General features: G+C 47.0%; 1 protein-coding gene across 1 annotated transcript; it reads left to right on the top strand.

Moving 5' to 3' along the window:
- Positions 1 to 38,397: 38,397 nt before the first annotated feature.
- Positions 38,398 to 141,258, top strand: LOC138249303 (vomeronasal type-2 receptor 1-like). Its single transcript, XM_069203261.1, has 11 exons — positions 38,398 to 38,606; positions 54,492 to 54,783; positions 56,201 to 57,037; positions 57,218 to 57,299; positions 61,564 to 61,643; positions 66,631 to 66,644; positions 67,029 to 67,137; positions 77,298 to 77,399; positions 110,605 to 110,832; positions 112,828 to 112,951; positions 140,336 to 141,258. The coding sequence occupies exons 1-11, from the start codon at positions 38,398 to 38,400 to the stop codon at positions 141,256 to 141,258; spliced, it is 3,000 nt and encodes a 999-aa protein (XP_069059362.1).
- Positions 141,259 to 144,179: the final 2,921 nt, after the last annotated feature.

Genomic DNA, 144,179 nt, shown 5'->3' with positions numbered 1-144,179 from the left:
GACGAGAGTACCTGTGGAACAAGAGGACCAAGTCCAAGAGTCGCGACAAAGTCGAGATTGGGCAGATGCCCAGGAAATGCCAGCTGAGGGTGCAAAGAAGCTTCCACCGGATGGTAGAAGCTGTGGATTCTGCAAGAACGAAGAGGGCTAGAAACTTCTCCTTTGGAGGATGGATGTCCCATGTCGTGAAGAAGCTTGCAGAGGTGTTCCCACACAGAAAGACCGCAACCAAGCCTTCCTAGCTGCAAGGGTTGCGGTTAGGGTTTTTGGATGCTGCTGTGGCCCAGGAGGGACCAGGATATTGCCACTTGGATGAGGAGACAGAGGGGGCGCCCAGCAAGTCAGGGAGCCCTCACAGAAGCAGGCAGCACCTGCAGAAGTACCGGAACAGGCACTTGGAAGAGGAGTGAACCGGAGCTCACCCGAAGACACAAAAGGGAGTCCCACGACGCCGGAGGACAACTCAGGAGGTTGTGCACTGCAGGTTAGAGTGTCAGGGACCCAGGTTTGGCTGTGCACGAAGGAAATCCTGGAAGAGTGCACAGGAGCCGGAGCAGCTGCAAATCACGCGGTACCCAGCAATGCAGTCTAGCGTGGGGAGGCAAGGACTTACCTCCACCAAACTTGGACTGAAGAGTCACTGGACTGTGGGAGTCACTTGGACAGAGTTGCTGAGTTCCAGGGACCACGCTCGTCGTGCTGAGAGGGGACCCAGAGGACCGGTGATGCAGTCTTTTGTTGCCTGCGGTTGCAGGGGGAGGATTCCATCGTCCCACAGGAGATTTCTTCAGAGCTCCTGGTGCAAGAAGGAGGCAGGCTACCCCCAGAGCATGCACCACCAGGAAACAGGCGAGAAAGCGGCAGGATCAGCGATACACGGTTGCAGTAGTCGTCTTTGCTACTTTGTTGCGGTTTTGCAGGCGTCCTGAGCAGTCAGCGGTCGATCCTTTTGCAGAAGGTGAAGAGAGAGATGCAGAGGAACTCTGATGAGCTCTTGCATTCGTTATCTCAAGAATTCCCCAAAGCAGAGACCCTAAATAGCCAGAAAAGGAGGTTTGGCTACCTAGGAAGGAGGATAGGCTAGCAACACAGGTAAGAGCCTATCAGAAGGAGTCTCTGACGTCACCTGCTGGCACTGGCCACTCAGAACAGTCCAGTGTGCCAGCAGCACCTCTGTTTCCAAGATGGCAGAGGTCTGGAGCACACTGGAGGAGCTCTGGGCACCTCCGCTGGCAGGTGCAGGTCAGGGGAGTGGTCACTCCCCTTTCCTTTGTCCAATTTCGCACCAGAGCAGGGCTGGGGGATCCCTGAACCAGTGTAGACTGGCTTATGCAGAGATGGGCACCATCTGTGCCCATCAAAGCATTTCCAGAGGCTGGGGGAGGCTACTCCTCCCCAGCCCTGACCCTTTTTCCAAAGGGAGAGGGTGTAACACCCTCTCTCTGAGGAAGTCCTTTGTTCTGCCTTCCTGGGCCAAGCCTAGCTGGACCTCAGGAGGGCAGAAACCTGTCTGAGGGGTTGGCAGCAGCAGCAGCTGCAGTGAAACCCCGGGAAAGGTAGTTTGGTAGTACCCGGGTCTGTGCTAGAGACTCAGGGGATCATGGAATTGTCTCCCCAATGCCAAAATGGCATTGGGGTGACAATTCCATGATCTTAGACATGTTACATGGCCATGTTCGGAGTTACCATTGTGACGCTGTACATAGGTAGTGACCTATGTACAGTGCACGCGTGTAATGGTGTCCCCGCACTCACAAAGTCTGGGGAATTTGCCCCGAACTATGTGGGGGCACCTTGGCTAGTGCCAGGGTGCCCACACACTAAGTAACTTAGCACCCAACCTTCACCAGGTGAAGGTTAGACATATAGGTGACTTATAAGTTACTTAAGTGCAGTGGTAAATGGCTGTGAAATAATGTGGACGTTATTTTACTCAGGCTGCAGTGGCAGGCCTGTGTAAGAATTGTCAGAGCTCCCTATGGGTGGCAAAAGAAATGCTGCAGCCCATAGGGATCTCCTGGAACCCCAATACCCTGGGTACCTCAGTACCATATACTAGGGAATTATAAGGGTGTTCCAGTATGCCAATGTGAATTGGTGAAAGTGGTCACTAGTATGTTAGTGACAATTTGGAAAGCAGAGAGAGCATAACCACTGAGGTTCTGGTTAGCAGAGCCTCAGTGACACAGTTAGTCATCACACTGGGAACACATACAGGGCACACTTATGAGCACTGGGGCTCTGGCTGGCAGGGTCCCAGTGACAAATACACTAAAACAACATATATACAGTGAAATATGGGGGTAACATGCCAGACAAGATGGTACTGTCCTACACAACCCCCCCCAAATGAAGGACAATAAGACTAGCCATGACCTGATGAGTCTTCATTGTCTAAGTGGAAATATCTGGAGAGTCCATCTGCATTGGAGTGGAAACTCCCAGGTCTATGTTCCACTGTATAGTCCATTCCCTGTAGAGATATGGACCACCTCAACAATTTAAGGTTTTCACCTTTCATTTGTTTTAGCCAAAGTAGAGGTTTGTGGTCTGTCTGAAAAATGAAGTGAGTGCCAAACAGGTATGGCCTCAACTTCTTCAGTGCCCAGACCACAGCAAAGGCCTCCCTCTCTATGGCAGACCAACGGTTTTCTCTAGGGGTCAACCTCCTGCTGATAAAAGCAACAGGTTGATCCTGGCCCTCAGAATTGAGTTGTGATAAGACTGCCCCTACCCCTAATTCAGATGCATCAGTTTGAACAGTGAATTTCTTGGAGTAACATGGGCTTTTTAGGAAAGGTGCAGTGCACATGGCCTTTTTCAGCTCCTCAAAAGCTTTCTGACAGCTAGCTGTCCACAATACCTTTTTAGGCATTTTCTTAGAAGTGAGGTCATTAAGAGGGGCTGCAATGGATCCATAGTTATTGATGAACCTCCTGTAATACCCAGTGAGGCCTAAGAAGGCTCTCACCTGGGTCTGAGTTGTAGGGGGAACCCAATCCATGATAGCTTGGATTTTCCCCTGAAGTGGTACAATCTGTTCTCCACCTACAAGGTGTCCTAGATAAACCACTTTCCCCTGCCATATCTGGCACTTTGCAGCCTTGATAGTGAGGCCTGCCTTTTGCAGGGCCTCCAAACCTTTCCACAGGTGGACCAGGTGATCATCCCAGGTGGAGCTAAAGACAGCTATATCATCTAGATATGCTGCACTGAAAGCCTCAAACGCTTGCAGGACTGTATTCACCAACCTCTGAAAAGTGGCAGGTGCATTTTTCAAACCAAAGGGCATTACTGTGAATTGGTAGTGCCCTCCAATAGTCGAAAATGCAGTTTTTGCTTTAGCATCCTCTGATAACTTGATCTGCCAATACCCTGCAGTCAAATCAAAGGTACTTAGATACTTGGCAGATGCCAGTGTATCTATGAGCTCATCTGCCCTGGGTATAGGGTGAGCATCAGTTTTAGTTACCTGGTTGAGACCTCTGTAATCTACACAAAACCTCATCTCTCTTTTCCCATCTTTTGAGTGAGGCTTTGGTACAAGCACCACAGGAGAGGCCCATGGGCTTTCAGAGTGTTCAACCACTCCCAGTTCAAGCATTTTCTGAACCTCTTGTTTTATGCAGTCTCTGACATGGTCAGGCTGCCTATAGATGTTACTTTTGACGGCATGCTGTCTCCAGAATCTATAGTGTGCGCACACCAAGGAGTGGTGCCTGGCACAGTAGAATAGAGTTCAGAAAACTGACCCAGGAGATTTATGCAGTTGTCTTTCTGCTCAGCAGTAAGACAGTCTGCCAAAACTACACCTCCCACTAGAGCATCTTGTTCTGTGGTAGAGAAGAGATCAGGGAGAGGGTCACTCTCTTCTTCCTGTCCTTTATCTGTTGCCATGAGCAGGGTGATATCAGCCCTGTCATAGTAGGGTCTTAGGCGATTGACATGGAGCACCCTAAGGGGACTCCTGGCAGTGCCCAAGTCAACCAAGTAGGTGACTTCTCCCTTCTTTTCAACAATGATGTGGGGTCCACTCCATTTGTCTTGGAGTGCTCTTGGGGCCACAGGCTCCAAGACCCACACCTTCTGTCCTGGTTGGTACTGAATCAGAACAGCCTTCTGGTCATAACATTGCTTTTGGAGCTCTTGGCTGGCCTGAAGGTTTTTACTGGCCTTTTTCATGTACTCAGCCATTCTGGATCTTAGGCCGAGTACATAGTCCACTATGTCTTGCTTAGGAGCTTTTAAAGGTTGTTCCCAACCCTCCTTTACAAGTGTTAGAGGACCTCTTACAGGGTGTCCAAATAGGAGTTCAAAGTGGCTGAAGCCCACTCCTTTCTGGGGTACCTCCCTGTAAGCAAAAAGCAGGCAAGCAAACAGGACATCCCATCTCCTCCTGAGTTTTTCAGGGAGTCCCATTATCATTCCTTTGAGAGTTTTATTAAACCTCTCTACCAGTCCATTTGTTTGTGGATGATAAGGTGTGGTGAATTTGTATGTTACACCACATTCTTTCCACATGGCCTTTAAGTATGCAGACATAACGTTGTTACCCCTGTCTGATACAACCTCTTTTGGGAAACCCACCCTGGAAAAGATTCCCAGGAGGGCTTTTGCCACTGCAGGTGCTGTAGTGGTCCTTAGAGGAATTGCTTCAGGATATCGTATGGCATGGTCCACTACCAACAAGATAAACCTATTGCCTGAAGCAGTAGGAGGGACAAGGGGGCCAACTATGTCAACCCCTACCCTTTCAAAGGGAACCCCAACCACAGGCAGTGGAATAAGGGGAGCCTTTGGTGTCCACCAGTCTTGCCACTGGCTTGGCAGGTCACACGGGACTTACAAAAGTCTTTTGTGTCCTCTGACATCCCAGGCCAATGAAACAGGGGGACCAGCCTTTCCCATATTTTAATTTGCCCTAAATGTCCAACCAAGGGAACGTCGTGGGCTAGAGTTAGGAGGAACTCTCTGTATTGCAGGGGAATGACCAATCTCCTGGCTGCTCCAGGTTTTGGGTCCCTTGCCTCTGAATACAAGAGGTTGTCCTCTCAGTAAACTCTATGTGAGTCACTGACATCCCCATTTTGCTGTTTGACAGCTTGCTGTCTTAGACCCTCTAATGTGGGACAGGTTTGCTGTGCCACACTCAGCTCCTGCCTTGCAGGCCCCCCTCCACCCAAAAGCTCAGCAGTGTCTGCTTCCAGCTCCTCTGGTGAAGGTTCTGCACAGGGGGGAAATTCTTCTTCCTCAGAAGTTGAATCATCTGTAGAGGGAGGGACAGTGGGTAGGGATTTACCCTTACTAACCCTAGCTTTAGGGAGAACTTGGTCCATTGTTCCAGGATCCAAGTCACCCTGTCCTTTTTGCTTTTTGGCCAGAGCCCTGGTCAAAGCAAAAATATGCCCAAGAATGCCCAGCATTGCTGCATGAGCCTCCAACTCCACTTCTGCCCAAGCTGATGTCTCTACATCGTTCCCTAGTAGACAGTCTACAGGTAAATCTGAGGCAACCACAACTTTCTTTGGACCAGCAACCCCCCCCCCCCCAGTTGAGATTTACAACAGCCATGGGGTGGCTAAGAGTGTTGTTATGAGCGTCTGTCACTTGGTACTGGTGACCAAGTAGGTGTTGTTCAGGGTGTACCAGTTTCTCTATTACCATGGTAACACTGGCACCTGTTCCCTTGTAGGCCTGCACCTCAACACCATTTATTAGGGGAAGTTGCTTGTACTTATCCATATTAAGGGGACAAGCAACCAAGGTGGCCAAATCAATGGCTCCTTCAGAGACTAACACAGCCTCTGTGGTCTCCCTAACAAGACCAACCCCAACTAAATTAGCAAAAGTGAGCCCAGCTACTCCCTTGGATTGGCTATTAGTAGGTTTGCTCCCACCACCACTGCTATTACTAGGGACACTATGTGTAGCAGTAGGGGCTGTGGTAGTGGGAGGCTTGGTGCTTTTCTCTGGACAACTGGCATCAGTTGTCCGATGGCCTTTTACTTTACATAAATAGCACCATGGTTACTTTATTTGATTAGAAGAGGATTTGGACCTACCACCCCCACCAGAGTGTTTTTGTGGGCCTGATGAAGCTCATTTTTAGATTTGTCCCCACCCTTGTTTGAAGACTTACCATCCTTCTTCTTGCCATCCTTGTCACCCCCTGGATGAACTTTTCTGTTCACTCTTGTTCTGACCCATTTGTCTGCCTTCTTTCCCAATTCTTGGGGAGAGGTCAGATCTGAGTCCACTAGATATTGGTGTAACAAATCAGACACACAGTTATTCAGAATATGCTCTCTCAAGATTAGATTGTACAGGCAGTCATAGTCAGAAACTTTACTGCCATGCAACCACCCCTCCAAGGCCTTCACTGAATAGTCAACAAAGTCTACCCAGTCTTGTGAGGACTCTTTTCTGGTTTCTCTGAACTTAATTCTGTATTGTTCAGTGTTTAAGCCAAATCCATCCAAGAGTGCGTTCTTCAAAACTGTAAAATTATTTGCATCACTTTCCTTCACAGTAAGGAGCCTATCCCTACCCTTTCCACTGAAAGGTATCCATAGGATAGCAGCCCACTGCCTTTGAGGGACCCCCTGTACCATACAGGCCCTCTCAAGTGCAGCAAACCACTTGTTAATGTCATCCCCCTCCTTGTAAGGGGGAACTATCTTATGCAGATTCCTAGAATCATGCTCTTTCACAGGATTAATATCTGGAATACTGCTGCTGCCACCATGGGGTCCTAACCCCAAACTCTGTCTTTCTTTCTCTAAGTCTAAAGATTCCCTGTCTAGAGCCAGCTGTTGCTGTTTAAGCTTCAGCATGGACTCTTCCACTCTTAATCTATTGAGTTCCCTTTCTAACAATCTGTCATCAGGGTGGGTGGGTTGGGCATGCTTTGACACAGAAGAATGATGTGAATGAACAGAGGGAGACCTGTCCCTAACAGTTGGCACCCTAACAACCTGGCCTGCAGGAATAACATCCCTACTGTGATGTGAGCTCACATTAGTACCAGCTATGCTAGGTGGTCTGCTAAGGGGCAGGTTGGGAAGGTCACCATCTAACACTCTTACTGGGGGTGCCCCTGAGTCAGAGTGTGAACCATCTCCTAACTTCTCAGTGGATGTGCCAGATAAGGCCTTATCATTCTCAATAAGCATGTTAGATAACAATTCTCTAGAGGGATTCTTCCCCACCCCTAAACCTCTATCAATGCAGAGACTCCTTAAACCCTTCCAGTTAAGGTGGTCATCAGCTGAGCTGACCAGATCAAGAGAAGTTCCTACATCAGAAATGATAGAAAAAGGTTTAGGGACAGATAAAAGAAAGAAAAAGTTTCAGGACTTTTTAAGGAAACAGAAAAAAAAAACTTTTCAACTTTTTAGAAACTTTTAGAAAGTTTAGAGGTACTTTTCAGCACTTAGCAGATAGTGTAAGAGAAGAAAAGCAAACCTTTTGGTTAGGTGTACATACACTGAACTTGTTTTATATATTATTCTCTTATGAAAAGTACACAATGACAAAGTGGTAAGTAGTTGCATGTACTTATCCCACTGCTGCACAACGAATGTAGGAGGCTGGCCTGGCTTGTAGTGGGTACCAAGGGGTACTTACACTCTGTACCAGGTCCAGTTATCCCTTATTAGTGTAGAAGAGGTGTTTCTAGCAGCTTAGGCTGATAGAAGGTAGCTATAGCAGAGCAGCTTAGGTTGAACTAGGAGACATGCAAAGCTCCTACTATACCACTGGTGTCATATGCACAATATCATAGGAAAACACAATACACAGATATACTAAAAATAAAGGTACTTTATTTTTATGACAATATGCCAAAAGTATCTCAGTGAGTACCCTCAGTATGAGGATGCCAAATATACACAAGATATATGTACACAATACAAAAATATGCAACACAAACCATGTACTCCAAAAGTGGAATGCGAACCACGAATGGACCCCAAACCTATGTGAGCTTGTAGAGGGTCGCTGGGACTGTAAGGAAACAGTGAGGGTTAGAAAAATAGCCCACCCCAAGACCCGGTGTAAAGTGCACCTATGTTCCCCAGAGAGCACAGAAGTCGTGATAGGGGAATACAGCAAGGAAGACCAACACCAGCAATGCAACCAAAGTGGATTTCTGGACGAGAGTACCTGTGGAACAAGGTAACCAAGTCCAAGAGTCGCGACAAAGTCGAGATTGGGCAGATGCCCAGGAAATGCCAGCTGAGGGTGCAAAGAAGCTACCACCGGATGGTAGAAGCTGTGGATTCTGCAAGAACGAAGAGGGCTAGAAACTTCCCTTTTGGAGGATGGATGTCCCACGTCGTGAAGAAGCTTGCAGAGGTGTTCCCAGAAAGACCGCAACCAAGCCTTGCTAGCTGCAAGGGTCACGGTTAGGGTTTTTGGATGCTGCTGTGGCCCAGGAGGGACCAGTATGTCGCCACTTGGATGAGGAGACAGAGGGGGCGCCCAGCAAGTCAGGGAGCCCTCACAGAAGCAGGTAGCACCCGCAGAAGTACCGGAACAGGCACTTGGAAGAGGAGTGAACAGGAGCTCACCCGAAGACACAAAAGGGAGTCCCACGACACCGGAGGACAACTCAGGAGGTTGTGCAATGCAGGTTAGAGTGTCGGAGACCCAGGCTTGGCTGTGCACAAAGGAAATCCTGGAAGAGTGCACAGGAGCCGGAGCAGCTGCAAATCACACGGTGCCCAGCAATGCACCGGTCCTCTGGGTCCCCTCTCAGCACGACAAGCATGGTCCCTGGAACTCAGCAACTCTGTCCAAGTGACTCCCACAGTCCAGTGACTCTTCAGTCCAAGTTTGGTGGAGGTAAGTCCTTACCTCCCCACGCTAGACTGCATTGCTGGGTACCGCGTGATTTGCAGCTGCTCCGGCTCCTGTGCACTCTTCCAGGATTTCCTTCGTGCACAGCCAAGCCTGGGTCCCCAACACTCTAACCTGCAGTGCACAACCTTCTGAGTTGTCCTCCGGCGTCGTGGGACTCCGTTTTGTGACTTCGGGTGGGCTCCGGTTCACTTTTCTCCTAAGTGCCTGTTCAGGTAATTCTGCGGGTGCTGCCTGCTTCTGTGAGGGCTCCCTGACTTGCTGGGCGCCCCCTCTATCTCCTCATCCAAGTGGTGACATTCTGGTCCCTCCTGGGCCACAGCAGCATCCAAAAACCCTAACCTAAGCTAGCAAGGCTTGTTTGCGGTCTTCTTCACGATGTGGGACATCCATCCTCCAAAGGGGAAGTTCCTAGTCCTCTTCGATCTTGCAGAACACCAAGCTTCTTCCAACATGTGGCAGCTTCCTTGCACCCTCAGCTGGCATTTCTTGGGCTCCTGCCCACTCTCAACACTGTCGCGACTCTTGGACTTGGTCCCCTTGTCTTACAGGTACTCAGGTCTGGAAATCCACTGTTGTTGCATTGCTGATGTTTGTTCTCCTTGCAGAATCCCCCTATCACGACTTCTGTGCTCTCTGGGGGTAGTAGGTGCACTTTACATCTACCTTTCAGGGTCTTGGGGTGGGCTATTTTTCTAACCCTCACTGTTTCCTTACAGTCCCAGCGACCCTCTACAAGCTCACATAGGTTTGGGGTCCATTTGTGATTCGCATTCCACTTTTGGAGTATATGGTTTGTGTTGCCCCTATACCTATGTGCTCCTATTGCAATCTACTGTAACTTTACATTGCTTGCATTACTTCCTTTTGCTATTACCTGCATAATTTTGGTTTGTGTACATATATCTTGTGTATATTTCTCATCCTCATACTGAGGATACACACTGAGATACTTTTGGCATATTGTCATAAAAATAAAGTACCTTTATTTTTAGTATATCTGTGTATTGTGTTTTCTTATGATATTGTGCATATGACACCAGTGGTATAGTGGAAGCTTTACATGTCTCCTAGTTCAGCCTAAGCTGCTTTGCCATAGCTGCTAGAAACACCTCTTCTACACTAATAAGGGATAACTGGACCTGGCACAAGGTGTAAGTACCTCTGGTACCCACTACAAGCCAGGCCAGCCTCCTACAAGATCCCACCTCAACATCATCTCCTACGCAGAAGATACCAAGCTTATCCTCTCCCTCACCAAGGCCCCCGCCGCTGCTAAGACCAACCTCCACGACTGACTGCATGCCATCGCCAATTGGATGAAGATGAGCCGCTTCAAACTGAGCTTAGACAAGACTGAGATCCTCATCCTAGGCTCCAACCGCTCCGCATGGGACGACTCCTGGTGGCCAGCCAGCCTAGGAACTGCACCATTACCCACCACCCACGCACGCAAACTAGGTTTCATCCTTGACTTATCTCTCACCATGACCCATCAAGTCAAGGCCGTCTCATCCGCCTGTTTCAACACCCTCTGCATGCTCCGCAAGATCTTCAGATGGATCCCCACCAAAACTAGAAAGACGGTCACCCACGCCCTCGTCAGCAGCAGACTAGACTACGGCAATGTGCTCTACGCAGGATCGACGTCCAAGCTCCAGAAGAAACTGCAACGAATACAGATCGCCTCCGCACGCCTCATCCTCAACATTCCTTGCTACTACCGCATAACAGCTCACCTCAGAGACCTACACTGGCTTCCCGTTAACAAGAGGATCACGTTCAAGCTCCTGGTCCACGCTCACAAAGCTCTCCACAACGCAGGCCCTGCCTACCTCAACAAGCGACTTACCTTCCACACTCCCACCCGTCAGCTACGATACGCCAACCTCGCCCTTGCCACCGTCCCTCGCATCCATCGGACCACAGCCGGCGGCAGATCTTTTTCCCACATCGCTGCCAAGACATGGAACTCCCTCCCAGTTCACCTACGACAGACCGGGACCTCCTGACCTTCAGAAAGCTCCTCAAGACCTGGCTATTCGAGCAGTAGCAGCCCCTTTACCCCCCTTCAACGCCTTGAGACCCTAACGGGTGAGTAGTGTGCTTTACAAATTGATTGATTGATTCATTAAAGGTACTGTACACAATAGTACAAATCACAATCTAATAGTGTTATCTGTTCTGGATCCGTATGTCCCAATGCCAGTAAATTGTGCAGTGCAGTCCCCTAGGATCTGCGTGTAAGTGTTTTGAGGAAGGAATTTGCCTTCCTTCATGACACGACTCACAGTCGCACATGCTGCAGAGTACTTTTGTTTTGTTCCTACTGACAGTTGTGCTAAACCGTCAATATAAATGAACTTTCAATACTGATCAATAGGCAAGATGTTTGATGGTACTGGGTATTCTAGCTCATATTGAAGCAACTCTTGAGTCTAGAGTTTACATCAGTGACAGTCAGAGACATTGCACATTGAATCCAGCGTGCATGCAATGCTTTAGCGTTTGGGATGCTGGCTTTCATGATAGCCTCGAGAGCTGGTATGGGGTCATGACAATATTGTGTTTCCCCAGTGTTTTCCCAGGGCCAGACAGCTGTCTGAACTGCAATCAGAATCTTTTCAGTGGGAGCAAAGCGTTAAGCTGTGGTGTACAGGTGTGATTTGTATTTTATAGGTACATGTTACACAGGTAAATCCAATGGCACCAGCAATTACTCTGATGATCAAATTTGTTTTGTTATCATGTGGGTGTAAAAGTGTTTGCTTCAAGCATGTCCTGGTGCAAAGCTCTCAGAACGTTCTGTGTGCCCGACTGTCCAATATTTACTTGAAAATTCAGAACGTATTAAATCATACAATAGTTTCATACTTTGTGCATAATCTGGAATGTAAATTCTGCCACAGTTGAGAAAACCCACTAACGATTGCAGTTTTTAATTGTGTTTGGTGGTTGTAATTGTGTGTATTTTACTAGAAAGTGGGGCACCAGACTCTTTCCTTCATCAGATAACTCATACCCCTAAAAACAGGCCACTGAGAAAGGGAATTTTTGTTTTTAAAAAAATGTAATTTGTGGCCTATTTCGGCAAATCCCACAACAATGCGGGATACCTTTCTTAAATGTTTCAAGAAGTCATCATCTGTAATGTAGATATCATCTACATAGGACAACTCCTTGGGATCAATGTCATGTAATATGGATGCTACACATGTTGAGAACAGTCAAGGACTGTTCTTATCCCCTTGTAGGAACCTACAAAATTGTATGTGCAAGCCTAATGTGCTAAATGCTCTTAAAATCTCAGGTTTTAGCTGCTATATTCTGGCAGCAGAATCCATTTTCAAATGTCCAAGGTTGTTTTGTATTTTCTGCGCACTAAATTATTAATCAGTGCTGTGCTGTCTTCATATTGAATCACAAATGTGCTTGGATGACCACTTAAGAGTCTGTAATTTAAGACTATACTATAGGAATGGTCCGGCTTAGCTATGAGAAATGAGGTGTTGTTCATTTGTGAGACACTGGGCTCAATTACGCGTGCATGTTTTAGTATTTCTCTCACTGCTGCTTTAGCCTCATGTTTAATGGGATATTGAGGGTGAAGATGCAGTTGTGATCTAATAGGTATTATGTGGTAGGGAGAGTCTCTGTCCCACTCCACATGATAGCGATACAGCGCAGGGGCTTGTGCCAATGCCCAATCTGAAGCATAGGCTTCTCTTAATTCCACAGGAACCATGAGCGAGAAAGACTGGATGATGACATCTTCCCCTAGTGGAAGTTTACGGACAAATTTGGGTGGCCATTCTTTTTCAGCCAGGAGGATATCCTAATTTGTCACAAAATATTACTTTAATTGTTTGCTCAATATCTCCTTCTATTTGTATGTTTACTTTATAAACCCTATCTGGGGGAAGATACGCCTGACCACAGTTTCAATGTCTAAAAAGTCAGAAGTGACTGTCACATCCAGAAGCTCTAGAAGATTCCAGTGCACTACTGTGACCTCTGCTACGGCGTCTAGCAGAGTCAGTGTCCACTTCCTGTTGCTCAGTAAAGTTCTCATTATGTGTGGCATTTCTAGCCAAAATTGCAGCCACATTTTTCTTTTTAAACTGTAGTTTCCGTTGAGGAGGTTTCTCTTCCTTTTTATGGAAGGTTCAGAGGAGCATTATGTATCTTTTCTCGGTTTCACATATTGGTTTCGTTGTTCGGAATGCCCACCTCTCTCACTTTGTTTATCCAGTGAGTCCTGTAAGGAACGAGATTGGTGTGTATCAATATGCTGATATTTATTGGGAGTTTTCAAACTATCTCTACTTCTTAAATTGCATCATTTCTCAGAGGTCTCCATACACAGAGATTCTCCTTTTAGCTTTACATTATCTTAATTTTGATTTTTTTGTCCCAGCATTTTTTAGAACCCTCCGTTGCTTGCTTGGTAGAATCCTTATTGGATTTACATTGTAGTTGTGGTTTACTCAGTCTGGCTCCCAAACTATCCCAACCTATAGTACAATATATCTCGGTGATAACTTGTGCCAGCTCCCGCTCCTGATCCTGTACAGGAGCATGCCAGAACTATTACCTCCTCTTTAAGGTTACTTAATATTATTGAGGATACTGGGGCAAAATTGCCAATTAATTGCATCCAAGGTCTAGGGCCAGAGCAGCACCATATTCATTTTGAATTTGTTTCATCACTTACGGAAGATTTGCGTGTGCCAGTGTACTGTGTGCCTTAGTGTAGAGGTCAGCAAATAGTGCACCCCATGCGGCACAGTTATCCACTGAGGGAGCCACCCTGAATGTCAAGCACATTGTGAGAATTCTATGTTTATCTTGGTGACCGATATGGAGAAACACTGCTTCCAAAGTGCTTCTATTTTGTGCTAACCAAAGCTGAATTTCCTCTCATTTGGTGGGTACTGTGACTATGGCCCTCATTATGATATTGGCGGTAAATACGGAATGCCACTTTAGTGACAGCTGCCAACATACCGCTGTGGAGGCAAACAAAAGTCCTTCAGATTCTGACAAACACACACAAAACCGACAGAAACCAGCCACAACCACAAATCTTCCCAGACCCTACGAAGGCGATAAACTGTTGGAACTAGCACCCATACCATTACGCTACCAAAACAACTCCCTCCAATAAATGACCAACGAATCACCACAGCGGACATTCAATGGTGGTAAACTATTGGCAGTGCACACCGCCAAGGGGGAAATGGCCACCCAAAAACAAAACAAGACAACATTGGCCAGAACCAAAAAAACACACCTGACACAAAGACACACACCCCACAGACCCACCAAGAGCACTATAAAACTCCCCCCACATCACCTACAAACCTTTACAAACACAAGAAGACTGCCACACCTTGCCACGCCAATCCCAGAGATAACTGCACAAACGCACCACAACTACCCATTCACCCGTCACGTACCACACACCACACAACTGACCACATCACCCTCTGCATGGCACACACAACACCCATGTCCCCACACAGGCACCCCCGTTTCACTGATGAGGAGTTGCGGGTGATGGTGTCGGAAATAGTCAGGGTGGAGCCACAGCTGTTTGGAGCACAGGTACAGCACATCTCCATTGCCAGGAAGATAGAGCTATGGCGGAGGATTGTGGACAGGGTAAACGCCGTGGGAACAAACCCACGCACAAGGGACGACAAAAGGAAGAGGTGGAACGACCTACGGGGGAAGGTGTGTTCCATTGCAGCAAGCACCAGCTCGCCATCAGGAGGACCGCGGTGGACCCTACCTCCTCCCCCACAGTTGACAGCATGGGAGGAGAAAGTCTTGGCAATACTGCATCCTGAGGGCCTCACTGGAGTACCCGGAGGACTGGATACTGGTGATTCACCATTACCAGCCCACCACCACCCATACCTGCATGCCATGTCACCCCATCACCCTGACTCCCTTCACCACACTCCATCCCACACAGTGCACAACCCCAAATTACCACATCTAAATGTCTACTCCTGCTTGGCATACTAAGTGCAAGCACATCCCTCCCAACTCTGCATGCACACCCACTACCAATGCATGGACAGCATGTAGAACTACCAATCCCACAATTCATCACCATACACTTCCAAAAGTGGGAGGACAACAACATTATATTTGGGAAAGGTATAAATGTGGAATTTGTGACAGTCAATCTCCCTAATATATCACTTACATCCCCACAGGTGCACCAGCCAAGGTCAGCGGCAAGGAGTTGCCACGACAAGCCAGTCCCCCACCAGAAGATGCCCTCAGTGATGACAGAAACTCTGGAGGACTTGATCTGGATGAACTCCCTGGCCTAGCTGGGACCACAGGTCAGTCGGCTACCACATCCCACAGTCAGTCTGCCACAGGACCCCCCCTCAGACTCAAACACCACAGCAGCTGGCCAACGCTCCAAAACCTCTGTCCCCAGGACAAGTCAATCAGTAGTGTGCCCACCTGTACAGGGACCTGAGTCGACCCCACACAGGCAAGGCGATGAGGGTCCTGGTGTAAGTGGGAGTGGGCACACCGTTCATGGGACACAGACACAGGGGGCCAGGGACAGTCGGAGGACAGCTGTGTACCAGGGGGAGGCCAGGCCCAGGGAACCGACTGCCCAGGAGGCATTCACAAATGTCCTGGGGGCATACCAACAATCCCAGGACAGGATGGGTCAAGTGATCAACATCATACTGGAGAACCAGCAGATGCAGGAGGAACACCACCATGGAGTCATGCAACAATTGCAGGCCTTGAATGCCATCATGGCCACTATTGCAGGTTGCTGAGTGACATGGTGAACTTCATGCGTACACAACATACCAGGGGGGCCCTTCCACTAGCCAGTGTCTGACCAGCCCTCCACATCTGCTGCAGCCAGTAGACAGGAGGCCCTGTCACAGGACTCACAGGCCACCAGCACTCCTCCCCTGCAGAAGGTGAACCACCCTGCAAACCTTCCCTGCGACCCACACAGACACCTGAGACAGTTGCCAAGACAAAGACCACCACCAGGAAATGAGCCCCTCCAGAATGTCCCTCTTGTGTTCCACTGATTCACCTTGTTCACTTTGGACTGCCATTGCTCCAGTACCTATGGCCCCATGGACGCTTGACCTGTACTACAAACAGACTGGCCCACTACACTGGACTTTTCCCAACCTTCCCCCACCCTATTGCACTTTCCAATGTATTTATCTAAGTCAAATAAACACCCTTGAACACAACTAGAGTAATAGTGCTTTATCTGTAAGAAATGTGCAATGTATTGAACTGTAATGAACTGCATTAATCTGTGCACATGTCCTGTAATGTGTTAATCCATCCAACAAATGTGTCCCAGCAGTCTGTAGACATCACATCAGTACACTGGTGTGACCACACCAACATCTGCAATAAGGGAAGGCATAGGTGACAGTCAGTTGGAATGAGAAGGCAATGACTTGCACAACACAACAGCCACACAGCACATTACTAAAATGGACACATGTGTTGATCAACAGTCTTACCTGAGTGTCATTGGAAGTACTGCTGAATGATATGTGTCCTGTTGTCACCTTCCTCCTCCTCTTCCTCCTTCTCACTGTCCTCAGTGTCCACTGCTGCCAGAGGTGCATTCTCACCCCCCTCCTCCTGCAGATAGGACACCTGGGCCCTAATTACAACCCTGGCGGTAAATCCCGATGACCGCCGTGCTGACGTCTGACAATATACCGTGTCCGCGGCAGAAATCTTCTATGGGTATTATGACCCACACTGAGAAATCCGGCACTATACAGACACCCACACAAGTCTGCCACACCAAAGGTCACTGATAAACTGGTGGTACCAAAACCCACACTGTTACACCAACAGAAACATGCCCACAGTATCACGACCCACGAATCAACGTGGTGGTGTTTCAACTGCGGTAAACCATTGGAGGTACACACCGCCATGCTCAAAATACATACACACTTACAAAACACAACCACATTGGACAATTCAAAAAGACACACACCTGACACACATACACACCCCACACCCAAACACACATACCACTATAAAACACACACCCACATTGCCCACAACCCCTTACAACAAAAGATTTAGAAAAAGCACAGAGAGAGAAAAGCAAAGACCACACCAGTATCCAGAGGCACACAACACCATCACTCATACACTATCCATGCATATCACACCACACACCCCAGCACATCACCCCACACATCACATCAACCATCACCTCACATATCACTCACACCACATCATGGCACCTCAAAGACACCCCAGGTTTTCTGAGGAGGAGCTCAGGGTCATGGTGGAGGAAATCATCCGGGTAGAGCCACAGCTATTCGGATCACAGGTGCAGCAGATGTCCATTGCTAGGAAGATGGAGCTATGGTGGAGAATTGTCGACAGGGTCAATGCAGTGGGACAGCATCTAAGAACAAGGGATCACATCAGGAAGAGGTGGAACGACCTACGGGAGAAGGTGCGTTCCAGACACCAGGTAGCCATAAAGAGGACTGGCGGTGGACCTCCACATCCTCCCCCACAACTAACAACATGGGAGGAGCAAGTCTTGGCAATCATGCATTCTGAGGGACTTGCAGGAGTAGCAGGAGGAATGCATTCTGGTAAGGCAAATCTTTACTATTATATCCCCCCACCCTACCTGCATGCCATCACATACTCCCACCCTCACCATGACTCCACCATCTCCCATAAACCCCACCATCACGCCCCACCACTCCCACAACCAAGCCCTGCATGCAACAACAATGCAAGGACACCCATCTCAGACATGCATGGACACCCATCACAAAAGCATGTCCAATAGAGAGATTCACCCATTGCACACAATCACCACTCACACAAGGGCCAACGCGATAGTGAAAGCACAGTAATAGAGGAAAACACACCCATTGCACATGATGCCACACACAGATAAAATAACAATGCATTTACACCCCAACAGGACCCCTAACCAATGTCACCGGACAAGAGGTGCCAGCCATATCCAATCCCCCACAGAAGAGGCCCACAGTGACGTCAGCAGCTCTGCATGCCTGGATCAAGATGACCAGCCTGGCCCATCAGGGACCTCTGGACAGTCGGTTCCCCTGACACAGTCTCAAACCACCACAGAACCTCCCCCCTCAGGAAACACCAGCACAGCACCCACCCAGCGGGCCCATGCCACTGTCCCCAGGACACGTCAATCAGCAGTAGGTCCACCACTACAGGGACCCCAGGCAACCCCACTAACACAGGACGATCAGGGACCTGGGGTCAGTGGCAGTGGGCACACGGTTCAGGGGATAGAGGCACAGAACAACAGGGAAGATGGGAGGACTGCTGTGCGACAGGGGGAGAACAGGCCCAGGGAACCGACCCTCCACGAGGCACTAACAAACATCATGGGAGCATACCACTATTCCCTGGAGACCATGGGCACGGTACTGGCCAAGCTGCAGGAGACCCAGCGGCTGCAGGAGGGACAGTACCTGGGGATCAGGGAGGACTTGAAGGACATCAACACCACCCTGGTCTCCATTGCAGGGGTGCAGGCTGACATAGCCACCACCATGAGGGAGGCAGTGGCACAACAAAGGGCCCCTGACACTAACCAAACAGATGAACAGCCTTCCACCTCAGCCAGCCCTTGTGGACAGGAGGCCCCGCCACAGGACCAACAGGCCACTAGCACACCACCCCCTGCAGTAGGAGAACCACCCCGCAAAGAGTCCCTGTGATCCAGGCACAAGACCCCGCCAGGAAATAGGACCCTCTTGATTGTCACCCTTCTGTCCCACTATGTCACCCTGTCCACATTGAACTGCCATTACTCCCCTTCCTATGCCCCATTGGACAATGCACCTGTGATCCCAAGATACTGGACTCTACTATGGACCTTCCTCCACCACCACCCTAGCCCCTTCCACATACCCCTATTCACATTAGCCCCTAAATAAACACCCTTGAATCACAAACCAATCTGGAGTCAGTCTGATCTTTCCCAAATGTATTATGACAACATCACCAACAAATATCAATGGAAATGTTAATTTGTTCATACCAATTTTTGACAGCTGTTGGCCAGCAGTACATATAGCAGAGGGCAGAATGAGGTACCCAGATCTGAAAAACTGAAAGGCAAAGTGAACTGTCAGTGTCCATAGACAGAGGTTAAGAGGCTGACTTATACAATGTCCTACAGTATTCAGAAATGTGAGGAGCACTTACAGTCTCTTACCTGTGTGTCTCTGGAAGTACTGCATGATGATGTTAGTTCGCTTGTCAATCTCTTCTTCCTCTGCCTCCTCTTCCTCACTGTCCACAGGCTCCACCGCTGCCACCTCATCTGGCCCATCCTCCTGCAGAAAAGGCACCTGGCGTCGCAATGTCAGGTTGTGCAACATGGTGCATGCCATGATTATCTGGCACACCTTTTTTGGTGAGTAGTACAGGGAGCCACCTGTTAGATGGAGGCACCAGAATCTGGCCTTCAGGAGGCCGAACGTCCTCTCAATAATATGCCTAGTTCGCCCATGTGCCTCATTGTAGTGTTCCTCTGCCCTTGTCCTGGCATTCCTCACTGGGGTCAGTAGCCATGAGAGGTTGGGGTAACCAGAGTCACCTACAAATGTCGAGGGATAACTGTTAGACACACACTAACCCTTAGGGACTACCCCATACCGAGACACATACTTATACTGTGTGGGGACTTTGGGCTCACCTATTAGCAACACACTGTGCCTCTGGAGTTGGCCCATCACATAAGGGATGCTGCTATTCCTCACGCACAGAGCCACAAAACTTGGAATTCACACGGGAGATGTACTGGTCCGCCAAACACACCATCTGCACATTCATCAAATGATAGCTTTTTCGGTTTCTGTACACTTGTTCAGTTCTGCGGGGGGGGGGTGACAAATGCCACATGTGTACCATCAATGGCACCAATGATGTTGGGGATATTTCCCAGGGCATAAAAGTCAGCTTTCACTGTGGGCAAATCCTCCACCTGGGGAAACACGATGTAGCTGCGCATGTGTTTCAGCAGGGCAGACAACACTCTGGTCAACACGTTAGAAAACATTGGCTGAGACATCCCAGATGCCATGGCCACTGTACTTTGAAAGGACCCACTTGCCAGGAAATGGAGCACTGACAGGACCTGCTCTTGAGGGGGGGATTCCTGTGGGCTTCCGGATAGCTGACATCAGGTCTGGCTCCAATTGGGCACACAGCTCTTGGATTGTGGCACGATCAAGTCTGTAGGTGATAATGATCTGTCTGTCTTCCATTGTCACTGGGTCCACCGGGGGTTTGTACACCAGAGGATGACGCCTTCTCATCATCTGGCCCAGCGGATGTGCCCTATGGAGGAGAATGGTGAGCAGAGGGTCATGTACCACATAGGTTGCACAAGTGTGTCTGCAGTAATGTGAGTAAATCCGTGTGTGGTGTAGTTTGTCCGTATATCTGCCAAATTGTGGTGTGACGCAATTAGATGCCATGCCATGTGCCCCCCTGAAATGGCAGCTGTCTGACTTGTGAGGAGGGACAAGGGGAAATGAGATAACTGCACTGGCGTTGTGCAGCGTCGCGATAGGCGGTAGAAGACCGCCACGCAATTCAGCATTGGTTATCATTGGGCCCTATGGGTTCCAGGAGCCAATGACGATGTATGCCGGCGGTGACGGTACGCACCGCCACGGAAGTGACCGCCATTTTTTATCTGTTCACTCATTTGATACCTGACCTTCAACAGGAGAGGACCTACACTGCAAGTGCTGTTGTGACCTGAGTCTGGAAGCGACCATGGCTCGAGTGTCTGGGGAAAGGGTCCCTGCCTTCACCGTGGAGGAGTTGGACAAACTGGTGGATGGGGTCTTCACTCAGTACACGCTAATCTACGGTCCACCAGACAAACAGGTGAGTACACTGTGAGCATGATGCGTGGGCAATGCCTGTTTGGAGTCGTGTGGATGGAAGATATATGTGGGGGGGCTGAGGCCTGCTTGTGAGGATGCTGAGTGTATGTGCATCAGGGCATGGGTGGGAACTGGTGGGCAATGAGTATGACAGTCCGGACGGGTGAGTAATTTGCTTTCCTCCTGTACCTTTCCTCTAGGTCAGCGCCCACCAGAAGAAGGGTATTTGGTGTGCCATTGCCAAGGAAGTGCGGACCCTGGGGGTCTATCATAGAGGGAGCACCCACTGCCGCAAGAGATGGGAGGACCTGCACTGCTGGAGCAAGAAGACGGCGGAGGCCCAGCTGGGGCTGGCCTCCCAACGTGGAAGAGGTCCCCATCGCTCCATGACCCCCCTGATGTTCCGGATCCTGGCAGTGGCATATCCGGAGTTGTATGGGTGCTTGAGGCCATCACAGCAGCCACAAGGGGGGTGAGTACAGTGTCATTAAGCTGACTCTGCGTGCTTTATGTAGTGTCTGGTTGGGGGATGTGGGCTGTGGCCTCCCCTAGGCTAGGGCGAACTTGGTAGGGTAGGTCCTTTGTTGGGCAGACTCTGAGGCACTCCAACCCCAATATTTTTAGTGGGCATCTGCAACTGGGCAGGCCCCTGTGGGTTCCAGGTGTGCAGCAAATGGTGTGAGGCATTGTATCCCATGGCCTGGTGAGTTTCCTACTAACTGCTAGTGCATGGCCTAGTGCATAGGACTGCTCCCTGTGTGTTGTGTCCGCCAACTGTAGTGGTGTTGCTGGCATTGACCATATGTGTTTTCTGTTGTTTTCCCCCCTTCTTGTTTTGTCACCCTGTCCTTGTGTGCATTAGCATCATCTGGCTGAGGAGCAGAGGCACCGGCGACGGAGGGAACTGCATCCCACATGGCCCTGGAGGATGAATACACAGAGGGTGAAGGCACCAGTGGGACGAAGGGCGTGGGGAGCTCCACGACGGGGACAGGATGGGATACCAGCGACAGAGACTCCTCCTCTGCTGGAAGCTCCCTGGCAGTGGTGGACACCTCTGTGCCCACCCCAACAACAGGTACAGCCACCACCCCTCCTACCAGCACCGCCCTCCCAGCAGTCCCTCAGTGTGTTTCCCATGCCCGCTCACCCAGGAGGGTGGGCATCTCCTTCGCCCCAGGCACCTCAGGCCCTGTCCCTGTCAGCCCTGCTGCCTTCAGTGAGGAGGCTATTGACCTCCTGAGATCCATCTCTGTATAGCAGTCAACCATAGTGAATGCCATCCAGGGGCTGGCATCTCAGATGCACCAATGCAATGCCTTCCTGGAGGGCATTCACGGTGGCTTGGTGGCCTTACAGAGATTGTTTCAGGCTCTGGCCTCCTCTCTGACGGCAGCCAGTGTCCCCATTTCTTCCATCTCCCCTCCAACTACCTCTTCCCAGGCTCTGTCTCCTCTCCCCCAACCCATCTCATGCACACATTCTGACAAGCATGCACCCAAAACAACAGACAGGACTTGCATCAACAAACACAGGCACCACACTTCACTCCACAAACACACCTAGCCAACACACAGATGCACACAGAACAACATCCACTACCTCCACTGTCTCCATTCTTCTCCTCCCTCACAGTCACATCAGCATTTACACCTGCATGCACTGCATCATCAGCCCCAGATCCTGCCACCTGTATGGCCTGGGCCACAGTCACCATAGCAGCAGACACGCAGACATGCACCCCACACACCACATGCACAATCACCACCACCACCATCACACCCGCCTCACTTGCAGACACCACCACAACATCCATCCACATGTCCTGTTAATCCTCCCCCACCCTGTCTGCTCCCCCCTCCAAAGGCACATAAATGCTCCCACTCAGACACCCAACAGCCACCCACCTCACACACACACACTGTCCATGCACCTGCATCCAAGTCCGGCACTACTCCTCCTACAACCACTTCCTCTATCTCCACTCCCATTCCTCCTCCCACACCCCGCCGCATTGGTCCTAAGAAGCTTTTCCTTTCCAGTCTTGACCTCTTCTTTACCCCTCATCCTTCTTGCCTGTAAGAGGAGAGTCCCCACTCCCCAGCCCAGTCCCTCACCTCTCATTCCACTCTTGTTCATCCCCCTAAGAGTTGCTCCACCACTAAAGGGAACAAAAGTGGCACTCCTTCCCCCTGTCCCAAGGCCGCTCCTCTGCCCCCTAACCAGAAAGGCAAGGACCCGCCTCCTCCAAAACTCCCCTCTCAAGAAGAAACCCTCCCCACCCCTGCTAGCCCCCGATCAATGAGGTGCCTGCCTGCCACCTCTATGATGCCCCTGCCCAGTGGAGTGCTAATGTTGTCAGGAGTAAAGTTGGGCCCTTGGATGTTGCCCTGTGGTCATTTGTGAACTTTGGACTGGCCAATGGGCCTGCTTATAAATATGTACTTTATCATTATTTCAATTCACGCTTGGTATCCAACATGATTACAGTGGTTGGACAAAATGTATGTGTCCTTTCTTTGCTCCTGGGTTCTGTTGCTGTCGATTTACTTTGCAGATTGTTCTGGGAGTGTGGCGTGTGTGTATGGTGTGTGTTGTGTGTGTCACTCTCCCCTCCCTCCCTTGTGTGATAGGCCACTGTACTCACTGTCGTCGGCGGCGTTGGTGCTCCTGGACTGCTATTGTGTGGTACATCAATGGGAAGAAATGGCAGCCGCGATTTAAAGTAATTAATGCTATTAAGATAATTAAAGATTTTCCTTAAAAGAGAACTGTTTTACCTCCTATTCCCCTGTATTCATTGACAATAGCTAATATCAAAATTTATTTACCATGAGTATCTACTTTGTTTGTCTTGCTGGCGAACAAGTTGGGCTGGGTGCTGTCAGCATTCACAGCAGAAATAGAGGACTTCCTCAATGGGAAAAGGTGGGATCATATTTATATAAACAACAAGAAATATCTGAAACAAAAACCGGCTAAGGATAAGCCCATTAAATAGACGGATCTTGTGCCAATTCAATCAGTCAATCAATCAATCAGAGAATTTATAGAGCGCACTATGTACCCGTCAGGGTTTCGAGGCACTGGGGGGGGGAGGGTGAGCTGTTAGCGGTCGAAAAGCCAGGTCTTGAGGAGTCTCCTGAAGGTGAGGAGGTCCTGGGTCTGGCGTAGTGAGGTGGGGAGCGAGTTCCAGGTTTTGGCGGCTAGGAAGGAGAAGGATCTGCCGCCGGAGGTCTTGCTCTGGATTCTGGGGACGATGGCGAGGGCAAGATTGGCAGAGCGGAGTTGACGTGTGGGGGCGTAAAAGTTGAGTCTGGAGTTGAGGTAGGTAGGTCCGGTGTTGTGCAGAGCCTTGTGAGCGTGGGTGAGGAGTTTAAAGGTGATCCTCTTGTCCACGGGGAGCCAGTGGAGGTCCTTTAGGTGAGGGGAGATGTGACATCGGCGGGGTATGTCGAGGATCAGGCGGGCGGATGCATTTTGGATGCGCTGGAGTCGTTTGATGTCTTTTGTTGGGATGCCTGTGTAGAGTGCGTTGCCGTAATCAAGTTTGCTACTGACGAGGGCTTGGGTCACCGTCTTTCTGGTTCCTGTTGGAATCCACTTGAAAATTCTGCGGAGCATTCGAAGGGTGTTGAAACAGGAAGAGGAGACGGCGCTGACCTGCTGGGACATGGTGAGGGCGGAGTCCAGGATGAAGCCGAGGTTTCTTGCGTGGCTGGCTGGGGTGGGTGGGGGTCCGAAGTCAGTGGGCCACCAAGAGTCGTTCCAGGCCGAGGGGGTGCGCCCGAGGATGAGGACTTCCGTCTTGTCGGAGTTGAGCTTTAGGCGGCTGTTGTTCATCCACTCGGCGATGGATTTTAGTCCCTCGTGGAGGTTGGTTTTGGCGGTGAGTGGGTCTTTGGTCAGGGAGAGGACGAGCTGGGTGTCGTCGGAGATGATGCTGAGGTGATGTTGGCGGGCCAGTTTAGCGAGGGGGGCCATGTAGACGTTGAACAACGTAGGGCTGAGGGAGGAGCCTTGGGGGATGCCACAGATGAGGTTGGTGGCTTTGGAGCAGAAAGGGGAGAGTCGGACTCTCTGGGTTCTGTCGGAGAAGAAGGTTGAGATCCAGTTGAGGGCTTTGTCTTGGATGCCGGCTTCATGGAGGCGGGTCAGTAGGGTGCGGTGGCAGACTGTGTCAAAAGCGGCTGATAGGTCGAGGAGGATGAGGGCTGAGGTTTCGCCGTTGTCCATTTGATGTCTGATGTCATCTGTGGCGGCGAGGAGTGCGGCCTCGGTGCTGTGGTTTCGTCTGAATCGAGATTGAGAGGGGTCTAGGATGGAGTTGTCTTCGAGGAAGTGGGCGAGCTGTGTGTTGACGATCTTCTCGATGACTGGAAAAGGGAGGAGAGAGATCGGTCGGAAGTTTTTGACATCGTTGGGGTCAGCCTTGGGTTTCTTGAGGAGGGGTTGGATTTCTGCGTGTTTCCAGCTGTCCGGGAAGGTGGCGGAGTTGAAGGAGAGGTTGATGATCTTGCGGAGTTTGGGGGCGATGGTGGCGTTGGCTTTGTTGAACACGTGATGTGGGCACGGGTCCGTGGGGGAGCCTGAGTGGATGGTGTTCATGGTTGTTATGGTTTCGGCGTCGTCCACGTGGGTCCGGGCGGTGAGGCAGCAGGCGTGGGTGGAAACGTCAGGGGTGGGGTCTGGCGGAGGTGCCGCGTTGAAGCTGTAGTGGATGGCTGCGATTTTCTGGTGGAAGAAGGTGGAGAGGTCGTCGCAGAGTTTCTGGGAGGGCGGGACGTCGTTGATGTTGGCGTTGGGATTTGAGAGTTCCTTCACGATGCCGAAGAGTTCTTTGCAGTCGTGGACGTTGTTGTTGAGGCGTTCAGTGAAGTGGGCACGCTTGGCGACGCGGATCCGTTGGTGGTGTTCACGGTTGGCGTCTTTGAGGGTGGCGAGGTTGTCGGGTGTGCGCTGTAAGATCCATTTCTTCTTGAGCTTCTGGCAGAGGCTTTTGGAGGCGGTCAGTTCGTCTGTGAACCAGGCTGTTTTTTTCTTTCCTTGGTTGGCGGTGGGTTTCTTGAGTGGGGCTAAGGTGTTGGCGCAGTCGAGGATCCATTGGTGGAGGTTGATGGCGGCAGCGCTCGGGTCGGTTGACGAGGGTGCTGGTTAGTTGGTCTTCGGTGACTTTTCCCCAGCGGCGGTGAGGAGGTAGAGGGATGCGGTGGTGTTCGGTGAATTTCTTGTAGGAAAAGTGGACGCAGTGATGGTCGGTCCAGTGGAGTTCGGAGGTGTGGCTGAAAGAGATGTGGTTGCTTGAGGTGAAGAGGGGGTCAAGAGTGTGTCCGGCGATGTGGGTGGGAGTGTTGACCAGCTGACGGAGTCCGAGGTTGAAGAGGTTGGAGGTCAGTGATGCGGTGTTGACGTCGTTGTTATTTTCCAGATGGTAGTTTAGATCTCCCAGGAGGATGTAGTCTGGGGAGGCGAGGGCGTGGGTGCTTGCGAGGTCGGCAACGGTGTCGCTGAAGGGGGCTCTTGGTCCTGGAGGGCGGTATATGAGGGTTCCTCTGAGGGTCGTGTTGGGGTCCGTGTGAATCTGGAAGTGGAGGTGTTCGGCTGTCTTGAGGGTGTCGTCCGTGTGGGTGTGGATTTTGAGGGTAGATTTGTGGGCGATGGCTATTCCGCCGACGATTCCGTTGGTTCGATCAATTAAAAAGTTGAACAACGTACTCTCTGTGTTCTAACACGTTATGTTGAGAGCCTTTGTAAATGGTTGCCAAAATATGGCGCTGTCATCCACAGCAGGAATCGAGAGAGGACTTTCTCAATGTGGAGGCAGCAACCATATTTCCTTAAAACACAAGAAATATCAGAGACCAAAAACCTGCTGAGGATAGGAACATCTGATTTCATTTTTAACCTTACCCTTTCAATATGTCTCTTTAAGTACATTATCTTGTATAGTGATAGGTTAGGTAGCATACTATGGTGTTTTGCTAGTACGCCACATTGTGACTATTTATAAATGGTAAAGATGTCAGACTACCATCTACAACAAACATAACGAAGGAACTTTCTATAAATGATAGCCTGATTGTCATACTACTGTCCACAACAACAAAATAAGAAGTGTGTAACTAGGAAAACTGGGGATCAAATCCCAGCCCCTAGCCTTGACCAAATGGGTGATCTTAGTCAAATTACTAATTAGTGACCAACACTGGCAGTGTCACATAGATGTCAGTTATGCCAGTGGTGCTGCTTCTAATGTACAAATTACTAAAGCCTTGTGCTGGGTTTTCGTCATTTTTGTGGCAATTTACTATCCAACACAAATCAGGATTTGTATTAGCAACTGAAAGTTACACAAATGTTTGTGACGCACAGCTTCCCATTACTTTGCGTCAAGAGGTAATTCCATGGGTTTTGCATGGGAACACCATGAGATTTGTTGCACATCACCAGCTACAAAAGGATTGAAGATAAAATACTATGCCCTCTCCTGAGGCAGGCTGTGTGAAAGTGCCTTTTATGAAATGGTTACACAGACCCCCACACACATTCTACCTGCCATATGATGTAGTTTCAAAGTTGTGAGTGCCCTGGGCCCAGGCTAAACAGATTCCCAGGGTCAGATCACTTTCCCAAAACTGTTTTGATGCATTGGCACCATTAACAACACCTTCAGCTGCCACAATATAGGTAAGCCACCCCTCTGGCAGGCCTTCCAGCCCTAATCCAGGGTGCACTATGATGCATGTATGGGCATAGGTGCATGAGCAACATGTTCCTCCTGTGTCCTTGCCAAACCTGGGACATAAGGCCTGATAACTACTGTGGCTGATGAGATACTCTGTCACCAATGTGACGGATATCCGTTCTGCCATTTTAGAAGTTCGATTGGATATAATGGAACTTGTAATATGGCGGGCGGGATCTCCGTCACGTTTGTGACAGAGTATTCCATCCGCCAAGGTCATGATCAGGCCCATAGTAAGTGTGCAGAACTGCCATTTTAAACGCACGTGCTGGACACTGGTCAGTACGAGTTTCACAAGTACACAATGGTCACTCTGAACCCTGGGTTCTTTGGTATCAAACAACTCAGAACAACAAATCAAAACTGGTATCAGTATTGGATTTATTGCTAATTGTGCCCAGGGGCCAACTTAGAGGTGACTCCTGCAAAGCTAACTATTTCTGGCATGGTTGCTGGCCAGTCACAACCAGCCTGCCACCACCAAACAAGATTCTGGATCCCTGAGGTGAGGGCCTTTGCACTCTGGGATCAGAAAACAAAGCCCTTGCTGGGCAGAGATGTTACACCTCTTGCCCCAGGAATGTGCACTACCCTGCCTGTGAGCTTCAAAGGGCTTGCCGCCCTTGAAACGTGACCCCCTGCCCTGCTGCTAGCAGCAGATGGCCATCCCCACTGCAAACCCCCACTTTTGGTGGGAGCTACAGCAGGAAAATGCACAAAGACAAGGAAGAGTGACCTTTCCATTTCATTTCCCTCCATCTTGCAAGGTAGGAAAATAGCTGATCAGGGATAGGAAAGTGGTCACATAGTGGGTGTAGCCACCCTGAGGTAGATGGACCATTGGCCACTACTAGGTACTCCACTAAACACCCCCTAAATGCAGTATTTAGTGGGCATCAAGAGACCTGCAGATCAGATTTTACAGGCACAAGAAAATCAGCAACAAAGAAGACCCAAGGCATGAGAACAGAAGTCCTGCTGCAAGAAGAAAAAGGCTCCAAACCCTGCCTGCTGCACCCAGGACTCGACATTCGCCACTGAGGGTTTGACCTGACATCAGACAGACTCTAAAAAACCCCAGAGGACAGGACCTTCAACCTTCTAAAACTTGCTGAGAACATCCCTACAGAGTGAAGTCATGATGGCATCACTCTTTACAACCTACAATCAAGAACCAGTGAAGTCCAGTTCACTGACCAGCTGCTGACCATTGAACCAGACAAAGCAGCCAGACCAAATTTCATCCAATGGACCCAAAGGACAAACCCTGTAGGTGTGCCAAGTTTGCTGGCACTGCAACCTCCAGTGGCTGAACCGTGCAATAAACAATAGTGCTGGACCCCCAACGTTGGACACCTAGAAGAAACGTCCACTCCAGACTCTCCACAGACCAGAAGCAAGCACCAGTCACGGGGCTTCAGAACTTCTAAGAACCGCTCCTTGCTGACCTGCAAACCACCCTCCAAGTGGCTTGCCCCTTGTTCCAAAGGCTCCTTTGTGCACAGCTAATGGCTGAACTATCTGCTCTGCACCTGGCCTCCCTTGCCCTTACACTGGAGAACCAGCTGTGCTCTAAGGGTCCCCAAACCCTTGCAACCTCTACATTCCAAGGGGACCCACCAGACCCAACTTGAAGTACGCCTGTGCAGTGATTTTCCAAGGGGTCCCCCTCGCCTGTCCTGCACCAGCTCTAAGACTTTCAGCAGCTGTTCCCACTCGAAACAGGAACCACCCGAACTTCTCCACCTGGCCCCCAGGACACCTCAATGACCTCAACCTAAAAACAGAAGGAAACATTGGTTAAATGCATTGCTTAATTTTATATGCATTTTTTAAGTTTTCTCCCATTGATTCTTTTAGTATGTAATTATGCACATAAAGACAATTTTTGTGAAACTTTGAAAAAGTACTAACTGTATGTGGATGATCCTTGTCTCAAAGATTTTATAAATATCTGAAGTATTTTTGAAAATTGGTCCTCAGTTATTCTTCTGAGTGTGTGTCCACATTTTTTGGCACTGTGTGTACAACTAATGATTAGCACTTCTCCAAGATTGGCATAACTGCTTGACCAAGCTACCACAAAAATTAGAGCATTAGGTGGTCTAGTTTTTACCTCTGTAAACCAAGGTGGGGTTGCTCGGACTCTATACACAGTGCACATCGAGAGCCAGCCTCCTACACTTGTGTAACAAGGAGAAATGAAAACATTTCTCCTTGTTTTTCCAAATTTGTTTGTGTGCTGCATTGTACAGCACAAAGGCAAAGTGGATAAAGCCGCAGCATAGTTTTTCTTCTGGAATGGATACCATCCATTACAAAATATATGCTTCAGGGGACGTACACTGCTTTGCACTATGGCACTAGGGTGTGTGCATTTGCAGCTGCAAAAAGTGTGTCAGTGGTGGGGGAAAGAAAAAGATATGGTACATTTTATCTCTTTCTCTATAACTCAAAGCAACGCAGCAACTTTGATGCAGCATGGCATCATTGTTTTGTGTCAAAAAATTGTAAATCTGTGCATCAGGACTTTTTAAGTTTTCATCATATTTCTACACGTTTTTTCTGCAATTTACATTCCAGGTACCTTGTTGATAATGCTTTAGCACTTAAGGAAAAAACAGATGCCTGGATTAGCTCGTTCTCAGCTGTTCCTACTAATTTCCTACACATTTTCAGGCTTCCGTATGCTAACCTGTATTCCAGATTCCATCTAGCCTTACGTTAACATTATACATAAGATGGTAATACCATTTCACTGTTAGAATCATAACTATACGGTAATAGAAAGGCACAGGGGTTGTTGTTGCTGAAATTTCTTTGAAACTGAGGAATTGTACTGGTTATGCACATTTACATGTAAAATAACTTAGAAATTCAGCAGCTATAATTAGAGTTATTTCAAGTAACTATAACTCGAACTCGCTCCCCCTCCATGCACAGATTTTTCCCATGCTTAGCTTTTTCTTCATAAATTTGCGTGCTAATGCTTCATATATATTTTTAATAATGTTATAAAAGTTGTCATGAATGCTGTAATATCAGATGGCATGGCAAGGGGGCAAGTTGCAGTTACCTTAAGGTGTGAGTTATAGTTACTTGAAATAACTCTAACTGCTGAGTTTCTAAGGTTTTGTATGAGTAAATTCAGAACCTAACTATAACGTCCCTGTGTTGTCAGCTAATCAGATATCATCACTCTAACACCTCAAGAACTACTGAACACATTACACCAAATCACAAAAAGCATGCTTTCTGGACCAAGAGCTAGCTTTCTGCCAAAATTGGTGTAATATTGTATATATTCACCTAAAAAGCCGAAAGGTTACAGGGATGTTATATGTAGGTTCTGAATTTACACACACAAAAGCATAGAAATTCAGCAGTTATAGTTATGGTTATCTCAAGTGACTATAACTTGTGCCCTAAAGTAACTATAAGTCGCGCCATCACCATGCACAGTTTTCTCCTCTTGATTTTATTGCAAATATTACATTGATATTATCAATGATGTTATCAAAGATGTCATGAGTGTCGTAATGTGTGGGGTAATTAACTGTGCATCTGCGGGCAAAGAAAGGGTAGGAGCTTCACAGATGGGATCCACAGGTGAGGAGTAGGATTCCCTATGGGTCAGTCCAGTGGCTCAGGAGGGTGTTGACAGAGGGATCCAGCTGAGTTCAGCGTGGCAGAGAACTGAAGAGACCTATTGCTATATGCTATTACCTAAGCAGGAAGCCCTTCAAATTCTTGATAAGTCTACCCTGACTTTGGCTAAAGGGGTGTCGTATTGGACTTTTCTACAGTCAGTCCCTAACCTTTTGGCTTTCACACTTCCTGTTTTCTGAATCTGTTTTTGTTGGCTTTTACGACTCTGTGTATTGTACCACTGCTAACCAAGTTTAAAGTGTTTCTGCATTACCCCTAAAACATGGTACAATCACCTTCCACCATATAAGTGCATATAATTTACTTGTAAGTCCCTGATATAGGTACCACAGGTAACTAAGGCTTCTCATTTAAATGCTAATTGTGGGTAGCAGCATTCATTGTGCCACCCACTAAGAGTAGCCTTATAAAACATGCCTCAAACCTGCATTGAAGCCTGTAGTGCAGGTTTAAGCTGCCAATTGGACCAGGAAAAGTAAACTATTTGCCAGACCTAAATCTTTTTTAATATATGGAAACCACACCTAAAGTAGGTCCTAAACAGCTCATAGGACAGGGTGCATTGTATTTAAAAAGCAGCCCATGTTCATACGTTTTACGTATCCTGATAGTGAAAAACTCCTAAATTCATTTTTCAGTACTGTAAGACCGACCTACTTCTCCCATAGGATCACATTAAGTTACCTTACTACATTTAATACGTGATAACTATTGATTGAGAACAGGTTGAAATATCATGTTTAGACTCAAATTATTGCAATTTAAAATCCTCTTTACTGGTAAAGTCAGATTTCAGATTACAATTTAAAAACGCCACTTTTAAAAAGTTGGCATTTCTATTCCTTAAACTTTCTGAAGTCTTTTAGTAGTTTCCAGCCGCCTGGGCCTGTTAGTTGGTCCCTAATCAGGAATGCATATTGGGCCCAGACAATAAACAAACATGCCAGAGGGCAAACCTGCCAGGAGGGAAGGGGCAGAGTTGTTCCCTGCCCCACTTACATTTCAAATGGATTACTGCCAGCACACTCACAAAGAATTTACACTAGCTTATTGTCACCCCAGACCCAATGGAGTTGGACAGGGGAAGGGGAGAAATTTCCTGAATCAGATATAGAAAGGCCTATAAGTGTCTCCCACTTCGAAGGCTGGACTCAGACCAACTCCTCAGTGCACTCCTGGATCTGGGGACATTACAGAAGAAGGCCTGTCATGTTCCCCTGAGGACTGCCCTGATGGTTGAGTCCTGCCTTGATCATCAAAGGCCTCCCTGCTGCTTGGAGCCTACCTTGTTCATCAGAGAGTTGCCCTGATGCTTGAGTCCTGCCGGGTTCTTCAGAAGTCTGCCCTCCTGCTACCATAGGACTGCCCTGCTGCTTGAGGCCTGCTTGTTCCCCAGAGGACTGCCCTATTGCTTTAGGCCTGCTCTGCTTTCTAAGAACGAAGAGTGGAGCTGGTCCTTCCACCCCAGGCTAACCTGAGTGATTCCAAGGGTCAGTTGGCTGATCTCCTGTTGTGGCTACAAATACACAACAAGCTCCAGATGCATCCTTGCAACTGTTGAGCTGAGCTGCTACAACTTGCCCTTCATGGACCTGCAACTGGATCTACCTGAGCCCTGCTGGGGTGAGTTCCTGATCCCAGAGAGGTGCCTCCCCAGATCCTGGACCCTTGACTGGCATCAGTTTAGCGCCTCCTGTAATATCCTGAAATTGTTTAATCTGCCCGCCAGACTTTGAGAATGTAACTTCTTCAGCAGGACTAGCCTTGTCCCTGTATAAGGCCTGCATTCTATTGTGGTTGGCCTGAACTTGTGACTTTGTCCCCATCTTGCGTGACCAGATCCTCATGGTTAGCGACATCTGCTTTGCATATATCCAGTTCTACTACTGGGATTTTTGTTGTTTTGGTCTCATTTTATTTATTAAATTGTACTCTGTGTTTCTAAATTGGTGTGGGATATCATTTGTGTTGTGTTTTCATTGTATCACTGTTTATGTGCTGCATAAATACTTAACACAGTGCCTCAGTGTTAAGCCTGACTATTTTTGTCCCAAGCTACCAGAGGAGTAGGCACAGGTTAATTTAGTGACTTTTGTGGTTTATCCTGACTAGGGCTGTGGTTATTACCTGAGTGGGGTTTCCACCCCTCTCAGTCAATAACTCGATTTCTTACACAAGGTAAGAGAAATAATGTGAAAATTCCCTAGTAGAGTCATGTGAAAGTCAAAAGCTACCCTCTTTTCCCCTCTGCACGATGTAATACACTTTGCATAGTGATGGGAATAAATGCATCAGCTATTGCAAATGAAGAACAATTTGAATGACCTAAGCAAATGAACAAATGTATGATATAGAGGGCAAATAAAAGACATATAATGAAAAAAATATGAGCCTCCGAAATGCATTTTGGCTGACTGTCGGCCGAAAAAGCCTGCCAGATGACTCCACAATTGTGGGGCTACCAAAGAGGAGACCCCCAGAAGAGTGTGCCTATTAATTTAAAACAAGGCACCGGCATGAGTGTGAGTGCATTTGTTGGGATGTATTGGATAATCCTGGCGCAAAGGCTTAGGCGGCCAGAAACATAATGGGTGTGATGAATCTAACGTACAGCCTCAAACTACAACAATTGCATGACCTTAAATCACTGAAGGTTCAGTTGTGCGTCAGAATATGATCACATTTCCATAAATCTACAGTAAGACTCACTGCCATTCTGGAAAAAGAGGAGTTTCTTAACCATGTTTTCTGGGAACTCTAGATAAGAAATATTCTCATAGTGCAATCTGGACTGATTGCTGGCTTTGATTATTGGGTCCTTGTTAGAAATGGGGTTCCTGGTTAGGTAGTCTAGGCACCTCAGCCAGTCACGGGCCACCACTCTAGGCAGGGGGAGGGAGCTACATACCCACGATAACCCCTGCCCCTTGGTAGATTGGCACAAGCAGTCAGGCTTTACCCACAAGCAATGAGTGAGTTGTTTGCCCAACACACACACTAGTGACACAATAAATACACCACAAAGAAAACTCCTCAACAAGATATATAAAAAATATTCTGGGACCAAACATAATTAGACCAAATACAACATGTATCAGAAGTGCCCTGCTACATGAGCAGTTGTCAGATCATCACACAGGTTACTGGTACTCTGCGAAGGAAGCAGTTGCCAGATAAGTACCTAGGTTACTAGTATTCTGCAACACCAGCAATTGTCAGGTCATCATTATCATCAAATATGCAAATAGAATGAAACATTCCCATATGGCATAAATCATACAAACGATTACCCAACCTCCCTAGCACAGATCATCTATACAGTGGAAATATATGCACCATCAAACAAGGCAAGAATGATATATCCCAGAACGTCAGATCCTGAACTGCAGGAAAACACTGAGAGTGAAGAAAACATATCCTGGTGATACAGAACAAAGTAGGGAGGTAATCACCCACCCGGCCCCTCTATCAAGAGGACCACAGCGCATCTGTGTTTCTTCTGCATGAAATATGGGAATCGAGACACACTCTGTCTAAGACACCTTGCACATGGAGGTTACAGCACCTCAGCACTTCTTTCATTTTGTTTGCAGTAGTTCCCTGGAAGGCTGAACAGGCACTGGACCTCCATTGGGAGTTTCCTCCTCATCCTGCCAGCTGTACAGTATTGTCACCTTAAAGAAGAAAAATATTTCAAGAGGAGCTTACCCTCCACAAACAAGATCCGCAGGGGGGTGAGATGACAAGGAAGGCAGCTCACCTTGAAAGGAGGTGACCCCACTCCTTGCACAGGGGCCACTTCAAGCAAACAGCCCTCAGCCTAGGGTTCCCTCATGTCAGGTGAGGAGCAGGTGCTCACACTGCTTCCTGTGTTCTTGGAGACTACGCTTCTCCTCTATCAGCAATGCCGCCTGGCCAGGTGAGCCTCATGGCTCAGGACCCCACCCAACACGACGCTGAGCCTTTCTGTCTTCTCGGGCCAGTGTGAATCCTCATTCTTCTTGTCCCCCGGCATCTCTGGTAGAGCCAGCTGCCTTTTCTTTGTGGCTTGGGCCGCAGCAGTGATTCCACAGAAAAAAGAAGTGCCTACTTGTGCACCGGAGGCACCACAGTGAACATGCTTGTCTGCGCTAACTCCACAGCTCCTCATGACCTCTCCTGCGTCAGGGAGAGGGGCACACACACAGTGAGACAGGGTTGCTTCCTTGCGCCTTGCAGCAGCAAGAAAAACTATGAAGCGCTGTTCCATGAGCTGTAGCCAAAGAGTGAAATGCTCTTCATACTCCTGGTGCAGCAAAGTACACCTACCACGCTGCAATGAAAGAATGAGGCAATCTCCACGTGTTTCCCCAGTTCAGGGGACACTCCACTTGTGTCCAGCTGCAGGACAACAACAGAAATGCAGGGGAGCACACCACCCAGCTCCTGGAGACAGCTGCAGGGGCACAGGACTGCAGGACTCAAGCAAGCAGGCCAGCACAAGGGTCCAGAGAAAAGCTGTGGCAGTCCTAGCAGGTCACAGGTCAGTCCAAGAGCAGTGCAGTCCCAAGGCAAATCCTGACAAGTCTCTCCAGCAGCATCTAGGTCCAAATTTAAGATGGCCTAGCACTACTTTAGCGCTGCCTTAGAGTCATTTTTTTAACGCTAAGGCAGCGCTAAGGTGGCCTTTTCCTTGGCCAGATTTACAAAGTGGCGCAATGCCTGCATTGCACCACTTTTTAACCCTTTGACTATATTATGCCTGTGCCAGGCATAATGTGAGCAAAGGGGGCACATGTTCCCCATTAGTGGGCCAAACAAATGGAAGAAAGAAATCTAAGTGATTTCTTTGCGCCATTTTTCAGCACTTTTTATGCCTGCTCTGAAGAGGCATTAAAAGGAGGCTCCCATTGGTTTCAATGGGTCTCTGGGTGCTTTGTAGGATTCTGCTTTGTCAAACATTCTGACGCTAGTTCCCTAACTACTGCCATGATGCGCCCTATATTAAATACGGCGCACACATGGTGGCATTAGGGGGTGCTAAGGGGAGCAAGAAAAGTGGAGATATACTAGGTGCAGCACCACTTTCATAAATATGCCCACTAGTGTCCAGCCCACATCAGTGTCTCTGTTCTCTGTGTGTTCTGTCACATGGGAAACAGTCCCCTGTACTTATACTCCAAAAGTCTTTGATCAAACGGGGTGTTTGAAAAAATCCTCAGAAGTGCTTGACACCCTCTTTCAGCCTCAGTCCTGGACCCGGACATCAGTAGGGAGTAATCAGTCCATTGTGTGTGTGCAAGACATAAACTATTCACTTTTAAGGTGTGAACAACCCTCCCTCTTCACAGCCCAGGAAGACTATCAGAATGCAGATGCCTCTTCTGTCACACCCAGACCCTCCGGTGGGATGGCTGTCTGGAAAGTATGCACCAAGTGGAGCTGTCACTCTGCCCCTGACATGGATTAGAGTCAGGCTGCCAAGCACTAGAGTTATAAGTACAGATAAATGTCCACTTTCTAAAAGTGGCATTTCTACCATGTTAATAAGAAATCCACCTACATCAATAAGCAGAGTTACTCACTACCATTCCAAACATACTAAACATGCCCATGCTATTATTCGTAGACCAGAAGATACAACTTAGACATATGTCAGCACATTTCCAATGCAATACTATGAGAGGAGCAGCACTCACAGCAGTGAGAAACTAAATAGCAGGTTTGTCACTACTAGGAAATGTAGTACATAAAGACCTTTTACATATACAGCACCCTGCCCACAGGCCTATCTAGGGCGTACCTTAGGGGTGCCTTAGGTATAACAAAAAAGGGAGTTTAGGACCTGAAAAGTAGTTTGTCTTGTCAAGTCAGTGTGGGAGTAAACTATGCACGCAGGTTCTGCAGTGGCAGGCTTGAGACATGATGGAAAGGCTACTTCTCTGCGTAGCGTAATCTGCACTGCAGGCCTGCTAGAAGCATTACATTTACAGGCCCTGGGTACATTGTATACCACTAAATAAGGGAATTACAGGTAAATTAAATGTGCCAATCAGGTGCAAGTCAATCATACTAAATTTAGAATGGAGAGCACATGCACTGCATTACTGATCAGCAGGGATAAAGTGTCCAGAGTCCTAGAGCCAACCAAAAGAGGTCAGAAATATATGAGGAGGAAGGGAAAAGGTTTGGGGATGATCCTGCAAAAAGCGCCAGGTCCAACAGTCCCAATACTGCTGACGAGGAGCGGGTGGATCTATTTTGGAAGCAGAATCAGTTTGATACTATGACAGGTATCTGAAGCATTAGCAACAACTCCTCATCAAGGTAAAATTCTAGGAGGATGGGGTCTGCCCCATCAGAAGGTGAGCAGTGTCCATCTGTAGTGGACACAAAGCTCTTGCCTTCGGGTGATCCTTCCCAAATAGTACCACCTCAGTGTTACTGGCACCGAGCTCGCTAGACATTCATTAGCCGTGGAGCAGGACCAGAGAGTCAACCTCTGACCAGTTACACTTGACAGAAAGACAAGGGTCAGTGATGTTGTGTGGGGGGGTCATTTAAGTGGGGTGGGAGGCAGGTGCAACCCAACGTAGCCACAGCAGACACTTCATGCCAAGGGCTGATGTTTTTGTTCCAAACAGAAGTCATTGCATGCAGTAACATTTCTCTGAAGAAAAAAGGTGATATTTTCATCTTCACAATCTTTAAGCTTGCTACACTGTTATCAGTTCAATAAATTACATTCCATGCTGGTTTCTGCCTCCTTTGCAAATACCAGAAGTATTTCTGATAGCCTTACAATTACAGGTGCAGATTACAGCTCTATTATTGTAAAGCCCTGTAATAATCGAATAACTGTAATTATACCAGCTCTAAACAAGGGTATGTCCCCAGGGATGCTCAAGGACATCCTCCCTTTCAAGACATTATAAATCCTGACACTAACACTCCACAGGGCCAGTCATCACTGTCGGATGAGACACTGGACAGTGCTGAAAATATCTCAACACGTCCTGGGTTCCCTTGAACGCAGCCTGCTGATTCCCAACCCACTATTCCATCTTCCTTAGCATCCATCATTCATAATGCAAATGATCTTCTGTGAAGTTGTATATTGGATAAGATGCTCGCTGGCCCGCAATCAGAAGACCCTCAGCAGGGCTTGACTGCACTGGACCCAGTCCGGGCTCAATGGGGCAGTGGGGGCCGGTGATACTGCTCCTGCTCTGCCAGGTTGTGGAAGGAACCTTCCAGAAGATGTGTACAAACTCCAAGTGGGTGCAGGAATCCTACTTTCGAGGTGGAGACATCCTGATCGGGGGGCAGCTGGCGGTGCACACGGAGTTCACCACGCCAGGAGCCCTCTTCAACCAGGAGCCATCACCGGCGGAATGCAAGGGGTGAGTTTACTGGTTGGCATCAGCCCAGCTACGCCTCTGCTGACTCTGAACGGTTGAAGCAAAGGCTTGCGCAGCAGCTGTTGAGAGGTATGTTGGTTGATTAAGAGGTTGCTGACTACAGATTCCAGGTAGGCACAGATTCTGGGTGGGCACATATTCTGGGTGGGCACTGATTCCAGGTTTGCAGAAATTCTGGGTGGGCACAAATTCTGGGTGGGCACAGATTCCATGTGGGCAGAGATTCTGGGTGGGCAGAGATTCCAGGTTGACACAGATTCTGGGTTGGCACAGATTTTGGATGGGCACAGATTCCGGGTGGGAGTTTGCAGAGATGTATTCAATAGTCTATAAGACATGCCAGCCACTCCAACATATCATTAGTCCTGGGGAAGTGTCCAGACAGGGAGGAAGGGGGTGGTGGTTATTTTAGGTCTGATGATAAGACAAGACTTTTTACTTTTACATAATATGTATATATATATATATATATATATATATATATATATATATATATATTGCAAAACAATTGGTCTGAAAAGCAGCGCGCTCTGACTGCCGGTGCCAGCATAGGGTTGAGACCAGGACCCTTGGAAAAATAAGCCAGCAAGAATTGCTGCACTCCCAGAAGTAAAGATTAGCAGATTCCATGTATTCACAGAGCAGCACTTCAAATACCACTACGCGTTTCAACATTTCGTCTTCCTCAGGTAGTTTTAGTTTGTAGGCACACATGGTTCTGATTTACCTACCTTATATAAACACAGGGGCAGTCTGGGAGTTATAGTTCAAAGTGCCACTTTCAGAGTCCTTCTTTAAATGTTGCTAATCAATATTTGCGTGCTGCTCATTTCACAAGTAAACATACTACGAGAGGTCATAACAGTCTCTGTGTAGTGTATGCTCAGAGCTTTTATACTTGTACTTACATTAATAAAGATGACATTCACATAGAGTTAATTCATTAGCAGAACCTGTGTTTGACCATTTCATTAATGAGTTCTCTGCAGGCATACTGATCAAAATAAGTCTTTTCAGGATAATTCTTTGCCAGCCCCTTTGGCCCCTGTCTCTGTGATACTAAAGTTATGATTTACTGCGTTGCCTTAGGCCCTTTTCCCCTGAATAGTTATTCAGTTAGGGCTGCATGATGTAACAGGGCTGCAAGATGGCTGAAGTTGGGCAACTGTCGATTCTTTGCCTTGCCTATCCCAAACGTCCCTTATCTGGTCTCGCAGCACTTGACTCTTCAGGGTGGCCTGCTTTCTGTTATCCATTTGCAAGACACTGTATACACACAGAGACATTGGAAGACAGTTTCTGGGGATTGTGTCACTATTAGAGAACGCATTTTTTGATTTTTCATTACATTACCACCTTCTCTTAATCAGACCCTATAGATTGCTTACCGGTTATTATTATTGTGACATATTTTATTTGAAATGCAGTACCTTTACCATCCCCTGGAGTATCCGTTGAATGCTCTCTATTGCCACCTTTTGAGAAACAAGCTTCCCAAACGAAAAACTTTTATCAAAACGAAATAGTCTTAATTTCTGCAACACCAATCATAAACAATGGTTTCCACCACAGATGCTGCCAGTGCGCCATCTATTGCTCCTGTCCCAGGGCAAAGGTCTCACAATACACAGCTGCCCTTTTCCCATTTTATTAAAATATTGTGATATCTTAAAAAAATGCCCAATATAGATAGCAAGTTTGTTGTGTAGCCATTTTAGTTTTAGCTCCATGCACGTTATTTTAGCACACTAGGCCTGCCGCTGTTCACTTTAGCCTAGATATATTTTATTCAGCTTCATTTTATTATTTTAACAATAGCCACATTTGCGATCTTGTTATATTTCTCTCTATCTAACTGTTCTTGCTTAATCCAGCACTACATTTTTCACATTATCAGCAGTTGATGGGAACACAAATACAACTCATCACTATACACCTGCAAACGTACCTGCACAATACAGAGCATATTCATATTTAGATATTTATCTTATTTAGAACATAATAATTGGCTAGATGGCGCTCTACCCCACACAATTTTCCACGTTAGGTTAGGTCCTCTAAGTAATGATGGTCCTACCTGGCCTTTGCTGGCCACATATACACCTCACCCTATTTTGGCGAACCTAGCGGTTGCTGAAGTACTTCATTTATATGCTGATCTGACGGCAATATACAGATGATTAGTACAGTTTGTAATGCAAACGTTAAACACAAACCCAGCACGTGCTGTTTCGGCGCAACCACATGCACTAACGCCAGGCATTATCCCTGCGACTGTACATTCTATTATGGGTAAAGTACCGGCCAAACGAGAAGAAATTCCATTTTTGTTAGCTTAAAAAATAAATGCGCTGGAAGCAGTATTCCCCCATACGGGACCTCAGGATAAACACAGAATATTAACAAAGTGCTTGCCATTTGGGATGGGTCCCACTGTAGATAACTGTAATACATGGGGCACGGTATTTGCCACAGTCTATACTACCACACACGGTACACCGACACTTGCCAATTTACCAGGAGTGTTGAAACAAATTCAAGATGAATACGGGGCTGCTCCGGCCCTGGACTTGGGGATGCAATTAATGGGCAACTTTGCCACGGTGTTCTGAATTATATTAAGTATCCTTAAAGGGGAAGCGGTCCCATTAGCGGTGCGCCTGCAGCTCCAGGACGATCAAGAACTCGAGCTGCCAAAGATTATCACGGAGACCTACTCTAATATTGGTCGAGATAGTCTGGGGGCCAGACCAACAAAACCACATTTTCAAGGTAAATCTAATAAAGATTTTACCAAGCAAGTTCCTGAGGGTAATAAGAAACACTGGCATAAAGCACAACAAACTCCTACAAATGAAAGGAAAGAATCTCTGCACACGGAGACCCCTCAGAATAGATATAATCTCAGGAATAGAGATAATATAAAAACACCTGACAGATATCAATATACTGATATACACCAGTCTCATTCCTTTCAAGACTCATCAGAAAAACGCAATGAGAGAGGTGGAGGGTAGAGTGAAGAACAGAGTGCGTGAAACTGAGACAGGAATCGCAATGCTCAACAGAGGTTTCTGTTAAAAAGGAAGAGAAACCTCCCCAATAAAAATCCCAATTTAAAAAGAAAAAAGTGGCAGCAGTTGCAGTTCGACATGCCTCTCAAGATGAGGGATCTCTTGAAGAACAACAAGTGGGCACTGACGCTATTAGATAGCGCGGCAGAGGTCACAATAGTTTGCCCGAATCTTCTAAAGCATCTGAAGGTGAAAGTAACCGATGACTTCCTACAAGTAGAAACTGCAGACATGCATATCTCCATGCCTGACAGGGTGTACAAAGTAACCTTATAGTTAGAAGGAGACATTGAACACACAATAGATGCAATCTTTTGGGACCGCGTCATAAATATATATGATATTTTGCTGGCCAAACAGGATTGGCCACCTGAATTTTTCCGTACATGCCCGTATGGGGAAGATGTTATCAAGCCTTCTTTCTTGCCCCTTGTTCCAGAGGAGCTCACAGTATCCTAAGCCATTGATTGGTTATTGGCGCAGGCACCCGCATTATATCGCAACCACGCAGGATGGGACAAAGATTCCCCCTACCATGTAATTCCTACTAAAAATAAACCCCAACCTCAACCCCAATATCCAATCAAACATGATGCTAAAGCACCTGTGAGGGAAATACTCACACAAGTGGAGTACCAGGGCGCAATCGAACCCTGTGTCTCACCTATGAATAATCCATTATTCCCAGTAGCTAAACTGGACCATTTGTACAGAATAGTCTTAGACTACAGACACTTAAATAGTCATACACGTACATATGCTATACAAAACTCACAAAGCACAGCACTCATGAGCAACATAGTGCGCAAAAAATACAAAACAACACTGGATATTTCCAGTGGTTTCTTCTGCCAAAATATGGCATGGCGTAAAAATAAGCATGTTGAGAGGACCCCTATTCAGTAGTGTGGACAAACACCACTAATACATGTAGCTGAGTGGTATGTTTGGACCATGGAGATAGGAGGCTTTATATGTAATCTTGGCTTTACCACCTTGTCCAAAAATGCTAGAAATAACAATTGTATTACAAATATGAAAATGACCATCCATATGGTTACTATTCCATTGGAAGGGTGATTTCTTGGCCTTGACAACAGATTCACTGTCACCCCAGTTGTGGTGGGGAGACATAGGGCCATATTTATACTTTTCGACGCACAACTGCGCCAACGCAGTTGTGCGTCAAAAAATTTAACGCCGGCTAACGCCATTCTGAAGCACCATGCGGGCGCTGTATTTATTCAATGACGTTAGCCGGCGCTGCGGAGTGGTGTGCGTCAAAAAAAATGACTTACACCAGGCAGTGCCGGCGTAGGGGAAAATGGAGTTTGGGCGTCAAAAAATGGTGCAAGTCAGGCTGAGGCAAATTTGTCGCCTCAACCCGATTTGCGCCATTTTTTTTCCACTCCCAACCCCCATTGAAATGACTCCTGTCTTAGCAAAGACAGGAGTCATGCCCCCTTGCCCAATGGCCATGCCCGGGGGACTTATGTCCCCTGGGCATGGTCATTGGGCATAGTGGCATGTAGGGGGGCACAAATCAGGCCCCCCTATGCCACCCAAAAAAAAAATACCTACCTGAACTTACCTTAAGTTTCCTGGGATGGGTCCCTCCATCCTTGGGCGTCCTCCTGGGGTGGGCAAGGGTGGCAGGGGGTGTCCCTGGGGGCATGGGAGGGCACCTCTGGGCTCCTTCCGAGCCCACAGGTCTCTTAACGCCTGCCCTGAGCAGGTGTTAAAAAATTACGCAAACGCGGCTGGACGTCATTTTTTTTGACCCGCCCACTCCCGGGCGTCATTTTTGCCCGGGAGTATAAATACGACGCACATGCCTCGGAGTCATTTTTTAGTAGGGAACGCCTACCTTGCATATCATTAACGCAAGGAAGGTGTCCACGCTAAAAAATGACGCAAACTCCATGAACTTTGACGCTAGACGCGTCTAACGCCAAAGTATAAATATGGAGTTCGTTTTGCGTCAAATTTGCGTAAAAAAAAACGACGCAAATCCGGCGCAAACGGAGTATAAATATGCCCCATAGTTTGTAATCTCAGCCTCCTCATGTGGCCAAACTATGCTGCTTGGCAAGCGCTTTTGGTCTTATCTTTCTGCTCCTATTTTGTATCAAGAATGGGTATCTTTATAACAGTCTAAAAGCTAGTAAATGTCTGTGGTGTTAAGAAAATAAACCTGGGCTGAATATTACATTGGGGTTTCAGCAGTGCACAATCTCGTCATCTATTCAAGAAGAAAATGCATTAGTGCAATAAAGTTAGGAGCATGCAGTACTGCGTTGCAGTCTTGGGACTCCTTTTTTCTATAGCACAGTCCCACCTCCAGTGTCCAGATACAGTTGTCACTCTCAGTACAGGCCTTCACCAGGGACTCCACTCTCCATGCATTCAGCCTTGTGACAGGGCGGGTAGCCCGGTCAGTATAGGAAGCCTCAAGGAGCATGGGACAATGTACATGACGGTACTAGAAAAAGTGGAATGATCCAGTTTCTGTCCATACCGCAGCTGAGGTATCCAACTCCCTTCCGTACAATCCCTCTTGTGCATCCAGGTCTCCTCACTCAGTGGCCTTCCTCCTAGGTGTTGGTCCTGCACTACCTTCTTTATGCTTTGTAAGACTGGGCTTACGTTTACCTAGGGTCCTGTGGCATTCCCCACCACTGTTTGTGTGGGCAGGATCCGTGATCTCTAGCTGTACAGTCAGGGTATGGCAGGATCCCACTGGTAGCTAGAATTATTAAAACTCTCAAGAGGAGTAAGAGGCAAAGGGAACAGGCTGAAATTTACCAGGCTCATTAAGGATGGCTCAAAATCAAAAACCTGTGTAAAGGAAGACACACATCTGAAGACTAAGCCAATTTTTTGACATGGAAAATAAAGAGACAGGGAATTGATGTGTCTCCCAAACTATTTTTAGCTCTCCTCCAGGCTCGTATTTTATTTTACTGATTCTCCCTACTTACATCTATGCTCTCCTCTATACTTTGTTTTTTAACTCACCTCTTGCCCAGCCTATTACCCTCTCTTACTAGTTTGACCCATGGACGTTATTTAGGGGTCACCAGGGGTCTCAGCTGCAACCCCTGGTTTGCCACTTGCGACCTCTGGCACTGCCGTTGCTACCCCTTTTGCCTCAGATGTGGCAAAATCAGTGAAGGGAACACATAGGCAGCTCATGCTACGAATGGAGCACAATTAGCTGGAATATGACCATCCCTGGCAGATGAGGTGAGTAAACAGGCTTTAAATGCATGTTGTGTGCATGCGTGCGGGTAAGAGTGTGTTTTGTGAGCGTCAGTGTGGGTATGTGTGAATGTGTATGCATATGTAAAAGTGAGTGAGTGAAAGTAAAGGTCGAATGGCATGTGATGTCACTTCTGCTACCCCCGGCATTTTGGTGAATTGACGTTCATGGTTCGACCCCTCATGCAGCCACCTCATGGTTCACGCTCATCTCTTAATGTCTCATTTCTCCCCAAGCCTCTCACATTCTCTCTGGTTCTATCACTCTCACATCCATCTTTCCCTCCTTGCTCTACTCTTTACCTCTCACCTTCTCTTGCTGTCCTACCCCTCTTCCATCCACATCTCTGTTCCCTGCCCTACTCTTCATCTCTCTTTTCTCTCTGCCCCTGCCCATCTTGCACCACCTTTCTCATTCATGCTGTACTCGTCTTCTAATCTCTTCCCCAGCCTCTAACCACATCTTGTGATTCTGCATCTTTCCTTCCTCTCTCTCCCCTTGCCCCCGGCTTCATCACATTTTCCTTCTGATTCTGGACCTTTTATATTACTTCTCACTTTCACACTCTACACTTCACCTGATTTCTCCTACTGTCTCTTACCTTGTCTCGCTATTTCTGCTTCTCTCACATCCACCTCTCACTTTCACGCTCTACACTTCACCTGATTTCTCCTACTGTCTCTTACCTTTCTCACTGGTTCAACCCCTACTACATCTACCCCTCACCTCCGTGCTATACACTTCACCTCTTCTCTCACCCCCACCGTTAATGTTCTCTGGCTGGTTCTACCTCTTTAACATCTACCTCTCTGCTGCCTCTCTCCCCCAGCATCTTTCTTGCTCTTCGAAGTCCTGGCCACTTGCATCTACTGCTCACCATTCCCTCTCCTTCATACTTTTCTGGATGGTTCACCTCTGCTATCCAAGCACTGTCTTTCATATTTCCCTCCAGCCTAAACTCTTTTCACCAGTTTTGCCCCCTTTATGTCCAGCTCTCACCTCCATCCTCTGCTCTTCCTGTTTACTCTCTCCCTCAGCTACACCCTCCTTTCGCTGGTTAGGTCCCTTTCACATCAACGTCTCTCCTACGAGTGCTGCTGTTCACCACAGTTCTCCCCCAGTATCTCACCTTGTTTCACTCACCTTGTTTCACCTTTTGAGCAGGGGTAAAACACAGGCTCCTGCAGTTCCTGTGGACCTGGCCGCCCCAGCACTTCAGGGAAGGCCCAGACTACAAGGGGAATGAATATATGTGAGATGTGGGAGACTCAGGCATCCCTCATTCTGCTCAGGCATTGTTTTGTGATACACCACTGCTCTTGTGTTCATGTACATCAGTCTCCTCCTTTTCATTGTGTCCAAGCCTCTTGCATTTCTTTGTGGATTCTGTCCCTCATATTCATTTCTTCTGCATGCTATTTTTTTACCTCATCTCTCTCTCAGACTCTTCTCTCACCAAGTCTCCCCTTATAGACACATCTATGCTTCCTCCTCTCCCTTTCCTCAACCATCTTCCTCTTTCTTGCTGTTCTTCTTCCTAGGTTCACCTTTCCTGTCCCTGCTGTACTCTTCACCCCTCATCTCCCACACCCCTTACCTAGTTTAGTTTGTCCCTCCTTACTCAATACTTCTAGTGAAAGCAAAAGTGGACACCAGGTGCCCTGAGGTATCCCGGGACCACTGGAAGTAGAGATATGATACGCAAACATGCATGATGCTGTGAATTAGTGCAATTGATTGATGTGTGGTTTGATGGGTTGTAGGAGTTAGGTGTGTCCTTCAGGGTTCCTTGTGCTTCTCTCTGGTGGTAGTGGTTGATGTGTGGCCAATCCCCCTTTCCTTCCCACCCCCTTCAACTCCATCTCTACTTGCTCTGCTACTGCCCCAGTCAGTCATTTATTCGTTTCATGCAAGTTACACAAATGTAAGAGACACTGCTCACGTATGCCCAGCTACAGCCAGGACATTTTAAGGATTTTAGGGGCCCCTGGGCCAAACAGATTTTGTGGGCCCCTGTTCTGATCAGCTTTGAACTTATGATGCAATTTCAGCTCTTTCATGCCCTCTTTGCAAGGTCACTGATAGTATTCAGGCACACCCCTCCAAATTGTAAATGTGATTATATCTATAGTTGAGCATTGGCATGGTCTCGCCTATCTTTTTGCCTCCCTCTATCTCTGTGCCAGGTTGTTGCTGTGCGCTCAACACTGTTTTTGCTGTTCTTGTTGCTCAGGAATCTTTACTACTGCTGACCAGTGCTAAAGTGCAAGAGCTCCCTATATGTAAATTGTATGTGTAATTGGCTTTTCCATGATTGGCACACTTGATTTACTAGTAAGTCCCTATTAAAGTTCACTAGAGGTGCCAAGGGCCTGTAAATCAAATGCTACTAGCGGGCCTGCAGCACTGATTGTGGCACCCACATGAGTAGCCCTGTGAACATGGTGCAGACCTGTCACTGCAGTGTCTGTGTGTGCATTTTTAAAACTGCCAATTCAACCACTTGCCAAGACCAAACCTTCCCTTTCTATACATGTATGGCACCCCTAATGTAGGCCTCAGGTATCCCCATTGGCAGGGTGCAGTGTATGTTAAAGGTGGGACATGTAATGATGTGTTTTCCATGTCCTAACAGTGAAATATTGCCAAATTCATTTTTCACTGTTGAAAGGCCTATTTCTCTCTTAGGTTAACACGGGGTCTATCTTTAAATAGCTTTTAAGTTCAGTTTCCCTTTGGGAGCAGATAAAGATCTGGAGATTGGGGTCTCTGAACTCACAATCTAAAAATACATCTTTTTGTAATGTTGATTTTTAAATGGTCAGTTTGAAATTGCCACTTATAGAAAGTGTGCATTTTCTTGCTTAAACCATTTTGTGATTCTGGAGCCAGGCATGGACAAGGCAGGATCTTGTAAACAACAGAGACGTTCTTTGAAGTTTGCCTACTTCAAAGGCAGAAAGGGGTATAAGTAGTGGACCCAACACCCCAGATTTTCAGATTACTTCTGAAACCGAGAGGAACTTCTGCCAAAGAGAAGAGCTGAAGAGCTGGAAGAGGCGTACTGCCTCTATGCCTGTGACTATGCTTTGCTTGGTTGGCCTGCAGTTGCTGCTTCTGCCTGCAAGAGGACAAAGTCAGGACTTTGTGGTATATTCCCGCTTGTAAAGTTTCTTCAAGGGCTTGGAATGAGCTTGCCTCCTGTTCTGAAGTCTCAGGGCCATCATAGACTTCCCCTGCCAGCACTTGGACTCTCTGCTGAGACGCTAGCCCTGCAAAGTGGTGCCCTATCCATTCCCTGGGTCCTTGAAAGGTGAAGCTGGTAGAACAAGGACTGAAATCCATGCACAAGAAGCCGCTTACGGCTGCTGAAAATGACACAAACCCCATGCAGTACGGTTTTCCTTCACCGTGCGGCTGTATATCTCATGCATCATCGCTAGGCATCAAAATAATCGAGAACCTGCGTGGATCCGAGGTGCCCCATCTGGAAATCGACACATCGCCCTCTTGCGGGAGAGAAAAACGACGTATCCCCTATCCAACTGGAGAAGAAACAACGCATGGCCTCACTTGCAAGTAAGGAAACAACGCATCGATACATGCTCTCCCGTGCTGCCTTTTTTTAACGCACACCAGGTAGTTTGTGTAAAAACAACGTTTTCATTGTTTTCTATGGAGTAAGACTCTTTTCAATTTAAAAATTGTTAAATTTACTCTTGTATTTCGATTTTTGTCATTTTGGTCTTGTTGGATTTAGACATATACTGGCTAGTTTTCTAAACTGGTGTGGTCTCCATTTTGTAGTGTTTTCACAGTATTACTGTGTGTTTTGGTATAAATACTTTACACATTGCCTTTGAGATACTCCTGACTGCTTGTGCCAAGCTACCAAGTGGAGGTCAGCAGGGGTTATCTAAGTGTGTATTTCCATTTCCTTGACTAGATTGAGGGTCCCTGCTTGGATAGAGTGCAAACTGATTGCCAACCAGAGACCCCATTTCTAACAGTAGGACTTTGCGAAGACGGGTAGTCAGGATGCTGGCAAGGATTTTTGCATCTCCATTCAGGAGATAGGTAGGTCTGTAACTGCCACAGTGGAAGGAGTCTCTCCCAGACTTGGAAATGACTGCTATCACAGCCCTATTGGAGAGAGAGCCTAGGGAGCGCTCCTGTTAAGCCTCCAGGAAAGCCCCATGAAGGGAGTCGACTACCTGCTCCCATGCCAACTTATAAAATTCCATCAGGAATCCATCTTCCCCAGGGGATTTGTAATAGGTGAATCGAGATATAGTGTGAGCTATCTCGTCCTTACTGGTATCTGCATCCAGTAGAGCACGCCCTTCGTCTGACAGCCAAGGTAGTGTACTCCCTCCAGGAAAGGTCGTTATTTGTTGGGAACCAGCCAGCATCTCTTGGGTGTATAGTCTTCTGTAGATTGCAGCAAATTCATCGATAATTTCCTGAGGTTTTGTGAGGATCTCACCAAGCGAAGAGGAAATGGCAGGAATGGCTTGTGCCACCTCCAGCTGTTGCAGCTAGGGGCGCCAGAATGCGACCAGACCTTTCGCCCTGCTCAGGTCATGAGCCGTTGGATCGCTTGTTAAGCCTTAGACATATAGAGCTCATTCAGAGCTAGTTGTGCTTGTTTTAGACACCGGCGCACATGCAGTGAGGGGAGAGCTGTATAAACAATGGCAAGGGACAAGATCTGATCCCCGAGTTTGCATTGACGGCTCACGCTTGTTTGTTTGCCAGAGCTGCATCCTGCATTATTCGTCCTTGTATGGTGGCTTTTGCTGCTGCCCATAATACTCACTGGGAGGAGACGGAGCCTCTATTATCCTGCAAGTAGGTGGAGACATGCGATCAGAACTGTAACTTATCCTGAGAGGTACTTTAGCAATGTATAGCTAGGCACCAGGGTTTACGGCCCGGAGAGGTGAGACCCAGGTTCAATGTCAACAGGACTGAGGCGTGATCAGAGAGCACTGTTTCCAGTACCTTAGAGTCTGGAACTGAGGCTATCATATTCTGCAAGACCAGGAAATAGTTTAGACACCACTTGGGTACCATAGACGAGGGAGAGAAAGGTATATTCCCTGTCTGCAGGGTGGGTAAGCCTCCAATGATCAACCAGGCCGTGATCTGAGGCAAGGTCCCTCAAGAGGGCCCTATCCAAATTGTTGCAAACATCGGTGGGACCCCTCCGCTCAAGTACAGCATCCCAGATGATTTTCCCGTCACCTCTTATAATGTAGCAAGAAGCACCAATCTCTATGGGAAGGCAGTTAAGGTGGAGTAGGAACAAGTGCTTCGAGCCCGTAGGGGCGTAAACAGACCCCAAGCAGAGCACATTTTCCCAAATTTTCAGTTTTGCAAAAGCATATTGACCCTCAGGATCTGACTATGTCCTGACTATGGTAATGGGCAAGGTCTTACGGAACAGGAACGCCACTCTGCACTTCCTAGAGATCTCGCTCCTCTATGTCAAAGAGGTCGGGTAGCTAGTGTGGAGGACCTTCCCCACCCATTCTCAACACAGCTTACTGGTTTCAAAGTCATTGAGGTGGGTCTCCTGCAAGAGAGCCACATCAGCACATTTTGACTGAAGGTAGGAAAGAACTTTCTTACATTTCACATAGTGGATTAGGCCATGAAAGTTCCACATTAGAATTTGGAGCAAGTGAGGGGTACAAGACTTGGGGCTGACAGTCACTTTGTGGCATGGGGAGAAGGAAATAGGAGGAAGACACCATGTGAGAATAGGAGAAGTGGTGGAGGAGGGGGAAGGGAGAGGGGAGACAGATGTGGTAAGAGAAGAAGGGTGGAGGCAGATTCCTACAAACCCTGGCCGGGAGGATGGTAGTAGGGCTGCCGACAGTAAGAGCTTGAAGAATGAGAGTAGATAACGGAGAAAAGAATAAGGACAAAGGGGATGTGGTGGTGCAAGACAAGGAGAGGGTAGGGAGCAAGTGTAGGGAAGGAAAAGAGGTAAGAATTCATCACTAGTCGAAATCAAGCCACAAGGGCTCAGATCTGTAAACTGCGGGTCCAAACTGCAGAGTCTGCGCCCCAGTTGGGCCCGTCCCAGCTGAAAGGGTGCTCAGAGGATTTACGCAAGGTGGTGTTGGTGCCATGGGGAGTGGTGTTAAGGGACATGGGGAAGCTTGTTGCAGACTGTTAAATGCACTAACAGGGGGATTGGGCTGATAGGAGGGGCAGGCCATGTATGAAACTCCTGGCTCACTGTGAGGTTGTAGGAGGGTGGAGTGGGCTCCGAGAAATTAAACCTGAGGGCCCTTGGTGAAATGGTGAAGTGGCTGGGGAAGGAAGGAAGGAGGGGAGAGAGGAAAGGAAGGGAAAGGGGAGGAAAGGAAAGGAAAGGGAAGGGAAGGAAAGGAAAGGAAGGAAGGGAAAGGTCCATGCGGAGGGTCAGGATAGTGACACAAGAGCATGAGGGAAAAGGAAAGAGCATGAAAGAAACGGTGGGTACAGGCAATTGTAACGGACAGGGAAGAGCAGCAGTATTGGCAGGAGAAGGAATGGCCTATAGGAATAAGATGTCACAGATAGCAGCGTGTCAGCCCGATGTTGTGAACATTTGAAAGCAACCTAATAGTAACCACATCAGAATATATCATATAAGCATGCAATAAACACAAGGGTGGCCAGTGGGCACTGCCACGTGCAACAGGGTTCATCACCATCTCAACAGCTAGTCCATGGTGTGTTTCGTATTCTTAGATTTCCCTCCAGCATCAAGCTAGGGTTGATGGGGAAGGGAGCCGCAGGGTTCGATAGGGTCTCTAACCGAGCTAGACTATAGTCAACAGTGGACATTATGGAATAAGATGGCCCAGATAGTAACATGTCAGCCCGATGCTATGAACATTTGACATCAACGTAACAGTAATTACATTAAAAAACATGTAAGCATGCAATAAACATGAGAGTGGCCAGTTCCACGTGCAGCAGGGTACAGCAGTATAGCAGTTATGGTTTGTATACTTAGATTTCCCTCTGACAATTAGCTAAGGCTGAGGGGAAATGTAGTTGTAAGGATAAATGGAGTCTCAAGCTCATTTACAATGTAATCAACAAAGGGCATTACAGTCAAGCGCCTTGTCTACCCAGCCATTACATATGAAAGGAGGCCTGTGGCCCGCAGAAACATGCAGTAAAGTACTTATCTCTTCACTGGGATGATGGTCCAGAGCACAGGCTGGTGCCCTGGGTTAAAGAGGAGGTCAGGGAGACCAGGGTTGCAAGGATCTCCATCTCAATTTGAGGATGTTGCAGGCTTCAATGGTGAGTGGAATTTGTCCCTGTCCTGCCAGCAGAGTCTGGTCCCTGTTGCCCTGAGGTTGCGAAAGTCTCCCTGGCTCTCTGCCTCTATGATAAGGGCCATTTGTATTGTGCCAGTGGTTGCCCTGGGGAGCAGGACAGATCTGAGATGGCGGAGGGGGGCCAGCAGTGGGTGTTGGGGAGGCCGGTGTTCCCGTTTCCATGTTCTGGGTCAGAAGACTATCAAAAAAATAGACATATGTCCCCACGCTCATAAAAGTCTCTCCATTTGCCATTTTTGGTGATGAGCAGTCGTGCGGGTTCAAACAGGCCAAATGCTATGTCCAGTTGGCGAAGCTGGGGATGTAGAGAGAAGAACACTTTGCGACGATTGTTGTTCTCCTTGGAACAATCTGCCGCAATGTATATTTCCTGACCTTCGTAGCAATAGGGGCCATGGGAGCAAACCGCAGCAAGGAGCTGGCGAACCTGCTAATGCCATAGGAAGCATGCAATGTTGGGGCAAGGCTGCATCTCCCCATTGGAGTGCTTTGGGCCCATGCGGTGTGCTTGCTGCAATTCCAGTGGGGGGGGTTAAATGTGAGGCCCGTAATTGCGGGGAGGGCATTCTGAAGAAAGGCTGCGACTGTCGTCCCCTCTAAGTGCACAAGGAATCTGAAAAAACAGGCGTTGCTGCAACTCCTGTCCGCCAGGTCAATCACCTGGCTATACAGGAAGAGAAGTTCTTGACCTTCATCAGACATCACATTGAGGTGGTCCTCCACTGTCACAACTCGTTGTTCCAAGTCTGTGACTCAGACACTAGGGCAGAGATGTTGGAGTCCAGCCACTCCATCCTGCAGCCCACAGCTGTGATTTCCTGAAGGATATGCTCCATAGCGGAGTCCTGTGTAGGGTCAGAGTGGGCGGAGGAGCAGCCTGTGATGGCCATCATCCTGCCGCGGCCATGGAGCGGGTTGTTGAAGAGCTTCTGCGAAGAGGAGTTTCTGTGTACGTTTACTGGCAGGCTTGCTGCAAGATTTTCCAGGGGGCATCTCTCAGCTGATCCCCAGGATCGCAACCACAGATGGGCCCACCGAGCCCATCTGTGGTAGAGCTTGATCGGGGGGACCACTTGTATGGTCAGGAATAAGTAACAGGCAGGTAGCAAGTATAGTAGAGAAAGTCAGAATCCAGTGCTCCCCACAAGTGGGCACCTGTCTTCCTCATGCCCAGGCTAGGTGTCCAGCTCCGATCCCATGGGCATCAATATAACATGAGGAGTCATTGAGTCAAAGATACAGCGCTGCGGATGCAGAGGTCTCAGGAGAGACGCCACCCTGGTGAAACAGAGGTTGGTCTCGGGGTGGGCACTGCCACTTTTGATCCTTCAGGAAGTGGAGGGCCTGGGCTGTGCCTCCTACCGGGCCCAGGTGTTACAAGTAGCACAGTGTAATGCATTAGAGGTGATCGACATCAGATACATTGCAAAGCCAATAGGTTCAGCTTTATATGGTGAAATCATGGTGAAATCAAATGTTCTATATGTTTGGTAAAGCTCATGTGCATTTTGTTTAAATAATTGCCAGAGGCTCTAGGCATGTTGTAGTGATTGTAAAATACCTGACAAAGCCAGTAGGCATGCTTTTTTTAATAATGAAGAGGTTTTATATTTTTCTCCATGCAGATACAGCAATGTTACAGTTTTAAGATACAGGACTTGCTGTGTGCAGACTGACAACAGATACTTTTCAGTTCACTGAAAAAAACTAGATTTAACAGGTTAGTTGCCCACTGTATATAGTAAAGGATTTGCATCCTGGGTATTCTGCCAGGACTCTTTAGGATGGCTTTTAATTGTTTTTCCACCTGCTGACTTGTAAATATTTGTACATATGTGTATAGTACTAAATTCCTTCTCTTGTTTAAAGAAAAAGTGCTGACTGGACAAAGAATTATTAAGAGTTTTTTGTGAGTTCTGTTCACCTTTGGACCTCCAGACCCAGATTTCTCACACATCACAAGTAATTTTCCTTTAAAGTAGTGCATTTGTATAACAATGAAGAAAAATAGAAGGCATTGTTAGGTTGGTGTTCCATTGGCATAGATTTCTTCTTCCTCTACACAACCACCACTGATTCACTGTTATCAATTAAGTTGTCCATTGTTATCAATCTTGTAATGTATACAAATGGTGCCTTACTCACTGAATGGCTCATGGGTATATGATTTTTTCTCCTGTAGCTTCTACATACGGTATTACCGGGACGTGCTCGCAATGGTATTCGCCATTCAAGAAATAAACCAAAGTACAGGTTTATTGCCAAACATCACCCTAGGCTTTCACATTTCTGATTCGTGTACATCTGAGAACAGAGCTGTCAAAAGGACATTAGAACTATTATCCGGAAAGAGCGGGCCTGTTCCTGGGTACCGGTGTCCAACCCACCCCCCACTCGCCAGCATCATTGGAGAAACATTCTCAGCCTTGAGTGTCCCAATGGCCCGGATACTAGGGGTCCTGCACTATCCACAGGTAAGGAGAATAACATACTCTATGGTGAAAGTTACACATGACATACAATAGACTACAACCGAATTATAATCTTCCCAGTTTTCAAAAGTTAAGTTCAGCTCCCATTACATTTACACCTCAAAGAAATTCAGAATACTTTTCTTCACCAGTTTACATGCTTTCAAAACTTTGCATCACTTCCATTCTTGATAGCCAAATAAAGCTGACCTACCAAGTGATGGAGAGAATGCCAGTCCATGATGGGGACTTGTGGTAATCTACTCAGTAGGAGTGTTTTTGCTTCTCTGTGACACTCAAGAGTTTGGCCATTTTCTGTCAAATCGAGTAAAGATTAACAAGTTTCAGAAAGTTGACTTCAATGCTGATGAACTTACCAGGTTTAGAACAGTAGTGGTAGGAGTCAGTGTGGGCAGACCAACATAGTGTGACTTAAACAATAAGTAATTTCAGGAAAGTGTTCAAAATGATGTTTAAAAATGACAAGTACAATATTGATACCTAAACAGAGATACAAGATCAGCCATGACATAGTGCAATATTCCAGTTTTTATGCAGAGCTTTCGAGGGAAATCATAGCTAACCAGAATTACAAAATACATGCAATGCCTGTGCAAGAGGACCATTATCTTGTGGCGTTTGGCTCAATTGATGAATGCGTGAATTGAAACGGCTTTCACCATCCATGATGAAAGGTTGTGGGGTGGCTCATTCTGTATCTCACAGACCTAGAGAAGGACCTACTCATTTGACTGTCACATAAAGCACAGCGACAACACTTTACACACCGAATGCATGCGATGCATTGAATCATGGTTCTCCATAGCATGCTGCAAGAGGTAGGTCAGTTGGGAACTTCCTGTGTCATGCAGCCAAGTGGAAAATAGCAGACCTAAACATGCCTGGTTTCAATATGGTGGTGTGTCTAATCCTACATTCTGATTTCAATGCTGCAATGGCATTACAGTTGTGTTGTGGAGGGAAGGGGTTTTCTGCTTGACCTGGCTAATCAAGTCCCCCTTCATGCTGAAGTGGGGAGAGGCAGGAGAATAAACTGCTGCTCTACCTTGTGTTACAATAGATAGGAAAGTCTGGGACTCAGATGAGTTGCTGCAAATATCAGTGTCATGTGACCATGGCAGGCTGACTTTTGTCTGGCTTTAACATGGTGGTGTGCCTCACCCTCAATGCTTTTTTAGATGTTGCAGATGTGTTGCAGTCATGTTGTTTGGGGAAAGCGCTTCCCGCTTAACCCGTCACCTACGTCAGTCATGGACCCCTCAATGTTTGTGTATGAAAACCAGTAATTATATGACATGACATGATCAGACGTGTGATTTCGACTTTGTGTGATAGCATTAAACAAACATTTTTTTTTTTTCTTCAAATAAATGTTGCCACATTACTTCATTTTTAACAGATCAGCCATTCATCATTGCTCTCCACCCTTAGTGATAAGCGCCTGTTCCCATCCTTCCTCCGCACAGTGCCTGGGCACAACTTCCAGAACTCAGCGCTGGCACAACTCATGGGGCATTTTAACTGGACGTGGTTGGGTATGATCATCTCTGAAAGTGAATCAGGCTTGAAGGGAGGACAGGACATGAAGATGAAGATTGAAGAGAATGGAGGCTGTGTGGCCTTTATGGAGAAGATTCACCTGCTTCATCCCAAGGAAAAGGTCCTCAGGTTGGTTCAGATGATCAAAAATCATTCCGCGTCAGTGATTATCGTTCATAGTGAAGAGGTGCACGTTAAGCTGTTTTTGGAAACTCTTCATGATCTGAATGTTACCAACAAAGTCTGGGTTTTCTCTGCAAGCTTTCTGATTGCTTCAGGACTCTTTGGAAAGCAGGTCTGGAGAATACTAAATGGGACACTAGGGCTTGCACCTTACGCTGGCCGCATGCCTGGTTTTGAAGAGTTTCTTCACCACCTACATCCGTCCACCTCTGAGGGTGATATCTTCTTTAAACCCTTCTGGAGTCAGGCCTTCCACTGCAGATGGCCACAGACAAATAACACCAAAACTATGTCTACACTGGGTGAAGATGCAGGACTGTGCTCTGGTGAAAAGGCACTGGAGAAGCAGACCATATCTCTATTTGAACTCAATGATCTCAGTTTTACCTATCATGCTTATGAAGCAGTACACGCCTTAGCACATGCTTTGCATGATCTGTTCTCCTGTACAGATGGGCAAGGACCCTTTGTGAACAGAACATGTGCCAACATCAATGACATTCTACCATGGCAGGTAATAAGTAGCAATATTCCATATATGTTTTAAGAAAGGATGACACGTATTAGATGGACTTGTAGTACCATTGATGGTTCAGACTGAAACTGAAATTAAAGCAAATAAAAATAGATATTTTAGTGAAGGAGTGATGATAATATGAGAATTTTGACCTTTTGGGGTCGATTTGGATCATAGCGGAAGGAGGCAGTTGACTTCATCCACCACTGTCCCACCACCGACTTCCCAGTCATCAATGACAAATCTTCGGTGAAGGCAGGTGTGACAATGCCCAACAACCAGCATGCTATAATCTAGTGACAGTACTTGCAATCTGAGTCAAAAACTTTGGTAAAAGTCCCAAGATCTGTAACTCCGAAAGGCTGAGGGTTCCAGCACATGAGTCTGTGGAAGGGCTAAACTGGTCACCGCATCCTCTGCTAAGGGACTCTCCAGAACATGTCTAGCTAAAAAACAAAATGGAAATAGCTCCGGTGTAAAAGGGCTATTACATTGTAATTTTGGGCATAATGGATGAATGCATCAAATGAAAATATATTTTCCCATGCTTGTTTCAACTATGCTTTGCATGCCCTGCTAGTTTGCTCCTTGCCTTACATGGCAGACATGTGAAGGGAAAGTGAGTTATGGTTGCCTCAATCTCAATAAGGTGGGCCAGCCATCTCTGCAACCCAGCAGTCCTTTGGCAGATATACCACTAAGTCAGTGGGCCCACTAGCAGATTATCATATAACAAAAGCCCTAATCAGGCATACATTCCTGCAACATTGTCTAACGATGCTTACTAAAACCTTTGTGTGCATCAATGAGAGTTTAGAAACAAACTGGGTGTTCATAATTGTGTAATCTCCTGGCTGGTATATGCAGTGAAGTTCTCCAATTAAATATCATCTGAGCCTGTGTAACCGAGGAGTTGTGTCAGGTGCCTAAAAGGAGACATGACACAGGAGCTACCAAGGAAGACACTGGTGGCTGTAATTCAGTGTTCCAGGCCTTGAATCATAGGTGAGATTCTGTGCTGATGGGGGGGGGGAAGTGGGCAAGACTCGCAAAAGGAGACAGGTCACAAACTGTGGAATGTTTAAGGCTAGTGCGCAACTGGTCTACTACACTAGCATCTAATGAACTAAAGTGATATGTGGATGGGGGTTTGCGGTGTTGACTAGTAGGTGGCTACTACTGCAACTATTCAGACAGTCAGTTGTGTTCTTTTTTGTTCTTTCTATATGCAGTTGTCATCCCCTTGGCTAAGCCCCTACAGCAGAGGGCTTCAAACTGGGGGGGAGGCCCCTCTAGGAGGGCCTCAAGTGATCCCAGGGGGGTGCCAGACTCTGGCCAAAAGCAGCATTATACACATAATAGGCGTTTGTTTTAGGAAGAAGCATGTTATTGCATTTTTAAAAAGGTAACATTACTTAACTGCAATGTTTATATAGGTCTAGAATTATTTAAACATTGACATCTTTATAAAATAATTGTGAAAAATTCTGAGGAGGGCCTAATGATTTTTATTTCTCAACTGGGGGCGCAGCATCAAAAGGTTTAGAGACCACTGCCCTACTCTGAGCGGTTCAGAGTCCCATCTGCATCAACCAGGGCCCCTTTGCATGATAACCCAGCAGTGCTTTTATTAGGAATTCCAGTTTGACTCCTAGCACATGATTAAAAAGAGTATGTCACATTTAGGGGCATATTTATTTATTTGTTTGTGCTTAAATAGCATCATTTTTTTTACGCTATTTCAGCGCAAACGTAACTATATATTTATATTTTGACGCTAGACCTGTCTAGCGTCAAAATATTGGAGTTAAAGTCATTTTTTGCCTGCGGAAAACTACCTTGCGTCAATGAGATGCAAGGTAGGCGTTCCCGGTCAAAAATTTACTCTAAGGGCGATGCAACTTATTTATCCTCCCGTGCAAAAATTGTGCCCTGGAGGGAGGGGGGCCTAAATAATGGTGCTAAGCTTGCTTAGCGCCATTATTTAACACCTGGGTCAGGGCAGGCATTAGGGGACCTGTGGGCTCATTTCCATGGTGGAAAACCATGGAATGAGTCCACAGATGCCCTCCCCAGGCTCCAGGGACAGCGGAGGATGAGGGACCCATCCCAGGTCCTGGACCTACATCCCCTTTTCAGTAATGTTTGATTATCAGACTTTGGTGGATGCTCTCTCAGGTGTTTGGAGGGTGGGTCCATGGCCAGTTATTTGGGTTGATAGAGGTTTCATGCAGGTGCATCTAAACCTCATAAAAACATTGCCCCTTTGAAGAGTAGTGCACATATCAACAAGGTGAAAAGAAGGATACAGTGTAGCAGTCTCACTGGTGGGCTGACTGGATACCGCATACACTGTTGCAAGTGAAGAGGTGGGATGGGCTTTGCATATCTGCTTGCTGAGGACTATGCTTTCAGGACGCTGTGTGAACTGACCCTATTGAACTGAATGTTCAACGATCCATGACCCTGGACTCTGTGCTTGTGACGTCAGTGTGGTTCCATACTCCCACAGCCGGGAACCTATCTGGACACCGTCACAGAACTGCGATGGCCATAGACCATAGACTTAGTGTGTAGGTCCTACAATATTGTTGGGACTTATCTCTGGTTGGGAAGAACTTAGAGAGTTGTGGGTATCTCTGTGAACAATTGCTTTATGTGCATAATTTAGTTTTTGTGTTTTAAGTTGTTTTCATTTTTATAAGAACCAAGTACTGAATGGACATACACTTAATATGGGGCATTTTACTATGTTCTGAGCATCTAACCCTTATAGCCTCATCGAGCATGCCTAGCTGAGAGTCAAGTGCTAAAAGTGAGTACTTCATAATTCAGTTTGGGGGCAATAAAATGGGGTTCCCAGGACCACAGGTCAACAAGTTATACTGTGACAACTGGAGCCCAGTAACCTAGGTCTACCCTTCGGCAAACAGAATCAGGTCTCCCACATTGCAGATGAGAAATTAATGGAAGGAGCTGATCCAAAGAGTCTCTATGTATCATGTTAATTAAGCATCTCCAGGGATGGTGGTGACCCCTGACTTGCCCCATACAAAGCTTGGCACTGCCTTTGTGACCCCTGACCTCTGAGATGGCAATCATTGCCTAAAGCACAGGGACTACTCACCTACTGGGGGCTTCAGGAGTTCAACCGTCCTTGATTTCTGCCCATTTATTTTATTCCACTAATAGTGAATAATGGTCACTGTTTGTGTAATAAAAATGGAGTACTTAGAGCTGGAATGGGATAGTCCCTGGCAGCTAAGGTAAGAAAATTAAAATACTTCTGAATGTATGCTGTCTGCATCTGTGAATGTGTGCCTTTATGTGCGAACATGTAAAAGTGAGTGAATGAGAATAAGTGGCAGGTAGTGAGTGAGAATGAGTGAGAGTAAGTATCAGTAAATAAGTATGAATGAGACAGAGTGAGCGACAATGTGCAAGTGAGAAACAAATGACTGCAAGTGAGTGAGAATCAGTAGGAAGAATGACTAAGAATGAGCATGAGGGAATGCTAGAAAGTGTGAGTGAGAACTGACATGACTGGGCATGAGGATGAGTGGGTGACAGTGTGTGAGTGTAACTGCGAGTGAAGATGAGTGAGTGAGAATATGTGAGCATGAGCAAATGAGAACGAGGACAAAAAAGTGTGATTGCGTTATAAGGGATGTAAATTAGTGAGTGTGAATGAATGAGTGAGAAAATGCTGGGCCTGAGAAACTACAGGCACTTTTTGACAGAAGCGTCACCCATGGTATGTGGCAACAGTCTGGCTTATGATGGTACCCATGGTCATGACAGAATGCTGAGCCTGGCAAACAGGGGTAAATGTTGACATATGCTGATATCCAGTGCAGACTTTGAAACCAATGAGTCAACTCCTGGGGAGCCTCTGATTTTATTGGCTCGGTGCACTCTTTAATGAGAGCTATATCAGAGCCTATAACCTTACCATCTGCTTTTTGACACCATTCCTATCAACATCTACCTCCCACCCCACCCACACTCTGCACCCTCCCACCCTCGTATAGGTCGGGCTGCTAACTTCAACTTAGGGGGGCAAGCATTCTGCCCCTCTACTTTCACAGACCACCAGCCCTACCCACAAAACAGGAGGTAAACAATATCTTGATAGCACTGGAACCAGGTCATAATGCTTTAGGTTTTGTAAAATTGAACACATTCTGCAACACAATACAAACTCCTCTGATCAGATAAAAGAATGAACTTAAAAAGAAATACATCTTGTAAATGAGCTGTTGGTATCTTTAATTATTGTGAACACAAATAAAAATGATGAGCAAACCTTCACCTCTGCACTTCGCATGTGGTGTGATGGTGCCATTCAGATGCTCAAGACTCAAAATGTATTAACAATAAGTGATATTTTGAGGCAATGGCATAATTCATGTTCAATATATGGTCTCCGACATGAGGACATAACTACTATTATTTTCTTTTAAGTTTATTTTTTCAATCTCCTTATGATTTAGTGATAACTTTCTCCTTTCTGTATTCACTAGGGAAACAATTACAGTTGATGATACAGATGCCTCAGGTGGCCAACGCTGTTCTACTGTTTGTGACGCTTTATCCTGTTAAGGCAAGCACACACCTTGTAATACAAAGAGATGAAGTAATGCTCCTCTATAGTATCATGCCATGGCCCCTTTGTGGGTGTCATCTAAAACAGATATTTAATTGTGTTGTGTTACTAAATTAAACATGCAGGTATTATGGAACCTCATTGATGTCAATGATTGTGTTGTCACCAGGGTTAGGTTTATGTGGCATCACATGCTGGGAAGACTCAGAGTGAAAGGTCATGTAATGATATCGTGAAGGTGAAAGGGTGTGTGTTGTGAATGTCATGACCCCTGTCAGTTTGGTGACTGTACATCCATGATGTGTATCTAGTGCCTTGTTATGTTCTGCTATTTTAGGCATTGCAAGCGTCTGCCTGTATAGCTAAAAATTTACAAGTGTGAATTATTGCCACTCTGTGACCACTGTATACTTTGAAACAAGAAATATAGTAGCTGTCAGCTTTTCAATTCTTCGAGTTGTCACCAATGACACCAGGTATCATGAGGCTTGAAGTTTATGGCTCTGCAAGTTCCAGCATCTATGCTACTCCTCTGTTCATCAATAGTACTTATAATCACTGAATATGAGCAGCAGTATGTCTTGGTATTATTATTTCATGAACAAAGCAGGCCAGCAAAAGAGGATAGTGCGGGGCCCAGGTGCAATCCCTAGATAGGATGCGCGAACAAGCATTTTTTCAATGCAACGGGTCTCGCATTAGCTCGAGTTAGAGCTATTAGCGCTGTAAAGAAAAAATAACGCAGCGCAATCCCACTTTGTAAAATGTAGCGCAATCGCGCTGCGTGGAAAATAAACAGATAAAGTAGTCAGACACCATGCTGAAAACATCGAGCCTCATATGTTTTTAGTAGTTTACCGGTGCTGTGTAGGTGGGCTAAACACCATAAAAGGCATGACGTATGCATGCCTTTTTCACAAATGAAAGGAAGAGGATTTTAAAAGGCAAGCCCACGAACCAATGTAAGTGACTGACGTGATGGGCATGGTTGGAAGGTCAAAGAGAGATTACATAATGGGGTGGAGCGCATTGCACTCAACCACAAAAAGGGGACAGAGGAAGGGGTAGAGCTAATGAATGAGTGAGAAGTCAGCCTGATTGAAGTAGTGTTCCTTGTAGAGAGGGGCTGGAGATGATGCTGTTTTAGATTCTGGTGGGATATGGTTAGATATGGGGTCTCAAGTTGGCAGAGGCATACACCCTTGTCCAAATAGGGACCACAATCCTAGTCAGGGTAAGTCACACACAATCCAAATTATTCTGTGCCCACCCTCTGGTAGCTTAGCACTGAGCAGTCAGGCTTAACCTAGAAGGCAATGTGTAAAGTATTTGTGCAATAAATCATGCAGTAACACAGCAAGACCACCACACAGGCTTAGAAAGATATAAGATATTTATCTGACTCAATTAAGGTCAAAACGATCAAGATTTGATAATCACAAGTTGAAATATCACTTTTGTAATCATAAGAAGAGTCTTTTAGTTCTTAAAGCAACAATTGTCTCTTGTGAGTACAAAGTACCTGGTTTGCATCAAAGTTACACGCACAAAGACCGCAGTGGAGGAGATGCCTGGAAACAGGTAAATGTGCGTCAGTTTTCTGGGCGCACACAGACGATGCTTCGATTCTTTTCCACGTGGCAAGGGCTTTGCGTCGAATTCTGATGCACAGTTTGAATCCTCTTTGCGATGCAGGGTTTTATGACCCCCAGGGACGATGTGTGGAAATCCTGGGCATGCTGGACGAAGTCACAGGTGCTGCGTCGATCCGGTGGGCGAAGCGTCAGCGTTTCTGTCACACGTCAGGTGCTGCATCGATCCCTCATGCAGGAAGTCGGGCTGTGTCGTTCTGGCTCAGTGATGCATCGATCCTGTGGGCTGTGCATCGAATTTCCGGTCACACCACTGGCGCTGCATCAATCTCCACTTGCGGAGCTGGCTCTGTCGTTCCGGTTCGGCGATGCAGTGATTTGCTCACCGCTGGGCAGGCTATGCATTGATTCCGGCAGGCTGTGCGTCGATTTTCACCGCACAAGGAGTTTCTGTGCAGGGATTAAGGGGGTGATTCTGACCCCGGCGGTCTTAGACCGCCGGGGCCAGGGTCGGCGGGAGCACCGCCGACAGGCCGGCGGTGCCCCGCAGGGCATTCTGACCGCGGCGGTAAAGCCGCGGTCAGACCGGCAACACTGGCGGTCTCCCGCCAGTGTACCGCCGCCCTATTGAATCCTCCAAGGCGGCGCAGCTAGCTGCGCCGCCGAGGGGATTCCGACCCCCCCTACCGCCATCCAGTTCCCGGCGGTCTGCCCGCCGGGAACCGGATGGCGGTGGGGGGGTCGCGGGGCCCCTGGGGGCCCCTGCATTGCCCATGCCACTGGCATGGGCACTGCAGGGACCTCCGTAAGAGGGCCCCTACAAGTATTTCACTGTCTGCTTGGCAGACAGTGAAATACACGACGGGTGCAACAGCACCCGTCGCACCTTCCCACTCCGCCGGCTCGATTACGAGCCGGCATCCTTGTGGGAAGGGAGTTTTTCCCTGGGCTGGCGGGCGGTCTTTTGGCGACCGCCCGCCAGCCCAGGGAAAAACTTAGAATACCCTCCGCGGTCTTTCGACCGCGGAGCGGTATTTCGGAGGGGGAAGTCTGGCGGGCGGCCTCCGCCGCCCGCCAGACTTAGAATGACCCCCTAAGTCTTTTTGGCCCTGAGACTTCACGAACAGGAAGTAAGCTCACTCCAAGCCCCTGGAGAGCACTTCTCAGCAGAGCCAGAGGCCAGCAAGGCAGCAGGGCAACAGCAAGGCAGCAGTCCTTTACAGCAAAGCAGTCCAGGTGAGTCCTTTGGGCAGCCAGGCAGCTTCTCTTGGCAGTTTGCAGGTTCTGGTGCATGGTGTCTGTCCCAAGAAGTGTTTGAATTGGTAGGTCAGGACCCCAGTTTATATACCGAAAAGTGGAGGAGACTTCGAAGAGTGGCTTTGAAGTGCACAAGCTCCCCTTTCAGTACAACCCTGTCTGCCAGGGTCCAGGTAGGGGGTTTGCAGTCCATTGTGTGAGGGCAGACCAGTGTCCTTTGAAATTTAAGTGTCAGGTCCTCCACCCTTCCAGCCCAGGAAGACCCATTCAGTATGCAGATGTGTGCTGGTGTGACTGAGCATCCTGTGTTTGTGGTTGTCTGGGTGAAATGCACAAGGGAGCTGTCAACCAGCCCAGCCCAGACGTGGATTGGAGACAGGCTGTAAGGCACAGAAGGATTTAAGTGCAGAGAAATGCTCACTTTCTAAAAGTAGCATTTCTAAAATAGTGGTGAAAAATCCAACCTCACCAATTAATAGGATTATGTTTTACCATTCTGGCCATCCTAAATATGACCTGTTTTCTCCTTTCTAATCAGAAACTACCACTTAAAAAGTTTATGAAGGTATCCTTAATGTTAGCTTATGAAAGGAGCAGGCCTCACAGCAGTTGAAAACATATGTAGGAGTTTTCCTCTACCAGGACATATAAAACTCACAGGTATATGTCCTGCCTTTTACTTACACAGCAACCTGCCCTCTGGTTTACCTAGGGCCTACCAGACGGGTAACTTATATGTAGAAAAGGGAGAGTTTAAGGCTTGGCAAGTACTTTTAAATGCCAAGTCGAAGTGGCAGTGAAACTGCACACACAGGCCCTGCAATGGCAGGTCTGAGACATGGTTTGGGGGCTAATTATGTGGGTGGCACAACCAGTGCTGCAGGCCCACTAGTAGCATTTAATTTACAGGCCCTGGGTACATGCAGTGCACTTTACTAGGGACTTACAAATAAATGAAATATGCCAAGTGGGTATGAGCCAATGTCACCATGTTTTAAGGGAGAGAGCATATGCACTTTATCACTGGTTAGCAGTGGTAAAGTGTGCAGAGTCCTAAAACCAGCAGAAACAGTGTCAAAAGGTGGAGGGAGACAGTGATAGAGTTGGGGGTGACCACCCTAAGGCTGTCAAGTCTAACAGATATGCTGAGAAAACTAAATTGTTTTCTCTGTTTCTCCTTCTTGCAGTGTTTAGTCTTTAATCCGGCAATGATGGAGCTCCTCCTCTAGTGTAGATTTCCAAATATTGTTAGCGAGAAAGACCCTTGTAAGTATTGTAGCAGGTCTTGAAAATTATCTGGACTTGCATGGACAGCCAGCATATATCCTTTAGTGCGAGGGTAGAAAGTGAACTATTGCAGGATTGTGCCAGTGAAGTCAATATGAGTTTTCAAGGTGCAAAATAATCCTGTATAGTCAATAGTGCTGAAACCTGTGGAGAGGTTGAGCAAGACCACTAGGCAAGGGTCATGTTAATCGTTGAGGCATGGGATGTTGTAGACTACTTATTGTGTGGTTGTTTCAAACTACAGAGTGGACTGAACCCTAATTGATAGTCTTGGAAGTAAATAATTCTTGCTGATGTGCTGTTGGATAGTTACTGCCTCTACAATAATGCAAGGTTGGCTGGATCTAGTGTGGGCTTTTTAAGCAGCGGGATGAGCTGTCCCTTTTTGAGATTGTCTGGGAAGGTACCCTGAGTGAGAGAGCCATTTATAATGTGGAGAAGGGTTGAAGGAGCTTCTCCTTGCTGAACCTTGATGAAGGAGCGAAACATGTCATCTTTGAAGATGGTGTCTTTGAATGAGTTAAGAATGTTGGAGTTGCTGAAAGATGACCAGTTAGTGGTGTAGAGGTGACATTCAGGATGATGGTGGCGACTGGGTGATGTTACATCTGATTTTATTGATTTTCTTTGTTAAGAAGATATTGATAGCATTTTATCTGTTGACATATGGTGGGATTGTGCATTTTTGGATGGAGCTTTGCTTCTTTTAATTGTTACGATGTAGTGGTCTTGTAGAAGGTAGCTTTCGCTCTGATGATTACAGAACAATGGTTAAAGTGGAGACCTTTCAAAAGGGTAAGGTCCTTCTGGCATTTTGATCTTCTACATTTTTCTCCTGTCTTTTGTAGCATGCTTGGTTTTGGTAAGTTCTTGGATGTACCAAGGTTCTGGTGGCTTACGCTTGGATGAGCATAACATTCCACATGATTCTTTACAGTGGTGTTTTCATATTGAGAAGGGTTTTGACATTTGTTGAGGACTTGAAATCTCTGGGTACTTTAATTTGCTCTTCTTGGAGTACTTCTAGATGAATGCCCTTGAGGCAGTGGAAGGTAACTTTCTCCTTTTCTGTCATCTTTCATTGGAGGAGTGGCATGATTGATTGTGAGATGGACAGTGAGATGATCATTCCAACCCAGGAGTATGAGCACCTAGTAGGAAAGATGCTGGTGGATAATGAGAAGATGAGGTTCAGTTTGTTGGCTTGAGAATGAGTTGGCTTGCTGATGTGTTGTTTCATTTCTAGGGTGCTGAGAAGAGTGCTAAGGGCTTCGTTCATGGCTTTTGTGCTGAAGCCACCGGGAAGATTGACATCTCTGAGGAATGTAGTTCAAGGATGTTATAAGGATGCAAAGGTAAGTAGTTTGGATATGTTTCCTTTGAAGTCCTTGTGGGTTCCATTTGATCTATAAACGAGATGAAAAGAGGCTGTTTAGCAGGCTTGAAGAATAATGTACCAGGAGTGCAGATCAAAAGGCTTAAGTGTTGCCATGTTGAAGTAGATGCAGGGTCACATTAACCTGTGTATGACTGTGAGATCCCCTCCAGTTTTGTATGTGTGATCTACCACCAATCGGTACAGGGAGAGGACGATATAGGCGCACAGGGAACGCCCCCTTTGATGTATGTTTGACTATAAGGGGACACTCCCCCTCCCCCGAGACCTTCCTTGGCTCATTATTAAGGGCAGAAACATGTTGGCAACCACATTTTAGATAGGTGACCCTGTGAGTCCTTGTTCTCACGGAGGTGTCCCACTTTTTGTTTTTAACCACACCAAACAAGCACCATTATTAAATTGTAACTTTGCACTGGTGACTGGTTAGGTGTTTTTATTTTCCCTAGGTTAGCTGGATCCCACATTTTTCCAGACCAAGAATTAATTTACGCACTCCCTCCTGCTCTTTTAACAGTGAGGTTGAGTCCGCGCAGGTGGCACTGCCCTACCTGGGTGGGACTAGGTGGTCAAATGATGAGGCATGACACTATATAGTGTGTGAGACCACCTAGTCCGTAAAGGAAATTCCCCCTGCTTTTTCAACACTCCACAGCGTCGCACTGACCTCATTTTCCTAGAAAGGACTTCGAGCAGCGGGGAGCATAAGCATGCCCCTTACTCGTGCTCTTTGATTTATTAGTGAACCCCGTACTTCTTTGTGTTATTTCTGATCTACGTGTGGAACATCCACAGGGTAGGAGGATGTCAAGAATGTGTGGAGAGGAAGGAGTGAACCAGGTTTCGGTAATGAAAAGAGCATCTAGTGTGTGATGCATGATGATATCAGCAATAGGGGAGCATGACGTTTTGCTAGGTGTGCATTGATCAGCATTCATTGAAGATGTTTTGATGTGAGTGGTGTGTGCATTCCAGTGATTAGTATGTGAAAGATGTTGGTTATAGATGTGCAAGTATAGTATGTTTCTGAGATCTTGGAGTGGGAATGATCTGTTCAGTGGTGTTTGAGAAACAGATGATGATAAGTGTCAGTAATGTAAGCAATCTGCAAAGACACCATAGGAAGTTACAAAAGCACTGAGGCCCTGATTTATACTTTTTCACCCAAAACTGCGCTAACGCAGTTTTGCGTGAAAAAGTATACCACCGGCTATGGGGAACAGGGTCAAGACTGATTTGCATACGGCTGGGTCCAAACTGGAATGGCATGGGCAGCAAAAAAACGATGGATTAAACCCAGATCTGTGACTGGGGGTGAATGTTTGACAATGTTCAGCATTCCGTCCATCACTTGTTGTTTTTGCATTTGTCGCCCTAAGTGGGAAGGGTATGCCCAGACGTGGGTCCCGTGCTTCCCATGCCACTGGATTCAAGCTAGCCTGGCTGATGAGGGGTGAAACCCCGAAACCGGTCCCAGGATGCTTGTTTCCAGTCCAGGGAAGACCTGGCCTAGCAGTTCGGGCTGGACTGTTCCCATGGGGAACAGGGTCAAGACTGATTTGCATACGGCTGGGTCCAAACTGGAATGGCATGGGCAGCAAAAAAACGATGGATTAAACCCAGATCTGTGACTGGGGGTGAATGTTTGACAATGTTCAGCATTCCGTCCATCACTTGTTGTTTTTACCACCGGCTAGCGCCATACCAAGATGCCCGGCAGGCGTCATATTTATGGTATGACGGTAGCCAACTGTAAGGCCAATCTAGCGTCATGAAAAAGGACGCTAGCCGGGTGGAGGAGGCATAGGGGAAACAGGAGGCTGTGTGTCAAAGGATGACGCTAGTCTGGTAAGAGGCATAAATATGCCTCTTACCAAACTAGCATCATCCTTTGACGCACAACCCCCGCGGACATGACTCCTGCCTTAGTAATGACAGGAACCATGTCCACCACTCGTATGGCCATGATATGTCCCCTGGCCATGGCCATTGGGCCCAGTGACATGTAGGAGGGCCTACGTTAGGCCCCCCCATGGCACTTTAATAAAAATAAAAAATGACTTACCAGTACTTACCGTACTCTCCAGCGGATGGGACCCCCCTCATCCTCTGGCATCCCTCTGGTGTGGGTGGAGGTGTCCCTGGGGCTAGGGAAGGGCACAGGTGAGTCCATTCCATGGTCTCTGAACATGGAAATAGACTCACAGGTCCCCTAACGCCTGCCCTGACCCACTCGTGAAATAATGGCACTAAGCAAGCTTAGCACCATTATTTAAGGCCCCCGTGCTTGATTTTAGCACGGGATAGCTATGTCGCTAAGGCCATATCTTCATTTTTTGCCCGAGAACACCTACGTTGCATCTCATTGATGCAAGGTAGTTTCCTGCTAGCAAAAAATTACTTTAACTCCAAAACTGGTGCCAAAGTATACATCTGGAGTTAGGTTTGCACTGAATTTGTGTAAAAACAATTGATGAATATTTGGCGCAGTGCAAGTGTAAATCCAGGTCAGATTGTTTCATGTTGGCAGTCTGGCTTGTATACTGTCTTGGCCCAAGACTAAGAATGTACTCATTTCTGCAATGGAAGTTCAGCACTCTGAAAATGTTGCCTTAGTAACACTGAGCACTCAGTTTGTACTGCAGTACTTAAAGTGCCAGCTAAAGACTTGCAGACATTGCATAATTTGTACAGAAAAAACGTATGTTTGCCCAAAATCTTTCCTAAGGGGTTTTAACTGTTATGACTGGGAAGGTCTCCTGCATGGTGTACAGTCATGTTACCCTGCCGTTAGTGCCTGACTGTGTCTATCTGTTATCCTCTTTTTTTTATTTAATTTGATTTTGGTCCTAGCATCACACCAAGTCTAGGCCTGTGCTTTGCTTTTTGCATAATTAAACAAAATTAATAGCATGAAATTTTGCATAATGTTGTTTTGATGGGAAATACATCCTCCCATCAATTTGATGGTAAATTGCGCATTCATAGTAAATACTTACAGTGAGCAGTGCATAATTAAGCAAAGTGCCTTAATGAGGGCATTTTGGGAATGTCACGTAACAAGTGTAACGTAAAATTCTCAAAATTACACAAATTACACTGGCACAATAAAAAAAATTCCCAGGCTTGTGACCTGGAGGTGGGCATCAAACATGCCCTCATTGACAGTGGGCTACTGTCCTTGTTGTAGGTTTACCACATATAACAGCAGTGTCAGCATACCACGTTTTGTGAATCTGCAGTTGTGACCACACTTTTTAATCTGTGTCACTGGAGTGAATACCTTATGGCCCACTCAGATATGTTTTTGCTCCTATGTGCTTATCCAGCTCCTAATGCTGACATCCCAAATGTATTGAGTGTGTCTGTGTATGTAGGCTACATGGTATACATGTGGTATGTGTAAATGAGCCAGAGTAATGGAGGTCTGTGTGATCCATTTTGGATGCCTCAGGCCTGGCCATTGGTTTAGGCAGAGGTGAGGATGTTTTCCCATGGAGTGCGGATGTATTGATGGTATTCCTGGAGCTGAAGGGAGGCTACCTAGATGATGATTTGAGGGGAGAACTGCTGATTAGCCTTCCTGAACACTGCCATTGGGTGGATAGTGGAGGTGTTGGATGGGACTGCAGATTGTTGTGAAAGGTTAGAGGGACAATTAGGTGAGGCAGGCCCTTGTGTCTTTCCTTTATTACACTTTCAGTTCACCGATGACAAACTGGTACGGAAACCTCACACTTCTTTGTGCCTCTGTTGTAAGAATCATCACTCTTCACAAATGCTATGTCTGATGAGAAGCCTGCAGAAGACACTTAGAAGGAGAATCTCCATAAACCAGTACTGAAGATGAAGAGTCAATACATATGTCATGTCTAATTTTGCGGTATGCAAGGTGGATCCCAGTACCCCACCGGGATTCCATTTCCACGTTCTCCTTGACCAATGAAGGGAGTGCTCTGCAGAGTATTTGGAGGATACTCGCACAACCAGAACTGTTATATGCCTGACAGTCAGCTTCTAGAGTTGAGGGGATATCACCTGATTCTGGCCTATTGATTAAAATGCTGTGTAACCATACTCACATGTCTAGAAGCCAGTCTCCCTCTGAGAGAGGGAAGGAGCCTGCCAAACCTTCATTAAAAGGTTCTTTCAAGCGCGCACAGGATGCATATTATCCCAAGTGCTTGAAGGTTATCCAAAAAAAGAAGAGAGATCTGTGCACTCCAAAGGGTGGCCCTTCAATTTGTTCTGTTTGAGAACCATGAAGACTCAGACTGTGATCACTGAGCATTATGCTGGGCTGTGATCATGATTCAAAACTCAAACTGTGTGTGGCCAACTCATAACCAGAAGTTCAGGTGATGTATGAATGCATCAGAACAGAAGATTGACCTATGCATGGTTCTACTGTAACCAGAAGATTGCCCGTTGTGTACCTGGATAGAATTCAACTGATATTCAGCAGCTTTCACCTGTGACCTTTTACCCCATATCCTGTGACAGCCTTCAGAGGTCTACCTGGATCTGTGTAGGAACAAAACTGCTGATTCTGCATCTGCTGGCCAGTGTGCCACCTCTTGGCCTCTCCAAGTGTGCTGAGAGGGAATTGGGAGCCACTGCCAAAGGAATGATCCTCTGCAGATGGTAGGAAAATTGTAAGACTGAACTGTGTCAAACTGAGCACAAGCATATCAGTAGCGAGTCATAATTCTGATAATGCCCATCCCATAGGACCAGTTGCCTATGCCAGAACGGAGAACTGGGTGAGATAGCAGATAAAGGCACAGTGCTACCCCATATTAGAAATCACACTGAATTGTATATAGTTGTATTAGTGTGTTGAAATCTGCTCTGGTGTGCATTAAGGTACTTTTCTTTCTGGTAAAATAAGCACTGGTGCAGTGGTTTGGGCGTTCATTTATTGGGCTGTTCTGTGACTCTTGAGCTCTGAAGTCTAGCATACCCACACTACATCACTAAGAAGCTTGTGTTGGCTTACCCTTGCTACTACTGAGAGTCAAGTGTGGAATAAGTTGTTCAAGGCCCAGTTTATAGAGCCGTACTAAGACGGATACTGGAATAAGGTTTGACAGTTGCCCACTTTACCCCAGCTCCATTCACTGCCCCTCTAGCCCTTCCTACTTCCACCGTTAGTGCAGTCCATTTTCCTTCCTGGTGGCACCCACAGCCTGCAACTACAATGCCCAAAAATGGACTGCAGCAAACAAGCAAAGTGAGCAAGCCCAACTTCCTGGAATATGGGTATGTAGAGATTTTAAGTCAAACAGCCTAATGTTAACTTAAACTTGATATAACAATTTTAACCTTCCAAAATAAACATTCAATTGGGAGCAGGTAGACAGTTTGAGTTTGGTAACTAATGAACTGTAATTTAACACCCTCTTTAATGGTAAATTTGGATTTGAAATCACAGTTCTGAAAATACCACTTTTAGAAAGTTGGCATTTTCTTGTCCCAACGTTTGGTGCCTGTATCGAAGGTCAAATGACTGGGCGTAGCTGGTAGTTGTCTTTGTGTATTATTCCCAGACACTGAGACACAGGGGGAAAAGGTGTTGGCAGGATGGGCCATCTCTGACTTGATGAGGGGGAGGAACTGTCACCTACCACACATTCACATCACAAAGGCTCTGCCCGGCACACTTATGAGGGGTTTTGACACTGGTGTTTTATGATTCCAGACAAGCCTGGGATCAGGGCGGGGAAGCAGGTAATTCCATACACCTCTCACGGTGGACACCACTAGAGCCTTCTACTACTTCACAGTGGGCACCAGGTATAAATAATGGTAAACAAACCCATCTCTTCAGCACACTTCTGGACCTGTGGAAGACTCGGAAGGACTACTATGCTGGTCTGCAAGAAAGACTGCCACTCTGGTGATCTGCTGCCCTGCTGCCTAAGTGAAAAGTACTGGGTCTGCAACTTCATCCCAGGACTACCAGAGTGATGCCCAGGGCTAGTTGGCTGGCTTCCTGACCACAACCTCAGGGACAGATAAGGCTCCAAGCACCTCAAACTCAGCACCTTCTGTCAGTCTTGACCCCAAATGGTACCACCCCAGTCCAGGAACCACGGAAGTGGAGCTGAAGGTTCTCTTCCACCACAGCTGTGGCAAGACTCGATGCAGCACAATACATCTCACAGTTTCACTTCGGAACCACCACAGCACAATGCATCATGACTCAAAGCCCAAAAAACTCCTCAGAACTGAAGCTGCACAGAGCATCTTAAATGCTGGACTTTGCGTTGCAAGCCCCTCATTGACGGTATTCTTGACAATGACATAGGACTGCAGATTACAGCCTCGCAGGTCCATGGAACCTCTGCTGTATGGCACATCTTCGAAATGGGCCTCATATTGCAGCCCGCAATCTCTTTAGAACTGCTGCTATGCAGCGCATCCTTCCCTCAGACCTTCATATCAGAATCCCCTCATCTACGGCACCTTGATGACGATACAGGATTCTGCATTGCAGCCCTTCAGCTTCTTCGGAACTGCTGGTGCACAACGCTCCTTCAGCGCAGGACTTTTCATCACAGCCTTGATGCAGGATCTCGCAATGCTCAGCGACTAAGATTAAAGGTACTTTGTTCAGTAAGTTTAACTTGGTCCCTGTATCCGGCCCATGCGCCATCGTGTCTGGCCTGAACTTGTGGCTTTCTTCCAGTCCGGCACAACCAGATAACCACAATTGGCACTTTTACTTGAAACTTTGAAATTACATATCTCCTATTGTCTTGAAGGGATTTTTGTTGTTTTGATCTCAAATAATGTATACCTCTACTTTTCTAAATTGGTGTGGGATTTTTGTATAGTGTTTCCACTTTATTACTGTTTTAAGTAGAGAATACATACTTTACACATTGCCTCTAAATTATGTGATACCACACCAGCATGGAGTACTAGGTATCAGAACCAAATGTTAATAATGATTCCGAATGAGATTTTTTGATACCACCTAACATTTCAGTAAAGTGTAAAAAGGACCAAGTTAGGTGACCACCACTTATTAAGTGCATGCTGCACATGTCCAGATGTGTGGACATGTTGACAAGAGCTGTGGCATGATGATGCACTGGAGGTGGACAGCACTGAGTAGGGCTTATGTAGGTTGAGGACAAATGTTGTATTAAAGGCACAGGACATCATAGGGACAATAATACAAGATGCAATGTTTCCAGCAGTCTTCTACCTACCATGATGGGCACTCTGTCACCTGGATGCCCCACCATACTTGCTAGCTAGCAGCCGGATATCTACCTCCAGAAGTCAATACACAATATCAGAAGCACACACTGCTGAGATGCTATGAGGTCATTCCCTAAGGATACATATTTGCAGTGCACTGGAGAGAGTCTGAACTTACGGTCACTGCACTGATGGGGTGTACAAGAACAGCAAAAGCACATAGTGAAGACAGGAGTGACCCTAGGCTGACCTCCAGGACCACTTTCATGGCAACACAATAGCATTTGTTGTGAAATAGTTCATTTAATCAGCTGCGTATGTATATAGGGGGATATTTACAATCCCCTAGGGCCACCTTGCGCCTCATTAGCGTTGTTCTTTTTTGATGTTAATGTGGCCCAACGAGGCCATAATCCTCGTGCCGTATTTACAGAGTGGCGCAATGCATGCATTACAAGGGGGCTTCCATTATCTAAAATGGGCCACTATGTCTTCTGCAGTACCAATATTTTGGTGCTACTCCTGCAGAGTACATAAATAGCATCTTGAAAAATGACACTATTGCCCATGGTGGCGGAGGGTGGTGCTAAGGGGCGCAGAGAAAGTGGTGCTGTACTCACCACTTTCCATAAATAGGCTGCATAATATTTCCTTGTATTAAGCATCTGCACTTCCTCAAGCATCTCAACCTATTTGTGACAGCCTCTATTGGCACTAAAGATACAGAATAAACACACAGGCACAGTGTTGGGAGGACATCAGGTTGCCTTTCATTCAGAAGCTAGGGAGGACCAATGGGTGGATTATGATTCTTTCCTCAGTGTTTAAAAGTGGGTCCCTGGAGACGTTCGTCCCCCAGAAGAGGGGTCTTATCACCAGAGCAGGTCCTTCTTGCAAACCTAGCTTTTATAGTAGAGGTGAAACTAAGAAGATACTGTGGGTACAGGGGACCCAACTTCATCCCCAACTACACAGTAAGAGGAAGATGTGTTACTGGTTTACATTTTGTCATAAATAAAAGTTTTGCACCATCATTAGGTCTTGCCTACAGACAGCTTTAGCTGTCTGGCAAGAACTGTAGTCACCCCAATCCACCCCCACCCACCACACACACTCTTACATACACATGCATTTACATACATATACACATATATACATACAGTTGCGGCAAGCAGAAGGTGTGGGGCAGTGCATGAGGGTAATAAAAATTAAATTAAAAATAATTTAAAAAAACACTTACCTCCATCGCCGCACCACTCTATCCGCTCTTCTGGTGCAGGCACATGCTCCCAGCCTGCCCTGCGGCCAGTCCTGACTCTGCTCAGAGTAGCGTCAGGATTGGCTGGGAGAGCCCAGCCAGAGCGCTCCCAGGCAGACTGGGAGCCTGTGCATGCTGTCTCCAGCCCGGCAACCGTGTTGCTGGGCTGGAGAGAGCCTACTACGCATGTAACACACAAGCGCTCGGAGAGGGAGTGCTGTGCACTCTTCCTCAGTGCTCGTCACAGCCTGTGGCCCACCCCTTTTACCAAAACACGATAATAAACTCAGTTTATTATTGGTTTTTGGCGAAGTTTTGCAGGTGCTGCTGCTGACGGCGGGGCAGCGACACTCCTCCACCATAATGGAGGGGCCACCCCTGTACATACATACACTGAGAGGGACTTTTTGGCAGCCACTTTCATCTCTTGGCTCCACAAGCTTTGGCATCAGCCCACTGCAATTTTTTGACCCGCACTTGAACCATGCTCTATTTGCTCAAAATTCGATGTATTGCGAAAAAATACAATATAAAGGTGAAAAGTTTTTTTTTAACAACATTATTAGACATTTTAACCTAATTTTGATTGGAATTGGTGATGGCTCCAAAACATTTTTAGCTTATTCTTCAACTGAGTCAGAGAAGTAACTAACCTTTTTGTTTTGCACTGGAGCTGGTGCACCTGGTTTCCTGTGACCTCATTCTCATATATTTTTATTTGGGATAAACTGGCCGAATGGTGCTTTAAAACTACATGAGTCTGCCAGGAATGCACAACCTGTTTATCAAAAAATGTTAATTAAAAGACAGACATGACAGTCAATCTTTAATAGCAGTTTCTTTAATTCCTCCAACTCACCTCATGTAGGGTGACCAGCCGTCCCAGCAGATTGTGACAAATTTAGCTCATGCCTCGGTTTTTAGAGACGAATAGACTGAAAACAGAGGGAGGCGGATTTTTATGTGGTCAAAGGCAGTTTGAGTTAGCAGCTCTTATCACAACGCAGTTTAATTAATACCAACGAGGCTAGGTTTAAAAGTTGTTTTTAATTTAATTCCTTAGTGCCTATTTGTCTGTAATTCTCTGATGTGCTCTGTCATTTGAGTCATTTTGTGCCCCACAGCTGATGTAAAAGTGTAGCCCTTCTTCTATGTTTGCTAAATGGCCCGGTTTTTGGATTTCACAATCTGGTCACCCTACACTCATATATGGTGTCTCACAGAAGGGCATTTGTCGGCCAAAGTAAGTACCTCGAATAACAGCAGTTCGAAAACCTTGACTTTTCTTTCAAGCACATACATATACCCCCTTGCACACACACTTTCCCACTACTACGTAAACATTGCCAACATCTGTAAATTGTAAACAATTTTCATAATTAATTTAACCTGCCAGGTGTGCGAATCTTAATTGAAACATTGCTTCTGCTCTCAAATGGATCTGTTCTTTCCTAACAGGATGAACCCAAAGGGTTAGGCTGCCTTCAACTCAGAGGCCAAGATATTGATATGCAGAGTCCCACAGGGATCTTCCCTCAGTGCCACCCTTTTCAGCATATAAATGATACCGCTCACCAACACCATCCTATAACACGACATCACCGTCATCTTCTATACCAATGACACCCAACTCATTCTCTCTCTGGCAGACAACCACTAGCAGAACCAACCTCACCATCTGCATGACCATAGTAGCAGACTGGATGCCAACCAACTGCCTGCAGCTCAACTCCGAGAAGAAGGAAGAACAGGTAACATGACCTCCCAATGGGAATCCACCTGGTGGCCCTCACAGCTAAGAATAACACCCACAGGCCACTGAAGAATTCCAGAGATCATCCTAGATGAGAAGCTCAACATGACAGCTTAAGTCAATGCACCACATCCTGCTTCCACATCCTATGCATACTACAAAAGATCTTCAATTTGTTGCCTCAGAACACCAGAAGCACTGTCACGCAAACACTCATCACCAGCAGGTCAGACTATGGCAACACTCTCTACGCCAAAATCTACAAACAACTCCTACAGAGACTCCAGACAATCCGGAACACTGCTGCAAGTCTCATATCTGACCTCCTATGCTTCACTCGCATCACACCATACCTCAAAAAGCTTCACTGGCTCCTCATTCACAAGAGCAGCTAATTCAAACTTCTCACTCACACATACAAATCCCTCCACAGCACAGTACCAGAATAACTGGACAGCCGCATATACTTTCACCAATCCACCAGGCATCGATTCTCTGCCTAACTTTCACTCGCGCACATTCCGTGCATCTGCAAAAGCAAAACTGGAGCTTGTTCGTTCTCCTACATCACACCGAAGACATAAAGTGATCTCCCACAACACATCAGAGCCTCCTCCTCACTTCTTGAGTTCCACACAAAGCTCAAGACCTGGCTCTTCGTATAAGCACCTTGGGGTCCACACACCTGCACACCTACTAAAGCACCTGCATACCCTCTTGGGTGATTAGTGGGCTATATAAATCCAAATCAGTATAACTTAATGCAACACACAGTGCTCCTCTTTATTACTGGTGTCATGTTCAGCTGCCACTCAAAGCATGAGGCGCAATGAAGAGTAGGATACAACGTTGCAGTAGACATGGGCCCTTCGTGCTGGATCTAATGCCACTCGCCCCATTCATGTTTAGATCTTACAGAAAGCCTTAAGATGTTCCTCTGCCCGGGGCGCAACTAGACCAGAACTTTGGGGAGGGTAGATTACTGTCTCAAGCAATAGAGGCAGAGCTAATAATTCAAGCAGTGGGGCGGAGTTATCATTACCATCAACACAAGAAAATGGATTGACAGATTGTGCATTTTAAAAATATTTTACAAATCCAGTTGTGTTTTTATGGATTTGATATTGTTTGAAAGCTACTGACAGAGAGCCTTGAAAGGGAGAATAAGTGAATTGACAATGAAAAAAGTAGTTTGTGCAGATTTCAACACAAAGCACATGGCATTTTAACTAGTTTTTGTAAAGATATTTCAAGGCAACAGCCTTTTTTACAATTCACTCACAGTTCCTTCTGTGGCAGGACACTGTGCTCATTAAGTATTTGTAATTGTATGTCCAGGTTGGTGCTCCTGCAGATTTTTGACCAACGATATACTTCTTGCCTTCTCATCGGGTCATTGCAACCTATGCTTGTTGAGGCGCAATGTACAGGTCTCACAGACTGGGCTTAGCAAATTAATGCCCCTGGTTGGAGTGTGTGATTGGCAATTCCCAAGTGTGATTCCTGGTGCATCTTTCCTTCCTCCTGAGATTGAATAAGTGAGTGTCCCCCAGTTGGCAATTTTAATGTGAGCCGCTCCCATTTATGCATGATTTGGTAGTTACATTGCCGACAACCCAGGTAGGAGGCAACAGAGCGCTGTATATTACCAGATTTACAATTACACAAGTACAATTCTTCTATCATTTTTAGGCACAGAGAGATCCGGTGATTTGCTCAGAATCATCACACAATGTGGAGTTGAGCACCAAGGAGAGGATTCAAACCAGGGTCCCGGGAAACAAAATTGTTTGCTCTAGCTGCTAGGCCATATCTTCTGCATATGCATTGCGTAATTGAGCTACATCCATGCAGGAAGGCCAAAAGAGCTGGCACAAAAAGGTAGTCACCTTGAAATAGCTGCAGAAAATGGTGTTCTGAGGTACACAAAATGTATATATTCCTTCAAGCTCCCAGACACGTGTTGTTTGTCTTACGAAGATGTCATTCTAAAAGAAACAGAAATAGTGCCTTCTATTTGTATACATTAAAACAACAACCATGCTTCAGTTCTGTTTCCAACCTCACAGCACATACAATGTCAATTCCACTAAAAAAAGCCGAATGCTGTCTTTATATCGTCTATGTGTGATGTTCTTTAAAAAAGGATACTTTGTTACTAATTTCTTCAAAACACCTTTGGGGAGACTGATCACATTCTCTGTAATGGTGGCTCCTAAATGTCCATATTAATTAGAGGAAAAGGTGTGATCCACATACTTGTCACTGGAACATCACATGTGCACTAAGAAGTGTATTTTCCTTGTGCAATGCTTTTGCATTGGTAACCTGCTATTCCGCGTCTGACAGGCCAGGTTTAATTTGACAGAAGAGTGAGGCTTCATATGGATTTGCTCCCAAATTGCACTAGTTTGAAAAGCCATGGCACAGCGATCCAATACCTGCAAAATGGGAGAACTTGTATTAGCACTAAGCTACCTCTTCATGGACACTATTCTGAGAAAAAAGACATAAGTATGAGCAAATTATGCAGATGTTTTACAGTACATGAAACAGATCATACATGTGGTTCCTTTAGGCAGCAAAGCTGTGACCCAGGTTACATACATTGTATGACCAGCCCTCACGTATCCAAAAACAAATTAAGGGGAGTGAATAGGTTCTGTAGAGCATAGGCTAACACTCCTCTGACACAGCACTTTACACAAACTATAGAGCCCAACTTGATTGGATCAATCTAAGAACTCTTCCGTCGACCTAAAATGAATCTTTTTGCCTTAAAAACTGTCACCCACCAGGAGTACCCCTTGGTGGCATGCTTCATCAGAGAGCTCCTCCTGTTCCATTGCAGAAGAGAGTGTGGTACAACCTCTGAGATGCACAAAATCACTTTGTTGGAAAAGGAATAAAGTAGTGAGTAGGGGTAGAGTTACTCTTTAGAAATATCTGCCAGGTTGCCCTGAGGTTTTAATATGAATAAAAGCAGGGAAAGTTAGGAAGTACCTTTACTTCCTCTTGGGTTCAACTTGTTTCTGCTACTTATGTTCCGAAATGCTTGTTCCTTTCGTGAGGACTGATTATACAACTACAATCCACACCTATTCCATAATGCTACATTGACTATATATTTGCCAGCAGAAACATTCTTGGATTTTTGGGGGATGGTCCAGTTATTCCTAGCATTTTTAGCTAACCTAACCCTCTTTATGTTACCCTGTCTTGCCCGAGGCCCTGTCCACGGGTCACTGTGGTGGGAGGAATAAATCTTTTTCCAAGTAGTGATGGGCTTAGGTTAGCATGAAAGATAGCCAACCTGAACGATTTACAGCAGAGGCTTTGTGCTGAGCATTTGAATTTGATTTTTGATTGCCTGAGTTTGACCTTTGATTCCCTGAGCAGTATGGATGCCCTCGACATCTTAGGCCATACCTTTAAAAAAATATCTCACAAAGATTGCTACCCCTAAGCCAGTTGCCCACTCTTGGCTTGAAGAGGCCTGCAGCGAGGGCAACTGTTGTTTGCGGGTGCCTTTAAGGCAATCCCACGGGTTCCGGTGGAGGTCACCACCTGTAGAGGAACATATAAGCTGGTTATCTGTAGAAAGAAGGCGGAACTCAGGGAGGATGTTTGGTGTATACTGGGCACCTCTTGCAGGACCAGAAACACCGATCTGCTCTGGCATACAGTTAACAATAACCATTTGTGAAAATCTCAATCACATTTGTGACAATTTCAGTGTCAATTCTTGGGTGGGACACTTTAAGCAGGTTTGTCATATGTCTAACTGTGTTAGTGGGGAGACTGATCTTTGTATGCCCTCCTACCCACAGGGCATTGAATTCTCGGTGGAGGAAGTGGCCAAAGCTATTCATGATAGTCCTATGTGCGAAGCTCCAAGGCTTTATGGGGTACCCATAGACATGTAAGTGAGAGGTGGATCCGTGGGCACAAGATTTTAGAAATCACACCAATTTAGCCCGTAAGGCTGGCCTGCTATATCATGGCATTTGGCCATTACTGTTCCCATCTTTAAAAATGCGAAAAAGCTCTCCCCTGCTGGCATAAGCCCATACCTCTTCTGAACTCCTCTGTGAAAATCATCGTCAGGGTTATTCTTAAAAGAATCCTGTCATGCGTCACTGATAACCATATTGTTTCTGATGTCCAATAGGGTTTCAGACACAGTTTAGGCACTCAAGAGCAGTGCCTAAACTTATATATTTTAACCAGCAAATAAACTTCGGATAAAGGGGCCCTTTTCATCTTGCATTCATGGATCTGGCTTGCACTTTTGATAGTGTGGTCAGATCCAAATTATGGTAAGTCCTTGTGTCTTTAGGGCTTGAGTCTGGTTTGGTGTCCTTTTTTCATGCTATTCATTTTGATCTCAGTGGCTCTGTTAGATATGGCCCGAATGGTAAGTGCACTGAGAGTTTTGGCCTGGGAGGAGGCGTTCAGCAGGGCCGCAGCCTTGCTCCAATTTATTTCTCCTGTACATCAATGGCTTAGAAGTGGCACTGGCTGACAAGGGTAGGGATATGCCGACGGTGAATGGTTGGTGTGCCCCTGTTCTTTTATAGGCAGATGATTTCATTTTCATGTCCCGAATACTGAATGGCATTCCGGTATTGTTAGATTCTTTTGTTGGTTTTATGGATGGTCTGGGTTTAAACACAAATCTTGCCAGAACATTTGTAATGCCTGGGACCCAAGGAAATCTGAAATACTGTTATTTTGCTCTGCAGGGAATACCCATATGAAGAATCAATGTTTTCCCATTTTTGAGTGTGACTTTTGGCACACGAAGGTCTTGGCTTCTATGTCTGCAACAGAAATGTTTCAAGTTTTGTAACTTGGCAGTTTTTTCTGTTAGTCTGGCTTAGTAAATGGGCAAAAAGCCATAACTGCTCTAGCTGAGATATATAATAGTAAATGTCTGCCCATCCTTACCTATGGCTCTGCCATGTGGGGGTAAAAGACTGTTAAACAACTACAGGAAGAGGAAAACAGAGCATGTAGGCATATCCTGGGGGTGTTGCCAAGGTCAAGAACATACGATGTTCATGAGAAACTCAGTCAACCATATTTTGCAAAATTCATGGATTGTTTTGCATATGATAAGGGCCTTCACATTCCTTGCCTTAGGTTATCAAGGATATGAGTAATAAGCTTGGTCAATACAACATTATTTGCATTCCTTGGATGGCGACATTACTGCAAGGGATAAAAGTTGAGTTACTCTACTTCCAGCGACCTCAGGAGAAGGAAAAGAGAGTTGTCCAAGCTTAGAAGACCAATAACAGAGAGTACCTGCTGGTTCAAACCACCTTTGGGCTGGAGCCTTACACAACTATGGTCCTGAAGGGTAGGGATGGGGTCCATTTAACCAGAATTATGCTGGGCCAGATTACATGTCAGCATTCCTTCCCCTTAGGCTAGTTTGAGCCAAAAGGAATTTGGTTTGCCCCTGTGATGAGCACTCATTCTAAACCTTGGCACATTTTGTGTTTTTTTGTGGGATTTACAGCAGTTACACCAGAACATTTTTAATCCCACTCTTAATGAGAACTTTACATTCTCTTCATATCCCCACCCTTTTATACTTGCAGTCACTTTCCACCCATGCATAGGCACTGTGGGCCAGATTTAAGAAGGTCTAGCGCCTCCTTGCACCACATTAGTGTACTTTTTTACGCTAATGTGGCTCAAGGAGACAAATTTTGCAAACTGTGACACATTTAATCAATAGTAATTTTGCAACCCCATGCAAATGGAAAATTTGTGATGTGTCCTGTTAATACATAGGTCACATCCAGAGTTGCATTCCGTTTTGCAAACCATCAGGACTTAAGTTCAAATGGTTATGGTATCCCAATGATGACAAAAATGGTGGCATGGCCTGAAAATCATACTTTTGAGACAGATGGAAAGATCTCCTACAAGAGGCAATAGAACCAGACTGATATTGAATGGTTGTTACTATCTAACGAACAATAATGCATTCAAGCAAAACTTTAACATAAAAGCTGACTGCCTTATTCCCTCAGACTTATTCATATATCGCTTTTATATTTTCAATTTAAAGGCTTACAATTTTCCAGTCTTGGTCAAAGTGTGTTGGTTGTTCATAACGACAAAAAATTCTGCTGACTACAGAATATCATGTGACTATTGATGCACAATGTTCTGTTGCCCAGCAGTGGCCTTGGTGTTGGGGTTGAAGAGAGGAAGGACCCCATCACAAGTTTCCTAAACTTTTCAGGTGGTAATCTGGACCCATATCCTCTGCCCTGGAGATCAACGCTGACCCCCTAAAAGCCCACTTAGAATGGGAATTATATAGAGAAATCAGGGTTACCGTGCACATTTCCGCTTGTGAACCTGGAACTGTGGTCCTTTTTCCTGAGACACATTCCTCTGGGTTTGACCCGGAGTATGTATTCCCTGAAATAAGTGCAGGATTGCTGCAGGCAATGATGCCCCAGAGTCTTAGTATAGTTCACACCAATGGGTGGTGCCCCTGTCTGCTTCCTAAAAGGCAGCGTTATAGCTCTTGCCTAGTGATCTAAGGGCTGTTCCTTCAGCGTGAATTGAGTTTTGGGGCAAGTATTTCCTATTTTACATATGCTTGTTCCAGCTTCTGACTTAGGGTGTGGAAGTGCAAATGTGCAAAGTGTGCTCTGTGCGTTAGTCCCATGAGACACGTTTGACCCTGATGACATCTCAGGAGCTACCTCATTAAAATATGTGCAGAATAGTATTAAACTGCCTTTCTAACTAGAGTGCAGGCATAATATGATGTGGATGTCACCATCTCTTATGCACATAAGGCCCATATATTCCAACATCAGCCCAGAGATGGCCTAACCATTCAGCAACACAACACAGCTATCATAAGAAAAAGGTAATCCATGGTCTCTGATAATCTGAATGTACTGTCAGGTACTTATGTTAAATCCATTGCTACAGAGAAGATATGATTTAGAAAGTAGTAGCTGTGATGGAATAACAGGTTTCTACACGTATCATACGATCTCATGCGCCATTTGCTGCCCCATCTCTGCCTCTCTCACTGCTCTACATCTGCATTTCCCTCACCACAAGACTGATATCTTCTTATCTTCTTCCTCTCAGCTCATCTCTTCCTCTAACTGCTCACCTTTATCGCTTTCTTACATCACCCGCCTGCTCTCTTCTGTCTCCCAGTCCCCTCTTAACTCCACCACTGTTTCATTCAACTCTTTCGGGTTTTCTTTCAGTATAAATTGTACCTCATTTCCTATACCTATGTCCTCTACTGCCACTCCCTCTCATTTGCTTACTGTCACCTCACACTTCTTTACAGTGACCGTTGTTTTTTAAACGCAGCACTGATGAACCGTTTCACAGTCTCACGTAATACAGGCAGTGACATGGCAGAAAAGTGTGCACTAGTGACTGTACGGTGGGGGAAGGAAGGGTGTGCGCTCACAAGCACCTTACAGGGAACATTGATCCACACACCCACTCACACATGTAATCACACATCTATCCAGCCACTTACATACCCACTCACACAGGTAATCGCACACCTACCCAGCCACTTACATACCCACTCACACAGGTAATCCCACACCTATACAGCCACTTGCATACCCACTCACACAGGTAATCGCACACCTATACAGCCACTTACATACCCACTCACACAGGTAATCGCACACCTATACAGCCTCTTACATACCCACTCACACAGGTAATCGCACACCTATACAGCCTCTTACATACCCACTCACACAGGTAATCTCACACCTATACCGCCACTTACATACCTACTCACAGATCTAGAAAATGAGTTGCATACCCATACAGGCACTAGACAGGTACTCACACAACCACACAGTCACTTATACAACTACTCACACACCCACACACAGATAGTGATAAAGTTACATAAATTGCAATAGGACATGTTTGTATTAAATACTTTTGTGTTTTTGTGTTGAATGTTTGTTTTTGGTTGGAAAAGGCTGCCGCAGGATGGAAGGCAGTTAAAATGGAGGGCAGCAAGTAAAATATAAAAGTGAATATTTGAATGGGTGGTGGAGATTTGCAGGGAGTTAAAATTAGGTACTGACTTTAAGAAAAAAAGTACTTAACTCTGCGATTGGCTTTGGAAAAATTAAAAAAAGTTATGTTGTATGTGATATGCTTGTAATTGCAAACAGTCAACCACACCTGCTATCATTGAAGTGAAGCGAGTGTACTTTTCAGAGAAACTCTTATGATCTTTTGACCTACTGCTAGGCAGGGACTGTTGGAAACATGCTTACTTTAGAAATTGAGCTAAAACAGTGTGAGGAAGAAAGGCGCAAAAGAAGACTGCTATACAGAAATTGCCCAGTAAAGAGTGTATGCTGGTAATTTGCTATATTTTACAAAGTAAAACATAAATGGAAAGCACTGAGAGTAATGCTTGTAAGGGCTGTTATGTGGATCCATGGATCTACCACGGATGACACCGGGGGCTGCAATGAGCCCTGCAACAGCTCTGCGGATACAAAACCAAATCCTACCAAATTGGGCTTCTTTGCAAAAAACATGGAAAGGGTTAAAACATTGTTACAATTTAAAAGCGGTATAGCAAAACTAAAAGATTAAATGAAATCTGTAATTTGCTAAGTACAGGGTAATGAGTGAAGGCAGAGTGGGAACAGTAGCCATTATTGGTACTATTTTTGTACCGAGAGTGGAAGATCATTGCCATTTTTCTGACTTTGATTTGCACTGTAAAGAGATATTAACCAATATTAACATAAAAGTTCCACAACAGCAAAGAGATTCTACAGGTATGTGAATTAGGTTGTGCTATTACAAAGTAAACGTATACAAAAACTATGAGTGGTCCCAGAGGTCATTGGGTATTATTTCTCGGACACCATGTGAAATAGCACAAAGTTTTGCCGCCTACTATCAAAAACTCTATGAAGAGCGGGCCAGGCCCCCAGTCGAGAGTGAGGCCCCTTTGTTGGAGGAGGTGACCCTTCCCAGAATTTCTGTGGTGGAACAGCATGACTTTGACGAGCCCATAAGCCTCAAAGAGGTTGCAGCGGCAATATCGGAGTTGGCTGCAGGCAAGACACCTGGCCCGAAGGTTTCCCTGCGGAATTTTACGTGAAGTTTCGGGACACCTTGGTCCTAGCTATGTATGTGGAGGCTAAAAAGGCAAGGGTTTTCACCCCAGGTTTAGATCAGGCTACCATAGTGGTAATTCCCAAGACTAGCCTCCCCTCATGGGAATGCTCGGCGTACCGCCCCATATCACCTCTCATTACTGAACGTAAGATTTTTTCGACGGTGTTGGCCTCCAGGTTGAAGAGGGTGTTGGCCTCGTTGATCCACCAAGACCAATGCAGCTTTATGCCTGCTAGAAAGACCCAGCACTGCATTAGGCGGTTGCACGTGGCTCTAGCCAATCGGGCCCTCCTAACCTCTCCTCTGGCGCTCGTGCTTCTGGATTTTGAAAAGGCCTTTGATATGGTAGATTGGTCCTACCTTCAGCGAGTACTTGTGAAGGCCGGGTTCGGGCCACGGTTTCATGCATTGGTGGGACTCCTCTACTCTAATCCAACGGCCCGGGTGCAAGTTAACAGGCAGTGTCAGATCAGTTTGTCACCTGCCAGGGAACCCGCCAGGGATGCCCCCAATCTCTGCTTCTGTTCAATTTGGCGATGGAATTGCTTGCGAAACTAATTTGGGAGGATCCCCTGGTCGAGGGTTGGTTGCGGCCCACCGGGAGGGAGGACCGCATCACGTTATACACAGATGATGTACTCCTGTACCTGCCCAACCCAGCTAGTGGTGGACCCAGGGTGCTGCAGCTGCTGGGGCTATTCGCGGAGGCGTCGAGCCTAATAGTTAATCCTAGTAAATCTCTATTGATTCCACTCTGACACTCCAGGGACTGCTATGACTGGCAAAGCACCATTCCAATCCGACGCAATAGCTTCCAGTACCTGGGAATACAAATAGCGTTACTACCAGAGTTGGCATGTTCTCTTAATGTTATGCCCCTAACCCGACGTGTCAGGGATGACCTCCAGAGATGGACGTCCCTTCCTCTTAGTATCCTCGGTCGGATAGCACTGTACAAAATTATGGTGCTTTCTCGGTTCTTTTACCTGCTCCAGAACTTCCCCTATCACATCCCTAGGCGTTGGTTCACTGATATGGCGGCCGAAGCGCTGCAGTTCTTGTGGCATGGCTCCCGCCCCCGACTGGCACTTCGCGTCTGTCAGGGCGATGTGTATGAGGGCGGCCTGGGGATGTCTAATCTCTACCTTTACCACCTTGCGATGCATCTGCAGGTGGTCGATGACTGGCTGGGGAGGGGGGTTTGTCAGATCCTGCCTATCAGCTGGAGCTCCTGACAATAGGCTTTCCTGGTTTGTTTGGGATGTTGTACGTTGACCCCTTGCCCTGTAGGATCCCAGAGGTGACGAGGGTGGTACTGATGGGGTGGAGAGCCAGGCAGCGGGTGTCAGGTGGTGGCGCTGTCCCACTCAACAGACTTCATTGTGGCAGGGTTTGTGGCCGGGAGAGGTCTTGGCACTTCAGGCGTTTCACAGGTGGGATGTCTGGGTGGATGCGCATATGCGGTCCTTCCAGGAACTCCAGCAGCACTTTTCACACAACAGGACTCAGTTACATAGGTATCTGCAACTCCGTCATGCACTACATGTGCACATTCAAGCAGGAACGATTCTCCATGAGTTCAGCCCAGTATATACTGCATGTTGACCACTAACACAGCACAGTCGCTTGATAAGCTTTGAGAACGATGGGAGAACGATGGGAGCAGTGGGTTGGTCCAATAGAGGATGAGGATTGGAGGGACGCTGTGACGGCCAGAGACTGTTGACCAAGACTTCCCATCTCAGGGTGGTGCAGACCTATTTTCTCCACATGGCATACCTCTCTCCTGAAAGGCTACAAAGGGTGGACCTTCGGCCCCAGGCTGATTGTCCCTGGTGTGCAGGCCCTAATGCAGACTTTTTCCATATGTTATGGACATGCCCTCATATTACTACCTATTGGCTAGCAGTGGTGGCAGATGTGTCTAGAGTCTTACAGGAAGAGATCGAACTTGCCCTGTTGCCAATCCTATTGTGGGTTTTTGAGGGGGTGGGATCAAGCAGAGCGGATCGAGCCTTTGAGGGGATGGCTTGTTTGGTGACCAAAAGGGACATTGCATCGAATTGGAAGACAGAGACAGCTCCAGCGCTGGCGAAGTGGCGCCGAGGGGTCGACTGGTGCGCCCACCAGGAAAAACATGTCTACGAAGCAAGGGGCTGCCCCTCCAAGCATGGACAAGTGTGGGGGAAATGGATGGGGTCCTGGGGGGATGGAGCCACATGTGAGTCTTTGGCATGAGAGGTCGGGTGCACGTATAGAACACCATGATGGTTATAGTCTATATGATTCTGTTACATGATTTATACCTGTGTAGTGGTCAGTCTGTGGAACGCAATTGTGACCTGTTGGGTTCTATGTTTTTCAATAAAACCAATAAAGCTTTTTTTCTAAAAATAAAAAAATAAACATCTATGAGTGCATATAAGCTAAAAGAAAATGTGTAGCTTCTAGACACTATAGTAAAAGGCAGAATAGAAGGAAGGTTAGATGAGAGCATTAAGTAAAAATATAGTAAGCAGCAAAATAGGAAGAGGAATTGCTATACTGAAAATAGAGGTATTTTATAAAGCCAGTATGAATGAATGTGTTTGAAATTAGATGTGGGTGCTTGCTTATAGCATGTAATTCAATAGTATGTAATTTGTACCCACTCACACAGTAAATCAGGCACTTACACACCAGTTACACTCCCACAAAAGCACTTATGTACCAAGCACTCATATAGCCAGACAGTGACTGACACACTAAGGGTTTCATTATGAGTGTGGAGGTCTTTTCACAAGATACCGCTGTGGCGGCCCCAAAAGACCACCATATTGGTGGCAATCCGACAACCATATTAAGAGTCACACTGTGACGTCTGCCAAAAAACACTCAAATTTCTGAACAGGACACTGGAGGATGGAAAAGAAGCGGTCCCACCACCAGCACCACCAGCTCAACAAAAATCTTCCCATTAGATTACAATCCACAATGCATGATAGCAGTTATTCCTTGACGGAAAACTAGTGGCGATGTGAACTGCAGCCGTCTCAACTCACTTCTGTCAGAACACCACACCACATTGGAAAGTTTGAATACCCCACACCTGATACACATCCACACACCAGACACACCTACTCACTGCACCATATAACACACCCCAACACAACTCATAATCCTTTGCAATCAAAACACCACATACAACCCCATACAACCATCATCCCAGAGAATTCAATATAGCAAGAATAGACACTGATTTTCACTTCACTACGCACATATCACACGCCTGCACAATATAAAAAACACACACACAATCCACAGAACCTGTCACCCACTCACATCACAGCACCTACATCTCACCATTTCCCTAACTCTGCACCCATTTACTTTGAACACAATCACACCGTCTTCACAACCACTACTATGTCCCCACACAAACACCCAGGTTTCACTGATAAGGAGTAGAGGGTCATGGTGTATGAAATTGTAAAGTCAGAGCCGTACCTATTTGGAGCAAAGGTCCAACAAACATCTATTGCCAGGAAAATGGAGTTGTGGCAAAGGATAGTTGACAGGGTCAATTCTGTAGGTAGTTATCAACGCACAAGGGTGGAATGACGTCAGGGGGAAGGTATGGTCCATGTCATCCAGGCACCAGCTAGCAGTATTGAAGATTGGCAGTGGGCCCCTACCTTCTCCCCCTACATTCACATCTTGGGAGGAGAAGGTCTTGAACATCCTGCATCCTAAGGGCCTGACAGGAATACCTGGGGGAGTGGAGTCTGGTAAGTACCAACAACATTCATGTCACACAATTGTCTTGTCATGCCTGCTCCCTCACCACCAATACCCACCCCAATTTACACACCACCCATTACAACTCTCTCCTAATCACCTAATACCCCTCCCTGGCATGTCACATGTCCAGTAAACTCAACTAGCACCGCAGCCCTTGGAAATGGCACATGAAGTACTGGCTAAATATAGCACTACAACTCCCAGAATGCAATATCCCAACATATTCAACACCAGTACACTGCACCAGATATTACTTGTCATGCATGTCAAACCAATATCCTATCTAACCCATCTTGATTGTTCTAGTGTGGAACAGTACATGGCTACAACAGCAATGCAATACTCACTTATACTAACATCCCAAGCAAAACAGAGCTATTGCTGAGTGCCCCTTTGTAATGGGCACAGATCAAAGATCCCAAGCTAGAAATATACTAACTTGGTTTGGAAAGTCAGATGGCTGAGTGGTGCACATGCAGTACATCCAGATACAAGTCAATGTTGATTGTAAACCCATATACTGTGTTCCTAGAAAGACACCAATGTGCATTGTACAGCTCCTATTTGTGCCAGCTATCATGCCAGACAGTTCCCTAGGTAACAGAGGTGAACAACCATGTCAATTATCAGACAATATCAGTTGCCATGAGCTGTACAATCACTACCAACATAGTTTACAAGCATAAAATATGGTGTATGGAACTGAAGTTACAGAGTTTAATGTTGTACCAAGTTACATAGTGCATCAGATGTCATTTTAATTGCGGTGGATCATGTTAGGGCACTGTCTGCATCTTACACAGCTACAATACCCCCATTGGACAGGACAGGATACCAGAGATTACCCCTCTGGATGAAGGCCTAGGTGAGTGCAACACCCCTGGATGTCTGGACACTGACAAAGAACCTGGCCCATCTGGGACACGTGGTCAGTCAACAACTGTCAGCCCCACCCTGCCCACATCAACTCCTCCCAGCCCTGTTGTATCTACACCACAGGAACCGTTTGTCTCCCCCAACCTGTGTCCCAAGGACTATTTCATCCATTGTGTGGATTTGTGGCTTTGACCCTGCTTCTGCAGGCAGGTCGCTCCCCGCTCCGCCATCCGCACCCCCTCCACTCCGTATATTTCCCTTTTTTTCCCCGCCGCTGCGTCCCCTGCAGCCCCTCCCACCTCCCCCCTCCTCCTCACCGTCCTGGTTTTCCTTTTTTTCCCCGCTGCTGCATCCCCTGCGGCCCCTCCCGCCTCCCCCTCCTCCTCACCGTCTTTGCTTTCCTCTTTCCCTGCCGCTGTGTCCCCTGCGGCCCCTCCCGCCTCCCCCTCCTCCTCACCGTCTTTGTTTTTCCTTTTTGCCCCGCCGCTGCGTCCCCTGCGGCCCCTCCTGCCTCCCCCTCCTCCTCACCATCCTGGTTTTCCTTTTCCCCGCCGCTGCATCCCCTGCGGCCCCTCCCGCCTCCCCTCTCCTCCTCACCGTCCTGGTTTTCCTTTTTTCCCGCCGCTGCTTCCCCTGTGGCCCCACCCCCCCAGCTCTCTCATTCGTCAAGCCCTCCCCCCTCCCAGCTGCCACTCCCACCCTCCCCTCCTCTTATTGCAGCCGCGGTGTGGCCGCGCCGCTGGCGTGCCAAAGGCGCACCAAAGGCAAGCCTGTCTGCGCCCGCCCGCGCCAAGACCGCGCCCAGCGCCAGTCCCCCTGGCCTTCTGAGACACACCTAGTTCCCCCCACCCTCCACTCTCTCAACCCAGGCCCCAGCCCCACGTGCACCCCATCTAGCCCCACACACACTCATGGCCCCTTCCCCTGCCACACCTGTCATTTCCCCTGCTCCTCATCCCTCACACCACACACCAACCATAGCGACCCCACCTTCAACAAACACAACACCCCCAACGCAAGACTCACCCGCTCTGCCCCACCAACCAACCCCGCCGCACACCAGCCCACAACTACAACACACCCCGCAACAACACCCTCACGCACCACACCAACGCCACCCACCACAACCACCTCAACTGCCTGTTCCTCAACACCCGCTCCCTTCACAAACATGCCATAGAACTCTGGGACCTCATCAAATCACACTCACCTGACATCGCCTTCCTCACGGAAACCTGGACCAACCCCTCCTCAGAACCCGACATAGCCATTGCCACCCCCAAGGGATACAAACTCCAATGCAAAGACCGCCTCACTAGGCCAGGTGGTGGCATCGCCATCCTACACAGAGACACCATCAAGGTCACCACCAGCTCCCAAGACACTTTCGACAACACAGAACACATGCACTTCCTAATCGACATTAACAGCAACTCCACCCTCAGAGGTACACTAAGCTACAGACCACCAGGACCAGGCCCGCCTTCTGCGACACCATCGCCGACAGCATCAGATCGCACACCCTCACCTCCACAGACTACATCCTCCTCAGTGATTTCAACTTTCACTTAGAAAACCTACAAGACCACAACTCTACCTCCCTCATAGACAACCTCACCAACCTCGGACTCAAACAACTGGTCACCACACCCACCCACTCAGCAGGACACACTCTTGACGCATTTTTCACCGCAAGCCAACACATAGCCTACACCCACACCACCAAACTCCTCTGGACTGACGACCACTGCGTCCACTTCTCCTTCACCAAACCCCCCACACACTACCATCACCACACCCTATCGCATGTGGGACAAGATCCCCACAGAACGACTAAACTCCCAACTGGCCCATAACCCCCCCACGCCAACGACCCCAACACAGGAGCACACAACCTCTCCAAATGGATCACCACCTGGGCAGACACACTAGCCCCCCTCAGAAAACACATCGCCACCCGCAACATCAAGAACACCCCATGGTTCACCCCTGAACTCCAAGACTCAAAGCGCAAATGCCGCCAAGCTGAGAAAATATGGCGACTAGAACCTTCCACAACCAACTTCTCCACCCTCAAAACCACCATTCGCACCCATCACCAAAACATACGCACCGCCAAAAGAGATCACTACAAGACACGACTTGACAAACACTCTCAAAACATCAAATAACTCTTCACCATCATTAATGAACTTGCCAAACCCAAAGCCAGCAACATAGACCCGCACACACACAGTCCCTATGTGACTCCCTTTCCAACCACTTCCTCCACAAAATCCTGGACATCCACAACAGCTTCATACCACACACACCCACCACACACACCCCTCACTCACCCAACCCCCACTCTTGACCCCCACCACACTCTCCACCTGGACCCCCACAACACACGAAGAAAACGAGAAAAACATGAACTCCATCCACTCCGGATCCCCCTCCGACCCCTGCCCACATCACATCTTCAACAAAGCCAGCCCAACCATCGCCCCCATACAACATAATCAACTCCTCTTTCGACTCCGCCACCTACCCTGACCCCTGCAAGCAAGCGGAAATCACTGCTCGCCTAAAGAAAACGCAAGCTGACCTGGAAATCCTCTCCAACTACCGCCCCATCTCCCTCCTCCCTTTCCCCGCAAGGTTGCAGAGAAATTAGTCAATGCCCCCCTATCCCACTTCCTCGAAGCAAACAACACTCTTGACCCCTCACAATCCGGGTTCTGCAAGAACCACAGCACGGAAACCGCCCTCATCGCATGCACTGACGACATCAGGACTAAAGTCGACAAAGGCGAGCCTGACGCACTCATCCTTCTAGACCTCTCCGCAGCCTTTGACACCGTCTGCCACCACACACTCCGCACACGCCTCCACAACATAGAAATTCTCCACAAAGCCTTAGACTGGCTCACCTCCTTCCTCACCGACCGGACCCAGAGAGTCCGCCTTTCACCCTTCCACTCCAACACTACCAAGATCACCTGCGGAGTCCCCCAAGGGTCCTCCCTCAGCCCCACACTCTTCAACATCTACATGATCCCCCTAGCCAACATCCTCCAAGCACACAGAATCACTATCCTCTCCTATGCAGATGACACCCAACTCATCCTCTCCCTCACCCGCAACCCCACCACCGCCAAAACCAACCTACACGCTGCTCTCCTCGACACCGGCAACTGGATGACCACTAACCACCTCAAGCTCAACTCAAACAAAACAGAGATCATCATCTCTGGCCCCAACAAAACCACATGGGATGACTCCTGGTGGCCCACCGCCCTTGGCCTGCACCCACCACCGCAAACCACGCACGCAACCTTGGCATCATCCTGGACCCCTCCCTCTCCATGACACAGCTAATCAATGCTCTAACCTCCTCCTGCTTCCACACACTCCGCACTCTAAAAAAATCCTTCAAATGTATTACCCCAGAAACCAGGAAGACAGACACCCATGCACTCATCAGCAGCAGACGGAACCACACTCAAACTCAAACGCAAACTCCAGAGAATCCAGAACACAGCTGCACACCTCGTCCTTGGCCTCCCCCGCCACAAACGAATCTCACCACACCTCAAATCCCTTCACTGGCTCCACATAGACAAGAGAATCACATTCAAGATCCTTATCCACGCACACAAATCCCTCCACAACACCGGCCCAACCTACCTCAATGAAAGAGTGAACTTTCACACTCCCACACGCAACCTCCGATCAGCCGACCTCGCCCTAGCCACAGTCCCCCACATCCAACGCACCACCACAGGAGGCAGGTCCTTCTCCTACCTCGCCCCCAAAACATGGAACTCCCTCCCCACCAACCTTCATGAAACCAAAGACCTCCTTCACTTCAGAAAGAACCTCAAGACATGGTTGTTCGATCAGTGGCCCTCCCTGCCCCCCTCCCTTTTACTTCCCCCCCAGCGCCTTGAGACCCTCACGGGTGAGTAGTGCCCTCTACACATTTTCTGATTGATTGATTAATTGATTGCCCTGCAGTACAGGTACCTGAGTCTCACCTTGCCACCCCTGACAATTGTGGACCTGTCGCCACTGGGAGTAGGTACACTGTGCCAGAGGCACAGGCATGTGGGGGCGGGGTGTGTGGGAGGGATGCTGTGGACCAGAGGATGGGATCTCAAGGGACACTACTGACCAGGAAACCATCTCCCAAGTCTTGGGAGCCTACCAAAGTTCCCAAGGCATGATGGGCCAAGTTATCACCATTTTGGGGGATATCCAAAAGCTGCAGAGGGATCACCACCAGGAAGTCATGCAGCATGCAGCAGCGGCAGGCACAAAATGCTCATTTGGCTTCCATTGCAGGGGTGCTGAGAGACATGAATACCACGCTGAGTAGGTTTTATACCCAACATCTGGCCCCTTCCACTAGCAATGATATACAGGCCCTTCCACATCTGTGGCTCCTAGTGGAATGGAGGCCCTGCCAGGGGAAGGACATGCCTCAGACACTCTATCCTCTGTAGCTGAAGAACCCCCCACAGAAGTGGACATCCACCCAGACATCCAGCAAGAGCAGATGCCAAGACCAAACCCACTGACAGGAAGTAAACCTCTCTTCAGCTGTTCCCCTTGTGTGCCACAGATACACCCTGTTGAATGCTCTGTAATCAATTTCCATTTTCCTATTGTGCAAAGACACTGGACTTGTGTTCCCAAATAGTGTAGCATCTACCTTGATGATTTCATCCTCCATGACAAAACCTATCACCTTCTTTATATCTGTGTTTTACGTTAATAGTCACATATGTTTTTTGTATTTCCACAATAAATGACACTTAAACACAGGTCTTGTGTATGTCTCATTTATCAACCAGGTACAATAGTTAGGCATGCATACTCCAGTCTGATCATGTCCCTTTGTATTGCACACCTATTGTTATGGACCTCATACGTGGACTCCATCAGCAGGAGACTCATTACAAAAGGATTGTAACAGGACAGATTCCAAATAGGTTGTAATCTACAACTACACACAATCAGTGATAGATATGCTATGCTAACAGCAGAAGGAGCATGACTGAAAGTAGCATCAGGATGTCTGCTAAGTTGTAAAACAATGCTAAACTTCAAGATACAGAAGTTAGGGTCATGTAACTCTACCAACAAGGCAGAAGGCACACAGATTGCTTCTTTGTATCAACTGGTAAAGCCTTATCACATACCCATACCATAGCTTCCAAATATACATATCCTGTTGTGTGACAGAGATCAGTACTGATCTAGCCATCCCTGGAAACTTTCACTTACATCGGTCACATACCTGTAGGCTTGTCACTCATCTATGTCAGTCCACAGTGACATGCACAGTGGTCTGCAAAGTAGGAATACACTGACAGCTAGATTCAAGGTAGAGTACATACAACTGTTACCATTGTGAAGGGAGAGACTATGGTCCTACATTTACACATGAGCCAGACACATATCGAGACACAAATGACAGCATTTGACATCCTCCTGTACCCTAAAGGTGACCTTGATGGAAAAACACATTTCCACCCCAGTGTAGTACCTGGTATCAGCCATGTCCATTTCTCATGTCTGTCTGTAATTCCCATCTGCTTCTGACACTGTCTATCATTTGCCAAGGTTGAAGAGCCATACAGGATCTAGGCAAATCTGTGTTTGTATGAGAAGAGTGTTGGGAGATAGCAGAATACACTCCTCCATTCAGAGAAAATCGGCATTTCCGCCCACAGGTTCTTCTGGCTCATCCTCATCTGGTATAAATGGTATCTGTTGTCTCAGGGCAAGATTGTGGAGCATGTAGCAGCCAACTGTTATTTGACATACCTTGATAGGTAAGAAGAGGAGGGCTCCTCCTGATCTGCCCAGGCACCTAAATCTTGCCTTCATGGGCCCCAAAGTCAGCTCATCGACAAGCATTGTCCTCCTTGGGGCCTCATTGTAGCGGACTTCCCCTGGCATGGTTGGGTACCTCACAGATGTCAGCAACCAAGGACGGTGAAATAGGCATGTTTACAACTCAGCACATGACATCCGGTGATTGTTGGTTACAGGACGGTGAGCAATGCGCCAGGGGTACCACGTCCCAAACACTCCGCAGTCCTGTTCCTGCATCAGGGGACATAGAGCACATGAATAGGACAACAAGGAGGGAGAACCTGGCGGTGACATCGGGAAAAGAGGAAGAAGGACGGACATGGAGAGAGAATCTGGGACCCAGGGGGAAGGACGCAGCATACCAGGACCCGAATCGGAGCCCCTAAGAAGCTACGTGCAGACTGCTCCGATGGGATACGAGGATGGGAGAACATCCTTCGGGCATAAAAGAGAGCAGGAGGATGCACTTACCAGCCACGTCTCAGGAGGGACGTGGCTTACCAAGGTACATGACTCCATACGCAGTCGGAGTGACTGGTTTCAGGTTGGCAAGGGAGGAGGGAGTGAGGCAACGGGTAGTTGTAGTTAGCAGGGATTAACTTGAATGACTTGTTTCATGTTTCTATCTGGAAAGCTTGCAAACACTGGTGAGCAACTAAACACATAGACGTAGGTGACACGTGTGATCAGGTTACCAAGGCACAGGACGGTGGATGTCTTAGAGTCCGGCACTGGACCCCTTTTGCCCCGCTACGCTCCTCACCAACCCATTCCTATAAGGAAAACAAATAGCCAAACGCCCACTTACCTGCTTTTCTGAGGTACTGGGAGTTGGCCAATGCATCCTGCATCCATATGAAGAACGAAAAGAAGAGCAGATTAAATAAAACCTCAACCCTTACCACCATTTCTGGGATGAAGAAGAGAAAGACAATTAGAAGCAGTACAAAACCATGATGAGAGCCACCGAATAAACACTGCAAAGAAACCACCACGTTCTCCTGGTCATTATTTTCCTTCATACTTATGGTCCAAGCATCTTCAACCTCTTAATTACCCCAGACAGTTTGGATAGCTAGAGTCACTTGTGAACAAATTGGTAGAACAACACACACATACATGTGGGGCATGCAACATTGTGATGGCACGAGACATACATTGCAAACACACATTACAGTTGTAACTTACCAACTAGCCAGGCCGTGTGTGTGTGGAGTCCTGTCATCAGCAGTGGGACACTGCTGTTCCACATGATGAAGGAATCATGGACTGATCCTTGATACTTAGCACTGACTTGTGAGATTTACTGGTCTGCCATTCACACCACCTGGACCTTTATGGAGTGGTAGTTTTTCCTCTTCCTATGCACCTGTTCGTTGGCACTGGGGGGAAACAAGGAAACATGGGTACCATCTATGGCTCCAACCATGTGTCCCATAGCATACAATTCTGCCTTCACATAGGCCAAATCCACATGTTGGGGAAACCTGATGTAGCTGTCCAGGTGCTATAACAATGCACACAGTACATTCCTCAAAACCAGACTGAACATGGGCTGAGACATTCCTTCAGTCAGGTCAGGGCCACTGTTTTCTGAAAGGACCCAGTGGCCAGGAAGTGTAGCACTGACAAGACTTGGATGATGGGAGATATGTTATAGGGATTGCAAATTGCAGGCATCAGAAAATCCAATGTACAATGATTCAGCTGACATGTCTGGATACACTGTCTCTCCTCCATGGTGTGCAGGTCTACTACTGGACGGTACACTGGTGGTTGTCGTCCTCTCCTCATGGCAGGAAAACTATGTCAAAACATGTCAACAAAGTATGTGACATGCAGCATGTACACATCTTGTAAAGTCAGATAAACAACTCACACATATCTACTGTCAAAGTCGACTACAAACTCTGATATCTACAGTACAGCACATAGGTATGAACCTGATGACATCCTACTTGGTGCACATTCCCCCAAATAACTATTGAACTACACATACTGATTCATCTGCTACCGTATATGGTTGTAAGTCATATTAATTTGACATGTCTTACACATAGTGGTGCACAGTATCTACACTTTCAAAGCACATGGGAACATCCGAATAGGTGTACATTGCTATCACCACATGTCCTCCAGTAACACAACATTTACTGCACAGATGCACAAACTGACAACTAAACATCAAGGCAGTACTTACAGTTGTACTGCACGATATGGGGTATAATTAATGACGTAGATAATAAACATTTGTCCATACGTGAAATGTGCTTAAAATGGCAGTTGCCTGACCTACTGTACTGGTCATATGGAAGTGACCTAAGTCCGCCGGCAGATGTTGTCATGGTGGTAGGCAGTCACAACTGCAGTGGAAATTGCAATTGGAAGACAGTGCTGTCTTTGGTGGACTTGGGCCAATGGCAATGCGCGCCGGGGATGACTGTCATGTATGTGGCAGACGTGACCACCATCTTCTGCAGTATTGCTGACTTGACTTCTAACACTTCTGCCAGCAAGACCTCCACTACCTGAGCTGCTGTGTACTGCCTCTAGGAGCTATCATGCCATGTCCTGCAGGTGAAAGTGCCATAGCCTTCACCCATGAACAGCTGGATAAGCTTGTGGAGGCGGTCCTACCCTTGCATGAACAGCTATATGGTGCACCAGCGGAGCAGGTTAGTCCAATGCAGTACCATTGTGAGATGTGTGTGGTGCATTATGGTGTACCTGAAATGTAAATTAGTGAAGGTGTTGATCCATGAAGATGATAATTTGTAAATGAGTGTGAGTTGAGAGGATGGGAATGTTTGCCTGTTTGCTGTCACTGAAGTGAACTGTCCATTGCTATTGGTATGGTGCATGTGGAAATAACTTTTTCCTTTTGTCTATGTCATCCATGCAGGTCAATGGCCATCAGAAGAAGGGAATTTGGTGTGCCATCGACCAAGCAAGTGCGGACCCTGGGGGTCCACAGCTGGCGGATCAACCACTGTAGGAAGTAGTGGGAGGCCCTGAGACTCTGGGCCGGGAAGACCGCAGAGGCCCATCTGGGGATGTCTACCCAATGAGGGAGGGCTGCCCGTCAGACCTTGACCCCCCTAATCGCCCGCATTTTGGCAGTGGCCTACCCTGAGGTGGATGGGCGTTTGAGGGCAGCACAGCAGCCACAAGGGGGTAAGTACTGACAGAACCTATGTAGTTGCCCATGAAAGTTTAGTGTATGATGTCTAAGTATTGCAGCTGTGATGATGCGGCAAGTGTTACAGGTATGGTGACTACTAAGAAGACATGATATTACAGTTGCCAACATACAAACACAGATGTTGCCATTGTTTTGTGCATGGGCACATGTTAATCATGCAGTCTACCAAATATTATGACTGCGTGTGGAGATGCACATGTAACTGTGTCATATGTGGGACTCTACTCAGCCATACATATTTGTAACCTGCTATGTCATCGTTTCCACCTAGTGTTCCCAAGTCCATTCAGCCAAATGGAAAGTTGTATAGCTCTGTGGTCCCTGACCACTCCTGTGTCACTGGTTATGCTCTATGTGCAACATTGGGTCTGACAGATGAGTAGCAGGGCCAAGTAATCCTGTGTTCTGAAACAGTGGGACATTTCATGTGAGGCTGCCATCCCAATCAGGCTTTGGTATGGCCAACTTACTACACTCCCTATGAGGTTTGAGAAGGTGTCCCCATTGTCATGTCAGATTCATACATTGGGGAATGTGAAGTTTGATCAGGGTGGACATACCATAATGTGACATTTATGGCCACAATAATACATTGACATTTCATGACATTACATTGACATGTGTACAAATCCCTTTTATTCTAATGTATTTGGTGTTGAGAAGGTAAGTGGCTAGGCTGCTGATCCCTTTGCCCATGTATATTGGCCATGCTACATAGGGCAATACCACACATATCTGAGTGCAAAATATGCTATTTGCTGCCTACATCATGTGTCAATTGAGACTTTGTGGGTGATTTGCTCTTGAAACCTTTTTTTTGCCAGACTTACCATAGCAAATCTGAGGCTTTTTGGACAGTTTTGGCAACTGCTCTGCTCATTTCTGCTTTACTTACCTTTGCTAATCTGAGGCTGTTTGGACAGTTCTAGGAATGGTTCTGCTCATTTCTTCTTGACTTAATGGTGTAGCACGTGTTGCATTTAACATACACGTCGGTGTTGTGAGATATGTTGTCATTCAATTTTATTGCACTCTAGGTGTATGTGTCATTCATGGGTACATTAGTAATCAGTTCTGTAAGTGTTAGTTCTGGACTAAGGTAGTAGGAATCACATGTCTGAATAGTTGTTAGTGATGTTGGTGTTCAGACGTTGTCACATAGAGGTTTCCAATCAGCGTGTATCGTGGAATGCTATAAGCCCTTCATGCACATTGTTTGGTGTCCATTATATTCTTGGTGTTACTATGCTCCCTGTGGTTGTCTGTGGATGTATTGTGTGTGCTATGTAGGCCCCTATTGCAGTACATAGAATTGTTGTCTATGAGACAATGAATTAGATAAGTGGGTCCAGAAACTGCTGATGAAAATGTTCCTAGTATTTTATAGATGTTTCAATGACATGCTATGTCATTTTGTGATGCACACTGTATGGATATGCCATAAGTAGTGTGTTCATTTGAGGTGTTTGCCATTGTGTACGTTGAGTACAGAATGACAAGATAGGCATGTGATTGGAAATCATGTGAGCTGAGTTTACTTTCATGGAACATGACTAATGGTGATGGACTGGGCAGGTGTGGACTAGGGGGAAGCATGATACTGTGTTGACAGTCAACTGCATTTCCTTAGACTGATTTGATGATGGACAGAGATGATCTATATGGGTATATATTTTAGATGTAGCCCATACCAATCAACTACACAAATAGAATCAGAGTGTTCTATTAATTTGAGAACTGGGGGCCAGATGTAGCAAATTAGCAATTTGCGACTTGCAAATTGCGAGTCCCTGCGACTCGCAATTTGCAAGTCGCAAATTGCCATGCAGTACGGTGTCTCAGACACCGACTGCAACTCGCAATGGGGTCGCAATGACCCACCTCATGAATATTCATGAGGTGGGTCGCAAATTGCGGCCCCATTGCGAGTACAGGCACTCGCTAACATGGAGGCCTGCTGACGTCAGCAGACCTCCATGTTAGCGACCTGCTTTTAAATAAAGCAGTTTTTTTTTTTTTTAAGTGTAGCCCGTTTTCCTAACAGGAAAACGAGCTGCACTTCAAAAAAACCGAAACCTTTAGTTTTGGGTTTTTTTCAGGGCAGGGAGTGGTCCCTTGGACCACTCCCTGCCCTGAAAAAATATTTTGGGGTCCAGTCACAAACTGGAAGGGGTCCCATGGGGACCCCTTCCAATTTGCGATTGGGTTACCATCCACTTGAAGTGGATGGTAACTGCGATGCCATTTGCGACCGCAATGCGACTCGCAAATAGGAAGGGAACACCCCTTCCTATTTGCGAGTCTGAAATGCATTTTGCGAGTCGGTAACGACTCGCAAAATGCATTTCTGCATTGGGATACGCGTTTAGCGAGTCGCAAACGGCAAATTTTGCCGTTTGCGACTCGCTAAACGTTTGCTACATCTGGCCCTTAGTGAGAAAAGCTATAAAAAATAAGGTATGGCCAAATTGTCGAAAAGATGTTCTGTTGACGTTATGTGTAGCAAGAACTGGGAAGTATGGTATTTTAAAGCTCGAAAGATTCAGAGCAGATGGCAGTTTATTAGATACTGATATTACTAACTTTTAAGTAGGATATATATCTATTTCTGGCAAAACATACACTCCAATTGTTATTACTTTTCATGAAGGAGTTAGTATTAGATCTGTCATCATGCCGTCTATCTAAAAAGTAGAAGTGGATGGACAGAATGCAATGTTAGGAACCTTAAATTCAGGCAAAAGTTGCCTTAGAAGTTACTAAGGGCTACCTGTATGTAGCATTTTGCACATTGCGAACAGTGAATCGGGCCGTTTGCAACGTGCAAAATGCACTTAGGCATGTACAAACCCATTTTTGCGATTCAGTAAACTATTTACCCAATCGCAAAAAGGGATTGCGAGTCGCAATTAGGAAGGGGTGTTCTCTTCCTAATTGTGAGTCGCAGCCCCATGTATGATTGTTTTGTGACCGCGAATGCGGTTGCAAAACAATCGCAGTTCGCACCAGTGTCACACTGGTGCTAACCCATTCGCAAACGGGAAGGGGTCCCCATGGGACCCCTTCCCCTTAGTGAATGGCAGTAAAACGTTTTTTCAGAGCAGGCAGTGGTCCTATGGACCACTGCCTGCTCTGGAAAAAATGAAATTAAAACGTTTAATTTTTTGTTTCTGAAATGCATCTGGTTTTCCTTTAAGAAAACGGGCTGCATTTAAAAAAAAACACTGCTTTATTTAAAAGCAGTCACAGACATGGTGGTCTACTGTTTCCATCAGGTCACCATTCCTGTGAGGGCGGCCATTCCCAAGGGGGTCGCAAATTGCAACCTACCTCATGAATATTCATGAGGAGGGCGTTTGCGACCCCCTTGCGAATCGCAAATAGTGTCATTGACAATGTGCACCATAAGGTTTTGCGACTCACAAATTGCGAGTCGCTTTCACTCGCAATTTGTGAGTCGCAAAACCAAACTTTCGTACATGTAGCCCTTAGTTCTTATCTTTTGTATCTGGAAACCAAAGTTCTAAAAAGAGAGACTTTTATTTGAAGTAAGCCCATTTCAAAGGGCAAAATGGGTATAAGAAGGGCACCCAAAACCACGGACTTTAGAACACTTCTGGAAACCAAGATGAACCTCTGCCTGGAGAAGAGCTTACGAGCTGAGGAAGAAGAGCTGCCCTGCCTGTGACTATGCTTTGTGGAGCTATCCTGCAGTTGCTGCTTCTGTCTGTGCTAGAGGACAAAGACTGGACTTTGTGTTGCCTTCCTTCTTGTGAAGAACTCTCCAAGGGCTTGATTTAGAGCTTGTCTTCTCATGGACAGCAAATAATTCTCTCTGCCAGCACCTGGAGCCTCTGCTGAGACTCCTACTCTGCCAAGTGGTGCCCATCCAGTCCCTGGGACCCTGAAAGGAGAAGCTGGCAGGCCTAGAGGGAGAAATCCATGCACTGACTGCTGTGTGGGTAAAGGATCGACGCAACTCCAATCCGCAGCTGAAAAATTGACGAGCCGCCGGCTTCGAAGCTGAAAATTGATGCTCAACTGCAGCACAACTGAAAGATCAATGCACGTGACTGGAGAAACGACACACAGCATTGCTGATGGAGGCTGGTGAGATCGCAACCCACGCTGCGTGGTTTTCTGATCATCGTGCGACAGGATTTCCGACTTAAACATTGCTGGGAGTGTAAAAATTACGCAAGCCCTGCCCTGCCCCAAGAGTGCAGTTCGAATCGATGCATCTCTCTCCTGCCAAGCGAAGAAACGATGCACACTGACGCGACTGAAGTAGAAACGACGCACGGTCTCGCTCGTGAGTGATATTGACGCATCGCAAGCCCTTTTTGGCGCACACTCACCCATGCGGGGTTATTTTTGATGCACCCAGGTACCTTTCCATGCTAACAGCGTTAGTGTTGTGTTCAAAATTACATGAAGACTCTTTTTGGTTTTTAATTCATAACTTGACTTGTGTGTTGTGGATGTTTGTCGTTTTGGTCTTGTTTTGTTTAGTTAAATATTTGCTATTTTTCTAAACCTGTGTTGTGTCATTTTGTAGTGTTTTTATTAAGTTACTGTGTGTGTTGGTACAAATACTTTACACCTAGCACTCTGAAGTTAAGCCTACTGCTTGTGCCAAGCTACCAAGGGGGTAAACGGGGGTTAGCTGAGGGTGATTCTCTTTTACCCTGACTACAGTGAGGCTCCTTGCTTGGACAGGGGGTAACTTGACTGCCAACCAAAGACCCCATTTCTAACAGTGTCATTTATTTCCACGCTTGAAGACGATGCTTCGGTTTCCAGGAGCACAGCCTTGATTCCTCACTGCGATGCGATAATATTTTGATGCCCAGGGATGATGCATGGAAAACTCAGAACGCATTGAACAGAGACAACAGTTCTTGCATCGATCTGGCAGGCGATGCGGTCATGTTTCAGTCATGGTATTAGGTGCTGCGTTAATTCGTCCGGCATTGCGTTGAATTTTGTAGCCGTTGCACTGATTTTCCGACACACTTTATTTTCTTCTCGTTGGTGAAGACTTTGATAGCTCTGAGACCTCAGAACAGGAGGCAAGCTCAATCCAAGCCCTTTGAGAGCACTTGAGGAGGACGGCAGAGTCCTTCCAGCAGAGTCAGAGCCCAGCAGGCAGCACAGCAACAAGCAGGCAAGCAGTCCTTCCAGCAAAGTAGTCCAGATGAGTCCTTTGGGCAGCCAGGCTGTCCCTCTGACAGAGTCCAGGTGTTGGTCCAGAAGTGTCAGATCTGGTGGGGTCACAGACCCATTATATACTGTATACTCAAAAGTGCCTTTGAAGTGGAGGAAACTTCAAACAGTGGTTTTGAAGTGCACAAGTTCCCCTTTCAACCCAGCCCTGTCTGCCAGGAGCTCTGTGGGGGGTTATCAGTCCTTTGTTTGAGGGCAGGCCACTGGCCTTTGAAGTATAAGAGAGAGCCCTTCCACCCTTCCTGCCCAGGGAAACCCATCTGTATGTAGATGAATGCAGATTATGCTGAGTGTCCTCTGTTGATGGCTGTCTGGGTAGGATGCACAAGAGGAGCTGTCAACCAGCATTCACCAGATGTGGATTGGAGACAGGCTGTAAGCACAGGTGGCAGTAAGTGCATAGAAATGTTTACTTTCTAAAAGTGGAATTTCTGAAATAGTAATGTAGAATCTAACTTCACCAGTAAGTAGGATTTCTTACTACCATTCCAACCATACCAAATATGACCAGTCTAATCCTCTCAGATCAGAAATTACCACTTAAATGCATATAAGGGAATCTCTAATGGTGGCCTATGAGAGGAGCAGGCTTCACAGTAGTGAAAAACAGTTTTGGGAGTTTTTCACTACCAGGAATTGTAAAACGTATAAGTACATGTCCTGCCTTTTACATATGTATCACCCTACTCCAACGGTTACCTAGGGCTAGCCTTAGGGGGGACATGTGTGTATTAAAAGGGACATTTAAGGCTTGGCAAGTACTTTTAAATGCCACGTCGAAGTGGCAGTTAAACTGCGCACACAGGCCTGGCAATGGCAGACCTGAGACATGGTTAAGGGGCTACATATGTGGGTGGCACAATCAGTGCTGCAGGCCCACTAGTAGCATTTCATTTACAGGCCCTGGGCACATCTAGTGCACTTTAGTAGAGACTTACAGGTAAATTAAAAATGACAATTGGGTATGAGCCAATATTACCATGTTTTAGGGAGAGAGCACATGCACTTTAGCACTGGTTAGCAGTGGTAAAGTTCCCAGACTCCTAAAGCCAACGAAAATGAGGTCAGAAAAAGAGGAGGAAGACAAAAAGTTTGTGGTGACCCTTCTGAGAGGGCCGTTTTCCAACAGCTGTCAGGAGTTACAAGAGCCCTGTCAGGCGTTACACGGGCCCTGCCAGTAGTTACAAGAGCCCTGTCCGTAGCTACAAGGAGCCTGTCAGTTAAAAGGGCTCCGAGAGGAGTAACCAGGAACCTGCCAGGGGCTACCAATGCCCTACCTGTTGTTACAAGGGCCCTGTCAGGAGTAACAAAGGTACTGCCAGAAGTTAAAAGAGCCCTGCCGGGTGTTACAAGGGTCTTGATAGATGTTATCAGAGCCCTGTCAGGAGTTACAAGAGCTGTGCCAGGTGTTACACGGGCCATGCCAGGAGTTACTAGGTCCCTGCCAAGTGCTACCAGGGCCCTTCCAAAATTTTCAAGGTCCCTACCAGGAGTCACAAGGGCCTTATCAGGAGTTACAAGGGCCCTGTCAGGAGTTATAAGAGTCCTACCAAGTATTACAAGGGCACTGCCTAGAGTTACAAGGGCCCTGCCTGCCAGGAGCTACAAGGGGCCTCCCAGGAGTTGCCAGAGCCCTGACAGAGCCCTTTTTGTATGAGGGCTGCTTTGTTAGAAGTTGAGCTGTACTAAATGTGAAACGAAGCATGGATAACAAAGCAAGGTCATGGAGATATGACATTTTTTCCATCTGCACTCAGTCTTGAATAAGGTTTTTTTTAAACCAAGGTTGGGGGGTTCAAGAGGAGGGAAAGGAATGACTAGGTGAGCACAATCAAGGGCTCCAGAAAAGCAATGGAGAGTAAGAAAGAAACTTGAACTTGGTAGAGAGGTGATAAAGAGTAGGGAGGAGAGTCATGTAGAGAAGTGATGTTGAGAGAGTGGAGTAAGAAAGAACGTTGAAGTTGGTGGAGATGTGATAAAGAGTAGGGAGAAGAGTAATGTAGGGAAGTGATGATGGGAGAGTTTTGTTGATTTTGCTTAAGTGCCAATCCCATGGTGGTTCATTGTCTGCGAAGAACCTAAGTTCAGTTTTTCAATCAGCTGGGAAAAAAGGTCATTATCTGAAAATATGGCACTACCTAGTAGTAAAGAAAGATAATTACTTATCAAGGACCAATAATTCATACTCATTGTAAGAAAGTGGGTAATTAGTTGAGAGAAGTGTGGTCCTTTCTGAAATAATAAACACAATCCTTGTCAGGATGAACCACAAACGTCACTAATTAAGCAGGTGAGTCATCCTGGGTGCCTTGGCATAAAAGCAGTCAGACTTAACTTACGTGCAATGTGTAACATGTTCTTGCACTACTCAAGCCATAAGAAAGTAGAAACACAACAAAATAAAAACCAATTTAGTAAACTAGAAATACTTGAAATTACACCAAAATTAAAAACGGTAAAAATAGCGCAAAGCGCCATTTGCGGTTATCTGGTCATGCCGGGCCTTGTCATAGTTGCATGTTCAAACTGACCACGATGGAGCGAGGGGTAGATACAGGTACCAGATTCATCTCAGTGCAGAGTTTATCTTCTCGAAGTCCAAATCCATACGAGGAATTTTGCCTGGAGCTTCATATTTGCAGGGGTCCAATAGAGGTCACTGTCAGCGTGAGGTGCAGTCACTGTTGGAGTGCCTATCGCTGTTTGGTGCAAAGAGCAGGTTGCCATCAGAACTTCACATTAGCAGGACATACAACAATCATTGCTGATGTGAAGAGCTCACTCACAGTCGTGAAGAGCCTCACACTTCTGGATTTTCACCTGGAGTTTGATTTTGAAGCAGGTGTACACTCTGATACCAGCAAAGAGTCCAGCACATGATGGGCACTTCTTGGGGATTAGGACGCACTCTAGAAGAGGCCCCTGGAAGCTTGTTGTATTATTGTAGCTCAAACAGGAGGTCAGCCAACTGATCCCTGAAGTGACTTCTGGGAGTCCTGTGTTCAGGGCAAGCAGGTCCAGCCTTCCTACTTCATAGCAGGACAGTGATTCTTCTGAATATTCAAAAGTCCAGGAGAAGTCTGATGAGATGCTCTGAAGGGGCCATTCTTGTACCCAGTGCCAGCCTAAAGGTGGGGGAGTACCCCTGTTTCTAACCTTTGCCCTTTCATGAGTTTGGCTCCAGTCAGTCTGGGTGTACAAAGGCAGGCAGGCCTAGTATGAGCAGCATTTGTCTGTGGAAGGGCAGACAGCTCTCAGGAAGTGCTGGGTACAACCCCCAAGACATCCTGCTTAGAAGAAGAACACTGTGGTCCACTCCCAAGCCCTTTTATCCACATGTCCGGAAGCAATACACAACACACCACTAGAGAGTCATTCACTGCCATGTGACCCTGGGTACTGGAAGAAAGACACCCTTGGGTTAAGCAGAAATATGCTAACATTCTAAAAGTCATATTTTTCAGAACAGTAACCTAAAATCGCACTTTACCTTTAAAGAGGATTTTAAATAAAAATTAAGATGAGTGGAAGGAGCATTTCTCTATCTTTTTCTACATAGAAATTGTCAAATACTTAGGGGCATATTTATGAAAACTGGTGCATCATGTCATGATGCGCCACTTTTCCTGCGCCCCATTGTGCCCCCCTTACACCACCATGTGTGAGCCGTATTTATGATACTATGCACCATGGCGCACATTAAATAGTATAAACATTGTTGGCGCTAGTTAGGCGCTTTGCAGGATTAGCACGAAAACTGTTGAAGCTAATCCTGCAAAGTGAAAGGAGGCCCATTGAAAACAATGGAAGCCTCATTTTAACACCTGTCGTAGGTAGGCATTAAAAAGTATGCAAATCTCATAGATTCCACTGCACCATTTTTCTGGGCCTCCTAACGCCGAACGCCGCCCTTGAATACATTATGCCTGGCGCAGGCATAATGTGGCACACTGGTCAATAAAGTGGCACAATGCATGCAATGCACCACATTATAAATATGGCGCAGTGTTTTTGCCAACCTAGCACCACATTAACATCAGAAAAATTATGCTAATGTGGCACAAGGGGCTTCTTAAATCTGGCTCTAAGTGTAATAAGGTAACCTAGAGCTCGTCTATGAGAGAGATAATCCTACAACCTTGAAAAACGCCTTTGGGAGTTTTTCACTGTCAGGGCATGTAAAACTGGATTACACATCCTATATGTTAAAGATCATCCACCCAGTTATTTGAGCCCTCAGGGCCGTCTTCGTCTTACTAATAAAGAGGAAGGTTTCGGCCTGGCAAAATGTTTTTTTTGCCAGGATGAAATGGCGTAAAATGGAAGTGTAAAACTGCACTGCAGGCTGCAGTGGAATGTCTGAGACATGTTTTACAGTGCTACTTTAGAGGGTGTCTCAATGAGTGCTGCAGCCCATTAGTAGCATTTAATGTACAGGCCCTAGGTACATGTAGTGCCATTTGCTAAGGACATATAAGTAACTTAGATGTAGCAATCATGGGTAGGACAAGTTTACCATTTTTAGGGAGATCACAAGCACTTTGCCATTGAATAGCAGGTGTAAAGTGCATTGAGTCCTAAATATCAACAGAACAAGTTCAGCAAAAGAAGTCTAAAACCTGGGGTGCCCCTAAAGAGAGAGCCGGGCCAAACACGCATCAAGTAATATGTAAGAAAACCTTTCTACTAACGATTTGTGTTGAGTTGGGGTTGGAATGTCCAGCCTCTTCCTCTGACTGGTTTTCACATCCAGGGTTCTGTCTTCCCAAGACATTTCCCTGTTTATCTGACTTTTCATTTTTCTTGTGTATTGTCTCAGATTGTTTTTTAACTTTCATATCCTTATATAGGATAACTATTCAGAACCTGAACATGTTTCCTATCCCAAAAATATATATTCTCTTGATTCCTTTGAAATCTCTGTTGCACTGTATTTCTTCTCAAATGTTTAATTCCTTCCTCTTGCATTATCTAGTGCAACACCAATGGAGGAATAGCAATTATCAAAGTGCACTAAGGGGAGGTTGGCGACTATCTTGAATAACGTAGGTTCTCTTTTACATCATCTTGTGACCTGCAGATTCTCGATTATCTGAAAAAGCAGCATTTCGTGATGCCAAATGGGGAGGAAATGTTCTTTGATGTCAATGGAGATGGCCCTGCCAGCTATCTAATTCTGAATATCCAGATATCCCCAGATGAGGAATTCCAACTGATTAAGGTGGGGAAGCTTGACCCTAGAGCTTTGGAAAGCAACAGCGTCAACATCAATATGAGCAGCATCCGCTGGAATGATGGATCTTTGAGGGTGAGAGTGGAAGATTCAAGAGGGCAAGCAGTGTGTGGTACTATCTGTATTCTAGAGCAATGTCCCTTTGTAACAGATTTCAGAAGTTATAGCTATGGATTCCGATTGGTGGTGATGTAAGCAAGAGACACATCAGTGGGTGTGGCTCTTAGAATATGTTATGGGGTGCTATATGGTGGTAACAACCCTAAATCATGCACTAATAAAAAAGGGGGCTGAGTTTACCAGAAAAGACATCAAAATGACAACGTTTAAATTAGAACCATAGGTACAGGGTGTATTATTAAGTATAATAGTGGTATTCTTGCTTATGCACCTGATTACATTTACACTAGTTTACAGGCGGCACAATCCTAACAGATTTTGTGATTCATATGTTCAGTCCTCAGATAATGTAATAATATAATCATGCTAGGGACTCAAACCTCAGAGCTGATCATTCTGAACTTTTGGGTATAAAGGACCACATATAATCCTGGTAATGCTTTAACTAATTTGTACAATGACTTACTCATCCTGGAGGACATACCACCCACCTTTGATTTGTCAACAACACATCTATTGCAGTCACCGGAGTCTCAGCTCTCCCCTGGACTGACCATGCGGAAATTAACTTTTCAGTAATACTGCCTAGAGAACATCCTTATCTTCCTGAGGTCATTCAACTATTTAATAATCAACTGTTGATGACAGTGCCTCTTTCCAAAGGTTGCAATGTTTGTCTGCACCTGTCTGTACTTTGGTGCACCCTAAAACTAGAAGATTTTAAATTGAGAAGTAAAAAGAAACATACGATATGGAGATCTTCATACCCCCCATAAACTGGCTCAGCTTGTCAGGCTATGCTTTCTCCCGATAACTCTCTAATCTATAAAATGCCTGGCTGCTATTATGTTGAAATGCTGAAATAAACATACTAGTGACCAAAATTCAACAAAAGAGTTTTTCAAATTTTCAACCCATCAGTACTCCTTGACTGTAGTCCAAATACTATCACCCTCTCCCAGCAACTAAGGGATACGCATCCCTTTATTTCTAGGAAAAAATGATTAAAAGTCATGAATCGCTCTTGCAGTCCAGTATTTTGGATATTTCATGCTGGAGGATCCAAATCTTATCTCGAAAACTTTCAAAACTTGACTCACTTTCAGAAGATAGTGCTAGCCACTTGATGCAAACTATCAATCCTGCTTGCCTTTAGACTTGTGCCTTTCATGTGCCATCAACCCATTAGAGCAGCAGTTCTTAACCCACAAGGCAGCAGGACGCCAACTCAGGGGGTCCATGAATGCTTAGAAAATTAAATAATAATATTAACAGAGTAATAAAGTTGATATGAACAGAGAAACAACATGTACAATTCAAAATTCTAAAATGTTCTGCAAATGTGGAGCAATTTAAAAGCAATTTGAAAGCAATTTAAAACTTACATTTAAATTTAAGAGTAAAATGTATATCCTCAGATTGATTTGTGGGAGCATTGCTAGTGCATCAAGCAGGATGCAACATGGATGATTAGTAGACTCAACTGAATTTAGAACACCTTCAACCTTGTCATTTAAGCTAAAATTTAGATTCTGTAAATAACACAAAATACTTCATGATTTGTGAATTTGTTCGATGAATGTTTGTGTCTATATTTTTGTATATTGTTTTGTGGTTCAAATTATCGAAATTACTTTGGCTGTGGTCCCTCATCTCCACGAATGACCCAATGGTGATCCCTGGATTCTAGTAATTATTAAGAGGAGTTCCAAAATGTTAAAAAGTTAAGAACCACTGCATTAGACCATTAGAGCACCTATGATTCATCAGGTTTGTAATGCCTAAGGAGAATCTTGCTCTTCTCTCAATTTTTGAAAAAGGTAATAATGAAACTCTCTCTGTCTTACTTTATTGCTTCCCTTACTCCTCAGAAGTTCTAAATTTCTATTTAATATAATGTGCTCCGCCTACTGCTCTATCGTTTTCCCTCATCTCTCCTTTTATCTGCAGCTTCCGCGCTCTGTCTGCAGTGACCCCTGTCCCCCCGGGCACAGACAGGCTGCCAGAGAAGGGCAGCCCTTATGCTGCTTTGACTGCATCCCTTGTTCCCAGGGAGAGATCAGCGCTGACAATGGTAGGTTTGCAACTACTGTGGTGTCTAAACTGACCTTTGCCTTTGGTGGCACATCATCACGGTATTATCAATGTCAAACCCTGTTCCACACTGGCAATCTGTGAAGTTATGAGGGACAGTGGGCAGTACAAACAAGGTTCTCATAAAAGTGAGTGTGGCATCCTTTATTGTCTGGCTTCTCGTTCCACTCGATGTGAGGTCTGGAAGGTTTCGGGGCCATTCACGAAGGTAACTAATACTTGTGAGTAACTTACATGTGTATGTTCACTCTTACACCCCACAAGTTATAGTTATCTTACGGTGCAAGCTACAGTTACTAGAAATAACTCTAACTTTGCTGAATTTCTCTGGTTTTGCATGAGTATATTCAGAAGCAAACTATAACATCCCTGTAGTTGTTGTTTTTTTAAGTGAATTTCTAAGGTTTTTTTAAATTCTATTTCCTAACTATAATGTCCCTGTAACCGTTGGTATTTTTAGTACATTTCTATGTTTTTTTTTGCATAAAGTAATTTTAGTAACTGTACGTTAATCCAATCACCCGCCGCACATTTCCTTCGGCCATGCACAGCAGAGGTTGACTGCTGGGCCCAGCCGCATATAACCACCCAACCTTACGCCATGCATGGCCTTTGGCCTTGTGCAGTGGGGATTGGCCACAGGGCCTGGACAAACTCCAATAACCACCCAAATCCACGCAGCCCATGGCCTTCGGCTGTGGGCGGCAGGGGTTGGCTACAAGGCATGACCTGTGGTCAGGCCTTGGGGTCAACTCCCTGTAACCACCCATAGCGTTATGGTATAGTAGAACAATATATTTTAGGACAGATTGAAAAGAAAAATGTAATTGTCATTTAAAAAGAGCAAGATCATCTTTCAGTATATACCTTAAACATTTGAAGTTAAAAACAAATTAAATTAGGCAACACACTAAGGGCCTCATTACAAGCTTGATGGTCTTAAGACCGTAAAACTTGTAGTGGAGGTTGGGTGGCCAGATTACAACCCTCACGGTTGGACTGCCAGGGCACAGCCACCACTGCCAGGATCACAGTGCCTGACGGGGTGGTGGAAGTCCGAGTGGTGGTCAGCCATGGCGGTGCCCATGGCAGCACTTCTGTGCTGATCACGAGTCCACTTTTCACCAGCTTTTCCATGGCGGTTTCACCATCATGGAAAAGCTGGTGGAAAGCCAGAGCTGGGGGCCACTGCCTGCACCCTCACTCTCTAGACAGTGCACATTCTGAGGGTGCTGTTGTGCGATGACATTTGCTTCAGCTCCCTTAAGGGGCGTGGCACTGTTTCTGTCGAGCTGACTGGCAGAAACATTGTAATACGATGTTTCTGCTCATCGGCCTCGTGGATACAATGGGGGTTGAGGCCACCGCTATGACAGCCACCTTGGTATTTGGTATTTCATGTTTTGTTCATTTTGTTAAATGGGTAATATGTTTTTAAAATAATTTGAAAAATTATATTAAGTTTATTAAGTTTATTAATATTCAACTAAATTTGTAGGATTAATGTTTACTTTATTATTGTGAATTACTATATTGTTTTTTATTGGGATTTTGGTTGGTAATGTTTTGATATTTACAATAATTTTTTGAGTTAAAAAAAGTATAATATTTGATGAAACAGCATTTGGTATTTCATATTTAACATTTTCTTAAATGGGCAAGTTTTTTTAAAATAGTTTGTAAAATTATATAAATTAATTTTCAATATTGTTTACCAAAGTTTGTGGGGTTAAGTTTTACTTTATGTATGCGAATTATTATATTTTGTATTTCTTTCTAATGGATTTCTGATTGTAGACAATTTTAATTTTGCACAAATATAGTTTAGAATTTATATTTTATTTATTTTTAAAATGCTATATTCTACTTTTTATTAATATCTACATTCTGCAATGTAATTTGTTTTCATTTGCATAATTGTATATAATGATTTAAAGCTAAATCATTTCAAAAATGTTATTTGTGACGATTCAGAATGGCATATATGAGATTACAATGATTTGTATTTCCTATGCTTTAGTTTTGAGTGAGAGCGGCTAACATCGTGCACTGAGAGTCTTACATTTCCCTCAATGTTGGTAACTTGGGCTGGGGTTTACCTTATTGTTTTAGGTTCAGTAAGGGATTTCGGGCCACATGTACGAATGTTAGGAATTCCAGGCGAACCGCAATTAGGAAATCGCAATTCCATATACACAAAACTCCATTGAGTTTCTTTTGTTATTCCCAGTGGGTCGCAAATAGACTTACCTCATTAATAGTAATGAAGTAGGTTGCAATTTGCGACACACTGGGAATTGCAACATCACAGGGATGATGGCCTGCCGGGGTGAGCAGACCACCATGTCGGTGATTACTTTTAAATAAAGCAATCTTTTTTTTAAACGCAGCCCGTTTTCCCTAAAGGAAAACAGGATGTGCTTTAAAAGCAAGAAATTAAACATTTCAGTTTCATTTTTTAAGAGTAGGCAGTGGTCTGTGGGAGCACTGCCTGCTCTTAAAAAAAGTTTTCACATGCATTCACAAAGTGGAAGGGGTTTGAAATTGGTGTTAACTGCGATTGTTTTGCGAACGCATTCATGGTCACAAAACAATCATACATAAGACTGTGATTTGCAATTAGGAAGGGATGCCCTCAGGGCACCCCTTCCTCATTGCGAGTTGCAAACCCATTTTGCTATTTGGTAAATAGATTACCAACTCACAAAACAGGGATTGGTACATAGCAAAACACTTTTTTGGGGTTGCATATGGCCTATTCTATGAATTGGCCTGTTTGCAACCAACAAAAAGCTACGTTCATGTGGCCCTTAGGTCTTAAGATATTTTTAAGTACAGGATGCAGTGTGTTTGTGTTTAGAATAGCCATTTCTGTATTGTTTCCTTTTTTTATTTCGTTGGCTTCAAAGTTAAGACTTTCTGCATTTTTACTTTGGCTTGTTTGGAGAATGTTTACATTTTCTTTGCATTTAGTTGTATTTGTTTGGCTATTATATCAAAATAGGCGGCTTATTTAGAATCTAGCTTTCTATATTTGGAAGTATTTGTATATACGTCTGTAGCAGGTTTCTTGATTTATTTTCACTGGATAACAGACTTCTGTCACCTCTGATGGGTGCAGGAACAAAAATGGTTCACTTTGCAATTTGTTTTCTAAGTGTATGGTTAATTGTTAGTTTTTTTCTGATTTTTTAACTGTTTTTCTTCTGAATGTGAATGGTTATGTGTTTTATTTTTTTCCATCTTTAGTGTTTTCCTAATGTGGCAAAGGGTAATTTAAGTATATGTGTTATTTTTCTTTTACACTATTAATGGCTCCCATCGACCATCAATATCCCATCACACTCTTCCACCTTGGTCATGGCATAAGGATCATAAGGATCAAAGAGGAACATGTTGGGGGACAAGGAAGAGAGAAGAAGGAGCAGACAGTGGCTTCCTCTCTATAGAATGAAGAAAGCACAGGGCAGGTAGAAAGCCAGGCTTGCTGCATGATATTTGGGTTCCTCAGATGCCCAAGTAAGCCGCTCAGGTCTAAGGCACCCTCAAGGAGAGATTGTGTTTGTTTTTTTAAAAACACAAAGAAAAAAAGGAAACCTGAAGGACGTGACATGGCTGGCGCTTCAAAGAGAATCAAAGGTGTGCCCCAGAATCCTCCACGACACCATAAGTGTTTGCATATTTGTGCTGGCCAAAAGAGGGCAGTAACACCAACATAAACCCATTCCTCTGCTGGGGGACTATCATGAGAGTGGAAGACCACCACAGGAGCCACATTTCAAATGTTTCGGTGTCCCCCTACTTCTCCTGGGTGGAAGAAAGAATGGCCATCAGAGAATTTTCTTTACTAGAACTGTTTTATGAATTTCATACTAATCTCTGGTCTGTGTGAACTTTTGTTTTATAAGTCCTGTTGTTGATTTGCAGTCAGGCCAAATGTAAAAAAAATGTTTACTCTTCATTATATTGAGCATTGAAGGTTTTAATGAGATGCACACTGCAGATAGGAAGGAAATTGTGGCTTGATAATGCTTTCCTTTGTGTGACGTTTATATTTAAATTTAATTGTTGAGCTACCTCTTAGACAATGATAATATGGCTGACTTTTCATAAACATATTGTTGGAAATGGCTTTTCTGCAGGGTCACTCCCGACATTTTGCCTTCCTCCTTCTCTTTTTCTGACCTCGTTTTTGCTGGCTTTAGGACTCTGCGCACTTTACCACTGCTAATCAGAGCTAAAGTGCATATGCTCTCTCCTTGAAACATGGTGACATTGGCTCATACCCAATTGGCTTATTTAATTTACATGTAAGTCCCTAATCAAGTGCACTACATGTGTCCAGGGCCTGTAAATTAAATGCTACTAGTGGGCTGCAGCACTGGTTGTGCCTCCCACATAAGTAGCCCCATAACCATGTCTCAGGCCAGCCTCTGCAGTGCCTGTGTGTGCAGTTTCACTGCCACTTCGACTTGGCATTTAAAAGTACTTGCCAAGCCTTAAACTCCACTTTTTCTACACCCCTAAGGTAGGCCCTAGGTAGCCCATAGAGCAGGGTGCTATGTAGGTAAAAGGCAGGACATGAACATGTGTGTTCTATATGTCCTGGTAGTGTAAAACTCCTACATTTGTTTTTACACTACTGTGAGGCCTGCTCCTTTCATAGGATAGCATTATAGCTACCCTCATATACTTTTTGAGTGGTAGATCCTGATCTGAAAGGAGTAGCCAGGTCATATTTAGTATGGCCAGAATGGTGATACAAAATCCTGCTTAATGGTGAAGTTGAATTTTATATTACTAATTTAGAAATGCTACTTTTAGAAAGTGAGCATTTCTCTACACTCAAATCCTTCTGTGCCTTCCAATCCACGTATGGCTAGGTTTAGTTGACACCTCCCTTGTGCATTCCCTCAGACAACCCCAAGCACAGGATGCGCAGCCACACTTGCATACATCTGCATATTGAATGGGTCTTGCTGGGATGGGAGGGTGGAGGCCTGACACTTACATGCCAAAGGACAGTAGCCTGCCCTCACAAAAAGGACTGCCACACCCCCTACTGGGACCCTGGCAGACAGGATGGAACTGAAAGGGGACCGTGTGCACTTCTAAGCCACTCTCTGAAGTCTCCCCCACTTCAAAGGCACATTTGGGTATTTAAACAGGGCCTCTGCCCCTACCAACTCATACACTTCTGAGGTAGACACTTCTACTTCATCAGACACTTCCTGGAGAAGAACCCTGAACCAGAACCTGCAACCTACCAAGAAGAACTGTCTGGCTGCACAAAGGACTCACCTGATTGCTTTCTGAGAAGGACTGCTGCCTTTCTGTTGCCCTGCTGCCTTGCTGCTCTCTGGCTGTGCTGAGAAGTGCTCTCCAAGGCCTTGGATAGAGCTTGCCACCGGTTTCCCTGAAGTCTCAAGACCAAAAAGAATTCATTCCTGCAAGAAGAACTCCCTATGCAGTGAAAAACGACACACAGCCTGCCAGAAACAATACACAGTCTGCATCGCAGTGAGAAAATAACCGCACTCTGAACCGGAACGACGCAGCCTGACTTCGCAAGCAGAAGATTGATGCAGCACCAGCGCAGCGACCCGAAATTCGACACTCGGCCCACTGGATTGATGCAAAACCGAGCCGGAAAGATACAGCCCGACTTCCTGAGAGGAATCGACGCAGTGCCTGCCATGGGGTAGAAATTTCCACGCAACGTTCACCGGAGCCACACAGCCCCTGTGACTTCATCCTGCCAGCGCCGGATTTCAACGTATCGTCCCCGGGCTGTCCGAAAACCCCACAACCTGAAAAGGAGCCAAGTCCGAGCACCAGAAATCAACGCACAGCCTTCCCTGCGTGAAAATTAAACGACGCATCGCCGTGTGCGGCCTGAGATATTGACGTACACCTCCCTGTTTTCCATGCATCTCCAATGCAAACCAGGTACGTTGTGCTTGCAAGAGACATTTGTTGCTTTTAAGAGATTAAAGACACTTTATATCATTTTTACTGTGATATTTCAACATATGCTTATTGCATCTTAATTGTTTTGACCTGCATCTTACCAGATTAATATTATACATTTTTCTAAATATTGTGTGGTGTATGTTTGTGGTGTTCTACAGTGTTATTGCATGATTTATTGCACAAATACTTTACACATTGCCTTCTAGGTTAAGCCTGACTGCTCAGTGCCAAGCTATCAGAGGGTGGGCACAGGATAATTTGGATTGTGTGTGACTTACCCTGACTAGAGTGAGGGTCCTTGCTTGGACAGTGGGTAAGCTGACTGCCAACCAAATACCCCATTTCTAACACATACGTTTCTCTTAGCGGTCTTTAAGAGATTATGTGAAAGGTTAGTAATATAAGGGTATGCAATTCAGTATACTGAATTTGGGTTTTGCATTGTGCAGATTTGCAAGGTGAGGGTAGTATGCAACGGTGGTCAAGTGTAAACATTTAAATAAATGGAGCCAAGGTTGTTACACTTTTCAGGGGGCATTATTTCTTGGCAGCAGCAGTGGAGTGGTTTTTATAGCTCTGGCAAACTTGAATTTGCCTTTGGGACTGCTTGCCTTCTGTATAAATTTGGCATCTCCATCAGAGGAGTCTTAAAGCCACAGTATACCTCCCATATATGAAAGTGCTAACCTCCTTGCCTCACAGTGATTTAGACCTAAAGTGCTCATTACGAGTTTGGCAGTTTGACGAGCTGACTGCCAAACTATTACGGATGAGGCAGCCATCAAACCGGCTGCCTCACCCCCATGTAATTATGGTGTTCCCTCCGAGCTGACCAGCAGATATATATCGTATTACAAGGTTCCCGTTGATCATCCTGGTGGGAACAGGGCTATGGTATTGGTCTCTGCTACCTAAAGGGAGCTGAGGCCAATACTGTAGCACACCAGCACCCTTGCAAGGTGCACTGTCTGCAAAGCAGAGAATGTGCATTCCAAGGGTGCTGGGCAGAGTGGCCCCTGTACTGCCCATGACATGGTTGTGGGCAGTGCAGGGGCCCCCTAGTGGCCCCATGCACTGAGTTCCACCAGCCTTTTTGTGGTGGGATCCCAGCTATGAAAAGGCTGGTGGAAGGTGGACCTGTGATGAGTGCAGTGGTGCTGAACTCAGCGCCACCACGGCATACCACGACTCAGATGCCCATAAGCATGTCGGGAACCATGTTCCATGGCGGGAACGGCAGTCCTCTCGTGGTCTGACTACAAGGGTCATAATGTGGCGGTTAGACCGCCTGAAGTGTGGAGGTCTGACCACTACTGCGACTTTGGCAGTCCTAGAACCAGCAGTGTCATAACAAGGCCCTAAGTCACATGCCTGAATTACCAATTCCACTTCCTGACAATTTCTGAGAGAAGATCAGTTGCTGTATTCTTGTGGATTATGATCGATTATTCCAACACTTGGAGGCACGTGCACCAACTCTGGCTAATGAACTTTGCAAGTAGTGAGACCTAGATCACTGCCCCCTCTCAGCAGGGGAATAGTGGGGTATTCCCATGATGGAAATATTTGAAAAAATATAAAGCGCCAGTTGTCAACTAGTATTATCTTCATAGCCTTTACTGGCAGATGCGAGACAACAATATACAGCGGACAATAAATAGTTGAATATTAAAGTCCAACAGGATAATGTTGCACCATCATATCACATCCTTCGATTGCAATATCCATGCAAATACAATTCAGGAAAATAATTTTTTTAATATTCAATTTTTCAAAGTTTCTGAGTTGGAAATAATTTAGTTGAGCTCCTTTGCATTAGGATTTCAGGGGGGCAATAGGAGATATGGTGTCAAATACTTCCCAGGATTGACTTTATGTTTTAGTTGTTGAATTATCTGTGAGAAACGGTTGGCAAAAGAAGACTCCCTTCCCATAGTGGGCTCGAACCTGAATATCAGTCATGTAGCAGCTGTTGTTGTGCCACAAATTCTTTCTATTTGTCTGTAACAATTCCTTCCAGAATTTTGACAGGATATGGAAGGACAGATTGGTAGAAAGTTTGCCAGAACTTGGGGATCTGCTGTGAGTTGCTGAGAAATGGGATGATATTTAAATGTTTCAGCTGGTGAGGCACATTGCCTGTTGACAAGGATGAATTATTCAAGCTGGTCGTTTCATTTCATCAGGAGAGGAAGACTTTTGCCATGCAAGATGCAGGACTGGCAGATAAGATATTTTGATCTTTGTGGCTAACTTGGAAATCTCCTTCTTTCAACTGGTTTGATGGACGTCAACAATGATTTAAAGTGGCAGAGTGAACAGTAGGATGTGGATATGAGTTTTTGCTTAGACCATTATTTAATTGATTCCAAACATTTCAGTAGGTTTTTCCAGCTTCCCGTGGAAAATATATAACCTTGGTATCATTAATATTGATTTCAAAACTACTTTTGATAACAATTTGCAATATTTTTGGATGGTAATATGCAAAATGGGGTATTCTCAAGTTGTTATGCAGAATAGTAAAGTTGGGTATAGTACAATGTTTTGTTCAATCAAAAATAATAAACATCAAGAGTCATCAATAAGAACTTTCAGATGGCAGTAGACAGCATATCTTCTGATTCCAATTGTATTTGCTTTATAAACAAGGTGCCATTATGACTAAACATCAGAGACCACCCCTGCATCCATGGCAGTGTATGATGATTGAATTTCAATGTCAACCATTGACACTTTCTCCACTTTGGAGGGAATTATTGTTAGTTTTCAGTTTGTTTCACAGCATTGTATTCATTAATAAAAAGAACTCAATGCAAATTTAAAGACACTTGGCCTATTTAAGAGTTTGGCGGACGGGAAAGCCCATCCACCAAACTCCCAACAGGGTGGCCGCCGCCTTCGTGGCAACCATCAGGGCGGAATTATTAAGCGTTTCCCAATAGGTCAGCGGGTGGAAACAGAGGTCTATTAGGAAACAGGCCACAATATTCTCTCCTGCTGGTAATCGAGTCGGCGGCAATAATGTAGCCAGCTGGGTGCACCAACATTGCTGGGCAGGGGGGCCTCTCCAGCTCAGGAAGGGGACCGGTGGGAGGGCACCAGGGCCCAAAAAAGGTATGGGGGAGACTTCACCAAGGGTAGGCAGGGTCCCTATCAGAAGTGGGGGGGTAAGGGTAAACAGGGGGAGTTCTCTAAAGGGCCCCATCCTAGTTCCCAGGGTAAGGATTCCCAGCCCCCCAGTGAGAAGAAACCATGGGTCGCTGCAGACAGACCTGCAGAGAAGGGTCGCCACAAGTGTTTTGCATGTGATCAGGTAGGTCACATGAGGGGGGACCCCAAATGTCCTAAGTGGACACCGGCACCCACTGGTGCTCAGTAACAGGGTTTGGCCATTGTAGAGCTTGGGGAGGAGTCGGTTCCAGGAGAAGGGTGGGAGTCATCTGAGATGACCCTTTTCTCTCTAGGGGACAGTGACATGGTTCAGAGGACTTTCATGCCTGAGAACACTAGGAAGTACAGGAAGTGGGTGACCATCAATGGACAGTGGTGGAGGCTCTGAGAAACACAGGAGCCAGTGTGACTACTGTGAGGTATCACCTGGTGTCTGAAGAGCAAGTAGTTCCCCATCTACTTTGCCAAGTAGTTGCAGTAGACAACTCAGAGCGCCTATCTAAGGTGGCACAGGTTCCCGTTTGAGTGGGGGGAGATCTTAGGTTCCTTGATGGTAGCTATGAGTCCAACCATGCCTGTTGATTGTCTGCTAGGCAATGGCATGGAGGATTCCCCTTGGAGTGCGGTGGAACGCTGGTCACACTTGGAGATGTTGGGTCTGCCTGGGTGGGCATGTGTGACAACCTGATCTATGGCAGACCGTCAGAGGGATCAGGAGGCCCTGGAGCCTAAAAGAGTGGCTAAGGTGCCTGCCAGGAATAGGAAGGGTAAGGGGCACAGGAAACCCACCCCAGGAGTTCCCACAGTCGAAGAGGAGGCTGAACCTGAGGGGGACACCCCAGAGCCTACCGGGGAGCAAGTGGCTGAACTGAGGGGGTGCCCCGGCTGACCCATTGGCAGCGGAATAGGGTCCCACCAGGGAAGAATTCTGTGAGGCACAGAAGTCATACCCTACTCTTGAGGGTCTGTGGTGACGGGCTGCAGACCAGGCATCTGGCAAAGAGTCCTCTTGTATAGTATAGTCCTGTATAGTGAGTCTAAGGTTGCTGAGCCTGGGGCAGCATGTATGCTGGTGGTACCCCAGTGCTTCAGAGCATTCTTACTGGGTCTGGCTCATCATCATCATGTGCCATCAGCAGGACATTTGGGGCAGGACAAGACTTTTGAGAGGCCTGTCACCCACTATTATTGGCCCTAAATGCACAGGCACTCTGACGCACATTGCAGGTGTGGCTAAACTTGTCAGGCAAATGGCAAGAGTGGTGGAAAGTAATTTTATCCTGTCATGAGCACCCCTTTTGAGCAGGTGGGCATTGACATTGTGGGGCCTCTGGATCCTAAGCTAGCCATAGGCAACACGTTTATCTTGGTCTTGGTGGACCATGCCACCCAGTACCCAGAAGCCATCCATCTGAGGTCAATGACAGCTCCTGTGATAGGCTGGACATTTATGGGATTTTCACTTGCATGAGATTCCCCAAGGAGGTGGTATCTGACAGGGATACCACCTTCATATCTACATATATGATGTCTCTGTGAAAGGAGTATAGGTAACCTGCAAGTTCACCACTCCTTACTACCCCCAAGGATATGAGTTAGTTAAGAGATCCAACCATACCGTAAAAGGCATTATTATAGGTTTGTCAGAATCCCTCAGACAAAAGTGGGATGCCCTCTTGCCATGTCTTCTTTTTGCTTACAGGTAGGTACCAGAGAAGGGACTTGGTTTTAGCCCCTTTAAGTTGCTGTATGGCCACCCTGTGAGGGGACCTCTGAGTCTGGGAAAGGAGGGCTTGCAGAAGGCCTACAGAAATACCCCCAGGACATGTTTAGCTAAATATTGGCCTTTAGAAACCAGGCTGCTCACTTTAGGAAGCTCGCTCAGGAGACCCTAGAAGAAAGCCAGGATGACATGAAATGCTGGTATGACCAGAATGCCTGGCCAGAAGGTGTGGGCCATGGATCCAATGGAGCCTCATGCTCTCCAGGACAAGTGAACTGGGCCTTTTGAGGTGGTGGAGTGCAAGGGTGATGTCACCTATCTGGTGAACTAGCAGATTCCCAGGAACCCTTTGAGGGTCCTGCATGTAAACTGCCTCAAACCTCACTTTGAGAGATCAACAGATGACGGGGTGGAGAAGGAGAGTGAGCCTCTTCCTGACCTCCTGTCTGCTCAGGAGAAAGATGGGTCTGCGGAGGATGTGAACCTCTCCCCAACACTGGCCCCAGAGCAACAGAGGGACTGTCACCAGTTGCTGGGACAGTTTGCCTCCTTGTTTTCCTTGACCCCAGGGGTCACTCATCTGGGCACCCATGATGTGGACACTGGGGACAGTCCCCCTGTGAAACACAAGATTTACAGGGTGACTGACAAGGTCAGAGCCACCATCAAGGATGAAGTTTCCAAGGTGCTACCATTAGGGGTAATTGAGTTCTCCAGCAGTGCTTGGGCCAGGCCAGTGGTCTTGGTCCCAAAAGTTGCTGCCCCCAATGCCATCCCAGAACTAAGGTTTTGTTTGGACTGCCATGCACTCAACGTCATCACTAAGACTGACGCGCACCCCATCCCCAGAGCTGATGAGCTCATTGATCAGCTAGGTGCTGCCAAGTTCCTCAGCATGTTTGATTTAACGTCTGATGACGGCAGATCGCCTTGATCGATGGGGCCAAAGAGAGGTCAGCATTTTCAACACCGAGGGGCACTACCAGTTCAGGGTTATGCCCTTTTGATTGCAAAATGTCCCTGCCACCTTTCAGAGGTTGGTCAATCAGGTTTTGGCTGGGCTGGAGGATTTCAGCTCAGCCTAGCTGGGTGACATCATAGTGTTCAGCTCCAGCTGAGAGGAACACCTGCAACCCCTCTGTGAAGTGTTAGTGGCCATGCAGAAGGAACTATTAAGGCCAGTAAATGCCAAATAGGACAGAGATCTTTGGTTTGCCTGGGTCACCAGGTTGGGAGGTGCCAAGTGGCACCTTTGCAACCCAAACGTGACACTATTCTGGTTTGGAGCCCCCCAAGAACCCAGACAGATGTGAGAGCCATTTTAGGTCTCACCAGTTACTACAGGAGGTTTTCTAAGGGGTATGACACCATTGTTGCCCTTTTGACAGAGCTGACCTCCAAAATGCAGCCCAAGAAAGTGATCTGGACTGAGGCTGCCAGGCCGCTTTTGATGCCCTGAAGGCAGCCATGTGCACGACACCCATGCTGAAGGTACACGACTTCTACAAAGAATTTGTAGTGCAGACTGGCGCTTCAGAGCATGGTGTGGGGGCAGTTCTAGCACAGCTGAACAAAGAGGGCCTAGAACAGTCTGTAGCCTTCATTAATAAGAAGTTACTTCCCTGGGAACTGAGATGAAGTGCAATTGAGCGAGAAGCTTTTGCTGTAGTCTGGGCACTGAAAAAGCTGAGGCCCTACTTGTTTGGGATTCACTTCCGGGTTCAGACAGACCACAAGCCCCTCAGATGGTTAATGCAGATGAGTGGTAAGAACCCAAAACTGTTAAGGTGGTCCATCTCCCTACAGGGGATGGACTTTATGGTGGAACACCGCCCTCGTACAGAACACGCCAATGCTGATGATCTCTTCAGATTCTTCCGCCTTAGTGATGAAAACTCCCAGGAGGTTGGGTAGGTGGGGAGGACATGTGTTAGACCTGGCATCCTTGGGGTGGTCTCCCCTATCTTTTTGTCTTTGCTTCCTGTACTGTATTTGTGACTGTGTGCTAGAGTTTGTTTTTGCTGGTTTTGGTACTTTGGCCACTTTACCACTGCTAACTAGAGCTAAAGTGCCAGTGCTTTCTGTGTAAATTGTATGTATAATAAGCTTTTCTATGATTGGCATATTTAATTTATTAGTAAGTCCATAGTCAGGTGCACTAGAGGTGTCCAGTGCCTGTACATCAAATGCCACTTGATGGCCTGCAGCACTGATTGTGTCCCCCACATGAGTAGTCCTGTAAACATGGCTCAGACCTGTTACTGCAGTGTCTGTGTGTGCAGTTGTAAACTGCCAATTTGACCTGGCAAGTATACCCACTTCCCAGGACCTAACCCTCTCAAGGCCTGTCTCGCTCATAGGTTAACATGGAGACTGCCTTTAAATATCATTTAAGTGCAGTTTCCCATTGGAAGCAGATAGAGATGTGGAGTTTGGAGGTCTCTGAAATCACAATTTAAAAATACACATTTTGGTAAAGTTGGTTTTTAGATTGTCAGTTTGAAAGTGCCACTTTTAGAAAGTGGGCATTTTCTTGCTCAACCATTCTGTGCCTCTGCCTGCTTATGGAATCCATGTCTGGGTCAGACTGACAGCTGGGCTGTTTGTGAATTTCCTCTAGACAATGACACAAAGGGAGCTGGGGTGCAGCCTGCATATCCTGATGAACCACCTGGGCTAGAGTGTGGAGGGAGGATCAGATACTTACACCTAAAAGGGCTGTGCCTGTCCTCACATGATGCAGTCTCCAACCCCCTGGTGTGTGTATGGGGTCAGGCCTGGTCAAGGCAGGATCGTGTCAACAAAAGAGACTTTCATTTGAAGTTTTCCTGCTTCAAAGGCAGAACTGGATATAAGTAGTAGACCAAAACCCCAGACTTTTAGAATACCTCTGGATCAATAGGAACCTCTGCCAAAGAGAAGAGCTGAAGGGCTGGAGTAGAAGTACTGCCCCTTTGCTTTGTGTGCTTTGCTGGGTTGCCCTGCACTTGCTGCTTCTGCCTTAGAGAGGGCAAAGACTGGACTTTGCTGTGTATCCTGCATGTGAAGTTTCTCCAAGGGCTTGGATTGAGTTTACCTAGTGTTAAGAAGTCTCAGGGACAGCAGAGACTTCACTTACCAACCTCTGGGTTCAGGTGCTGTAGACTCTATATTGCGGGGTGGTTCTTCTTCTGCAGGAGGTGGGGTTCTGGTGGCCTGTTGTTGTGTGGGGGCCTCCTGTCCACTAGCGCCGGTGGAGGTGGTAGGCAGTTCTTGGTCCATGCTAGTTACAGGGGCCCTTTGTGGTGCCACATGGTCCCGCAATGTGGTGACAATCTGGTTGAGTGCCCCTACGATGGTGCCCATTGCGGAACTGATGGTTCTAAGTTCTTCCCTGAACCCCATGTACTGTTGCTCCTGCATGACCTGGATCTCCTGGAACCTGGCCAGTACCGTCGCCATCGTCTCCTGGGAGTGGTGGTATGCTCCCATGATGGAGGTGAGGGCCTCGTGGAGAGTGGGTTCCCTGGGCCTGTCCCCCCCCGTCGCACAGCTGCCCTCCCAGTTCCCCTGTTTCCCAGGGCCTCTGTCCCCTGGACCGTGTGCCCACTACCACTGCCCCCAGGTCCCTGTTGTTGTTGGGGTGGTGGGTTAGCCTGGGTGCCCTGTAGTGGTTGACACACCGCTGATTGACGTGTCCTTGAGACAGAGGCATGGGCCCGCTGGGTGGGAGCTGTGCTGGTGTTCCCAGAGGGGGTTAGGTCTGCTGTGGCCTGTGCCTGTGTGAGGGGAACCGACTGTCCAGAGGTCCCCGATGGTCCGGGCTGGTCATCTGGGTCCAGGGAGACAGAGCTGCTGTCATCACTGGTGGCCTCTTCTGGGGGTGGGATGGACATTTCTGGACCCTCCTGGGCGGTGTGGTGGCGTTCGGGTCCTGCAGGGGTATAGAGGTATGGTTATTGCTTCAGTGTGTGCCATATCGGTCAATGGGTGGGTGCCCGTGTACCCCAGGGCTGGCATTCCTGTGTGGGGGCTTTTGTGAGGGTGGCTTGTGGGGGAGATGTGTATGTGCAGTGGGCATGCTTTGGTGATGGGTGTCCATGCTTTGTGGACGCATGCAGGTCAAGGTGTTGGGATGGGTGGGTTGTGATGGTGAGCCATTTGCAGGGAGTGTGTGTGATGGGGTGGGGGTGAGGGTGGGGGTATGTGCTGGCATGCAGGTGGGGTGGGGGTGGGAAGAAGTAGTTAAGATTTGACTTACCAGAGTCCATTCCTCCAGATACTCTTGCGAGGCCGTCAGGATGCAGGATGTGCAAGACTTCCTCCTCCCATGCTGTAAATTCTGGGGGAGTATGTGGGGGTCCGCCGCCAGTCTTCTGCACAGCGATGTTGTGCCTTGATACCATGGAACGCACCTTCCCCCATAGGTCGTTCCAGCGCTTCCTGATGTCATCCCGATTTCGTGGATGCTGTCCCACAGCGTTGACCCTGTCGACTATCCTTTGCCATAGCTCCATCTTCCTGGCAATGCTGGTGTTCTGCACCTGTGTCCCGAAGAGCTGGGGCTCTACCCGAACTATTTCCTCCACCATGAACCGGAGTTCGGCGTCTGAGAACCGGGGGTGTCTTTGGGGTGCCATAGGGTGATGTAGATGAGGTGTGGGGTGGTGTATGTGTTGTAGAGTGTGGTGAGTGTGGTGATGTGTGGTGTTTTATGCGTGGATATTGTGTGGGTGATGGTGTGCTTTGCCTCTGTTTGATGGTGTTGTCTAAGCAGTGCTGTCTATCTGTGGCTTTTTGACGATTTATTTTTTCGAAGGGGTTTGTGGGTGATGTGGGTGTGTGTTTTATAGTTAATTGGGTGTGTGGGAGTGTTGTTTGTATGTGTATCAGGTGTGTGTGTTTTAAATTGTCCAATGTGGCTGTGTTTTGTAAGGGTGTGTGTAATTTGACCGCAGCGGTGTGTACCACCAATGGAATACCGCGGTTGAAAGACCGCCGCGTGGATTCGTGGGTCGTGATGGCATGGGCGTATTTCTGTTGGCGTGACGGTGGAGGTTTGGTCATCGCCAGTTTTTCGCTGACCTTTGGTGTGGCGGACTTTTGAGGATGTCGGGTTTTTGGCGGTTTGCCAGTTGCGGGTCAGAATGACCGTGGCGGTTTACCGCAACCGCGGCGGTGTTATGGCGGTCTTCTGACCGGCGGTAAGCACCTTTTACCACCGAGGTCAGAATGACCACCTATATCTTCTATCTGACACTCGGAGATATAAAGCATGGTTAACTATCACGTTACAAGTAAACAGTAGAAGGATACAGGCCACTTCATCCAATTACCTACTTGTGTGATATGGGGCTTCGGAGCAGGAGATTTCCCCCTTACACAACATGTCTAAAGTGAACTCATGAGACACACAGTAAAGAGATGGCTTTACTAAAGTATCTGAAAATTTGACCATAAAATTGTATTATTGGTCTTGTATTAGCCATTTAACTTATATTTACAGTGACTTTGATTACAAGAGCTTTATTTGTTTTTGAGATATGACTGAGGACTTTACAGCCACTGTAAAAAAGTGACTATCTTTCTTTAATGACAGACACAATGAATGAGCTCCTCACAGTGGTTCTGACACCTAAAAGGATTTTGAATGATACATAAGAAATTGAGAGGGATTGTCCTTGGGTATCAATGGCTAGTAATATATGTTCTACTGAGTGCTTAGCGCTCCTCAGGAGGCACTGTCCTTGGTAACAAAATACAATCTTTTAAGTGGAAAAGGTAACTATAAGGGTCAAGGGGTACAATTGGTTTGTATATGAAATACCTGCCTCGGCTAAAAAAGCATTCTCCCAGTATGAGGTTTCCACTACCACAGCACACACTCCTTGAACAGGAAGTGCATCACACGCTTGGGAAAGTGGGAGAGGATCTATTTAACCAATTAAGCAATGGGTTAGGGAAAGTTACCTAAATCACAGCAGTGTCTTTTACCTGTTTATGATAAACACTTCTGCTAACAGTGTGTCTCCTGCTGGAGCTGTGCACAAGGGAAGGAACGTATAGAGAAGCAGAAATCGCAAACTGCTCAGAGCAGGAGTTAAAAGGGGGCACACCATTATTTATAATGGTACTGTTCAGGGTTAGCATTAAACTTTTGTCACTATTTCTCCTGTGCTGTACCATGGTGCACTGTATTTTAAATACAACGCACCCATGGTGGCAGTAGGGGGACTCAAAGGGGTGCGAGAAAAGTGATGCTGCACTGGGTGCAGCGCCATTTTATTGAAATCTGCCCCTTAGTCCAACAGGCCAACCTATAGAAGCTGTGAGTTCTTGACCTTCTTTAGGGTTCTCTTCCAGGCCACAGTACTAGGGAACAAGCTTGGGAATAGCAAAGTGACCTCTTTCCCATTAACATGTTTTTCTTCCGCATCGCCATCACTTCTCTGCCTGCATCACTACCTGCCTGACCCAGCACCAGATTGTTGAGGCCTGGAGGAAAGTCTGAAGACCTTCTTCACTATAACCCTCCTCAGCTCAGAATCAAAATTTGGATTGTTCAAGGAGAAGTAACACATTTAGCTCTGCTGCCACTCCTAGGACTCTTTGCTGGAAATTCTTTCGCAAATTGGCAAGCATCTCTATTCTCTCCCCAAGCTTCACCTTAGCTGCCACTACATTAACACTAAAGCACAATGGTGGTCATTCTGACCTCGGCAGTAAAAGGCGCTTACCGCCGGTCAGAAGACCGCCATAACACCACCGCGGTCGCAGTAAAGCGCCACGGTCATTCTGACCTGCAACTGGCAAACCGCCAAAAACCCGACATCCTCAAAAGTCTGCCACACCTAAGGTCAGCGAAAAACTGGCGATGACCAAACCTCCACCGTCACGCCAACAGAAATACGCCCATGCCATTACGACCCACGAATCCATGCGGCGGTCATTCAACCGCGGTATTCCATTGGCGGTACACACCGCTGCGGTCAAAATACACACACCCTTACAAAACACAGCCACATTGGACAATTTAAAACACACACACCTGATACACATACAAACAACACTCCCACACACCCAATTAACTATAAAACACACACCCACATCACCCACAAACCCCTTCGAAAAAAAAAATCGACAAAAAGCCACAGATAGACAGCACTGCTTAGACAACACCATCACACAGAGGCAAACCACACAATCACCCACACAATATCCACGCATAAAACACCACACATCACCACACTCACCACACTCTACAACACATACACCACCCCACACCTCATCTACATCACCCTATGGCACCCCAAAGACACCCCCGGTTCTCAGACGCCGAACTCCGGGTCATGGTGGAGGAAATAGTTCGGGTAGAGCCCCAGCTCTTCGGGACACAGGTGCAGCACACCAGCATTGCCAGGAAGATGGAGCTATGGCAAAGGATAGTCGACAGGGTCAACGCTGTGGGACAGCATCCACGACATGGGGATGACATCAGGAAGCGCTGGAACGACCTACGGGGGAAGATGCGTTCCATGGTATCAAGGCACAACATCGCTGTGCAGAAGACTGGCGGCGGACCCCCACCTACTCCCCCAGAATTTACAGCATGGGAGGAGGAAGTCTTGCACATCCTGCATCCTGACGGCCTCGCAGGAGTATCTGGAGGAATGGACTCTGATAAGTCAAATCTTAACTACTTCTTCCCACCCCCACCCCACCTGCATGCCAGCACATACCCTCACCCTCACCCCCTTCCCCATCACACACACTCCCTGCAAATGGCTCACCATCACAACCCACCCATCCCAACACCTTGACCTCCATGCGTCCACAAAGCATGGACACCCATCACCAAAGCATGCCCACTGCACATACACATCTCCCCCACAAGCCACCCTCACAAAAGCCCCCACACAGGAATGCCAGCCCTGGGGTACACGGGCACCCACCCATTGACCGATATGGCACACACTGAAGCAATAACCAGCAAAGGATACCCCCTGATGTTATCCCACTGTCCCACATTGTCACCCTGTCCAACCTGTAACTGCCCCTGCTCCACCTTCCACAGGCATATGGACAATGCACCTGTGAGACTGAAAAGCTGGACTCTGCCATGGACATTCCTCCACCATCACCCATCACCGATTTCCCACCATGTCCCTAAATAGAAATTTTAATAAAAACACGTATTGCACAAAAACAATCTGGAGTCTGCCTGTATTGTGAACAAATGTATTAAACATAATGCTGCCAAAATGTCCAATTGCACAGTGATGAAAACATACCACTGTCACACAGCTGTAGTCCATAGGGAAACAAAGCAGAGGTCACGCAGTGGGGGCCACATATCTGAAATTTGAAGGGAAAGTCACAACTCAGTTAACATACACTGGGGGAATAGGACAGACAGTAGAGAGGCAGGAGACTGTAAGTAATTGTAAAATGCCGGTGTTGATTCTTACTTGTATGTTATTGAAAATACTGTAGTATCACTCTGTCCCTGTTGTCTGTGTCGTCCCCGTCGTCTTCCTCCTCTTCACTCTCCACAGGTTCCACCGCTGCCACAACACCACCATCTGGACCATCCTCCTGCAGGAAAGGCACCTGGCGTCGCAAAGCCAGGTTGTGAAGCATACAGCAGGCCACGATGATATGACACACCTTCTTTGGTGAGTACATTAGGGATCCACCTGTCATATGCAGGCACCTAAACCTGGCCTTCAGGAGCCCGAAGGTCCGCTCAATCACCCTCCTAGTACGCCCATGGGCCTCATTGTACCGTTCCTCTGCCCTTGTCCTGGGATTCCTTACTGGGGTCAGTAGCCACAACAGGTTGGGGTAACCAGAGTCACCTATTAGCCACACACGGTGTCTCTGTAGCTGTTCCATCACATAAGGGATGCTGCAATTTCGCATAATATACAGGTCATGCACTGACCCAGGGAACTTGGCATTTACATGGGAGATGTACTGGTCAGCCAAACAGACCACCTGGACATTCATCGAATGATACCTTTTTCTGTTCCTGTACACCTGTTCACTTCCTCTGGGGGGTACCAAAGCCACATGGGTCCCATCAATGGCCCCAATGACGTTGGGAATATGTCCAAGGGTATAGAAATCACCCTTCACTGTAGCCAAATTCTCCACCTCAGGGAAAACAATGTAGCTCCGCATGTATTTCATCAGGGCAGACAACACTCTGGACAAAACCTTAGAAAACATAGGCTGAGACATCCCAGATGAAATGGCCACTGTTGTTTGGAATGATCCACTAGCCAAAAAATGGAGTACTGACAGAACCTGCACTAGAGGGGGAATCCCTGTGGGTTGGCGGATGGGTGACATCAGGTCTGGCTCCAGCTGGGCACACAGTTCCTGTATAGTGGCACGGTCAAGTCTGTAGGTGAGTATGACATGTCGTTCTTCCATTGTCGACAGGTCCACCAGCGGTCTGTACACGGGAACAGCCCTCCATCTCCTCACAAGTCCCTGTGGACGGTGCCTAGGAAGGACAACATGGAGCACAGAGTCAATCAACCCACAGGTACGTTCACACAGCTTGCACTGTACACGATTCTCTATGCATTGAATGGCATGTATGAGTGGCAATGCAAGGCCTAGGCCTGTGTGACGCAGTAGAAATTAAGCCATGTGGGCCTTTGAAATGGCGGCTGCCTGACCTGTGAAGTGTGACAATGTGATGTGAGCTCATTGCGCTGGCGTGGCACACCGTGGCGGTAGGCGGTCGAAGACCGCGGTGCAAAGCCGCATTCGTTAACATTGAACCCTATAGGTTTCAGGAGCCAATGACGATGTGCGCCGGCGGTCGCGGTACGCACCGCCGCGGTACGCACCGCCACGGCCATAACCGCCATTTTCTATCTGCTTAATCACTTGAGACCTGATCATCCACAGGAGAGGACCTATACTGCAAGTGCTGCTGTGACCTCGGTCTGGAAGTGACAATGGCTGCTGCGACTGGGGAAAGGGCCCCTGCCTTCACTTCAGAAGAGTTGGAGACCCTCGTGGATCGGGTCCTCCCCCAGTATGCGCTACTCTACGGTCCTCCAGACCAACAGGTGAGTACACTGGGACCATGCTTAGTGGGCAATGCCTGGGATGAGTGGGGTGATTGAACGATGGTGGGGAGGGGAGCGAATGAGGAATGCATCGCACGACAGATGAGAGCATGTGCCACATGGCAAGGTTGGGGAGGGGGGGCCACTCACATCGACCATGCAGAAAAGTGATGATGTTTCTTTTCCCACCCTGTACATGTCACATAGGTCAGCGCCCATCAGAAGATCGAGATTTGGCGTGCCATCGCCAAGGACGTCCGGGCCCTGGGGGTCCACAACAGACGGGGCACCCACTGCCGCAAGAGGTGGGAGGACATCCGCCGCGGGAGCAGAAAGACCGCCGAGGCTCTGTTGGGGATGGCCTCCCAACATAGGAGGGGTGCCAGTCGTACCTTGACCTCCCTGATGTCCTGGATCCTGGCGGTGGCCTACCCCGATTTGGATGGGCGCGTGAGGACATCACAGCAGACACAAGGGGGTGAGTACCAGCACATTCTGCTATCTTTGCGCGCAGTGGAGGTGCCTGGGTGGGGGAGGAGGGCTGTGGATATCCCTAGGCCAGGGCGATTTCTGTAGGCTAGGCCCCTCCGTGAGGCATGGCCCTGTGCCCCCGCCCCCACCTCTGTAGGGTGCCTAGTACAGCTAGTCATGGTCCTGTGTCATCTATGTGGGCAGTTGTCGTCCATAGGCTTGTAGGCCATGTCCCAGTGATTGAGTAGTGTACCCCAAGTGCGCAGCGTAGTGCAGTGGGCTTCTGTGTCTGTCCTCTCCGCCAACGGTGTCGCCAATGCATGCACTCAACATCGCTTTATTTGTTCTCCCCCCCCCATTTTTGTTGTCTTCCTGTTCATGTGTGCATTAGCATCATCAGGCGGAGGAGAAGTGGCATCGGCGCACGAGGGAGCTGCATCTCACATGGCCCCGGAGGGCCATGCAACCGACTCTGAGTTCACCAGTGAGACGGAGGGCGAGGGTGGCTCCACAACGGGGACCCGTGGAGACGTCAGCGACACTGACACGTCCTCGGAAGGGAGCTCCCTTGGGGTGGCGGCAACATCCGTGCCCACCGCTACAACAGGTACAGCCGCCATCCAGCGCACCAGCTCCGCCCTCCCAGCAGCCCCTCAGCGTTCGGCCCGTGTCCGCTCGGCCAGGAAGGCGGGCATCTCCTTCGCCCCAGGCACCTCAGGCCCTGCCCCAGTTACCCCTGCTGCCCTCAGTGAGGAGGTCATTGACCTCCTGAGGACCATCATTGTTGGGCTTTCTACCCTTTTCAATGCCATCCAGGGTGTAGAAAGGGAGGTGCATCGGAGCAATGCATACCTGGAGGGCCTTCATTCGGGTCAGGCTGCCCATCAGCGATCGTTCAACGCTCTGGCCTCAGCACTGACGGCAGCCATTGTCCCTGTCTCCAGCCTCCCTCCTCCAACTCCCTCCACCCAGTCCCACTCCCCTGTTCCTCTGCCTATCACATCCACACCTACAGACCAGCCTGCACACACCTCAACACCCAAGGGCAGCTCATCCAGACATAAGCACCACAGATCACACAAGCATTCACCCAAGCAACATCCAGATGCAGACATGCCAACAGCCACTGCCTCCTCTGTGTCCCCACCTCCTCGTCTCCCTCCTCCCTCCCTGTGACGTCTCCACTCACACCTGCATGCACACCACCATCAGCCAGTACGTCCATCACCAGCACACCCTCCAGACCAGTCCGCACACGTGCAGTCACCACCCCCACTGCCATTTACACGTCCCCTGTGTCCTCTCCCAGTGTGTCTGTCACCCCCTCTTCCAAACCACACAAACGCAGGCAGCCACCCACCCAACAGCCATCCACCTCCCGACAGCCTCCGTCACAAGCACCTGCACCCAAAGACAGCACACTTGACTCTCCTACAACCACATCCTCTTCCTCCACTCCCATACCCACTACACCTACCCGTCCCTGTCTTTCCAAATTGATTTTCCTTTCCAACCTTGACCTCTTTCCAACAACTGACCCATCCCCTCCATCTCGTAAGAGTCCAAAGAGCACCTCAGCCACCACCAGCCCTGCATCTACTAGGACCATAGTGCAGGGCTATTGGAGTCCACCAGCTCCTAGGGCAGGAACATCGGCCAGCAGCAAGGGGACAGCCAGCCCACCCCCTGGGAAGAGGACAAAAAAAGTGAAGGGCCGGCGCGGCAGGCCTGAGACGGCTGCCCCCAAGGACACCAGCCTTGCCCCGTCACCTGGCACATCCACAAAGGGAGGCAAGGGCCCCAGAGATTCTGCGAAGGAGGGCAAGGGCAGCAGGGCGGACAAGTCAGGCAGCAGGCGAGCTGACCAGGAGGGCCCCACCAGCCCCATTCCGGGTGTGACGGAGGACACCCATGGGCCCAGGACTCCAGCACAGGAGGGCCCCGCAAGCAAAAGGTCAGATGGCGACTGAGCGGGAAATATTGGCCAGGTCGGGTTCCCTAGAAACACAAGACAAGCACCGCTGAACAGGGGCCGCCGTGAGAAGCACCGCTGAACAGGGGCCGCTGTGAGAAGCACCGCTGAACAGGGCACCGCCAAGAGAAGCACCGCTGAACATGTTCCGCTGTGAGAAGCACAGCTGAACAGGGCCCCGCCAAGACAAGCACCGCTGAACAGGGCCCCGCCAAGACAAGCACCGCTGAACAGGGCCCCGCCGTGAGAAGCACCGCTGAACAGGGGCCGCCGTGAGAAGCACCGCTGAACAGGGGCCGCTGTGAGAAGCACCGCTGAACAGGGCCCCGCCAAGACAAGCACCGCTGAACAGGGCCCCGCCAAGACAAGCACCGCTGAACAGGGCCCCGCCGTGAGAAGCACCGCTGAACAGGGGCCGCTGTGAGAAGCACCGCTGAACAGGGCCCCGCCAAGACAAGCACCGCTGAACAGGGCCCCGCCGTGAGAAGCACCGCTGAACAGGGGCCGCCGTGAGAAGCACCGCTGAACAGGGGCCGCCGTGAGAAGCACCGCTGAACAGGGCCCTTCATCTCAAGCACCGTTCTGCTGGGCCCTTCCTGTCAAACACCGCTCCGCTGGGCCCTTCCTGTCAAGCACTGCTCCGCTGGGCACCGCCGTCTCTGAACTGCTCTGCTGGGCCCTTCATCTCAAGCACCACTCTGCTGGGCCCTTCCTGTCAAGCACCGCTCCGCTGGGCACCGCCGTCTCTTAACTGCTCTGCTGGGCCCTTCATCTCAAGCACCGCTCTGCTGGGCCCTTCCTGTCAAACACCGCTCCGCTGGGCACCGCCGTCTCTGAACTGCTCTGCTGGGCCCTTCCTGTCAAGCACCGCTCCGCTGGGCACCGCCGTCTCTGAACTGCTCTGCTGGGCCCTTCATCTCAAGCACCGCTCTGCTGGGCCCTTCATCTCAAGCACCGCTCCGCTGGGCACCGCCGTCTCTGAACTGCTCTGCTGGGCCCTTCATCTCAAGCACCGCTCTGCTGGGCCCTTCCTGTCAAACACCGCTCTGCTGGGCACCGCCGTCTCTGAACTGCTCTGCTGGGCCCTTCCTGTCAAGCACCGCTCCGCTGGGCACCGCCGTCTCTGAACTGCTCTGCTGGGCCCTTCATCTCAAGCACCGCTCCGCTGGGCACCGCCGTCTCTGAACTGCTCTGCTGGACCCTTCATCTCAAGCACCGCTCCGCTGGGCACCGCCGTCTCTGAACTGCTCTGCTGGGCCCTTCATCTCAAGCACCGCTCTGCTGGGCCCTTCCTGTCAAACACCGATCCGCTGGGCACCGCCGTCTCTGAACTGCTCTGCTGGGCCCTTCCTGTCAAGCACCGCTCCGCTGGGCACCGCCGTCTCTGAACTGCTCTGCTGGGCCCTTCATCTCAAGCACCGCTCCGCTGGGCACCGCCGTCTCTGAACTGCTCTGCTGGGCCCTTCATCTCAAGCACCGCTCCGCTGGGCACCGCCGTCTCTGAACTGCTCTGCTGGGCCTTTCATCTCAAGAACCGCTGGTCCATTGGCAGGCACGGATCTGTGTCGGGCAGGGCTTCACGAGGCACTCTGGCCACCATGCCTCCTCCATGACCAGTGGAGTCTGTAATCCACCTGATGGACTGTGGCTTTGCACTCCCCAGGATGGTACAGTGGGCAATCCACCAACTGTTTAGACTTGTGATACTGTGGCTCTGCACTCCCCAGGATGGTACAGTGGGCAATCCACCCACTGTAGAGACTTGAGAGACTGTGGCTTTGTACTCCCCAGGATGTAACAGTGGGCAACCCACCCACTGTAGAGACTTGAGAGACTGTGGCTTTGCACTCCCCAGGATGTAACAGTGGGCAACCCACCCACCGTAGAGACTTGAGAGACTGTGGCTTTGCACACCCCAGGATGTAACAGTGGGCAACCCACCCACTGTAGAGACTTGAGAGACTGTGGCTTTGCACTCCCCAGGATGTAACAGTGGGCAACCCACCCACTGTAGAGACTTGAGAGACTGTGGCTTTGCACTCCCCAGGATAGTACAGTGGGCATGGAGGCCCCTCGTGGATCTGGCGTCGTGGACTCATGTGGCTGAGGTGCCCCCCATTCCCTTCCCCCTGAGGTGCCTGTAGTTTTTTTATCTGATGCCCCAGCAGTGTTCTCTCCAATGGAATCGGGTCTCCTGTGTGGGCTTTGCCCATGTGTTAATGCACATTGGCCCACGAACAATAGAAGGTTGCCAAACTTTGCCGGACTTTTGCCCCATGTATATATTGTTACTGATGTTATTTATTTAATGTATATATTTCATATTTAACATTACTTAAAATTTGCTATAATATACTTCAATTTTAATGATCATTTTATTTTGTCTTTGCATTATTCCGTGGGGTTTGGGGGATGTCACTCTGACTTGTTACTCTGCATTGGTGTGTAGGTATTTGGGGGGGGGTGTATCGCGTATGTGTGTGCCCGTAACCTTTCCTCCTCCCCCCTCCCCTGTGTCGTAGGTGCAGTGCTCACCGTTGTCGTCTGCGCCGGCGTTCGTGCTCCTGGTAGAGGAGCAGGTAGACAATAGCTGGTAGGATGTTTAATTCGGGTTCCATGCTGTCCTGATTCCTCGTGGAGTGTATAGAGGTGAGAGTTTTCCCGTTCGTAGTCTGTTTCCGCTGTGTCTTTATCGGCGGGGCTCCCGCCCCGGAAAAGGTGGCGGATTGGTGAGTTGTGATAGGGTGGGCGGTACATTGTCTGCCGCCTGCCTGTTGGCGGTGACCGCCGCGCTGTTTGTTTGTCCCGCCGTGGCGGTCGGAGTGTTAAAGTGGCGGGCTTTGTTGGCGGTTCCCGCCAGGGTCAGAATTCCATTTTTTGGACTGCCTGCCTGTTGGCGGGTTGGCCGCCGCTTGAACACCGACCGCCAGGGTAGGAATGACCCCCATAGTGTGGAAGCAGAGTAGGCAGAGATTAACATGGATCACCCAAACTATCAAATATCATTTTAAAGGGCAGCCATTGCCTCATCAGCAGTTCTTAGACCTCAGCAGAGTCCATCCATCCAGAATTACAAAATCCAAGACATCTCCAAGTCCACTCTACCCAGATGGAATATCTTGCGAATATATTTAACAGGAGCCTACTAGAGAACACTCATCACCTGGTAGGCATGATGAAGGGCCAACATCCATAAGGGAAGGCTCTTTCATACTCCTGTAAAAAAGTAGGGTGAGCATGATCTGAAGGAACATATTTGCAAGGTGTATAGAGGCACTCATGCAACTGAAGGTGCCCTTTCCGTGTGTCAGAAGGTAAACTGCCAATCATTGTGCCATATGAATTGGATTGCTGTTCTGATCTCTTACCACATGGATGTTTTCTAGCACCGTATTGAGATTTGTGAGGTTGACACAAAGTAACCTATGCCTTTTGAATGAGCAAACATTTGGGGGTCAATTTGAACACTTTCTTGAGCTGTCTTCAAAGTGCTGTTTCCTCTTGGTACATGTCTTTCCTACTTAAGGTATGGAAGAATAATTACAAATACATAGCCATGGTGTATCCCACTACATGTAGTAGAGAGTTTTACAAAGATCAGATGTATATTCAACCACAGCTAGGAGTATTTCATCCATAATGTCCCTGATGAGAGGCCTTGTCTGGACAGGCTCAGAAAAGTCCAAGTATGTTTTTGGATTACAAACATTATAAAATTGAAGTTGAGGGAAATTCACAAGCACATTTTCTCAGTCCACTCAGTGAATATCATCTCAATACTTTGAGATAATTCCCAGGTTTTCATATCTGCAACTCTGGGAGCCTTATCATAAGTCATTCTACAAGTTATAATAATGTTTAAGTAAACGCAACTCTTTGAACAATACACATTTTTGAATGTTTCATATCTACAGTCCTGAAGAATGTTGTGTCATTTGCTGGATCATATAATAAAACCTATGCAAATTTTCTTCACTGTTTTAGATACTACCAAATGTCAGAAGTGTCCAGATGACCAATGGTCCAATGACAAAAATGATCAATGTATTGAAAAAGTGATTGAGTTCCTGTCATATGAAGAGCCGCTGGGTCTAACCCTTGCTGTCACTGCTGGCGTGTTGGCCTTCCTCGCTTCTTCTGTCTTTTGTGTCTTCATCACATTTCGAGACACTCCCATTGTCAAAGCCAACAACCGTGGACTCAGTTACCTGCTCCTCGTCGCCCTCATGCTCTGCTTCCTCTGCTCTTTCTTATTCATTGGTCGTCCCAGGAAGCTCACCTGCATGCTGAGGCAGATGGTTTTTGGTGTCATATTCACTGTCAGTGTTTCATCTATTTTGGCTAAAACTGTCCTTGTCGTTGTAGCCTTTAAGGCCACCAATCCCAACAGCTCAGCGAGAAAATGGATTGGGTCAACAACTCCGTGCTGTATTGTCATCTTTTGCTCTCTGGTCCAAGTATGCATTTGTTGCATTTGGTTGACTCAGTCTCCTCCATTTCCAGAACTCAACATGAAGTCGGATTTCAGAAAGATAGTCTTTGAGTGCAATGAAAGAGACACCACATTTTTTTACTGCATGCTGGGATACATGGGCCTCCTGGCCACAGTCAGCTTTATAGTGGCCTTTCTCTCAAGGAATCTGCCTGGAAGCTTCAACGAGGCGAAGCTGATCACCTTCAGTATGCTGGTGTTTGTCAGTGTGTGGATCTCCTTCATACCTGCGTACCTGAGCACACGCGGGAAGTACATGGTGGCCGTGGAGGTGTTTGCTATTCTGTGCTCCAGTGCTGGACTGCTGGGATGTATATTCTTTCCAAAGTGTTTCATCATTTTGGTAAAACCGGACAGAAACACAAGGAAACATCTTGTTGCAAAAGTTACATTTGGTGATAGAAAAAGAGAATGACACTTAACGATGACCGCTGTGGTCACAACTGTTTTGCAAGAACCTTATGTATGTACTTTTTTTAAAGCATCAGAGCTTGGCCTTGATGAAAATTAAGATTTTTAGTTGCTTGTTAATACTAGTTTGTCGCCATCAGTGGCTTAAAGGAACATTTTCTGAAAGGATGTGATAAAAAGATCATCACACAACATCAAGATGCCATTGGAGAAACATTGTGCTTAAGACATAATGACAACAAAACATAATACATTAGGTTTTGTGTAAGAATACATCACAATAAAAAAGCATAACATTGCCCAGTTTTTATGGTATGTTAGGCATCTGTCTAGCTTGTGCAGCTGTCTGTTGTATGAGGTTGGCTGATTGAGACCTGCTGGGATTGAGTTGTAAACAACAGTAGATGTACATCCTGCCACCACGCCCAACCCTCAAGCAAATAAAGTCCAGGGAGTTGATTGCAAAAGTAATGTGTTGCATTTGGAGGATACTAGTGTGTGTCTTTGTCTATATCTCTTTGTGCTGATTGCTGTCTGCGGTAGCAGGTTGACATCTACTTGTCAGTTTCACAACACTCTCTGACGGGACCTGGACTTGCAACCACCACCGGCACTAGCGCACATGAAATTAATGGTGTGTCCTATGAGCTATATTTGCATGAAAAGGAGTCTATTGTGTGTGCCATTGTCTATTGGTGATGCTGGTTATTTTAATTAAAAGCTCAAGCAGCTACTGTCCAATCTATTTCATTTAATGAGTCAAAACATTGCATTTATTTTGTAAAGTGAGCATTGATTAAAAACAGACAGACATTGTTATTTATTGATCTGATTTAAAAGAATCCTCATGCTTTAATCAACATTAATAGCCTTCTGCCTACCAATAATTCTGGACCTCTCGGGTGCCCTCAGCACCAATCACCATCCCATTCTCATCCCCATCCTGAAGTCTGGAACATCCATCTCTGTGTCTTCTTAAACCTCGCCACTTAAAACCAGTTTGTTCACTTGGACACCTTCAAGTGTCAGAAGATGCCTACCACATGTGCAGTCTCTTAAGCACACATCTGTCTCCTGGATTCTTCAATCTCTGTATAAAGCCCCTTCATGCTTCATGCTCTACTCACCACAAACAGCAAAACTATTTTTGAAGACATGGATGACACACAACTCTGCTTGAAAGTCACATCCGCTATAGATATTTAATGCCTCGGACATCGTCTGCATATCATCTAGACCTGAACTGACCTGATGCTCATCCTCACTTAAACAGAATTCCTACTATTTGGCAAAAACAAGAAGCAGTAACTAGGTGAAACCTGACCGAACAACATGAACCGGGAATGGATTTAAAGACCAAAATTAACAGAGTGGTTGAATTGGCCTTTGCCTGCAGTTTGAGAAGTGACTGCAAGATGTCCATTTTGTAAATTAAAGTAAACACTGTATAGCTGCCTTGGTAATACTTTGTAACTAGTGTATGTGAAATCATAGGGAGGAATATCCATATGAAGGACACCTCTTACTAGGAGTGCCTGGAAGCAAATGGGTTTCAGCTTCAATTATGCTATACTGAAGCCACTGTCACTGATAAGAATGATCAAATATTAAGGGGAGAGTGGGCTGCTTTCTGTGCTGAGGCTTACTGTCTGCTCCAGTACATGCCCAGTTTTGGATTCAACTGGGTGCCACATTTTTCAGCCACTTGGCCAAAGTGACCTGCTTTCTCTGCTTTAACAGTCACTCTTGGTGTGTTGTCTACATGTGGCGTTTATTTCCACCTTAAGATAATATTCCTTAGAATATGATTGGGAGGTTTTATCAATGGACGGACCAGAACCTCGTCTGGAGTCCTCTCGTAAAACTCCAAATCACCCTTCCAGCCAAAGAATGTGAACACAAATGGGGCAAGCCCTAGGCAGGCATTAACACCCAGAGAATTCTCTGCATGAGTGTCTATGTTACTTGGCTAAAACCTGCTGATAGAAAATGTGAACAATGTTTTATTCAATCAACATCTGAAAGGGGCTGACCAAACACAGCCAGAACCAGAAGAGACTAATCTAAAGACTCTTTCTGTCCAGTGTGCATGCCAGGTGGTATTTGGATGCCCTGCATCTAGCAAGCAACATGGGTCCAGACATAGTAAAAATCTGGATTGCGACTCGCAATTTGTAAGTCAGACCTACTCACAATTTGCGAGTCGCTATCCAGAATGTAGGATGGTGTCCCTGACACCATCTGCGACTCACAAGGGGGTTGCAAAGGCCCACCTCCTTAATATTAATGAGGTGGGTCGCAATTTGCGAACCCCCTGCGAGTGGCGGTACTCACAAGGATGGTGGCCTGCTGGAGACAGCAGATTACCATGTCTGTGACTGCTTTTAAATAAAGCAGGTTTTTTATTGTAATGCAGCCTGTTTTCCCTAAAGGAAAACGAGATGCATTACAAAACTAAAAAATTTAACGTTTCCGTTTCATTTTTTCAGAGCAGGCAGTGGTCCATAGGAAAATGTTTTTCATGCCATTCACAAAGGGGAAGGGGTCCCATGGGGACCCCTTTCCTTTTGCGAATGGGTTACCATTACCAGTGTGACACTGGTGATAACTGCAATTGCTTTGCGACCACGTTCGCGGTCACAAAACAGTACAGCATCACGCTGCGACTTGCAATTAGGAAGGGGAACACCCCTTCCTAATTGCTACTCGCAGTCCCGTTTTGCGAGTTGGCAACCAGGTTACCGACTCGCAAAATGGGGATTGGGCATCGCGATGTGCTTTTTGCTCGTTGCAAACAGCGAAAATGCTGTTTGCGACATGCAAAAAGTTTTGAACATCTGGCCCAAGATGTTCTAATGCATGCAAGTACAGGACTACAGAAAGGCATACAGACTATTTGTAACATTTATCTGTGGAATCTACCTG

Source organism: Pleurodeles waltl, chromosome 8 (assembly GCF_031143425.1).
Source record: "Pleurodeles waltl isolate 20211129_DDA chromosome 8, aPleWal1.hap1.20221129, whole genome shotgun sequence".
Classification (NCBI taxonomy): domain Eukaryota; kingdom Metazoa; phylum Chordata; class Amphibia; order Caudata; family Salamandridae; genus Pleurodeles; species Pleurodeles waltl.
Note: the sequence above shows the minus strand (reverse complement) of the source record. Positions and strands in the feature narration are given on the sequence as shown.

What these genes read in the sequence shown, in the direction of transcription:
- LOC138249303 (XM_069203261.1), top strand. Translation starts at nt 38,398, where the DNA reads ATGGGGCAGTGGGGGCCGGTGATACTGCTCCTGCTCTGCCAGGTTGTG. An exon ending in CAAATCTTCGGTGAAGGCAG is followed by an intron (nt 57,300 to 61,563) that starts GTGTGACAATGC and finishes TGTATTCACTAG; the next exon opens with GGAAACAATTACAGTTGATG. An exon ending in CCGAGAAGAAGGAAGAACAG is followed by an intron (nt 77,400 to 110,604) that starts GTAACATGACCT and finishes TGTGACCTGCAG; the next exon opens with ATTCTCGATTATCTGAAAAA.